Genomic DNA, 144,179 nt, shown 5'->3' on the forward strand with positions numbered 1-144,179 from the left:
GCAATTGTGGAAGATTACTGAGGAAGTTAGTACTGGAAATAATGGTCCTGAAATGTTATTTCGTTGCTGCTGGCTGCTCTCTACAGAGAAGACTGAGAAGAGAGTATAGAGCGATAGTATATGAAAGAGGTTAGGGAGGAATGATTTAAGTCTTAAACATTCCACAGTATGTAAGGCTTTTACACTATAAAATGTAAACAGGACCTTGATGTTAGATGTATGATTATCTAATGTGAAATGTACAAAATCTCCCACTAAGAGGCTTTATAAGAAATAGCTTAGCATTTACTTTCAATGACTTTAAAAATGTCCTGATGGGATCTAAGTAACACAATATTTGGTTTGTTTTTTAAGGTAATGTTGAGCCCAGTTTTTTACAGGTACTGTGCTAGTATGTCCTATCTGATTTTGTAATGGCTATTATTTTTCACGTTTTATAGATGGGAAAATTGAGCTGTAGTGAAGTTAACTATCTTGCTAAAGATCACATAGTAAGTGGTAGAACCAGGATTTTAACACACATTTTATTCCAGGGCCCTAGTTCTTAACGCTTAAACAATCATGTCACTGAAAATATTCCTATGGGATATAACATCAGAAAAGATAGCGCTTGCACACCACAACTCTAAAGTTGGTGGCAGGGGATAGGGGGAGACCTAGCACCCTTCTAGAAGGTTAATCCACCAACCTTTCAAAATCTTGGAAGGAGCTGCGACCCGCTAGGCCGGGAGCCAACTGCGCCCTCAAACCCCGCCGCAGCTCCCTGCCCAGAGGGGGCGCGCGAGGCCACCACCGAAAGCCTCCTCCTAGAGGGGCCGGAAGCAGCAGGAGCTGCCGTACGCGCCCATCTTCCGGCCAGGCTGTGTGGCCCAGGTGAGCTATTGTCCTGTGGCGTCCGGGACCGAGTTTGTGGCCCAGGGTTATGTGTGCACTTCACACCTCTAACTTTTCTCAGGGTTCCTATTGATGGTTAGGAACAGGATTTCGGGGATGAAGGCGGCAGCTGCAAGAGGAGGCTGCGACTGCGGACCACAGATTCGTCCCCCTCCACCACACACACCACCAAGACGGGCCCCAGGAGGGCGTGAAGAGAAGACTTCCTTTCCTCTCGTCTCTTCTCACCTCCTGGCGCTGGCTGTATGAATCTGTCTCCCAGAAGCATTAGCAGAGGAGCCCTGTGGGAGAAATGAGGTGTGTAGTCACACTTAAATCTATTTATGCTATCATTGAACCTCTAAACACAATTGGATCATTTTCTAATGATCAGAAGTGTTATCTGTAGATATATTTGTAGTGAGACACATTAGCATGCTTGCTTTGGTGTCTTAATTTTATAATATTTGTAGTCAAGCGTCACATTGTTTCCATTGTTAAACTTAAAAAAAGTTTACTCGCAAATGAGAAATGAAGATTATAACCTAGAATGCACAGAATGGCAAGCTACTAATGCATTCAACGAGGGAAGGGTAAAGGCAAGTTTTTATTAGCAAAAAGAGAGGTTCACATAAGCTGCTTAGAGACCGTGTTCATTGGTTTCAGAGGCTCAAAGCTGGATTTGTCAGTTCATTGGTGGAGATGCCATAATTATGCAAGTGTTCTTTCCAGAAAACCCCATCATCTCAGCCCCAAAACTCCTTGAGCAGATAAGCAACTTCAGCAGAGTCTCAGGATACAAAATCAATGTGCAAAAATCACAAGCATTCCTATACACCGATAATAGAGAGCCAAATCATGAATGAACTCCCATTCGCAATTGCTAAAAGCAGAATAAAATACCTAGGAATACAGCTGACAAGGGATGTGAAGGACCTCTTCAAGGAGAACTGTAAACCACTGCTCAAGAAAATAAGAGAGGACACAAAGAAATGAAAAAAAACATTCCATCCTCATAGATAGAAAGAATCAATATGTGAAAATGGCCATACTGCCCAAAGTGATTTATAGATTCAATGCTACTCCCATCAAACTATCACTGACATTCTTCACAGAATTAGAAAAAACTATTTTAAATTTAATATAGAACCACAAAAGAGACCATATAACCAAGAAAATCCTAAGCAAAAAGAACAAAGCTGGAGGTATCGTGCCTACCTGACTTCAAACTATATACTACAAGGCTACAGTAACCAAAACAACATGGTACTGGTACCAAAACAGACATATAGACCAATGGAACAGAACAGAGACCTCAGAAACAACACCACACATCTACAACCATCTGATCTTCGACAAACCTGACAAAAACAAGCAATGGGGAAAGGATTCCCTATTCAGTAAATGGTGCTGGGAAAACTGGCTAGCCATACGCAGAAAACTGAAACTGGACCCCTTCCTTACACCTTGTACAAAAATTAACTCAAGATGGATTAAAGACTTAAGTGTAAAACCCAAAACCATAAAAACCCTAGAAGAAAACCTAGGCAATACCATTCAGGACATAGGCGTGAGCAAAGACTTCATGATGAAAACTCCAAAAGCAATTGCAACGAAAGCCAAAATTGACAAATGGGATCTAATTAAACTAAAGAGCTTCTGCACCACAAAAGAAACTATCATCAGAGTGAACAGACAACGTACAGAATGAGAGAAAATGTTTGCAATCTACCCATCTGACAAAGGTCTAATATCCAGAATCTACAAGGAAGTTAAACAAATTTACAAGGAAAAAACAACCCCATCAAAAAGTGGGCAAAGGATATGAACAGACATTTCTCATTTATGTGGCCAACAAACATAAGAAAAAAAAGCTCAACATCACTAATCATTAGAGAAATGCAAATCAAAACCACAATGAGATAGCATTTCATACCAGTCAAAATGGTGATTATTAAAAAGTCAAGAAACAACAGATGCTGGCGAGGCTTAGAGAAATAGGAACGCTTTTACACTGTTGGTGGGAATGTAAATTAGTTCAACCATTTTGGAAGAAGTGTGGTGATTCTTCAGATATCTAGAACCAGAAATACTTATTGACCCAACAATCCCATTACTGGGTATATACCCAAAGGAATATAAATCATTCTACTATAAAGACACATGCACACATCTGTTTATTGCAACACTATTTACAATAGCAAAGATATGGAACCAACCCAAATGCCCATCAATGATAGACTGGATAAAGAAAATGTAGCACATAGATACCATGGAATACTATGCAGCCATGAAAAGAAATGAGATCATGTCCTTTATGCAAGGACATGGATGAAGCTGGAAGCCATCATCCTCAGCAAACTAACACAGGAACAGAAAAACAAATACTGCATGTTCTCACTCATAAGTGGGAGTTGAACAATGAGAACACATGGACACAGGGAGGGGAGCATTACACATGGGGGCTTGTCAGGGGATGGGGGCAAGGGGAGGGATAGCATTTGGACAAATAGCTAATGCATGCAGGCCTAAAACCTAGATGACGAGTTGATAGGTGCCACAAACTACCATGACACACATATATCTTTGTTAACAAACCTACATGTTCTGCATTTGTATCCCGGAATTCAAAGTAAAATTTAAAAAAAATGGTTGCTTTAAAGTGAAAGGATTAAAAAGAATAATAAACTGAATGGATACAGGAATTTGGAGAAAGAGAATAGGAAAAATTGTAAAAGGTTATACAAAGTTTGTGGAAATCTTATCTTGCATGGTCAAAGCTGATGAGAATAGATGGATCTGTTTATAAGGTATTATTAAAATTAGGTTTAATATTAACAGTGCACTGATACAAAGTAGAATTTTATTTTCTTGCTTGAACAATATAGTATTAAGAGATATAAGACTAGTGTTCATCTTTTGAATAAACTGTTAAAATTTAAAAAGGAGAGAGAGAGACAGATTCTTGTTTGAAAAACTGAATCTCCTCTCTTTCAAAGAGTAAAGGTTTATGCTTTTTGAAATATTTCAATTATCACTTTGGCTAAATAAATGATTATTATGACGTGATCTTATTTTTGATATCAAAGGTTTTAAGACTTTGATATTTGACATACTTCCCAAAATCAAATTTCAAATTCTAAAATTAAGTATTTTCTATAAGGCATGCCTGATAGTCCAAGAGAGACATACTAGGCTTATTTGGCATGTTAAAATCACACAGAAAGCATTGTCAAATAAGAAATGGCATTTAACTTTTGTTGATTAGAAGATGTGGGAAAAGGCAAAAACAAAAAAAACCCCAAAACTTTCAGTCACATTTGTATAAATGTGTTATTAACATGTGTTCCAAAACTGTATATTCCTAAATTCTGATGTGTGTTGGTATATGTTATCAGTCAAAATTATGATTATGGCCAATTTTGTAGGCCACAGAAATAACCAAATTTTCTTGTTAATTGTGTGTTTAGCCATGGCTACTCTAAGCCTTTTGTCATCCACAGACAATTATTGTCTTACTTTACTTCTCAAAAAGTGATTTACAATTCGGTACAGTCTAAAATTTTATTTTTCTTCAAGGAAATTCATGGAAAGGACACTGCCAAGTACTCTTGAATGCAGGTTTCTGATAACTTTGGAAGTCACACCACTGGACTAGCTAAAAACTTCCAGAACTCTTAAAAAAAAAAAAAAAACTGATGGATTCATGAAGATTACTAACCCAACATCAAGCAGAAGAAGAATTAATAACATGGGCCTAACCTGATAGAGGACTTCAGTGATCTTTCATGACTTTTTGTTTGAAACAATTCTGATCCTTTTATATTTTGTTTTCCAGAGTCAAGAAAAATTTCATGTTTATTTTGAGCCATTTATGGTTACAGTGATTGGGAAAAGTGTACTTTTGTGAGAAAACTGAAACTCCAGGTCGGTGGACAGGAATGAAGTCTGGGGAGATTCCCGCCTGCCGACCCGAGCGGGGAGGACTGACGGACTCAACGCTGCGAAGCTGGCACTCGAACCCTTTCTTTGGGGTGACACAAGTTGTGAAACAAAACCCCATGCCTAAGTGACCCCATTTGGAGACTCCGCAGCGCGCACTGGGAACCCCACACGGTGCGCACCTCTCTGAAGCCGCTGGAAGCTGGGACGCAGGGCCGGACGGGGTTCGCAGACGCACTTCCGCCGGCGGCCAGGCAGGGCGCAGAGGAGCTAGTTAGAGCTGGGCTGCAGCTGCCACCCAGCCCAGGTAGTAGGACTGGCAGGAAGAAAGCAGGACGCCGCCGCCCGAGTCCCCCATCTCAGCCAGGTGCGGGCGGGAGGAGCCCCGTCCTTGCTTAAGCCCCGCGCTGGACGCGCCGTCCGAGACAGTGCACGGCGCAGACTGGTGGGCGTCCCGGCCCTGGCACCGCGGGGTTGCCCTAGCCAACCGGAGCCCAGCTCCCCACGCGGCCCAGACGTTTCCCCAGACGTTGCGAAGTCCGACTCTGGTTCACAGATGCCTACCTGGTCGGTCTATGCGGACCACCCTTTTCTCCAACGTGACCGCCGACTATTGGAAGTTTTTTGTGATCTGTCAGGCCCTGATGGCTTAAGGAACACAGCCAGATCTTCCCGAGTCCGAGGCTCGTTATGGTTGTCCACTGATGATCTGCCATTTCGTTTATGTTACAGAATAAACAGGGAAAGTGTTTGTAGTCTGGTTGGTTAACACTGTATTTTGCCTTATTCTTTCAAAGATCTAAACTAGTAGAAGGCAACCTGTAGAACCCGCTTCCATGTCCTTTATCTTGAATGATTCCTGAAACAGCCTTTCTCCAAACCTGCTCCAGAAGTCCCTAAATTAATCCTTAGAGCCCAGGAAGTGAAGACGTCTTTCAAAGATGCCAATTGGGTAACAGAAGCTAAGCACAGAGAAGGCAGTAGAGGGCCTTATTGCGTGGTCCTAAGTTGTGTGCCAAAAAACAGAAGTGTCCCTGAGCACCAGGTGTGGCCTCCCCTGCCAGCCCCTCGATGACCAGGTCATAACGATAACTGCAATCCTTTACTGAGGTCTTACTAAGTGCTAGGCACTGAGTCTAATGCTTTCCAGGCACTGCATCTAATGCTTTTTGTAATTTTTCTTAAAAAAGAACCCTGTATTATCAGGTCTGTGGTTTAATCACATTGTACCAATACTATTTTTTGGCCTTGCAATTGTGCTATGGTTATATAAGATTTTAATATAATAGGAAGCTGGGTGAAGGATATAGGGACTGCTCTATACCTTTTTGGAAATTTTCTGTAAGTTTAAAGTTAGTTCAAAATAAACAGTTACAAACAAAATTAGAAGTTTGTTTTTAACAGCGGAAGGGGAATAGAAATTTAGAGAGATTAAGCCACTACACATAAGAGAATGTGACAACATTCAAGCCCAGGGCTTTTGGAATCCTCAGCCCATGCCCTTCACCACTGCCCGCCATGTTAATCCTGGGTAACAGATAGGCCTTGCCTAAATCCGTTACCCACACAGCCCCCTACCTATGTTAGCATAATTTTACTATTCAACTGTCTTTGCTAATGTGATACTAGTATTCCACTGTCTTTATCAACATGACTTTACTATTCCAGGACATTATTGCTGTAGGAGATAAAAAATGCAAATAATTATTTTTGTTTCAAGAACTTCCCCTTCAAAAAACCTATTTAAATGAACGTCAAATTCTTTAACTTACAATAATTAGTATCCAGACTTTTTGAAACCCTCACCTCAAAACCTTCATCTTAATGAATGTGTCCATCAATCTTAAATTATTGTATCACCATCCTTGCCCAGTCCTAATTCTGCTTTGAAAGATCAGCATCAAACCTTTCAAATCTTGTAAATATCCTGACTTTGCCTTCCTCCCTCAGAGATGCTACTAGGACTCTGTCAACGTAGTGCTTTTTATCACCCACAAGAATAAACTCCATTTTGCCTTACCAACATTGTTTTGTTGTGATTTTTGGGAAACAAGCATCCAACAATTTTCTCAGGACTGTCAAAACTGCTGTTTCTTGACAATCTTCTTCTATTTGAGAAAAGGTTTGAACTGCTTTACACTTTTATTTTTTGAATTATAGTTTCTGTTACCTTAGGAGTGTGCCTTAACATAACACTCACAGCAGCAATCCTCTTAGCCCATTGGAGCTAGAATGCCCACTGTGTCCCTTCCATGGGCTCCTGAAGAGACAAAGCAGCTATTTGAAGTAAACAACAAATAAAGCCTTGCCATGGAGCAGGGATCCATCCCAAAAAGGAGTAGCCCAAACAAACAGGAGTTATTCGGCCAGCATTTCTGACAGTTCTGATACAAGGAGACTCCTGGGCCCTGTAAGGCCTTGAGCCAGCTCTATATGCTGTGCTGTGAATGGTTAAGGCCTGAGATTCATACCAAGGAGCAGATGTTAGACATGCTGGTGCTTGAGCTGTTCCTGGCCATTCTGCCTGAGGAGCTCCTGGCCTGGATGCATAAGCGTCATCCAAAGAATGGAGAGGAGGCAGTGGCTTTGCTGGAGGTAAGAAAGGGTCCTATACACTTGGGTAGAACAGCCTGGAGAGGGTGTCCAAGCTGGTCCTTTGTGGGATCTCTGAGGATCATGTACACTGTCGCCCCTTCAGATGCCCAAATGAGCCTGCTTGTCCTCAGGTTTCAGCCCAGGCCCATGTGCAGGAAGTGCTTTCTTTTTTTCTTTTTCTCTTTTTTTTTTTTTTTTTTTTTTTTTTTGAGACAGAGTCTCACTTTGTCACCCACGCTGGAGTGCAGTGGTGCGATCTTGGCTCACTGCAACCTCCGCCTCCCGGGTTCAAGCAATTCTCCTGCCTCAGCCTCCCAAGTAGCTGGGACTACAGGCGCATGCCACCATGCCCAGCTGATTTTTTTGTACTTTTAGTAGAGACGGGTTTTCGCCATGTTGGTCAGTATGGTCTCGAACTCCTGACCTGAAATGATCCACCTGCCTCGGCCTCCCAAAGTGCTGGGATTACAGGCATGAGCCACTGCGCCTGGCCAGGAAGTGCTTTCTGAGACATCAGTGCCTCTCAATCCTTCTGTGGAGACTCAGCTTAAAAGTGACTCTCGGGACTCTCAACAGCAAAAGGATTGTGGTTAGTGTTGACACTTGGGTCATATGGCTCCCCTGGAGACCTTAGAATCATCTGGCAAATATATATTTACTTTTTATGTGCTAAGGCACTGTTCAAAGCTCTAGGAATAGTGAACAAAGCAGACATGATCTTTGCTTTCATGGAGACAAACTTGTGACAGAGGTACTAAACACACAAATAAATATACTGTGACAGATTGTATATGGAGAGAGAGTGCAGTCAGGGAAGGCCTCTTTGAGTAAGTAATATGGGAGCCGAATCTTAAAAGTGATGTAGAAATTAGCTAAGTGAATAATAGAGAGGAAAACATTCCAGACCAAAAGAGCATGTGCAAAAACTGGATCGGGAAAGAAATTGGTGGGTTTGAGGAATTGAAAGAAAACCAGTGTGACTGGATCGTGGAGGCAGAGCCCCAGAGAAGAGGTGGTCAGGGGCCTGGACATGAGAGCTTTGTGGCTCCTGTTAAGAAGTCAGAAAATGTCAGCTACTTAGGAGGCTGAGGCAGGAAGATCGCTTGAGTCCAAGTGTCTGATACCAACCTGGGCAACATAGCGAGACTCCAGTCCCCCCACAAATACATCAGTAAATATTTAGCTTTCACGGTGTGTAAAACCTAGCTCTGGTGTCTATGAGGGTCCCTGCCCTAAAGGAGTTGGGTACCAATAAAAAGATTGCCTCATTTGAGGCAGTGAATGATTGCCAAATCAGAGATAACAGTTCTGAGAAGGGAGAAATCTGTCTTTTCAGGCCCTGGTGGTGGTGTTAGTGGAATGATTGGAATTTGAACTGGATCACAAAGAACTGGTAACATTTCACTGGGCAGACAGCATCAGGAACGATGTTCCTCATATTTACCCCTCTTCTAGCTCTCTGTCCCTCTATTATCTTCTTCCATCACATTAAGACTTGTAGTCATTCATCCCTTTTTTCCTCTCAATGTTTCTTTCCTTCCCTGCCCCATCAGACCCATGGTACATTTCAGTTTTTTGTAAATATGGCCAACATTTTTCCACCCCACTGCCACATACTCACATGAACACACACACCTCCACCTTGTTGAACTAGTCATGTAAAATACCACCTCTGACCAAACCTTCTCCATTGTTCTGCCAACCTAATTCATAGCTATTCTTCAAGATTCAACTCAGCTGTCACCTTCTTTAGGAAGCCTTTCTTGATACCCTCCCACATGTTTGAGTTATATGATGCACCTTGTGCATACTTCTGTCATAGCATTAGCATACTATATTACTGCTTCACTTGTCTGAAGTTCTGTATATCCCCCACGACTGATATGTAGAAAATGCTCAGTAAAGGTGAATGATGAAGTCTGAGCAGAGGAATAATGTGGAAAAGTACAAATAATGATAAGAGGATGTGAGTGTGTCAGTTTGGCTGAGACTGAGTAGCCAATAGAGCAATAATGCTAACAAGGTGGTCTGGAACTAAATTGTAGAGAGCCTATTTTTATTGTCTTCTTTTCTTGAGATGGGGGTTGATTTGAGCAGTGGTATGGTTTGGCTCTGTGTTCCCACCCAAATCTCATCTCAAATTGTAATCCCATGTGTCCAGGGAGAAACCTGGTGGGAGATGACTGGATCATGGGGGCAGTTTCCCCCATGCTGTTCTCATGATAGTGAGGGAGTTCTCATGAGATCTGATGGTTTTAAAAAAGTGGCAGTTTTCCCTGTGCACTTTCTCTTTCCTGCCACCTCGTGAAGAAGGTACTTGCTTCTCCTTAACCTTCTACCATGATTGTAAGTTTCCTGAGGCCTTCCCAGGCATGCAGAACTGAGTCAATTAAGCCTCCCTTGTTTATAAATTACCCAGTCTCAGGATCTTTACAGCAGTGTGAAGACGGACTATATATACAAGCAGGACCTAACACGTGCCCTGTAAACTAGATATAAGTTGGATTGCAGAGGGAGGAGAAAAAGGACCACTTTGAAGACTTGCTATAGTTCCAACTCAACATTATGAGGGCCAACAGTAGGGCAGTTTCAGGTGGTGGATGGAGAGGGAGAGAGATGTAGCTAGATCACTTGTCCTAAAGCTCCAGAGGGTACTGGAAAGAGGAGAGAATGGCTCTTTTTGACACCTCTCCTGGCTTCAGTAAGGATCCAGGGTATCAGGGTTGGAATCTTCCTATGTCTGATGGGTGGAAATGATGCTCACTTTCCCAAAGGAAAATGGAAAACATCATTTTTGGAAATAGTGTCATCTAAAAAATATGAGCTATACTTTCTTCATTATGGTCTTGTTATACCTAGGGAGGACTTTTAATGACTATAAGATACGTCTTACCTATAGGGGTATGTTTGTTCATTCATTTTGAAATGCATGTTTTCCAAATTTTCTAGTAAAAGCATTATTAGAAAATAAGGTGTTCCACATGCTAGGGTTTCCCTAAACAACTGAAGCTTGCCATTTGTTGGTCAAACTTTATCATTTATTGGGCATCTTACTGAGATGTATAACATATTCTTGGAGTAGGGTGAACACAAATGATCCTTTTCATGAATATTTAAATTAATAATTAATTTAATTAATAATAAAACTATTGTTCATAATTTAGAAGTTAATATTTATAAATTATGGACATTAGTGCTCACTCTGGCCTGCAAATCACTGCTGCCCTTAGAGGCTCTAGGTAGGTAGGTCTATCAGATTTATCCTAAAATGGTAGCAGACTGCCATATTAATAGATAGCAGGTGTAGAATTTAAATAGTCTGTCTCCAGAGCCCATGGTCTTAACTCCATAGTAGAGATGGAATGTAAAAATGTGAGAGAGGTGAAGAGTTAGGAAAATGAAACTGGAAAGTTAGGCAGGGGCAGTCTCACATCAGAGTGATGTGATTGCACATCTGGATGACTTTAAAAATTTATCAGTGGCTGGGCCTCACCCTCAGAAACCGGATTTTCTTTAGACTAGAGTGGGGCCCAGGCATGGGCTTGCTTTTTTTTCTTAACTCTCCAGGTGTAGCTAGGGTCGAGAATCCCAGTTCTAGGATCATGAAGGGCTTGTCTGCTCAACAGATGAGTTCTTTAACAGTAAATTAAATTTTTTGATAATTTTTATCAATTTCTGAGGTCACCATTCTTGTATACTAACACCTTTCCTCTGGGTTCACTCTTGTTGAAGTCTATCCTTTAAAAATTATTTTAGTGAGGTTCTTTGGGTGGTAGACTGAGCTTTTGCATGTTTGACAGTTCTCTTATTTTGCCCTTCCTTTGAAATCATGACTTAGCTGGGATAAAATTCTAAATTGACTTTTTTTCCCTTAGCCTTTTGAAGATACTATTAATACTTCACTGTCTTCTAGCTTCTATTGTTTGCTGGCAAAAAGCTACTAGCAGTCTAAATGCCTTTTAAAAAAAAAGATTCCATTTTTTCTCTTTAGTAGCTTTTTAAATTTACTCTTAACTTTTATGCTCTGAGTTTCACTAAGTATGTCCAATACATTTTATTTTTGTTCATCTCGCTTGGCCTATAAATGCACTTTTGCTCTGATACCCATGTTTTTCTTCAATCTGGGGAATTCTCAGCTATGAGTTCCTTAAATAAGCATCTTTTTAATTCCTTATATTATCATCTGCTGGAGCTTCCAACATGTACTCATTAGAACCACTTATCAATCATCCATTCTACTTAACTGCTTTTTCATGTTTTATGTCTTTGTCTCTCTATGGTACATCCTAGTGGATTCCTCTTCTACTATCTTCCAATTTATTCTCCCTTTGACTGTCTTCAGCTTATCCATTTCATTGAAGATTTTATTTCAAAAACTATTATTTCTAAAATTTCTATTCCATTTTCATAGCAATTATCTTTGTTCTGCTTGTTTCATAATTTTATGTTTATTTGCCATGGATGGTATGTTATCATTTATCTTCTTTTCCCATATCTTTAATCTATTAATTTTGTCACGCTGTTTGATGAAAGTAATTTCATGTGGATTGAATTCATGTTCCAGTTGGTCATTTTGTAACCATCTTTCTTAGCATTCAATTCATTTGTTTTGAAATTTCTATTTCTAGGCTCATTTTGAGTTCTGGTCTATTTACCTTCTCCTCGTTTACCAATTCTGTTGTACCTATAACTGCACCTCCTCCCCCAGAACCAGGTTTTATACAGTGATATTTTAGAACTCCTGTTCCATGTGATATCACAAATATCATCAATGTAGTCACAGGCTTCCAGATGGCTTCACATGGTTCTTGGTCACAGGGTTCTATCTTGCTCTGTGCATGTTAAGGTACTTGTGTATGTGGGTGCCTGTTTGTCCCACCTAGCCTTTGGCACCACGCAGTATGATGGTGCCAATCCCCCCTCTCGTGGAGCACTTGTAGTTCTCCAGGTTCCCCTGGTGACAAGACTTCAGTCACTGTGTAAGACCAGCAGCCCTGCAGGCCCAGAGCTTCAGCTATAGCCACCATTCTGTATTTTTGCTTCCTTTCTGGTCCACAGAAATGTTTATCTTGTTGGGTTTTTTCTTTTTTTTTTTTTTTTTTTTTTTAGCACAGATGTGTTTACAGATTTTTATCTATTACTTTTTGTAGTTGGAGGTGAAGTATGAACTCACTGTGCCATCTTGACTGGAAATACACCATTTTCCTCAACCTCTTTTATTCAGTTACAAATTGAGTTTCTATGTTGTGCTTCTTTTTTATAATAATCCATATATTCTCTTCTGATGCTAATATGGATTTTAGTTATACCTATAGTAGTCTTTTGGATGCCATCTATGATAGCCACTTTTTTATCTGCTAATGGTTCTAAAAGACTATGTTCTTTTATAAATGTGTATCTGTGCAATTTGCTTTCAGATTCTGCAAACAGATATATTTCAGGTAGCTCTATGGTTTGAACCTGTCCCCCAGAGTTCACATGCTGGACATTCAATCCCCAGTGCAACAGTGTTGAGAGGTGGGATATTTAAGAGGTGACTAGGTTATGAGGGCTCTGCCCTCATGAAAAGATTAATGTCTTTATTGTGGGAGTGGGTTAGTTATCATGGGAGTAGGTTCCTAATAAAAGGACGAGTTTGGTGCGTTTTTTCCCCCGGCCCCTTTCCCCTTTTCTTTCTCTCTCTTCCCCTCTACCTTCTGCCATAGGATGATATTGCAGGAAGGCCCTCACCAGATGTCAGGAACTTGGTCTTGGACCTTCAAGATTCCAGAAGTCAGGAAATAAATTTCTGTTCTTTATAAATTACCTTGTCTATGTATACTGTTATAGCAGCACAAAATGGACTAAGACAGGTAGCTGTAACATAAAGTTTTAAAGCACCCAAAGACTTTAAGATAACCTTAAATAACTACTAACAGTGAGGGGTTTTTAAGCAGTGTGGCAAGCTGGTATGGTGAGATTATTGCAGGCTCTGATGTAAAACAAAGCCCCAAGAGAAGGCTGATCTCACTCTTGGCAATGTGCTTTCTCAGTTCTGCCTCATCCCTGTGTTCCTGCCCTTCACAGAAGTTCCAAGACCCAGATGAGAGTCATTTTTCTCAGACAGGTTGCCTAATGAACTTTATTCCTCATCCACATTCTCAAACATTTGAATTCACTGTCTCACCATGGCTCCTTCTCTTCTTTGTCCGAGTCTCTTTAGTCAACACATTTTAGCACAATGAATCCCACTGCCTCTGCCTAGAGTTAGCTGTGACTTGTCCGTGTCCTAGTGCTTCAACTGTCTTCATGATTTGTCTTTTTTTTTTCCATTTAATGTTCCTTATCCACTCAAAACACTGCTTTTCTCTGTGTTCTTCCTATGTAGTTACAAATTCTCCCGTTTACTCTGGGTCCTAAAAATGGGATTAAGTTCAGGCAAATATGCCTTGGGTATGAAAATCTCATGTTTTCAAAAACTATAGATTACTGAGGATATGGCCACATCTCCTGCCCTGGAGAAATGAGGGTATTGAGACCCTGCTCAGAGGAACCTCTCCAGGAAAGATAGGCAGAGGAATTATAGGAACATGGATCCCCTGGGTAAAGACAGATGCAAGTTGAGGTCTTTAGGGACCAAAGCAATTTCTGTTCTATCCCCATGATAACATCTTGTTTTGTCTAAGGTGTCTAATCTCTTTGTTCTGCACATGGGAAATGGGATACTTCCCTGTGCTCTGATTCCCTGATTTTTTCGGTATTCCCAGAGGCCTTCAGGGCAACCTGCACAGCACTATTTCATGGCACTCATGGGATACCTGCCACTGTTGACTTCCTTTCTCTCTTTTTATTTTTCTCTACTCAACTTTGGGCCTTTTCTGGTGAACATATTCTTATCTTAGATCTCTTCTGTTGTTTACTGTGCTTGCTCATTGGATCATGATTATCATTCCTCCCTATTTTTCTCCATTCTTTTCTTCAATCATGCCTTCGAAGTTCAGTCCATCCTCTCTTCCATTGCCATCCTCCAATTTCCTCCTCAAATGTTTTAAAACCATTTTGTTGGTATGTTGGAGCCATCTACTTCTAGTATATGTGTTTTAGTTCCTGTATACCCCAGTGACATTTGAATGCTCTACTTTTTATTTCAGATTATGTTATCAGAATCAATAAAATAGAACTGATTCAAGGGCAGGAACTTACTGTAGATATGGAATCCCAAGAAAAGTTTCCTGGCAAAATCAGTGAAAGGCTTCTGAATGAGGAGAAACCCAAGAACATGAAGGATGGACAGAAATATATCAGAGAGCCAAGTGCAGTGGCTCACGCTTGTAATCCCACCACTCCAGGCAGAGATGGGCAGATCACCTGAGGTCAGGAGTTTGAGACCAGCCTAGCCAACATGGTGAAACCCCATCTCTACTAAAAATACAAAAATTAGCCAGGTGTGGTGGTGCAAGCCTGCAATCCTAGCTACTTGGGAGGCTGAGAGGAGAATCACTTGAACCTGGGAGCCTCAGGTTGCACTGAGCCAAGATCACGTCACTGCACTCCAGCCTGGACGACAGAGCGAGACTCCGTCTTAAACAAACAAACAAACAAAAAACAAAGAAATATATCAGAGAAACACAATCAACTGAGAGAAAATATGAGTGTGATGAATGTGGGAAAACATTCACTCAAAACTCAAGCCTCATTAGACATAAAATAATCTGTACTGGTAAGACACCCTGTTCATGTAATGTATGTAGCAAAACTTTTACTCAGAGCTCACAACTTACTGACCTTCAGGGAATACATAGCCAAATAAAACCCTATCAGTGTGATGAGTGTGAAAAAGTCTTTTATTATAGTTCATATCTTATTCAGCATTGAAGGACCCACACAGGAGAAACCTTTCCAATGTAGTGAGTGTGGGAAAGTCATCACAGCTCAGATGTTGTTTGACACCAGAGAACTCACACGGAAGAGAAACCATACCAGCGTAATGATTGTGGGAAATCTTCTCTGAGTTCATATCTGAGACAACATCAGAGTTCATACTGAAGAGAAGCCATAGCAGTGTAGTGAGTGAGGGAAAAGCTTTAGCTAGTGCTTGGGCCTCTTCTGTCACCAGAAATTCCACAGTGGAGAGAAACCGTATGAATGTGAAAAGCATGGAAAGGCCTTCAGATACAGTTCAGCTCTTGTTGGACACCAGCGAATCCATGGTGGAGAGAAGCCCTATGAGTGTGATGTGTGTGGGAAAGCTTTCAGTAACAGCTCACATCTTTTGGGACACCGAAGAACCCACACTGGAAAAAAGCCCTGCAGATGTGATGCATATGGAAACGCTTTCAGGCGGAGCTCACACCTCATTTTACATGAGCAAATCCACACTGGAAAGAAGCCCCAGTGATGTCAAGCGTGGTGCAACATTGTTCATCTATGCTCATTCCTGTGGAACATCAAAAAAGCACAACTAGAAAAAGATGACATGAATACAGTGATGTAGGGAACTCTGCAATCACTACTGCAATTTCAGCAGTCATTTAAAAATACAGTCAGGCATGGTGGCTCATGCCTGTAATCCCAGCAGTTTTGGAGGTGAAGGTGGGGGATCCCTTGAGACCAGGAGTTCAAGACCAGCCTGGGCAACATAGAAAAATTACATATAACAAAAAATTACATACAACATACAAAAAATTTAAAAATTAGCTGGACATAGTGGTGCATGCCTATAGTTCCAGCTACTCAGGAGTCTAAGGCAGGAGAATTGCTTGAGCTTAGGAGTTCAAGGCCACAATGAGCTATAATTACACCACCACACTCCAGCATGAACAATAGAGTAAGACTCTGTCCCAGAAAAAAGGAAAGAAAATACATGTGAAGGCTGAAATGGGCAAGCACCTGCAGGCTTGCTAAACAAGGCTTTCTCATTCTCTGCCATTAGGCACATCACCTGATAAACTGGGACTCCGCAGGGGCTTATTCCATACTCTCAAACTTTTCTCTAAAGCAAGTGGCTCAGGAAATCTAAACATTCTATTAGATATATATTGGCGGTTTTAGCAATTACTACTGTTCTCTTTCCCCTTCCCTTTTTCTCCTCTTCTATTTGCTTTCTTTGAAGTTGGAGTAATAAACTTCTCTAAAGTGTGAAATTAGAATTAACATCTGATCTACATAAAAAAGCCTTGTATTTTTTTAACTTGATAAAATACTATAGCTTTTTACTTACTTACCCTAAAAGCACTGTGAAATACAAAAGCCATTTTGTAATATTAGAATGAATTTTTATTTACACAGGTAGGATGGTTCAGTGAAGGTAAAACAAGATTCATCACGCAAATTCCCAGTAACCTTTCACATCTTAAAGATGGCAAACAGTCCGAATGGACTGTATTTGGCCTGCACAGGCATTTCCCCCCCAATGCAGTATTTTTAAAAATATTTAAAACTATTGCCATTATTTAAGAATCTGGAAATTTCATATAAAATCTAACTTTTTAGATACTCTTACAAAAATGCATGACGTGACTACACTAGACACCACATTCCCACATGGCAACAGTTGATGAGCTGATTCATTCTACTCTCATCTAGAACATAAAGTACTAAAAATAATGCATTGGAGGGGGCGGAAATTCCTGTGCAGGCCAAATACAGCCCATTTGGCCTGTTTGCCATCTTTAAGATGTGAAAGGTTACTGGGAATTTGGGTGATGAATCTTGTTTTACCCTCACTAAACCATCCTACCTGTGTAAATAATAATTCATTCTAATAATTCATTCAAATTCATTCTACTCTCCAGTTGGACATGGTCCTCACTGCCACACAGCTTCTGTTGCCTTATACTGCCCCCTTCATTCACCCATTTAAACTGTGTGCCCTAAGGATTTCTTAGTGAGGCTTCAAGGACTCTAGATGCTTTACCACCCAAACAGCTTCACTTTCATTAGTTTTATATATTGGCCTTCCAATTAAATTTTTCTATGAAGAACAGGTTTTCTGCTAACAAATCTGAAGATTTAGATTAAAAATTTTAAATATATTCTCTGATCACCTGAAGTTAGAGGAAAGCCACTTCGAAATTTTATTTGGATAGAATTTGTAGGTAATCTACTGAAAGTCAACTATAATAGCTTCTAGCAGACTCCATAGAGACTACTTCTTTGGGTAAGATACAAAACACATGAAGTGGGTCAACATTAAGTGTAATAGTGAAAAAACACTGGGCCAACAGCAGGTATTAAACTGAGGAGAGAATCGTTTACATTTGAAGCATTTAGTAATAGGAGCAGTTGTGGGAAAATGGTAGGATGGGGCCAAAATGGGAAAGTAGAGAGGTAGGGGGAAGAAAACAGCTAAGAATAACGGAAGGATGGGAATAAACTCTGTAAGCAAAGGAAAGTGAAGAGAAATTGGGGGGAAAGGGAAAAAGTGGTTAAAAAGGACAAGGACATGACAAAAACAAACTGCAAAGACGAAATGGAAGCCAAACTAGTGAAAGCATAGTAAGGGAGAAAGCAGCAAACTTTAGAGAAATGTGAGATGGAAGCTAAAGGTCTCTGGAGGTTGGAGTACTTTATGTTCTTTTTATCACTGTCTTCAGAGTAATAATCAACCTTTTATTTATTTCCATGCCATATAGGCCAAATGCCTTATATGAAGGATCTTAACCCAAATCTAAGTTTACTACTGTTCCTTGAGGGCCACTCAGGATCCTTATCCTGTGTTAGTCTCTGAGTATTGACACAAGATACCTCTCTTCTCTACCACTCTAGGCCCCAATTTGTTGAATCCTGCTCAGCCTAGATGTCACTTCAGCAAAAAGATTCTCCTGAGGAGCAAAAATATATGCCTGGCTTCTCCAAGAGGCATCCAGAGTGCTCCTTTGTGGGAAGAAGTTTGTCTATTCCCCCTCTCCACCTTGCAATAGTATTACCCATTCTATGCAATAACTTACCCATTCTAAGTTAAATAAATGATACACGCAAAAGGAAAAGCCCTTATAAACTATAGCAATAGCTGCCATTTGTTGAGCACTTACTGTGGTTCAGACATTGTACCAAGTACCTTATATATTTAATGTAAACTTTCCAATTCTTCTTTTAAGTTCTATATATTTTCTTAATGTATAGATATAAATTATTCTTATGAAAAGTTTATAATAAAATGACAAGTTTTTATTACATTAAAATGTCAAGTAGCGGGCTGGGTGTGGTCTCTCACATCTGTAATCCCAGCACTTTGGGAGGCCGAGGCAGGTGGATCACGACGTCAAGAGACTGATACCACCCTGGCCAACATGGTGAAACCCTGTCTGTACTAAAAATTCAAAAATTAGCTGGGCATGGTGGCATGCGCCTGTAGTCCCAGCTACTCAGGAGGCTGAAGCAGGAGAATCGCTTGAGCCTGGGAGGAAGAGGCTACAGAGAGCTGAGATAGCGCCACTGCACTCCAGCCTGGTGAAAGAGTGAGACTGCGTCTCAAAAAAAAAAAAAAAAAAGTCAAGTAGCTTTGCTGTGCTTGTGTTCTTTTCATCACTGAATATATTACATAATATAATCACTGAATATATATTACATAATATAATCATAATAAAATATTTAAAACATTAAAAATTGAAAGGAAATGACAACAAACTCAACTGTATTTAGGTGATGAAAATAGAGTGATTTCCCCCTTTTTCTTCCAATTTCTGTATATTCCAAATGGAAAAGTTAGAAAGAATTCATCATATACATGTAAATGCTTTTGAAAAATTAAAATGCTACAGAATTATCTGAATCTAGAGATTACTCTTTCATAACTTTTTCAATTATTGTCTTTAGGGTAGGGTTGGTTTATTTAGATTTTTCTACTTCTTAAATGAATTTTGGAACTAACATTTTTTCCCAGAAAATCACTAATTTCACTGAGATTTTCAAAAATGTTAGCAGGCTACTTTCCTCTTCATCTGCTATTTGTGATTTATAATGTTTAAATGTTTTCTCTCAATTGGATTTACCATAGACCTGTTGCTTTTAGGGGCTTGTTAACAAAGATTTTTTGTATTTATTTATTAATGTCACTATTTTTCTATTTTCTAATCCATTTTATTCTGCTTTTACTTTTTTTTTTTCTAACCTTTTCCTTGGGGGCAGAGGACGCTTTCTTCTTTTTGTAATTCCTTGAGTTGGATGTTTAGTTCATTTATTTTCTTTCTTTTTTCTATAATGAAAGCAAGTGAGAATATACATCTACCAAGTACTGTTATTTTTTTAAATAGTCCACTGTGATGATTTGTGTGAGGCAGGGGTGAGAAGGTTGGGGGCTTTCTGTTTTGTAGTTTTGGAAGATACAGGGGGAGGAGAGGAAGGTCCTGCTTGTCATATACCAGACTGTGTACTTAGGCCTTAATGAAGAGGTCAGAGAGAATTTATCCTAGTACAGGAAGAATACACCTAAGCTGAGGATAGAGCCAGGATTTTAACAAGATGTGCAACAGTGATTGGGAGCCTCCTTTTGTCTGGTGTTCAGCCACTCACATTACCACAGCAGGTGCTCCAAGGTGCTAGCCAGTTGATTCTCTGAAGTTGGATGATGAGCCAGGGGCACACTTGAAGAATATTCTGGGCTATTTAGGAAGTTCAGGAAGGATGACCTGTGGCAGGCGTCATCCAGAAAGCAGGCTGGGCTTGTGCTTAAAAACCTGATGAGATAATTTAATTCAGCAAGATATTAAATAAAGAGGGCAAAACATACTGATAATACACTGTGCACTAAAGGGGAAGCAGGAAATTACTAAGCATTGTCTGGATTTTTTATCTGTTCAGTTGCCTGTGAGGGACATGTTATATCACAGTCAAGAGAAAAAGGGGCTTTGTCTTTTGATCATGTACTTCTAATGGAAAGAAATGCAGAGGTTATCCTTTTTCTAAAATTTTCTTCCCAGAGTGGAGAGTGTTCTAAAGCATTTTTGAAAATTATATCTACACTTTCTAAATGTTCCACACAAATTTATTTGCTCACTTATATTTGACCTTAAAAAGCACGGGGAAGTTGAATCTGATTTTCATCTTAAAGGAATTATACCCTTTTACAAGGCATAATTCCTTTAAGATGAAAGGTATATATCTACAAAAGGTATGTATCTACGGAAGGATATACATTTCACATAAAAATTTGTCAAACTAGATGCTGGGGACATTTATTCTTTCTAATAAATTTATGTGAATGCATTACTTATCTTGGACTTGTCAGGCAAAGAATTTCAGAGGAGGAAAATAGATATTGTTGAAATTCTCCAAACAGGAAAACTTTTTTGTAGGTTGTGGAGAATAAATAGGGTTTTAAGAACAATTATCTTTTCCTATTTATACCAGTAGCAAATCTTCATAAGAAATTGAAATGTTCCAGAAATATATAATGTATAAAATGCAGGTTCTCCTTAAGTTTACCCCCAACTGATACTCACAGTGAATTTTTTTTTTTTTTTTTTTTTTTTTTAAGACAGAGTCTCACTCTGTCGCCAGGCTGGAGTGCGGTGGCATGATCTCAGCTCACTGCAGCTTCTACCTCCTGGGTTCAAGTGATTCTCCTGCCTCAGTCTCCTAAGTAGCTGGGACTAACAGGCACATGCCACCATGCCCAGCTAATTTTTGTATTTTTAGTAGAGATGGGCTGTCACCATGTTGGCCAGGATGGTCTCGATCTCTTGACCTTGTGATCCACCTGCCTCGGGCTCCCAAAGTGCTAGGATTACAGGTGTGAGCCACCGTGCCTGGCCAACATTTTTAAAATAATAATTTTCACAAAAACAATCATACCATATCTTCTGTAACTTTTTATTTTACTCAATATACCTTTAGCATCTCTTAGTTTCTAAAAACTGGGTGGTATTTTAATGAATAGACATATAGAAATTTAAATTCCAAATGTTAGGCATTTGAGTTTCCAAACTTAAATAAACAGTGCTTCTTTGTACATATGTTCAAACATTTATGTAAGCATTTCTATACGGATAATTCCAAGAAGCTAAGTTGTTGAATCAAGGGGTATGGACAACTTCTTACCTTCTAAGTAAGTCTTACCTTCTAAAAATGTGCAACTGAGTATGCCTGTATATCCATACACCTCCTAACACTGAATATTATAAATCATTTCTTGTTTTGTTTAAATTCTTATTAGTGAACCTTTTCATATTCATTATTCTTAATTTTGTGTTCTATAAATGCCATGTGAGTCTGTGTGAAGAGAGTCCACCAACAGGCTTTGTGTGAGCAACAAGGCTGTTTATTTCACTTGGGTGCAAGTGGGCTGAGTCCAAAAAGAGAGTCAGCAAAGGGAGATAGGGGTGGGGCAGTTTTATAGGATTTGGGTAAGTAGTGGAAAATTACAGTTAAAGGTGGTTATCTCTTGCAGGCAGGGGCAGGGGTCACAAGGTGCAGGGTGGGGAGATCATGAGACTCATTGTCAGGGGCAGGGGGAATGTCACAAGGTCGATTGATTAGTTGGGGTGGGGCAGGAACAAATCTCAATGGTGGAATGTCATCTTTTGTGGTTCTTCAGTTGCTCCAGGTCATCTGGATGTATACGTGGCAGTCACAGGGGCTATGATGGCTTAGTATCATATTGTCAGAGGCCTGACAATAAATGCGTGCAGGTTAAGTACTTTGTCTATTTTTCTATTGGCTTGTTCATATTTTTATTTTTTGGTAAGATAAAAGGTCTTTGTATATTAGGAAAATCAGCTGTGTCTTTTAGATGTGTGGCATATTTTACTTTTAGTTTATATTTTATTTTTACTTTTTTCATTCAAATATTTTAATTTTACAAGGCCAGTTTCATTTATCTTTTCCTCCATGGCCTTTTCAGTTTTATGTCTTTAGGGGTTTGTGTTATTCTTAAAAAGGCCCTTCCCACTCCAGCTTTCCAACCTGTCTCCCTGCTTCTGCCCTTGCCCAACCCCTTCACATTCAAGTCTACTGTTAACATAGCAGCCAAAATAATAATTTCAATACCCAAGTTTAATCATGTTACTTCTCTACTCAGAAATCTCAAATGAGCCATGCTGGGTAGCTCACACCTGTAGTTCCAGCTACTCAGGAGGCTGAGGCGAGAGGATCACTCGAGCCCAGGAGTTTCAGGCTGCAGTGAGCTACGATCACACCATTCACTGCACTCCAGTCTGGGTGACAGAGTGAGACTCATCTCCTAAAACAAAGGAAAAGGAAAGAAAAGAGAAAAGAAAATAAACTTTGAGTAGCTTATCATTTTATCATTTTAGAGTAAAAATACCCTTGCACTCACCCAAGGCTCTCACTATCTCTCCACCCAATGTTCTTTTGCTCACTCAGCTCCAGAAAAACAAGCATCCTTCCTTTGCCCAAAATACTTAAAACACTCTCCACTCCAGGCTTTTGCATTTGTTATCTCTCTCCCTGAAACATCTTTATCCCTGATGGCCCATTCCCTCAGCTCCCTCAATCTTTGCTCAAATGTCAATTTCCTAGTCAGGTCCTCCATGAATATCCTATTTAAAATGCATCACTTCGTTCTCACCCCAAATTCCCTATTTCCTTTATTTTCTCCTTAGAACTGATATCCACCATCTATACACTATATATATATTTTTTGGTTTATTGCCTGCCTCCCCACCACACACACGCGAGCGCGTGCGCGCACACACACACACACACACACACACAAAGATTATAAATTCCATGAAAGGAAGGGCATTGTTTTGTTCAAAATTAGTTCCAGCTTCCACAATAGTGCCTGGCATAGTAGATAAATCAATATTTGTGGAAGAAAGGGGAAGAGGGAGGAAAAAACTAAGAGCATTTTTCACCCATCGGTTTGGCAAAGATCAAAATATTTTATAACACTGTGTTGACAAGTATAGGTAAATAAGAATATTGCTAGTAGATTCTATGGTGATTTGGCATTAACAAAAGTACAAATTTCCCTATTCTATGCTGTAGTAATTCCCTTTCTAGACATATAGACTATGGATATATCCTTAGACATGAAAAATGATGTGAGTTCACAGTAAGTTATTGCAGCAATGTTTGAAAAAGAAGAATTGGAAACAACCCCATGACCACCAATGGAGTAGTTATTAATAAATTATAGAACATAATACACAGTTGAATACCGTGCAGTTGTTTAAAAAAGAGCAAGATCAAGGAAACACTTATGTACAGCCTTTACCAAGATCACTTGGTAAAGAGAAAAATAAGAAAGGTACAGAAATGCTACTATTTGTGCAGAGGGGGAAAAGCGCGGACAATCTATATCTACGGAAGGATATACAAGTTACGAAAAATATTGTCAAACTAGACGCTGGGGGACATTTACTCTTTTTAATTAATGTATGTGAATGCATTACTTATCCATATTACTTAATAATTAAACCGAAAAACGTTTTAAAGAAGTACAAATAACACTTGCTCGCAGGCCCCGCAGTCCCATCAATACGAGGCGTAGAAGCCGGGTCCTCCACTGGCTAGGGCTGAGGAGGCAAGCCCTGAAGCTGCCACAGAGGCGAAGCTTCCTAGAGCGGCCCGGAAGTGCCCGGCTGAAGCGGCCGGGCGCCGATTGGTGTCTTTGAGTCTAGTCTTTGTTCGGGGCTGTCCAAAGGACGCTAGCTGTTGCACCTGTTCCTCCCTGCGCGTAAGGTGAGTGTCTCCCGGCTCCCAGGTGGAGAAAAGGGGACAAGGCGCAGCTGTGGTCAGCAGCAACACCATCCCCACACCTCCCTGTCGCGGGCAGAGTGTAACACTACTGTCCCTCCCTCCGTCCCCCAACAGATCTACAGGAGAGGAGTTGGCCCAACCTTCCGGGAAAGGATGGGTGGAAGGAGGACACTGGTTGCGGGTTCCTTTGCAGAGGCATCTGTCTGATCCCCTTCCAGGGTTGGCACACATATCCTATAACCAGTGAATCCTGGGGGCACAAGCTAGCCCGTGCATCTCATGGTAACAGAATGAAGAGCCTTTTAACAAAGCAGTTCATAATACTTGGTGTTTATTTAGTGCTTACTAGTGCCCGCTGCCATGCCAGAGACGTTGCATACGTTCTCATGTAATCTGTATATCAACCCTGTAACACACGAGAATTGTACCTGAGGATCTGTAGTTCTAGTCCAGATAAATAACTTCCTCTAAGTTACACAATAGAGCACAGATTCAAATCATATCCCTGCGTCACTGTTTTTTGTTTGGTTTTGGTTTTTTTCAGCTTCCTATAAGACTGTTTTCTCTGATTGACTTCTGGTGGCTTGGCTTCATTGTGATGTGTTTATGTTCACAGAAATTTTTGTAATTTCTCTATGGTAACAACTTTTTATGCCTTAGGAGTGTCTCTGAGGCAGGATTCTAAGAGATTCTCTTTCACTCAATCCCAGCTAGAGGATAAATCTCCTGACAAAGCCCAGAATGACCACAGCCCTGGAACCTGAGGACCAAAAAGGACTTCTGATAATTAAGGCAGAGGACCATTATTGGGGACAGGATTCCAGCTCACAAAAGTGCAGTCCTCACAGGAGGGAACTCTATAGACAGCACTTCAGGAAGCTCTGCTATCAGGATGCACCTGGACCCCGTGAAGCTCTTACCCAGCTGTGGGAGCTCTGCCGTCAGTGGCTGAGGCCAGAATGCCACACCAAGGAGCAAATTTTAGACCTGCTGGTGCTAGAACAGTTCCTAAGCATTCTTCCTAAAGACCTGCAAGCATGGGTGCAGGCACACCATCCAGAGACTGGAGAGGAGGCAGTGACTGTGCTGGAGGATCTGGAGAGAGAGCTTGATGAACCTGGAAAGCAGGTGTGAAGGGGCAGTCATCTGGCAGTGAGTGATCAGGGGATATGGACGGAGCCAGAGCAAAAGGCATATGAAAGAACATCTGAAAATATTTATCCTCTAAAGAACAAGGCATAGGAAGGGACCTGACTACCTATGTCAAATAATTAAAGTGTGGCTGGGTAAAGAGAGAAGAGTCACTAGACTGATTCTATGCCTGTTTGGAAGGCTAGAATCAGTGGGAAGTTACCAAAAGGCAATCAGGTATCAGAGGAAAAGAAATAATTTTCTGCCATTCATAGATACCCATAAATAAAACAGGCTACCCCATAAGAAACTCCCTTTCCATATAGGTATTCAAGCGGAGATTCAAGTAGATGTCAAGGATATTGCAGAATAGGACTGTCCAACAGAAATATAATGCAAGCTGTATATGTATTTAAATTTTCTAGTAGCCACATTAAAAAAAAACAGGTGAAATATATTTTATTTAACCCACAATATTTAATCATGTAATCAATATTTTTGAGATATTTTAGATATTTGTGTTTTAAATTTTCAAAATTTGGTATGTATTTTACATTTAGCTTATCTCATTTGTACTAGCCATATTTTAAGTACTCAGTAACCACATTTTGCTAGTGACTACCATATCGGACAGCATGGTTATAGAAGAAATGCTCCCATTTGCTGGAGGTTAGGCCAGATGATTTTTAAGCTACCTTCCAAATCCCAGTGCTCTGATCCTGGACTTCTGCAAATCAATGAACGAAGAGACATTGAAGTTTACTCTCTAGTGTCCTGAATTGTAGAGATTAGCCTCTGTTCCTTTTCCTAGCCATTATTGCCATTTACAATGAAATGAGAATTTGTCCCCCCTTTCTATGTCCCTGGAAGATGTTTCATTGGATGGTTTTATCTGAAGTTACTTAAGTTTCCATAAAATTCACCTTACACACCTTATTTTCCCTAGGTCCCAGGCAATTCAGAAAGACAGGACATACTCATGGACAAGTTGGCCCCCTTGGGAAGGCCATATGAATCACTGACTGTCCAGCTCCATCCCAAGAAGACCCAGCTGGAGCAGGAAGCTGGGAAACCACAAAGGAATGGTAAGCAGGAACAGTTCTGAGTGTATTAGGGCAGAGGTGCTTCCTTAGGTTAGAGGAACACTTTCCCGCTTTCATCTTCTCTTAAAGATTTCTTGTTTGTCCTCCACCTCACTATGGATAATTTTATCCTCTTCTTACCCTTGCTCCATGATGGAGTTATATTCTAGTTTCTCACTAGACAAAAAAGCTGTTATTTGGCCCAAGGGATGAGGATGGAGTTTATTTAATATCCTTATAATTCTGTTGTTATCTAATGATTCCAGTTCCAAATCCCCCTAAATTTCCATTTTGAGACAGGAGAACTTATATGGCACCCTGTATTAGTCAGCAAGGCCTGCCATACAGAATACCAGAGACTTATGGGTGGCTTAACAGAAATTTATTTTCTCACAGTTCTGGAGGCTGGAAGTCCAAGATGAAGATGCTTACAGGGTTAGTTTCTAGTAAGGCTATTCTCCTTGGCTTGCAGACTTCTTGCTGTGTCTTCACATGGCCTTTCTCTGTACACACACACACTCCTGGTGTCTCTTCCTCTTGTAAGGACACTAGTACTATTGGATTAGGGTCCTACCCTTATGACCTCATTCAACCTTAATTACTTCATTAAAGCCCTATCATCATATACAGTAATGTTTGAAAGGGGTTAGGGCTTCAATATATGAATTTGTGGAGGAAGACAAGTCAATCTATAACACATTCCCATGATGAAAGAAGTAGGGAAGAGAGACAATGATCAGTCAATACAGCAAAGTTTCTTGTTTTTATCTGCATGTCAAATTAATTGGGTTTTGTCCCCCATTCCAGCTCCCTAATTACAAACTAGGGTGTCTAGTATATCCCCAGGCTACATTAAAAAGCAGGTGAATTTTAAATTCCAGTTTGTCCAAACTCTACTTTTTTCAGTGCTCACTGCCCTTTCTCTAGAGGCTCTCATGTCTAATAATGCCTCTCCGGGTAGTTCCTTATACTCCAGCCTATTTTGTATTCTTACTACTTAAGTTTTACCAATATAGTTCTCCCATGCTGTAGGATCCCTACCAGATGATTTGTCTAATCTGAAAAATTATTTTGAGCTAAGATGTTCCTAGCTGCTATCTGGAAAGGATGACATTTAATTATATGTAATGTAAAGAAGCCTTTCAGTGCTTTACCTCTAGGAGTGGAGTGCTGGTTACCATTTGGCTTTAGCAGTGACGTTAAGAACCTCCTATCTGTTCTTTTAAATTTTTATTTTATATTATTTTTTTTAGAGGAGAGGTCTCACTATGTTTCCCAGGCTTGTCTCAAACTCCTGGGCTCAAGTGATCCTCCCACCTTAGCTTCCCAAAGTGCTAGGATTATAAGCGTGAGCCACGGTGCCTGGCTCAACCTGTCTTTTGATTCATTCATCTTTCATTGAGCATTTACTAAGTAGCAGCTATATGCCAGGCACTATACTAAATGTAAGGAATCCAAAGGTAAGACACTTACATTACTTCTCTTCAAGAAGCAGGAGAGTGAGCACTTAACAATAGTGTAATAATTACTGTACTAGAGATACACCGTGAACTACAAAGAGGATAGCTATCCCTGAGGTGCGCCTGCAAAAGTATCACAGAGTAGGCTTGCTTGAGCTGAGAAGGTCAGGTGGGAGCTGAAAGGGGGTGACATTTTAGGCAAAGAAACAGTGAAAAAAAATAGCATCAGAGAAATAACATTCTAAGAATAGCAACTGCTCTGAGTTTCATTCTGATAAGGAGTCGTCTGTGGGAGGGAAAATCAGCAATCTGTGTTTTAATAAACGATCCAGCTGATTCTGATGCACAATAAGGTTAGAAACCACCGAGCTAGCATTTAGACAGGAGGAGATGACAGCAAGGACATCAGTTTCAGGAAAAAATATTTTACCCAGCATATACACTGACTATCCATTGTCATTTCCTATTCCTTTTCATTCCTCTATTTACCCTGACCTGCATGTTGTCATGCTTCCTGCTTCCAGCTAATTATTATCCTTCAAACACACTCCCCTCCTTGGGTGGTTCTTAGTCACTATATTCCTCTCAGACCCCAAATCCTATTATCCTCTCCATTCACTTTTACTTGATTTTACCTGCCACCTATGTTTCAGGCCCCTGCATATTTCTCCCAAACTTTTACCTCCCTCCCCATCTCTGTTCTCCAGTCTCTCTAATTATCCTTGGCATATCTATAGTCCCCACATTTATCCTTCTTCCCTTACAAAGTATTGCCAGCTTATCTCTTGAGCTCTATTTTTGCCTTTTCTTCTCTTAATCTACTCTCAAACAACTTGTTCTGCTGATATCTTCCTTACTTCTTAATTTCTTCCTTACATTGTGACTCTGTGCTATGATGATACCAAAAATAAGATGGTACCAAATATTTGATATGTATGTTGTATGTGACTTCTCATTATTTTATAACACATTTATAACATTTACATGTTCTTTCTTCCATAGACTGTTTGCTTCTCAAACATAGAATAGGACCCGTTTGTGTACTGTTTGTTTGTTACAGGTGATAAAACTAGGACTAAGAATGAAGAGTTATTCCAAAAGGAAGATATGCCCAAAGACAAGGAATTCCTTGGGGAGATAAATGACAGACTGAACAAAGATACTCCTCAGCATCCTAAGTCCAAAGATATTATTGAAAATGAGGGCAGATCAGAATGGCAACAGAGGAAAAGAAGACGATATAAATGTGATGAATGTGGGAAAAGTTTCAGTCATAGCTCAGACCTTAGTAAACACAGGAGAACTCACACTGGAGAGAAGCCCTATAAATGTGATGAGTGTGGAAAAGCCTTCATTCAGCGCTCACATCTCATTGGACATCATAGAGTACACACAGGAGTAAAACCCTATAAATGTAAAGAATGTGGGAAAGATTTCAGTGGGCGCACAGGTCTTATTCAGCATCAGAGAATCCACACAGGTGAAAAACCCTATGAATGTGATGAGTGTGGAAGGCCTTTCCGAGTAAGTTCAGCTCTTATTAGACATCAAAGAATTCATACAGCAAATAAACTCTACTAATATAGTAGTAATATCAAAAGTTCTTTAGACATTCAGGCCTAACTAGTTATCAAAGAATCTATTTAAAAACCTTGAGTTTCCTCAATGTGGTCAAAGCTTCAGTCATCATTAAACTTCTCTGGACCAAAGAATCTACCTGAGTAAAATATCTTTTTATTTCAAATTAGTTCAGTTTTGAGGGGGAATCAAGAATTCTTTCAGAAAGCCTTGTCCACTGACAACACTGCTCACCTCCAGCCCAAGATCAATGGTTCCTGGATGAAAGACAGTGAATTAATTCTGTCTCTGCTCTAGATCCTTTTTAGTCGACCATTCAGTGTCTGACTTTAGGCAAGACATACACATTTTTCTCTGCCTTCATTTCCCCCTCTGTAAAGTACAGATGATAATAGAAGCTCACTAGGTATGTTTTGACAAGTTAAAACTTATGAAAATTACTTTTGAGATTAAGATACAAAACAATGCTAATTATTTGTTTTCCATCATTACTCATATAGTAGCCTAAATATCCCTTTTCTTTCTTAAAATGCGGAGTATAATTATTTTTTGGAAATTTTTGTTTGCCAATGATAAAGAATAAGCCATCAGAAGACAGGAGGCCAGCCTGGTCAACACAGCGAGACCCTACAGAAACTTAAGAAAAATTAGCCAGGCATGGTGGCACACACCTGTAGTTCCACCCAACTATTTAGGAGGCTGAGGTGGGAAGATCACTTGAACCCAGGAGTTCAAGGCTGTCATGAGATGTGATCGCACCACTGTACTCCAGCCTAGGCAACAGCAAGCCTTATCTCAAAAAGAAGAAAAAAAGGAGGCTGAGGAAAACAAAATGGAGGAGAAGGCAGTCTGCGATCATTAAGAGCTGCTGGGGAGAGGAAGGGATCTATAACTAGATATAACTTATTTTCTGGATTTCAGGTTATTTTAAACTGAGGGAGGTAAGAAGGGGTTGGTCTAACTTGGTCCAGTTTGTCCAGATTGGTGGCCAGTACCCACATTAACTCAAATAAAGTGGAAAATTCAGTTCCTCACATTTCAAGTGCTCATAGCTACATGTTAGTGGCCACTATATTGGACAGCACAGATATACACCTTTTTTTTTTCTTTTTTTCGCCCAGGCTGGAGTGATCCTCTGTTCACTGCAACCTCCACCGCCCCGGTTCAAGTGATTCTCCTGCCTCAGCCTCCTGAGTAGTTGAGATTACAGGCATGCACCACCATGCCTGGCTAATTTTTGTATTTTTATCAGGATTTTGCCATGTTGGCCAGGTTGGTCTCAAACTCAAGTGATCCGCCCGCCTCACCCTCCCAAAGTGCTGGGATTAAAGGTGTGAGCCACCGCACCTGGCCACATCTCTAATTTGAGAATCTTATAGCATGACAGGAATTGTGGCCGTAGGCCTTGCACATTCAAATTCACACCACCAATCAAACTGCCAAGAGCAGAGCTCTGGTTCTTTACTTACTTCTAGGAATAACGATTACCAAAACAATCAGGAAAGAAGTGATCTAATTTCTTCAAATCTCTTGTTTTCAATTAAGATATTGCAATTGAAGTTATCTATTAAGAACACCTGCTTTATCATTGTGTTTAAGATCAGGAAGACTATAGGAATCATTTTTATGTCTACAACTTTAGGAAGATGAATCTTTTAAAAATAATAAGAAAGAAAGAGTCTTGCTCCATTGTCCAGGCTGGAGTACAGTGGCACAATCATACCTCACTGCAGCCTTGAACTCCTGGGCTCCAGTGATCCTCCCACCTCAGCCTTCCAAGTAGCTGGGACTACAAGTGCACACCACCATGTCTGGATTTTTTTTTTTTTTAGAGATAGGGTTTGACTGTGTTACTCAGGCTAGTATCGAATTCCTGGCCTCAAACAATCCTCCCATCCTCCTCCCAAAGTGCTGGGATTACAGGCATGAGCCACCATGCCCAGCCAAGAAAATGAATCTTAAGGTATTTCTCATAATGCCCTAAAGATAAACTGAGCTTTTATGTTCCCTTTAACATAATGGTCCTTTAAAAAAAAATGTATATTTACTTTGAATATCTTACATCAACACATTTTTTAAATGTCAGGTTTCACAGGAATACTTGTTTTATGACTTACTATAATTACCTGAGCAATATTTCAAAGTATTTGAAACAGTCAAAGAAAGGATTTTCTTTAATGGTCATGAAGTAAAGTATGAAATATTTAGTATTAGTATTAGAAACATCCTTATTTTAAAAATAAAGTTAGGTGCTTTCTGAATAATGGCTTTTCCCCTTTTACCTTTAGTCTTTCTGAGAAACACCACAATGCTTAGAAACTGTTCAGAGTCTTTAAAGGGGAAACTCATGTTTCTGATCCTTGAATTTAGGGAGGCTTCTGCAATGGTAAGAAAGACGATTTTGGCTACCCCAAGATTAGGTTTCCTAAAATTGGTAAACACATGACAGACTGATTTTCCTTTATCCTCTGTATCAGCAGTCCCCAACCTTTCTGGAACCAGGGACTGGTCTCGTGAAAGACAATTTTTCCAGGGATAGGGAAGGAGGTATGGTTTCATTTATCATTAGATTCTCATAAGGAAAGCGCAACCTAGATCCCTTGCATGAGCAGTTCACGATAGGGTTTGTGATCCTGTGAGAATCTAATCCCACTGCTCATCTGACAGGAGGTAGAGCTCAGCTTTGCTTGCTTACTGGCCCCTCACCTCCTGCTTTCCTGGCCACGGTAGGGACTTGGGGACTCCTGCTATATATGACAGAACATTCCATTCAGCTAGTAGTTTTGAATACCTATTATGTACAAAGAACTTTTCTAGTCTTACACATGCGCACGTATGTTTATTGCGGCACTATTCACAATAGCAAAGACTTGGAACCAACCCAAATGTCCAACAATGATAGACTGGATAAAGAAAATGTGGCACATATACACCATGGAATACTATGCAGCCATAAAAAATGATGAGTTCATGTCCTTTGTAGGGACATAGATGAAGCTGGAAACCATCATTCTCAGCAAACTATCGCAAGGACAAAAAACCAAACACCACATGTTCTCACTCATAGGTGGGAATTGAACAATGAGAACACATGGACACAGGAAGGGGAACATCACACACTGGGGACTGTTGTGCGGTGGGGGGAGGGGGGAGAAATAGCATTAGGAGATATACCTAATGCTAAATGACGAGTTAATGGGTGCAGCACACCAACATGGCACATGTATACATACGTAACAAACCTGCACGTTGTGCACATATACCCTAAAACTTAAAGTATAATAATAAAAAAAAAAGAACTGTTCTAGTTTTAGAGTCCTGCACCGTTAAAGGCTGAGTGAAGAGTAGTCTGGAGCACTACAACCATTGTACCCTTTTTAGGTTTTATGTTGATTCCAAATTGCCATGACAGTGCCCACCATAGGTTTGGTCTAATGTTAACCAGAAGGGTACTGGTAAGAGTCAGGGACGGACAGAAAGACACGGGGCCAGAGACAGCCTAGAATGATGTAGGTAATAGAAGAACAGTCAGTGGGATCTAGGATAACTGCAGGCAAAAGGTGAAAGAGGCATGAGGTCAAAGAAAATCTAAGTAGTTGCTGGCACTCTGGAGACGCAGGCAGTGTCTTAGTAAGCATTTAGAAACCCACAGAAGAAACTGGTGGAGTGCAACTAGTTGGAAAGAACACAGCTCAATCATAGCCACACTTCTTGGAAGAGGAGGTGTAATATGTTGGACACTGTATCAGTTCTAGCAGAGAGCTATCCTGAATGGACAGCACCTGGTCTGAAAAAAAAAAAAAAAAAAAAAAAAAAAAAAAAAAACCCTGAACGTGGAAAGCAGTTCCTCAGAGAGTTGTGTCAAAAGCAAATGTGTTGTTGTTCTTCATATCTTTTTGGAGGTTTTTTTTTTTTTTTTTCTGAGGGAGGAGGCAAGAATTTATAGTTTCATGGACTAATGACAGTAATTACAACAGACAGCTATAGGGAATATGGGGGACAGCTCTCTCAGACACAGATGGGTTGGTAGTGAACTGGCAATTGTAAGTGAGGGTGTCAACAGGTATGAATGGAAGAAATAGATAAGTGTTGAGGGAGGGTCTATAGGAGGTATCAGTGGGTATTGATGAAGAGGGGGAAAATGAGGAGAAAGGGATGAAAAGAGAATAATTTGATGAAAAGAGAAAAGGATGAAAAGAGGAACAACTATAAAACAAGGGATGGAGATAGGAAAGATAGACAAGTGATTCTAATATATTGGAATCAATCATTGTTGGAGACAGTGGATCATATGATACAAGCCATACAAAGGTAAAAAGGCTAGCTCCTGATCCCAATGTGCTTTGAGTCTTACATGTACAGCACACACTATATTATCTTTATTAAATGGTCTACATTCTCATCTTGAGCATGAAATTATTTTATTATAGTCTGATCACAAAATCCATCAACAGTAGAAACAAATGGAAACTGAAATGCTTTAAAACAACCTGTTTTTCCCATCATAGTATCACAAGGGAGTTAGGCTGAGGTTTTAAAAGAGTAGATATCTCAGTCTTTCTTACTCAGATCCTTTAGAGCAAGGTTTCTCAACCTTGAGAAATATTTCTATTGACATTCTGGGCCAGACAATTCTTTGATGTCGGGGCTGTCCTCTGCACTGTAGAATGTTTAACAGTATCCCTGGCCTCTACCCACTAGATGTCACTAGCACTTCCCACTTGTGATATCCAAAAATGTCTCCAGGTAATTTGGTGGGCAGGCTGAGTGAGGCAAATGTCCCCTGAGAGGCAAAATCACCCCCAGTTGAGAACCCCTGTTCTACAGGAAAATAATCAGATTTCTATGACTGTTCCACATCATACACAATAAAATTCTACTTAGAAATGCTCCATGTGGCCGGGCACAGTGGCTCATGCCTGTAATCCCAGCACTTTGGGAGGCCGAGGTGGGTGGATCATCCGAGGTCGGGAGTTCCAGAGCATCCTGACCATCATGGTCAGGGTCTCTACTAACAATACAAAATTAGCTAGGCCTGGTGGCACATGCCTGTAATCCTAGCTACTCAGGAAGCTGAGGCAGGAGAACCGCTTAAACCCAGGAGGCGGAGGTTGCGGTGAGCCGAGATCATCGTGCCATTGCACTCCAGCCTGGGCAACAAAAGCAGAAACTCCGTCTCAAAAAAAAAGAAAGAAAGAAATGCTACATGTGGCCAGCACTACTGGACCCTTTTCCTACCCCAGAAAATTATTCCCAACATACCTAAAATCAATGCAGCAATGATGCTAAAAAGTAGTCTACTTTAGAAAGCCTTACCTCATTTTCTAGTGAGGACTAGTAATGTGACTTAAATGTGACTTGCATAAAGAGCTTACACTGCATTTTTGCAGACCTTCCCCTTCCCTCCTTGCCACACTTCTGGTGCAGTTTTCTTCTTTGCCCCTTGACCCAATCATGAATATAGACATTTTATCCTTGATCTAAATCTGTGCTGTCCAGTGTAGTAGCCATGAGGTACATTCGGCTCTGCAACTGAGGAACTAAATTTTTAATTTTAATCAAACTTTAAAACTCATAATTCACTAGGTAACTTTTAAGTATGTTTGAAATAATTTGGATATGTGAATCTATTTTTTTATTTTAAATTTTATGTAATCTCAATATAGATTATTTATGAAAATGTAATATGTGAATTGAGATGTCCAATAAGTATAAACACACTGGCTTTCAAAAAATGGAATATAGGCTATCTCATTAATAATTTTTATATTGATTAGATGTTGATATAGTAATATTTTGGATATGATGGTTTAAACTAAAGATAATTTCACCTGTCTTTTTACAGTTTTAATATGGCTATAAGAAAGTTTTAAATTACATAGGTGAATCCCATTATATTCCTATTTATTAGGCAGAACTGACCTTCAGTTCTGCAGAAGACCATTCCACACAAAGGGGAGAGGTAATGCAGTCTCTGAATAGGAATGAATTTGGTGTGTTACAGGAACTGAAAAAGGTCACGTGTTGAAAGCACTGGATTAAGGGAAAGGTGACACAAGATTAGGTTAGAGAGGTGAGCAGGGGCCAGGATGTGTATTCTAAACGTGATGGGGAACTACTAGAAGGGAGGAACATAATCCAATGTTTGTTTTTAAAAGATCATTCTGGCCCCTTAAAGAGGCAAGAATGAGAAAAGAGCAGAAGTAAGGAAATCAGTCCAGAGGCTACTGTAGTAACCCAAGTGAGACAAGGCAGTGGCATGGACCATGGGTTCGCAGTGGATATAAAGAGAAACAAACAGATTTAAGGTACATTTTGGAGATGAAAATATAATCTTGCTCATTGTTGTAGATTCCTAAATTTTGCTTGAAAAGATGTTTCTGTATTAGGTTAAACAAATGAAATCCCTGTTTTTGTGGGTCAAAATGGTTAAATACCAGAAATGTAAAATGATTTAACCTAATAGAAACAAATAACAACAGAGAAGAATCAGAGGAATGAAACAGGAGAAAGGACGTTGAAATGGGGCTTATTTATTAAAATGAAAATTTTTATTGTTCTCTTCTTAAATCTCTCTGTGGAAGGCACCCTTGTCAAAAAACAAAAACAAAAAACAAAAAAACCTTTGTTTAAAGGCAAATTGCCAACAAACCCGATGAGATTCAGAACACTGCTGCAATAACATATCTCTGTAGAAATTTATACTTCCATCTGGATAGCAAATTTCCTAAGCTGATAAAACCAGGTTATCAATGAAAGGCGGGAGTACAGAATTTAAAGGAAGAATGCCTGGGTATGAATCTTTGTTCTGCCAGTTACTAGTTATATGACTTTGGCTAATACATTTATTCTCTCTGTGCCTCAGGTTTCCCATCTGTAAAACAGTATTATAATGATATGTACCTCATAAAGTAGGAATTAAATGAGTGACCAAATGTGAAGGGTTTACAACAGCGGCTGGCCCATAATGTTATAAAAGTCTTAGCCCCTAACATTAGTGCACTTACATCTTTTTGTTAGCATTAAATTCAGCATTTTCTTCCTATCAAAGCTGCTTAAATCAGTTAACCGGCATTTGATCTTCATGGACTCATTGTATTGTTGCTGTTGTGTGTGTTTTTAAATAATACTCGTAATCTTAACAATTAGCATAATTTGGAACCGCTCCCTAATACCTAACCCCAATCCCAAACCGGACGGTCGAGCCTATCTACCGGCAGAGAACACCACCCAACCTCGCCCTCACTAACACTCACCGGCCAGACCTTTTCTTCCGTCCGTTTTCTGCTTCTGGCCCAGGGCCCAGCTCACGTAGCGTTTTCGGGGGCTGCTTGGGAACCATTAGTAACCGGTAGTGGCTAGCGGTCGCGAGAGAACTGAAAAATGGGGCCGGCCTTTCCCAGCTACCTAAACACTTGGGTTCCGGCCTGGAAAGAGGCCCAGGGCTCCTGCAAAGAGAAACAAGGGACCTGTTTGGATGGATCCGAAGAAACACTGGCATCTGATTTGAACGAGGCTCGCCGCAGCCGGGCCCTTTTCGCAAAGTAGGCCCACTGCTGACCTGTGGGAACCTCCGGGATACCTGGGGACCTGCATCTGCCGCTACCCGCAATTTCCTATCCCGACCCTCTCTGCAGTTGTCGACCCCGGCCGGCGGCTTTGAGCGTGGGGTCCCGCAGACCCTGGCACCTAGGGGGCCGAAGCCGAGGGATCTTGGAGTAGAAGAGCGGTCCTACAGAGCTGCCGCTTCGGGAGAGCCCCCAATCGACCGCTGATGGGGAATGGAGGATTTTATTGTTTTAGTGCAGCCCACCCCCGGAGAAAGGCGGGCTCGGACGTTCTTGACTTTAGAATAGACTGGGGAGGGGCGCCGAGGAGCGTTCTTCCCTTTACGTCTCGCGGTCGTAGACTGCATTTGCCGGTGCCCTGCTCACTGTGATCTGGCAGGACCTTGCGGACTTACGGAGAAGAAAAGTGGCCTACTTTAATGTTCTCTGATCCTTAGGGGAAATGAGTGTCCAGAGCGAAATAGGTGCAGAGTGCCGGCACTAGAATTCTTTAAACCTGGATTCAAATTCTGACTCCACCACTCTCCAGTTAGGACTGAGGGCAATTTATTTTTAACTTCTCCAAGCCTCTGTTTACTCGTTTATGTAAGTCAGGCTAATGTAGTGCCTATTTCATAGGGTGGCTTTGACTGTTAAGTGTGAGAGTGCATGTAAGAACAGTCTAAGGGCATTTCCCTTGTCTGCTGTCACTCTCATCCTTGTCAGACAAATGGAATTAATTAACCAACTTCCACTTTTCTGAAGCACGGGTAAAGAAGAGTGAAGTGCAGGACTTGGGTAAAGGAAAAACCAAGAAGGATGTAAAAGATGGATGGTCATTGTGAGATCCACGGAGGTGTTCATCCCAGCACTTTCACCTCACTTGGCGTCTGTCACATGGTGGGTGCTTGATAAGTACATGGGTGAATGAGGACCTACCTAAGGAGAAGGAATTATTGAATAAGACTAGAATTGAAGGGAGAGGATGAATCGGATTGATTAGCTACTTGACAAAAAAAGGCAAACCACTTTTCCTGTCAGAAATGTATGGCACATCTGCACATTTCAAGGGCTGCCACTTACTGGAACTGAGAGGGAGATCTCAGAACCGACACCTCAACTACGGAAGCTTTAATCTATTGACAGCAAATGTAACATAGCAAGGAATATAAGACAGAATGTGATCAGTGCAAAATCGAATAATAAAGTCTTGAGAGGGGGTTATTAGAATAATAGACGAATGTTTAGATTGAGTAGTGAGCAACGAGGTAAGTCCTTTGACTTGGGGGTACAGGGGAATTATGACCAGGGGTACGGGATAGGGAGAAGGTCATTCTGGAAGGCAATAAAAGGCAGACAGGACGTAGTGGTAGAAAAAAAGGAAAACACTTGTTTATCAATGTCTATCAATTGCGGAAGAATTACATATGACATGCTATTGAGGAATACCTTTCAACCGTTAAAATGATAAAAGGAGTGTCAGAACAATATATATTACGTTTTTGTTGGAAAAATTTGTTTATATAGATATAATTTGTGAGGCATTTGTACAGGAAAAGGATGCACTCCAAACTTAACAGTGATTACCCCATGTCGAAAATTGTGAAACTTTTACCCTATTTGCAAGCTAACAATTTAACTTGCCACAGTTTTATGGATGCTAACATAAGACACTGGACTCCTGCGTCAGAGACAGAAGACTTTATTACTTAATAACACAGGCATCATAAGCCTTATATTCCCTTGTTCCCAAAGCTTATGTTCTCAAAGCCCACAGAGGTGCCTAAGCTTGGCATTCCTCTGCTAGGATGGAACAGTGGGTTTGCAACCTAGCAGAGGAATGCCAGGCTTAGGAAGCCCAACCTTTACTCAGCCTTGCCCCAGAATGAGCCATTATCTTTATTATCCCGGTCAGGAAACAACTGTGCTCTAGAAGGAGATACAAACATCCTTGAAAAGCTAACCTCAAAGAAAAATCTACCATAAGACTAGGAGTAATTTGAGAGGCCATTAAAGAATTATCTCCCAACATTCTAGGTAAATACCATTTGATGGTGGAGATGTCAACTTTTAAGAATTTTATATAATATTAATCTTTATCATGTTTCATTTATTTTTAAAAATACAAAAAAAAGGCAAGCACATAAGTTTAAATTTTACTTAGAGATAAGGAACCACTCAGGGTTAGTGATTGGAAGAATGATAATGATATTTAAGGACCACGTCTGGATAGTTAGGAAGGCTATCTCAAGGCTGTTGCAGTCACATAAGTATGAAGTAATTAGAACTGAGGATGGCGGTTATGTTAATGGAGAAAAGTAACATTTCAAAGGGGAAATCTGGCTCTGATAATTTCTCCTTTATCTCCATGTTTCATTGAGTAAACTAAGGAAGCCTCTCAAGCCTGAATAACTTAGAAATTGGTGATATTATCAACCAGTCTAATGGATATGTGGTGATAACTCATTCAGGTTTTAACTTTGCATTTCCCTGATGAATAATGATTACTTTTTAGTGTGTATACTGGCCATTATTTTATATTTTGTAAAGAAAGTGTTCAAATCTTTTGCCTATTTGTGTTGAATTATCTTATTCATTAAATTGTGAGAGTTCTTTATATATTCTGGATAGTTCTTTGTCAGATAGATGTATTACAAATATTTTCCAGTGTGTAGCTTTTTCTTCACTTTCTTAATGGTGCTTTTTTTGAGAAGATTTAAATTTTGATGAGAATTTAAATGTAAAATTTTGAAGTCAAATTTATCAATTTTATCTGTTATAATCAGTGTCTGTGTGTCCAGTTTGAGAAAACTGCCTATGGCATGATGCTGTTTTACTTCCTATGTGTACACAACTTTGTACATAGTATGTGCAGTCATAGTTGTGTGCACATTGAATTTGTACAACTACATATGTGCACAACTTCAGACTTAAAAAATTATTTATTTGTTTATTTATGTTGAGACAGGGTCTTGCTCTATTGCCCAGGCTGGAGTGCAATGGCAGGATCTCAGCTCACTGCAGCTTCTGCCTCCCAGGCTCATGCGATTCTCCTGCCTTAGCCTCTGGAGTAGCTGGGACTACAGGAGCCCACCACCATGCCTGGCTAATTTTTGTATTTTTTGCAGAGATGGGGTTTTGCCATGTTGGCCAGGCTGGTCTTAAACCCCTGAGCTCAGGTGATCCTCCCGCGGCTTCACAAAGTGCTGGGATTACAGGCATGAGCCACCGCGCTCAGCCAAAAAAGTTATTTTTTAAATGTAAGAAAAGAAACTGAAAGTAGAGTTCTAGTCTGTCACCAGTTACTTCCAGTTACCATCCCAGGTGGAAAGCAACAGCTGTGAAATAAAAAGCAAAAATAAGTACTTTGAAGGAGTCCAGAATCACTGTAGCTTCCTAGTGTTTACTATTATTTACTTGTTTTCATGTGATAATTAGATGACAAAACACTTAAAGCAAAACGACTTTGTCAGTGCACAAAATATTGGGGAGTTAGTAATTGGGAAGGGATAGTAACGTTGGTGGCAGCTACCAGCAGGAGCAGATAAAGAGGGAAATTAAGGTGAAAACTGGAGGAGCCCTGAGAACTCAATAAATAGGTGGTTGGGAAAGGTGCTGAAGGAAATAAATACATGAGACCTAAACAACAAAAAATAACACTTACCACAACCTCCACCCCTGAAATCCTATTAGTCTCAAAAGTTAAAAAGCTCTAATGCAACAGGTCTGTAAAGAATGAACATAGGGCCAGGGTGGTGGCTCATGCCTGTAATCCCGGGACTTTGGGAGACTGAGGCAGGAGGATCACTTGAGCCCAGGAGTTCAAGACCAGCCTGGGCAACATAGTGAGACCCCCCCCTACCCCGTTTCTACAAATTTTCTTTTTTAAGCTGAGGGTGGTGCACACCTGTAGTCCCAGCTACTTGGGGGGCTGAGGTGGGAAGATTGCTTGAGCCCAGAAGGTTGAGGCTGCCGTGAGCTATGATCACACCACTACACTCTGCAATAGAGACCCTGTCTCAAAAAAAAGGCAAAAAAAAAAAAAAATGACTACCAAAAAAAGAATGAACATAGATTTGATCCCCAAATCTTGTGGTATTAAAACTAGGGTCTACTCCCCAAGCTTACATCATAAGTTTAGCATTAAAACCGCTAAGCAGCAAAGCATATGCTGTAAGCGATAGAAATTCATTAAGATAGGAAAGAGTGGGAAATATGTAAAGATCCAAAAAGAATATATATTTAATTACGATTTTTTTGAATACTTAATAAAATATGCTATTCCTAAGTGCCATGCCATAGGGATTTCACAAAACTATGAACTGCGATTAGCAGGAATTCCTCATGAAGTTTGTACTCTATGTGAGAGGTCTGGATGTATTTATGAATCGAGAACGGTAAAGTACAGGGTATGTAACGGAGCCAAACACGAGTCCAGTTGGAATCCTAAGGATCCATGAAGTGCCCTCCTCCAACACTTTCCCAGCCTCCTGTTCACAGCTCCAGGCTCCCCACGTCGGATATCTGCCCCCAGGGGACCATTACTATTGACAGCGAGCGCGCGGAGCTGCACGGGCACACAAGGCGGAGGGGCCACCAAGGTCGGCTATTCCCCAGCACGTTCACTGCCCCAGCGACCGCGCAAGCCTGAGGCACGCAGACGCGGGAGGAACCCGAGGCACAGCACACAGCAGGTGAGGGGCGTGGTACTCCGGTACCCTCAGTCGGCCGACCATAGAGCTTTAAGACCTCCAGGACTCCTAGAGAGCTTCCGGAAGTGCCTTTGGGGCAAGATGCTTGCTGGCCGGTGTTGTGCCTCCGCAGATTTGGAAGTTAGTGGCCGGAGGGGCCTGGTCCGAGTACGGCTTTCATCGCCTTTACTCCCCGACCTTCCTCCGGGTCTGTTTATCCATTGCAGCCTCCCTTCCCCACGACGGGGCGCCGCTGCAACTCACAGTGAGTACGGTCGGGCTCGGCCGGAGGAAAGTGGGTGCTTTGTGGCTGGTCCAGGCCGCAGCTGAGGACTGGCCTGAGGGGTCCGGAGAGGGGCCTGTGCGGTGTTCCGCGCCGCGGACTGATTCTGATGCCTTAGTTGCTGGTGCAAGCAGAGTACGTCCCCACGAATTGCCCTCGAACTTTTTGCGAGGGAACCTTTTATGAAGCTATTTCTTCATAGATAATCGTTTTGTGGTATGTTTTTGTAGTCGATCGTGTTTATCTTAAAATGGGGAACTGCCCCCCCCCATATTATTTTTTATCCAACTATTTCCAGGGTCTGAATTGTTTTCACTTAGCGCTATTTTGCGTTTAGGTCACAACAAAATTCTCAGTTTTTAAAAAAGACATATTTTGCTTTTGGAAGCCCCATTTATCCACGGAAACCAATTTTTGCTGTTACTCTTCTTTCTTTAATGTATTCAGAAACTAGTGGTGTGTTGACTAGATAATTGTACGAAAGTTTTTTTTTTTTTTAATTTCAGGGTAATTCAGAATTCAACATTATCAGAATGCCTATTTCATTTGTTAAAGCAAACTGAAGTTAGCCAACGAGGAACTCTGGGAGGGCCCCATTTCCAAAACTCTGGTTAGTCGTGAGTAATTTTTGTCAGGCTACTTTGACTGCCACCACCACCTTTAAAAACATATTTCTGTTGTTTGTTAGTTCCGTTGAGTATATTTACGTAGCAATCATTGTTTTAGCAAATACATACATGGTTTGAATTTCTGTTGTGTTTAAATGTAAAATGTGATAGATGTTAATTAAAACTTTCAGCTAATGCAATTTGAGATAACAAAGCATAGTATTGGCTTCACCTACTTTTTCTTGGATTTTAAATCCTGGAAAATGTCTTTTTTGTTTTGTTTTCTGTTCCCAAACATTTCTCAAATTAGACATAGTCTGAAGGAAGAATACATTCCTTCTACAGCTATTGAAAAAATAATGCTGTTAAAATTGAGTTGTGCCTTCAGCATCTCACAGGATTATAGCATTTAAAATTCAGAGGAAGCTTTAAAGATTGCCTTTTAAACTCAAACTTGACTAGGTGTTCTTTAAGGAGACTATGTAAAAATCAGCCTATATCCACACAGTGCTCACCAACTTAATACAGGCATGTACGCACAAAACTGAGAGGAAGGTACATAGTGGAGTAATTTTGCACTCAGTTATTTATAGGTTGTAATTCTCAAAAACTAGCTGATTAGAGAGGGAAGAGACTTAAAAAAAAGGAAAATTAGCCACTAAATAGAATAATCAAGATGGGCAATGGGCAAGACTTGTTGGCTGATTTGGTATAAAAAATGAACAAACCTGATAATTAGCTGGTTTTCATCAGTGTCACTATTGAGACTTTTTAAGACCACATCAACAATATAAAGTTCTTGAATGCAGCGCACTTCACATTAAAATATTTTATAGCCTCCTGTACTGGTAAGTAGTGTGATTGCACCTGTGAATAGACACTGCACTCAAGCCTGAGCAACATAGTGAGACCCTGTCCCTAAATAATAATAATAGTATTTTATAGCCATTATGGATGAGGATTGCTCAGTAATAGATGGCCAGTTGTTCAGTAGTTAAAAATGAACCTTGGCTTTAAGGAAATTTATAAGAAAACATGGTAAGACTACCACTATATAACATCACATTCTAAACAGAATTTATGTCCCATGTATTGACCTTTAAGTTTTTAACATTAAACCATAAGTAGTTATTTTAAGAAAATTTAAGAGTTTGTTTTGATTTGAAAAATTATTTTAAAATTAGCTAAGACCATTTTAAAATAAATTATCTTAAAATTATAGATAATTTATTCAAACAAAAACAATTTGTCAAAACCAAATTGATTACCCTTTCTCAACAAAATCTCAGCGTCTTCCTCAAATTCACTCTTCCCCCAAATCTCACTATTCTAGCAAATTCCTCCACTTTCCTGTAAAGTCATAATCAATGAACTATACCCCCAATGTTAATTGATATATTTAACCATATCTTTTGCTCCTTGGTGCTTCTGATCTGTAGTTTACTCTCCACCCTGTTGTTCTCGGCCTTGTCTAACTTTAAAAATAATTTTCAAATTCCCTTTCTTTTCTCTACACACTCTCTATGTAGGATTTGTTTGTTTGTTTGTTTGTTTGTTTTTAACCTTCCTGGCACTCTTGGATGGCCTTTGAGTCTGTGAACTCTGCCGAAATTGAGTGTACAATTTTGGATCTGTGGACATTTTGCTGGAAGGAAGTTCTGTGTTTTCTTTAGGTTGAAGAGTCTATAAACCAACCCCCCTCCCCCCCGACAACTCCAAAAACTGAAAAGATAAGCACTGCCTTGATGATCCGTAAGGGGAACTGTATGTATAGTAATCTGATTTTTTTTCCTATGTACCTATCTCTTCTTTGTGGACTATAGGTCTTTGGTTTTATCTTGATGTTAGCATCTCATGACAACTGGTTTTGGGTATGCTACCTTTACTTACACTCTTCTTCATTCTCTACAGTGTTGTCTGAAATACAAAGATTAATGGTCACCTCTGTCAACAAACATTTGCAATAAGGCCATGGCCACATTCTCACAATGTGATAAGTCCTATATTTGGACCATGTAAAAAATGCTTTGGTAGGAATGACAAATGGCAGGGGGATGACAGAGAAGAACTCATGAAAAAGGTAATAGATAAATTAGAGTTAAGAGTTGAATGATTTTAGGCCGGGCGCCGTGGCTTACACCTGTAATCCCAGCACTTTGGGAGGCCGAGGCGGGCAGATCACGAGGTCAGGAGATCAAGACCATCCTGGCTAACACGGTGAAACCCCATCTCTACTAAAAATACAAAAAATTAGCCGGGTGTGGTGGTGGGCGCCTGTAGTCCCAGCTACTCGGGAGGCTGAGGCAGGAGAATGGCGTGAACCCGGGAGGCGGAGGTTGCAGTGAGCCGAGATTGCACCACTGCACTCCAGCCTAGGCAACAGAGCGAGACTCTGTCTCAAACAAAAAAAAAAGAGTTGAATGGTTTTAGCTGGACCAAGATTTATCAACCTTGGCATTGACACTTTGGGCCAAATAATTCTTTGTGATGGGGGCTGTGTTGAGCATTGTAGGATCCCTGGCCTCTATGTACGAGATAATAGTATCGCCCCTTCCCCCCAAGTTGTGACAACAAAAATATTTACAGACATTATGAAAGGTCCCTGGGATGGGGGTAAGGACAATAATGCCATCAATTTTGAACCACTGAGCTAGAGTAAAGAACTCTGTAGTAGGATGGAAGTATGAGAAAGCCACAGCCCAGAAAGGCTTTATGTAAGTGAGTTTAAAGTAGATACAGCCAGCCAGGTTTACATTCATAAAGGGCCTTGCATACCATGCTAAAAAATTTGGTCCCTATTGAAATATTTTCAGGAGGTGAGTCATATTAGTCATATTACATGTTTTTAAAAAATCTCTCTGGCAATATAGGGCTACTGTAAAAAAAAAAAAGTATCATAAACCTGGTAGTTTAATAGAATAGACACTTACTGTCTCATAGTTAGGAAGGCTAGATGTCCAAAATCAGGGTGTCGCCAGAGCCATGCTCTTCTAGCTCCTTGTTGTCACTGAAAAACTTTGGCATTCCTTGGCTTGCAGCTGCATAGCTCCATCTCTGCTTCTGTAGTCACTTAGCTCTCATTCATCTGTGTGTCTGTGTCTTCACATGACCTTCTCCTTTCTCAGAGTCTGTCTCTCTGTGTCTTTTCTCCTTTTAAAAGTGTGCCAGTCATAGTGGTTTAATGGCCTACCCATTCCAGTATAACTTCATCTTAACTTGATTACATCTGCAAAGCCCCTATTTCCAAATAAGGTCACATCCACAGGTACTAGAGGTTAGAACGTCCGCATGTCTTTTTGGGGGATACATTTCAACCCACAGTAGGCAATATTGTGGAACATGAATGGGAAAAAAGCATAACCAAAGTTACCATTGCAATTCTAGGCAAGGGGTGATGTCTATACCAAGGATGGAAACCATAGACATATATTTCACAAAGAAATAGGATCATGAAATTGAACTTTTTTTGGATATCAGGTCTTGTTTCTAAATCTCACTCTTACAAGAAATATAAACATGTTCTGTGTTTGCTATTGCAAATATGGCTAATGTTCTTCGATTCTATCAATAAGATAAAGATATGGACCTTTGCCCATGGGGAAAATACAATTAAGTTATAAAGTCAGAATTCCTTTGGAACTAATAAATATACAGTTATGGGAAAAGTAACATTAAAGCAATATACATTTAAATAACAGAGGTATAGAATGAGAGGAAAATAATTTCCAGTTGGAGTCACCAGGAAAGGATTTTTAAAGGCAGCAGTATTTTATCTTGTCCTTTAAGAAGTAGTGTCGGTACTGATGAAAGAAGTCAAAGAAGACTTCAACGGAGAGACACATTGTGTTCATGGAATGGAAAACTCACTATTATTGAGATATCAGTTGTCCCTAAAATGAGCTATGGATTCAATACAAATCCAATTCAATAATTTTTTGTAGAAATTAATACACTGATTCTAAAATGTGTATCAAAAGACAACAGAACTAGAAAAGTGAAAATAATTTTGAAAACGAACAACAAAGTTGCAAGACTCACCTACTTGATTTCAAGATTTTAAAAGTCACACAATCAAGACTATTCTGTATTGGTGAAAGAATAGATGTATAGGTCAATAAACAGAATAGAGATTCCAGAAATAGACCCTTATATATACGTACATATAGTGAACTGATATTTGACAAATATACAAAGACAGTTAAGTAGATAAAGGAGAATCCTTAAAATGAACCTCCATCCATACCTCAAATTCTATACAAAAATTAACTCAAAATGGATCATAGGCCTAAATGTAAAACCTAAAACTATAAAACTTTTAGTAAAAAACAGGAGAAAATATTTGTGACCTTGGATTAAGCAAATATTTCTTAGATATGACATCAAAAGCACAGTCAATTAAAAAAATGAACTTTTTTTCTTCAAAAGTCCCTATGAAAAGAATGAAAAAGAGGGAATACTTGCAAATTACATATCTCATAAAGGACTTGTGTCCGGCATATATAAGAAACTCAAAACTTAATTTTAAAATAACTAAATTAAAAAATGGGCAAAAGTTTTGAACAAATACTTCACTAAAGAAGATATATCGATGTTAAACAAGCACATAAAAAGATGCTCAGCATTATTAGTCAGTAGAGAAATGCATACTAAAGCCATATGAGATATTAAAACCATAATGAGTTGCCACTACACATACACCTATTAGAATATCTAAAATTAAAAACAAAAACAATATCAAGTGCTAGTCAGATTGGTGAGCAACTGCAATTCTCATATACAGGTAGTGGAATGCAGAGTGCTTTGGAAAAGTTTTGCAGTTTCTTATAAAGTTATACATATATGTATTTTATGACACAGCAATTTTACCTCTGAATATTTGCCCAAATAAAATGAAAACTATATTCACACCAAAACTCATGCAGATGTTCATAGTGGCTTTATTCATAGTGATAAAAAACGAAAACAACTCAGATATTGTTCAACTGGGAAATGGATAAACATTTAAACATTCCCACTCCGGAATCTCACATAAATAAAATCATATAGTATGTAGCCTTCTGAGTGTGGGAGTAGACTTTTGGGTTGTAGGTGTCGATAGGGCATCCAGGTTCCTTGGAGTGCTCCATAGAGAGTTTCTGAGTTGGAGGTCATGTCCATAGTAGGGGAAGTTAGCCTTGAGATAGGAGGAAAGATGAGGGGCACAGGTAGGATAAGGAATGTTAGGTAGAGAAGAGCAAAGTGTTAGGAAAGTTTTTGACATTACCTTGAATTAGATTATATAGAAATTAGTCTCATCTGTTAAAAGTAAGGGAAAGGTTGAGAGCTGAAGTGTGTAGAACCAGGTTAGTACAGCTGGTGTATTGAAGACTGAAAGGGGTTAAATGAGCAGCCCTGAAGGCCAGCTGAGATTAAACACAAAATTTCAACTAGACTCAGTCTACATGGTTTCCTGACTTTGCTTAGCCATGTTCCACATCCCCAAACATGGTGATGAAAGCAGAAGGAAGGGTTTTTCTATGGATGGGTTTAGCATGACTGGCATGGCAGAAAGTTAAGGAAGTAAGAAGTTATTTCTGGAACAGTGGGGAGGATCATTTAATTGGCCAAGCCATGAAGTCCATGTCATGCTAAGGAACTTGTTAAGATACCATAGTAAGTTACAGTGACTTTTGACTTGCCTTAACACTATCATATTTTCTTCATAAAGAAGTACCCTTAGAAAGAGGCCATCAGAAGAGTCTTCTCTTAAGAAGATAAAGAAGGTAGTGGAAACGAACTTCCTGAGCTTTTCAGGCTCTAATGGCTGAAGAATCAAGAAAGCCTTCAGCCCCATCCCCACCAGACCAGACTCCTGAAGAGGATCTTGTAATCGTCAAGGTAGAGGAGGATCATGGTTGGGACCAGGAATCTAGTCTGCATGAAAATAACCCTCCTGGCCAAGAACTGTTCCGCCTGCGCTTCAGGCAGTTATGCTACCAGGAGACACTAGGACCCCGAGAAGCTCTGATCCAACTACGGGCACTTTGCCATCAGTGGCTGAGGCCAGATTTGAACACCAAGGAGCAGATCCTGGAGCTGCTGGTGCTGGAGCAGTTCTTGACCATCCTACCTGAGGAGCTCCAGACTCTGGTTAAGGAACATCAGCTAGAGAACGGAGAGGAGGTGGTGACCCTATTAGAGGATTTGGAAAGGCAGATTGATATACTAGGACGACCAGTAAGTAGAAGGAGGTGTGCGTGCTGTGACTGTGGGAGTCCTGGAAGCTTGGTAGAGGGACATAGGCATCACAGTGGGAGAGCAGATGCTTAGCATCAGTTTCTGTTGGATAAGGATGAAAATAGTTTTAGTGTAGTATGATTTGTAGAGTTCTTTTTACTTTTGTAAAGGATATAAATCCATTTTTTTCTTTTGTCATCATAACATCCCTACAGCTGTATTGTTCTTGTTTGCCGGATGGGAACTTGATGCATAGAAAGCTTAAGTTAATTTTTCAGGGGCATCCAAATAATTAAAGGTAAATTTGAGACCAGAAATCAGGCTTTCTAGTTCCTTATTAAAAGATTTTTCTACTGCATAGCACTGCTTTAAGTTCGTCATTTTCCTCCTTCCTCTGCCTTAGGAGCACAAAATATTGGTGTTCTGTGTGATAGGGAAGGCATCAGCAGAAATCTTTTCCTTTAGTACTAAGCGAAAATGATGCCTTCCTTTCTGTGCTCATCTACTTATTTGTGTTCCTTACTGTCCCTAAGAAGTGAGGGAGATTCTGCTGCTTCCTTCCCCAAGCATATATCCCTGTAGATGTGTTCGTGGTCCTCTTTCATTGTTCATTACATTTCGCAAAGGGATTCCTTATCATCCAACTGTCTGTTGTTTCCAGGTCTCAGCTCGCATACATGGACGTAGGGTACTCTGGGAGGAGGTAGTACATTCAGCATCTGCACCAGAGCCTCCAAATACTCAGCTCCAATCTGAGGCAACCCTACATAAATCTCCAGTGCCCCAAGAGTCACAAGAGATAGGTGAGTAGCCAGATTTCATTGATGATAAGGGGGGGAGGTAGAAATAAAAGTCCATTTGGGATACCTATTTAGTTCCTAAAGAACCAGGAACTAAAATCCTGTTTACAGACCAGTCCCAATGTCTGTGTTTAAATGTTTAGGCTTCAAATATAGATTATTCTTTCTAGTGGTAAACTCATGAACAAATTAAATAATTTGCCTATTTTTTATGTATTTACATATTTCTGTTACCCCAGTACATTTACAACCGTTTTTGAGGTTATACTGGTATTGTCATGCCACTTTATTTGGAAGTATTTCAGTATGTATTTCCTCAGACAAGAGCATTTCTTAGGTAACTTAAATAAATTCCTAAATTTATCACAATTAAGACATGTAGTATTGCTACAATACTAACCTAGGCCACAGTTCATATTTTGACAGTTGCCCCAATTATATTCTTTCTGGTTCAGAGTCTAGTCTGGCTTCACACTTTGTGGTCGGTTGTCATGGCTGTTTAGTCTCCTTCAATTTGGAATAGTTCCTCAACCTTTCTTTTTTTCTTTAAAGAGTACAGGTGTGTTATTTTGTAGAATGGCTGCAGTTTGGATTTGCATGATGTTTGATCATGTTTACACTGAGATCATATATATTTGGCAGGAACACCTCACCCTGCCAAGGATACACAACCTAAATCTTAACAAGAGATGTTGTACTCCTTCTTAGGGGTACAACAGGAATTTGTCCTATTATTGGTGGTGGTATCTTTGATGACTTGGTTAAGGTTATTCTTGCAGGGTTAATCATTGTATAGTTACTATTTTTCCCTTTGTAACTAATAAGTAATTTGTGGAAGATACTCTTGAGTGTATTTAAATATCTTAGTCCTCATTAAACTTTTGTTGCTAAAACACTAGTTTTAGTATTCATTGGTGCTTCTTGACTGACTTAGTGATTACTAGAATGGTTATGAAATAGTGATTTTCTAACTCTGTCATTCCTTCTACATTTCTTTATTGTAAATGAGAGTGCTCCCTTCTCCCAATTTTATTATTTTTTATTTATCAGTATGGACTCAAATTCGTATTTATTCCATAAATATTCTGTTACTGTCTTTATTTTGTTTTTGTTTTGTCTTTGAGACAGAGTCTCACTCTGTCATCCAGGCTGGAGTACAGTGGCACAATCTCAGCTCACTGCAGCCTCTGCCTCCCGGGTTCCAGCGATTCTTAATCCTTAGCTTCCCCAGTAGCTGGGATTACAGGCGCACACCACCATGCCTGGCTAATTTTTGTATTTTTGTAGAGATGAGGTTTCACTATGTTGGCCAGGCTGGTCTTGAACTCCTAGCCTCAAGCGATCTGCCCACTTCAGCCTCCCAAAGTGCTGGGATTACAGGCATGAGCCACTGTGCTCGGCCACTGTCTTTATTTTGCTAAATCATCTCCGATTTGGCCATAGAAGGCCCCTTCAGTCTGGCTCTTGTGTCCTCTTGACATTTTCCCATTGTTTTTTGGGAATTTTTTTACTTTATTGCAGAATGAGATGTTCCAGTCTCATCTTCCCCTGCATTTCATATTTTTTCATTTGTGTGATTTAGAGTAGTTTATAAATGTGAATTTTTAATATTTCTAAAGAAGCATTAAAACACTTAATAATTCTTGTCTAAAGTCTTAAAGCTTGTTGCCTGAGATACAGTAATCTATATTTTAATAATAAGCTGTTTGATATCTATAAAAAGCAAATACTGGAAGCCATAGTAGACATTTCAGAAAGGTAATGAATTAATAGAGACTGGTTGATTCTGATATTTGGTTTGCCAAGAGATCAGGACCTAAGGAAATACTGTATACAGCCCCAAAGATAGAAGTAGTTTTGATGGTAGAGAAGAAATTGAAAAGTGATTCCTGTTAGGAAACCAGTATACTTTCTATTTTTGAGTGTAACTTCAGTCTGACTTCAGGGACATCGGGGTGCATATGTTTTGTGGGGCAACCATAGATATGGCCCCAGAATCCAAGATATCAGCACTTCATGTGCAAAATCTTTGGCGTACATGTATATCTGCTGAAATACAAATAATTTGGAATGGGTGAGTGCCAGCTCCCACAATCACAGAACAGGGCTGGTCTCATTCATAGCTCTTTTCTCCTCTCAGCCATGTCTACTTCCCAGAGTCCTACTCGTTCCCAGAAAGGAAGTTCTGGAGACCAGGAAATGACAGCTACACTTCTCACAGCAGGGTTCCAGGTGAGTTGTGCTCCTTCTCACTGAAACCCCATAGCTGTGCTTGTCAGTGTTTGTGGCATCTGCCCTATATCTTGACTGTCTAGTTTGTAGCAGTACCTACCCAAAAACTTGTCCCCAAAATTCTTTTGCCTAGGGACAGATTGATCCTGAATTTCCCCCAGTAAATATCATGCATTTTCCTCTTCTTCCTAGCTGTTCAGATCCCTTTACATAGTACATTCCCAAGTTGTAATCCTCTTCCAATACTGGTGGATCTCAGGCTCCATAGGTTTGAGCTGTGGAACAGTCCCAGTCCCCAAATGGGGATCTTGTTTTGTTTCAGACTTTGGAGAAGATTGAAGACATGGCTGTGTCCCTTATTCGAGAGGAGTGGCTTCTTGATCCATCACAGAAGGATCTGAATAGAGATAACAGGCCAGAAAATTTCAGAAACGTGTTCTCCCTGGGTAAGGAAAGCTGTGGTTATTATTGTCATTTTAGATTTTTTGTTTGTTTGTTGTTTATGTGTATAGTAGCTACAGCCTTTCTGAAAGACATAGTTAAGTTTAGACTCAGGATCCAACAGAGGGATATAATGTTGAGATTTCTTGAAATCTTACATGAAACTTCTGTTCTCCTGTCCAGAACTTCCTTACATTTTGTACCAGGGTACTGGCGTGTTTGCCAGTTGGAAATTGACATCTCACAGGTGCTCTCTGAGTTCATACATTTCTTCTCCAAGTTGTCATGGGATTCCTACATATATTTTTCTCACAGAAATTAATTGTATCTCCTCCCTTTTGATGACTGTTTGGGCATTTTCCCATTTCTGTCCTGCTCATTAGTTCTTTTAGTAGTTCCATGTTCCTCTCCCCAACTTTCACCTCACCTCAGTTCATCCTTTCCTGACTTTAGTTCCCCTTCCAATTAACTCTCTTTTTTTAATGGTACCTCTTTCCCAGTTGACTAGCTCATATTAAGCAAGGTCACTATTAAGAAGCTATTTTGGAGACAGAAGTTTTGTGTTTACTTATAGCTGTTCATGTGTACTTTCCTTTTCCCCTATCTTCAGTTCCTTTCTCCTAGCATAAAGAATAGGATGTGACATTGGCTTGATGTTTATTTATTACATTTTTATTTCAGGTGGTGAGACCAGGAATGAGAACAGGGAATTAGCTTCAAAACAGGTAATATCTACTGGAATCCAACCACGTGGAGAGACAGCTGCCAAATGCAACGGGGATGTTATTGGGGGTCTTGAGCATGGAGAAGCCCAAGACCTTCTAGGCAGATTAGAGAGGCAGCGGGGAAATCCCACACAAGAGAGACGACATAAATGTGATGAATGTGGGAAAAGCTTTGCTCAGAGCTCAGGCCTTGTTCGCCACTGGAGAATCCACACTGGGGAGAAACCCTATCAGTGTAATGTGTGTGGTAAAGCCTTCAGTTACAGGTCGGCCCTTCTTTCACATCAGGATATCCACAACAAAGTAAAACGCTATCACTGTAAGGAGTGTGGCAAAGCCTTCAGTCAGAACACAGGCCTGATTCTGCACCAGAGAATCCACACTGGGGAGAAGCCATATCAGTGCAATCAGTGTGGGAAGGCTTTCAGTCAGAGTGCGGGCCTTATTCTGCACCAGAGAATCCACAGTGGGGAGAGACCCTATGAATGTAATGAGTGTGGGAAAGCTTTCAGTCATAGCTCACACCTCATTGGACATCAGAGAATCCACACTGGGGAGAAGCCCTATGAGTGTGATGAGTGTGGGAAAACCTTCAGGCGGAGCTCACATCTTATTGGTCATCAGAGGAGCCACACTGGGGAGAAACCCTACAAATGCAATGAGTGTGGGAGGGCCTTCAGTCAGAAGTCAGGCCTTATTGAACATCAGAGAATCCACACTGGAGAAAGACCCTATAAATGTAAAGAATGTGGGAAAGCTTTCAATGGGAACACTGGTCTCATTCAACACCTGAGAATTCACACAGGGGAGAAGCCCTACCAATGTAATGAGTGTGGGAAAGCCTTTATTCAGAGGTCGAGTCTTATTCGACATCAGAGAATCCACAGTGGTGAAAAATCTGAATCCATAGGCATTTAGGAACAACTTCAGTTACAGTTTGAGCATCATTCAGCATTAGAGAAACCACACACTGGTGAGAGGTCTTTCAGTATACTAAAAGGCAGAAGGTCATCACAATTTTAGTGTCAGAATCTATAGTGGTGGCAAAGTTAGGATAGCTCTTTAGTAATTTGGGCCCAGTGCCTTGGTGAAGGTTGATTAGCTTGACTGTCTTTCAAAGTATCTGATGGAGCTCCTGATGACCTAATGTATCCTTTAGAAATTTAAAATAGCATTAGAGCAAGTTGCTTGTCATGGCCTGAGGAGCTTAACTTTGTCTTTTGGGTGAATAGCTATAGGTTTGAGAGAGGCTGGCTACTCCTAGTTCCTGTGCTTCTTCCCATCTCCTGTGATCCCCACTCTCCCATTTATTCCCTTGAAGGTGCCCTTGTATTCCTAATCTGATCTAAGAAGCTGCTGTAGAGTCAGAAGTAGCTTCTGTGTGAAACTTACATTTGTATGTAGCTTTCTAGGAAAATTTTACAGACACTTAACGTATTTATGCTTAAGTGTGCATTTTTTAATTCTAATATTCCTTCTAGTCAGTGGAAATTTGTATTCCCATACAAACTCAGAATGCTATATTTTTAACAGCACTCCAGCATTTTTCTTCATGTATCACCTTCACTGACTCCATTGAGTCATTGAGCATCTGTACATATCCTTCACCACCCCCAGTCCCAGTACCTGTGTCAGCAAAGAAAGTGGACACATTAGTGACGGTTATGGGAGTAATACAGAGAAAGAGGTGAGTGGAGACTCAGCCCAGCTGCTCTTGAGCTTGGATAGTTATACATTTTGGTGACTTCTGACTCTCCTTCCACCTCCCCACTGTACACTGTGGTCCAAATAGTTTGCACTATCCTAGTTATGGCATCAGGTAGGAGAAGGAGACAAAGATGCTTTAGGAAGATAAAAACCTTACAAAGAATGTATACTCATCCTTTTTGGCCCATTACAGTACTGCTTTCTCAGGTTCTTATCAGCCTGTGCAATCCCTGACTAGATGGTCTGTCACTCCTATCATTACCTTGCACCCACCTCTTTAGATGGCCTCAGCACCTCACTCGTTATTCTCCATCTGTTTCTTGCCATTAGTTTATATGACTTTAATATCCACAGTGGTAATCTAATAGCTTACCTCACAGGTTTTCATTCTTTTGAACTCTGGTGCACTCCATCTGTAATCGATGTCTGTAATCTACCAACAAAGATGTATATTAAACTCAGTATCACCAGGCACTATATTTCATCTTTGAGGCTTTTGTTATACCAAGGAATACTATATAAAGTAATGAGACTGGTTTAAAGTAACATGCCAGACTTACGCATCCAATGTGGGTTGTCACTTGTTATTCCCAAGTACTATTATTCCATACTACTACTATATTCTTCCAAATATTTGGAACACTCTTAGAATTCCCATTTAATAAACCATATGAGAAAACCCTCTATTACTCTTACACTTTAGTTTTACCATTTGAGTAGCCACTTATTCACCAGAGTTGGAACTGAGTAATTTTGGGCCTTCCAAAATTAACCTTTAAACTTAAAATTGATTACATGAAGCCTATTCAGAAAAAAAATTATATAGGTTCTGATGAAAGCTTCATAATTTCACACTGTGACTATCCTGAAAAGAAATAACAATCATTTTATGATTGATGGGTCAAAAAAAGCAATCAAAGTCTTATCTCATAGAGGACCACCTTTTGGATCATAAATTCTTTCCCTATAACATTCCTTCTCTGCCTCTCTATGGCCCACTTTGACCACTAACAACATCAGAATTATCTACTTCAATTTCACTGAGCCATTGGTGAATGAAGACACCCATCACTTGTCATATTGGTTTCCAACAGTCCTTTTCATTATCCTTTATTTTCTTATCCTCCCTTCTCTTGTTTCTTTTTTTTTTGATTTATAAGTTACCATTCCTAGTTCCTTTGTACTTGAAATTTTAAGAAACCAGAAACAAGTAAATCTGGTTGTATCTAGATCTTCGCTCTCTGTTTCAGTTGTGCCTTAACCTCTGTAAGATACTGATTGTTCCTGGGGCCAGTACTACCTTGTATGCAAATACTACATATGATGGGTGCATTGTCAGAGGGAAAATACATGTGTGTACACATGTGTATATATACACACACACACACCTGCCGTACACTTTAGAAGAACGCTTCTCTTCTATTCCAATAAAAAGCCCTTTTAGCAATGCAACATATTAACAAGATTGGGTGCATTCAGGGTGGTATGGCCATAGACCAGAGCAACACATTGAAATGTGTACAGATGTACTAGCTAAAGTCTCTTTATGTGTCAGTATTCAGAGTAATATGTAGCCCGATTACTTAAATCTCAGAATTACTAAGCATGTGGCATAAATTTGGAGCAAATAATATGACTAAAAAAATTAGTGTTATATTGGGTGTGAGAAAAGACTGTGTCTTGAAAGAATTATCAAAGCTGATACAGCACATATATAGAATTAGCCAAATGGTATAAGACAATAGAAAAAGGCTGTGGATTCTTTGAGGACATCACTAGAAATCATTCTTTGTCTCAAGTTCACACTCTTAGCATAGAATATTATTGACTAGGCTGTATGACATTTTGAGCTCTTAACTGTGAATGGCATTCATTAAGCTCCTTTATCCTATAGATTCTATCTTTATGTTCATCTGAAATGAACTGTTCATCAGTACTTTCTCCTCCCATCCTAAGCTTCTCAGTTTAGGAACTGACATGATAAGGTGGTTCTTTCATAACTCTAATGCCATCCAACATAGCCCTGGGAGAGGCGTGTTAGGTTTCAGAGATGTTCTCCATGGAGCAAGGTGCAGTGCTAGAATATGGTGGTTGATTCCCAAACAGAGCAGTTAACTTTACTCTTGGTTCTGAGTCTCCAAATAATAATAGCCTACATTTATTGAGCACTTACTGTGTGCCCAACCCTGTTATGCCTTTCTCAGGCTCATGATAAATGTATTAGTCTGTTCTCATGCTGCTATTAAAGACATACCTGACATTGGGTAATTTATAAAGGAAAGAGGTTTAATGGACTCACAGTTCCACATGGCTGGGGACGCCTCACAATCATGGTGGAAGGCAAGGAGGAACAAATCATGTCTTATACATGGATGGCAGCAGGCAAAGAGAGAACTTGTGCAGGGGAACTCTTTATAAAACCGTCCGATCTTGTGAGACTTATTCACTATCACAAGAACAGCACAGGAAAGTTCTGCCCCCGTAATTCAATTACCTCCCACTTGGTCCCACCCACGACACGTGGGAATTGTGGGAGCTACAATTCAAGATGAGATTTGGATGGGACACAGCCAAACCATATCAATAGATATTATTTATCCCCCATTTTATAGATGAGGAAATGGAGGCTTAGTTGAGTGAGCTGACCAATATCACCCAGCCAGTATGTGATAAAACTGATTCTGACCCACACAGTTTGATTCTAGAGCCTGTGCTCCTGACTACTGTGCTCTGCTGTGTATAATGAACGTGGTAATTCTAGCCAGCTTTTTAAAAATATGTAGTGCTTGTCATGAGAGGTACTGGGGAAAAGAATATGCACTAGAGTGCAAATACATTACAATTACTGGAAAATGGGTGGAAAATGCCCTTTGGGGTTATAATTATATCATTTTTAAGTGTTGATGCTTTGTAGTACTACAAAGCTAAATTGTGCAAATAAAACATATTTAACACAGTAACTGGGAGGATAAAGCAATAATAAATTCAAATATATTTTTCTCTAAACTGCCAAAGGGAAAGTAGAATTGTGGAGGGAAATGAAATATCCATGTACCAGGCCAGGCAGATGGTCAGTTAGGATGACAATAGTAAGTTCATCTACAGCATAAAATGTGAAATGCTTTCAACCTCATTGTCCATTTCCAACTACCATTCTATTTCTCCTCTATTGTTCATGGCTTTTCAAGCGTATCTTCGATTTTTCAACCCCCCTTTTTCATTAATCTGTTCTTAAAACTTCTTACTGGCTTTCATACTTAGCATTCCAGTGAAATGTGCTTAGACTCACCAGTGGACAAATAATAAGGCCTTTTTTTATTATTATTTCTTGTCCTTTTTGATCTAATTTGTATTTTATATTGTTGAATTCTCCCTCCTTTGGCTTGTGGGATCCTTTTTCTCTAATATCTGGCTTTCTTTTTTTAGCTGATCTTTCCACCCACTCCCCCTTCTCCTCTTCTCCACTGAGAATAATCTCCCTGCCTGTCTTTTATTCACTTCATTTTCTATACTCCTATTTATCCATTTTGATTGTTTATACCTACTATTTGTATTCGAATGACTTCATTTTTCCCACCCTGTGGGTCAGTTTGTGACTTTTGGAATTTTCCACAGGTACCTGTACAACTCGATATTTGAAAACAGAATTCATCACCATATATCCCCAGCCCCCATTTTCTTTTTAAACAGGCCTCATTGCCTAATTCCTTTGCCCTGAAAAGTGTCACCACCTTTATATTTTTACCCCAGCCTTGGAGTTATCTTTTTCTGCTCTCCATTCTCCATGTCCAAAAACTTGCTGTCATTCCAGTTTTTAGTCAGTTTTCTCCTTGAGGCTTGATCTCCCATTTCTCTCATCCCATTATAGCTTTTCATGTAGATCTGAGGCCCAGGTTACTGTAATTCTTTTTTTTCCAATTTCCTTGCTCCCAGGATCCCCATCCTGTATAGTTTCCAAGGTGGTCCTCCTCAAACTCCATTTTTACAATATCTGTATTGTAAAATTTTCATTTTCACTAACACCCAGTAGATAATTTTTCCAAGGCGATCCTCCTCAAACACCCATTTTTACAATATCTCTATTGTAAAATTTCATTTTCACTAAGTAACACCCAGTAGATAATTCCTATGGAGCAGTGGTGTTCCAAATTCTCCATTACCTCTATGCCTAATATTCATCACCCTTCATTACTCTCTAGCATATTCACCTTGATTCAACAGATTCAAACTTCCTACAGCCTTCTACTGATGTCTTACAAGCTCTTGCCTCTGTGCCTTTCTCATGCTATTCTTTTTGCTTAGATTGCTCTTTGGTCCCAGCTCATGTTCATCACTCCCTTCAAAGCCTATCTTCCTTTATATCTTCTGAGTGAGCTCTCCCTGATTGACATCACCTCATGCGATGACCTCCCTCATTCTGTGCTGCCTCAGCACTTATCTTTTGAGTTTGTACTGTGGTCCATGTACTTACTAATATGTTGCTTTGTAATTATTTTCTAGCACTCTGTGTTATAGTTTCATATTTGTATTTATTTCCAAAATTAAATTGTAAGCTCCTTGAGGGCAGGAATAATAACTTTTACATTTGTATCTCTGCACCCCCGAGTGCCTAGTATAGTGCTGAGCACATAGTAGGCGTTTAATAAATGCTTGTTGAAGTATTGTGTGGATTATTTGTGGTGGTATCTACAGAAATTTTTAAGCTGTTTTCAAGAATGTCTCTTACCACTTTGGGTGCTCAAAAATGTACAGACCTATTTTGGTATGCTAGCATAGTATATCAGGATCTGCCTCTACCTAAGAGTAAGGCCAAAAAAATTCAACTTTAGGAAATTATGTGTGAAAAGCTGAAGCTCTCCATTTGGCCAGCCTTATTGGTCAAGAAAGAAAATAAGAAGCACTAAAGACTATTGTGTTAAGGTTATAATTCCAAAAATGCTTGAGAATAGGCTTTTGTGTATGAGATTAGTGGTTCTCTTTGGGAGAAATTTGGCAATGTTTGGGGACATTTTTGGTCATACCATTGGTGGGCAGCTGGGATGCTACTGGCATCTAGTAGGTAGAAGCTGGGGATGCTGCTAAGCATCATGTTTGCACAGGACAGCACCTCACCCCCTGCATCGCCCCGCCCCTGCCCATCCCCGCCCCACAACAAAGAATTATCTGGCCCAAAATCCTCAATGCTGAGGTTGTGAGACTCAATATATTTAAGGTAAATAGGAGAAAGAGATACGAAGTACTGGCAATACAATTAGAAAAATTAGCTATGCCAAGCCTTAAGAGAATCCTAAGTGTGTGCATATTTTGTGGTTTTTAAGACTATAAAAGAAAAAGAAGACTTAATGTTTGGCATTCACAGCAACATATGTCAGGGTGTTGATAAACAATAAAGTTGATGATGTTTTAAGGTTGCTTTCAGCATCAGATCTGCCATCATCCCTATGCCAAATGTTGCAGCATACAAGTGTTACAGAAGTACAAGTCTAGTTTTAGTCTTCCATATCTTGGTTCATTATAGCATCAAAGGTAAGATACTGGGGGCCGTCTCTTTAGCAGAGGGGCTGTAACATCAAAGATTTAGCCTTGAGGACAACATATGACCCTCAGTCCCTTGGACAGCCTCTAGGCAGGAATTACCAGCATGCCAAGGAAACCACAAGCCAGAATATTGTCAGAGTTTGCCAAGTAAAACCATTCCAGTTTTATTTGTTTTTAACATAGTTTTTAACATACTGTGTTAATCCTATTTAGGAAGGCAAATATGTAGGAGGAAATGTGATTTCCTAAATTAAATCGTTAAAAAGCAGGCCTTTAGAAGCACTAGCTTCCTTTTGCAGTTCAGGGGTACTTAATTCAGCAGGTTTAGAAAGGTTCAACCCCTGGGTGCAGTGGCTCATGCTTGTAATCCCAGCACTTTCGTAGGCCAAGGCAGAAGGATTGCTTAAGGCCAGGAGTTCAAGAGCAGCCTGAGCAACAGCAAGACTGTCTCTACAAAAAAAAGTTAAAAAATAAAAAAATTAATCGGGTGTAGTGGGATGCATCTGTAGTCCCAGCTACTCAAAAGAATATGGTGGGAGGATCTCTTGAGCCCTTGCAGTGAGCTATGATTGTGCCACTGGGCGACAGAAGTCTCAAAAGTTCAACCCAAGTTAGAAAATCAGTTTAAATGTGTAATACACCAAAGAAATAACTGCTTGCTCTGTCATATTTAAATATTCATAGTTTAGAATGCTAGGTTTAGTGTTCCAATCCATTATTCTGTAAATGGAGGCTCAAAGGGGCCACTTGGTTAGGTTTCCTGGGGCTTTGCCCATTTCTTTTCTCCCCTAGTTATGCCCTCAGGTGTGACCCTTGTATATTCTTAATTCATGCTCTGCCATAAGATGGATTCAAACTTTGTGCTTCCACCTGTAATGTTTCATTTTAGGAATTACTCCTTTTATCATCTTTATATCCAAACCAGTATATTTACTGACTACAGTGTTTTGAGTTAAATTCTTTCATAAATAATTGAATAGCCGGAGGAATTTTGCAGTATCGCAGTCATGTTTTGAAAATATTGCTTTTGGTTCTTGTCTCTAATCTTTGAGAAAGCACACAGGATATAGTGTTTTGGCTTTCAGATCACTAATAATTAAGACCAGAGTTCTGTGGCCCAGTGTGTCGCTTTAAGGGATCCTGTAGGGCCCACACGAGAAATTTCACCAGCTGCACTATCTTTAAATTCCAACATACACGGGTGGTCCTGCCCTGGATAAAGCTCAGGAAGCAAAATCAGCCTTCGGGAGAGGTGAGGTAGAAGTCTGAGCATTGCCGACGGTCCGGAGCAAATCGCTCCCGAGCTAGACCCTGCCTGCACCGCGGCCGAGACAGGTGGAGGTTTCAACCCGTTTGGCAATCTCGGGCGCAGCCAGGCCTCGCCCAGAAGTTTCCGGGACACGCCCCGGAAGTGCTGAGAGGGACTTCCGCCCCGCGGCGAGGCCTCGGAGCTCGTTGCTGCTCACAGGCAGAGAAACGCTGGTATGCATTTGGGTGTCGCTTGGGTGGGTGTTGCACAGCTGCAACCCCTCAGACCTCGTCTCTCCGCGCCTGCCTGGGTGGAATGTGTGCAGGAACCCCAGGAGAGGCAACCCCTCCTGGGACGGTGGGGATTGTATCCAAATGCAGTCTTCCAGGAAAGGGTTTTTTTTTTTTTTTTTTTTTTTTTTTTTGAGACGGAGTCTCGCTCTTTCGCCCAGGCCAGACTGCAGTGGCACTATCTCGGCTCACTGCAAGCTCTGCCTCCTGGGTTCATGCCATTCTCCTGCCTCAGCCTCCTGGAGTAGCTGGGACTACAGGCGCCCGCCACCGCGCCCGGCTAATTTTTTGTATTTTTAGTAGAGACAGGGTTTCACCATGTTAGCCAGGATGGTCTCGATCTCCTGACCTCGTGATCCGCCCGCCTCGGCCTCCCAAAGTGCTGGGATTACAGGTGTGAGCCACCGCGCCCGGCCTCAGGAAAGGGTTTTTCCTCGAGATTTAGTGCAGCAGGAGCCCAGAGTTGGGACTACTTCCCTTTCAGTTACAACCCTGGGTTTTACTGCCGTCTTCAGAGCTTCACTGAGTACCAACTACAAGTGTGCCTCTGGTACCAATTGGTATCACTGCCCACCAGATCTTCAGCTTTTTCAAACAAAAGAGGGAAATGCAAATAATTGGAAATAAATGTTTGGTGCTCTAAATTCAGGAGAGGCTCATTCCACCACTTAATTGTGCCCGTGACATTTCATTTTGAATGCAGAATTTATTCTCTCTCTACTTCAGCTTGACAATAAATGGCTACCCTTCCCTTTAGCAGTCACTTCCATCCACGCCAGGACCACCTTACAGCAACCTTAATGCTGTTCTCTCATGAGCCCTTCCACTATCCCAAGCAGTGCCTAAAGGCAATGGGGAAGATTACCACTGCAGACCTGCTGCCCCAGCATGTGATCTGATAGCCATTTGCAAATTAGCTCCTTATTTAACATTGCACTTGTTTCCCCCCATAACCCTTAGTAGTGTAACACCTATGGCAATCTTTGCTTTTTCTTTGAGTAAAATAATGTTTCTTTTACAGAAGTGTTCCTGAAGACTCTTCAACTACAGGAAAAGCTGCATGACTGCATCTTTAGAGGAGTTGGTTTCGCTGGTTCCAAGGATTCTGTTAATGAGAAAACTCCACAGGCCAGCATTCTGTAAGCTTGCTCCAGCAGCCCAGTTGACAGTGGCTGAGGCCAGTTCCTGATCATCCTATCTGAGGAACACCAGGTCTGGGAGAGGGAGCAGCACTGGCCAGGGGAGGGAGGATTTTCCCTGGGGAAGTGGCTAAGCTGGATGATTTCAAGGAATTGAGTGAATCCAGACAGCAGGTGGGGAGAGAGACTATCATCTTAAAACTTTTGATCTCTTAGGGATTCTTCCCTTTTTTTCCCCCTACTTTTTAAGCACGTAAGTCAGAAGCCAGACTACCTGTGATTTTGGCCAAGTCATTTTATCTTTCTGTGCCGATATGTCATCTGTCAGTGGGGATAATAAAAGCACTTGTCTAGAGTTGTTATGAGGATTACATGAACAGTCCCTGCTACATAGGAAGTGCTATCCAGGTATTTGTTGTAATTATTTCTTACTTTCCTTACCTCCCTGGGATTAGCCTGTTCTGCTGATTTATTCATTTCCACAGCGATTCTTTGATAAATTCATGTGTTTAATTTTTTTCTGGCCCCAGCTGTCGGATACAGTCAGGAAGTAGGCAAGAAATGCCAGCTCTGGAAGCAGAGGGAGAATAAGATAGTTATTCTCTAGTGCCAGCCAGGAATATGCCACTGAAGTGTTAATGACAGAATCTTCCCTCTACAGGAGAGTTGTGCTAAACTTTGACGTTTTGTGGTCTTCTGGGGATTCTGGAAGTAAGGGACCTGAGGTGACTAAACAACAACTGCTATATGACAGGATCAGGATAAGTGAGTTGTGAATGCTAGCAGAGTCTGATTAAGTTCAGAGTGAGGCTGGAGCAGGAGAGAATCCAGCTCTGACCTGCCATTTACACTTTTTTTTATCGTTCAGGAGCTTCATCTTGGCTGCCAGTTTTCAGAAATAGAAATTGTAAATATATTTCCATTTTTTTGTCTTTGACTTTGCTTAAAGTGCTTTTGTTTGTTTGTTTTACCTCACAGGAGTTTTTATTCTATGTGGGTCAAGTTTACTAATCTTTTCATTAATGATCTCTGGATATTGACTCATAAGGAGGAGGACTTTTCTTTTTTGAGATGGAGTCTCGCTCTGTCACCCAGGCTGGAGTGCAGTGGTGCGATCTCTGCTCAATGCAACCTCTGCCTCCCGGGTTCAAGCGATTCTCCTGCCTCAGCCTCCTGCGTAGCTGGGATTACAGGCACGCACCACCACACCCGGCTAATTTTTGTATTTTTAGTAGAGACGGGGTTTCACCATGTTGGTCAGGCTGGTCTCGAACTCCTGACCCCATGATCCACCCACCTTCGCCTCCCAAAGTTCTGGGATTACAGCCGTGAGCAACCACGCCCGGCCAGAAGGAGGGCCTTTCTATTCTGAGGTTATAAAGGACTCACCTCATGTTTTCCCCTGGTACTTTTATGGTTTCATTTATAACATGTAAAACTGGTTTATTTGGAGTATATCCTAGTTTATAGAGTAAGGTAGAAATCTAATTTACCATCTTTCCAGATGGTTATCCAGTTCTCACCATGCATTTGAAGAGTTCACTTTTCTTTTTTTTAAACTTATTTGCTACCTTTATCATATGCTAAATTTATGTGTCTATTTCAGGGCCTTCTGTTCTGTACCATTATCATGAGCACTACACACTTTAAGTATTAAGGCTTTATAATATGTAAGTTCTTTAGGACAAGTGCCCTTCTTTCTCAGTTTCCCCAGGTAGCCCTGCATGTTTAGTCTTCTAGGTGAACATTAAAATCTTCTAAAAAGTTGATATTTTCATGGGAATAGTGTTGAATTTACAAATTAATTTGGAGATTACTGGCTGAGTACTAACTCCTGAGGAGCCGTAAAGTGGCTTAATCTGGGAAGCAGGCCCTAGATTGAAATTTCATCTTGGCTGTTTTAACAGGTGCCTGACCTCGGAAAATTTATTTGCTTCTCAGTTTTTATATATATGCGAGGAGGACTTTAATGTCTGCCCTGTAGGATTAAATGAGATAAAAAGCATAAAATGCCTTCTTGGGAGTAAGCAATCCTTTCTTCACACGGTCCATTCTGGTCAGCTCACAAACACTGAGAGGGAAGCCTCTAGGATCCTAGAGTAGATGACCAGATGCCCAGACGCGGGATCCATGGAAGTCAAAGTCAAGCTTTCTAGGCCGACAGCTGTCCTCAGTCACTTGGTCAGATAGTCTAATCTCAGTTTTTCAGGTGAGTTCCCTCTTGACTTTCTTCTAGAATTTTGCGTGTGCCCTGGGGTGGACACCCTCGGAGGATGGGAGAAACTATGTACTGTGCCAGGTTGCCTCAGGCCTGCCTTTTCCCTCCATCCTTCCCCACCCCTCCCCTCTTCCACCCACTTTCTCACACTCCTCCTCTTTTCTCTTTCCTCCCTTTCCGTCCCTCTCCATCATCCTCCCTCTTATTTTTCTTTCCTTTCACTACCCCATCTCCTGCCTGGCCCTTCCGCACTGGCAGAGTAGACCCTCAGAAACCCTGGGAGAGAGGATGGCTGGGACAGGCTGATGTCTTGAGTCCTGTCCTTGGCTGTCTCTGAGGCTCTTAAGACTCCTAATTACAGAAGTGACTCCGACTTGCTTTTCTAACAGGGCTAAATTTCCGAGAGTGGGGTGCAGGAATGGAGACCTTATTTTCTCTTGGTCCTGGATCCTCAGTTCTGCTTTGTGTTGGTTTTTGTTGTTGATATTCTTGTTTGTTCGTTTTGTGGAATATCGTTCAATTGGGATTTAACTGTTTTTGTCATTATTATACTGAGGTTATATGTTCTGGGGAGGAAGACCACAAAGGTGAAGTACCATTCTCATCATATCAAGGGTGCATACTGTTAACTTATAACTGTCGAGACATAAAACAATTTGTAAGGTGGAAAACGGCAGAGAGGGGTAATTAGTGTAATTTGAGTTGGGAGCAAAAATTTTATCAAGTTTGGACACAAAACTGGGTTTGTTCCCAAGAAAGTAGCAGCCATCCCTTTTCTTTGGAGAGGTGAAGGGTTTATTCTGTCACAGTTCCAGCAGAGACAAAGCATCCCTGTTGCTGAGATACTGTTTATCGTAGCAACAACAGCTGCAGAAATAGTAATGGCACAGCAATGAACAGAGCTTTTTTGGTCCCTATGTCTCTCTTCCATCTCAAATAGTATGGAGTTCTGTGGGCGGTAAAACATACCTGTTAATGGTATTATTGTCATTTTTCCAAATTTCTTATCAGTTGAATTTGTTTCTGTTGCCATTTCTATTCCCATACTCCTTCATCTGCTCTATCTGCAAATCTCTTGCATTTCTGTCTTGTTTTCCAATTTAATTAAATATGTTCGCCTTTAAAAGTAGGAACTATATATTATTTTTATATTCATCTATATTCCAGATTGTATGTGTATGTTTTAGATGCCTTTATAGAGGATATTTTATTTATTCATTTGTATTTTTTGAGACAGGGTCTTGCTCTGTTGCCCAGGTTGGAGTGCAGTGGCATGATCATAGCTCACTGCAGCCTCAATCTCCCAGACTCAAGTGATCCTTCTGCCTTTGCCTCCCAAGTAGCTGGGATGATAGGCATGTGCCATGAAGATATATTTAAATAGCCGTTTGAGTCAGATATTCATTCCAACAGTTATTTGATCTTATTGAGACATGATACAGGCTGAGTGAAAACATTTTATGTGAGTGCCATATGATTGGTTTGTCCTGGGATTACTGAACGTGTTTGAGAGCTCTAGTCTGTATCATATTATATTGCTTTAGCAACAGGGAATAAAGCACATTTCAAAGGTCTGTTTATTATTTTAGGAATCAAGGCCAGAGGTGTGAACAAGGTGTCAACTCTGAAGGGAAGGTTTTTCTAAGGATGGACCCACACCAGAAGGTCCCTAGCATATATAATGGGCATACTTTACAAACTCCTGAGTATGAAAAAGTCTCTCAGTATGAGGACCAATTAGAAAGGCATGAGGGTAGGCGCATGGAAGAAAGACGATATAAATGCAATGAATGTGGAAAGAAGTTTGCCCAGAGCTCAGGCCTTGTTCGACATCAGAGAATCCACACTGGAGAGAAACCCTATGAGTGTGATCACTGTGGAAAAGCCTTTAGCGTGCGCTCAACCCTCACTGTGCATGAAAGAATCCACACTGGTGAGAAGCCTTATGTTTGTAATGAGTGTAAGAAAGCCTTCAGTGTAAGGGCACACCTGATTATACATCAGAGAATCCACAATGGAGAGAAACCCTATGAATGTAATGAGTGTGGCAAAGCATTTAGTGTGAGCTCAGACCTTATCAAACATCAGAGAATCCATACTGGTGAGAAACCTTATGAGTGTGATGAGTGTGGAAAAGCTTTCAGTGTGAGCTCAGCCCTCATCAAGCATCAGAGAATCCATACAGGAGAAAAGCCATATGAGTGTAAGGAATGTGGGAAGGCTTTCTATGTGAACTCAGCACTTATTAATCACCAGAGGATTCACTCTGGAGAAAAGCCCTATGAGTGTGGAGAGTGTGGAAAAGCATTCAGCCAGATCTCAACACTTATTCATCACCAGAGAATCCATACTGGAGAGAAACCATATGAGTGTGAAGAGTGTGGGAAAGCTTTCCGTGGGAGTTCTAACCTTACTAAACACCAGAAAATACATGCCAAAGGAAAGTGTCATCAGTGATTTATGGGCAAATATATTCCAAAGGGCTTTTGTTACATCAGAAGATACCATCGAAAGAAGAGTATGGTTAAAGTTAATGCCTTAATTGACACTTCACCCTTGAAATACTGAAGTGAGAAATCACTGAAAAGTAACTCCATCAGCATTGTTTCTAAGGCTCTAAAGTCACATCTACTTCTGAGAATGCAATTTTGCAACTCATAAGGTAAAGCCATTTAAAAACCATAGAGTATATAATGTAGTTTGTGTTGGCTTAGAGCAAACTAGCAATTCAAACATTTTCCTCTTATGAGCAAGAATTTTGTTGTTGTTTTCTTGCTGTTGGTGTTATAGATAAAACATTAGATTTTGAAATTGGAAGCAATTGATGAGAGAGGAAGGACATATCCTTAGTTGAATCTGGAAAATACCAACCCATTTATCTTTCTTTGCCTTTGATGTACCGCTGTGCTCTTAGGATGATTAGATGTGTGTGCGACTTCTTGGCAGAAGGTAGAGCATATCTTTAGGTAGGAATCCCAATAGATAATTTTTCAGGGTGATCCTTGCATAGTCAAAAAGCCTTAAACCTTTTGACTTACTGACTCAATAAGGCTTTGAGTGTGACTGCGGTTCCTCAACCAATGCAAACAAAACAAAGACAAAAACTTCCCATGGAGATTTAAGTGTTTCTGACTTCTGACCCTTGCTCATAGCTGATCATAGGTCACTGCTGTGTGTGGTGTCATATATGCAAAGGCTCAGAGATATAATAATGGGACACTTGGGGAATTTTCGAGGTCAGTGTTGGTTTTAGGATGACTATGTGAAGCTTGATACCTAATGTCAACCAAGAGTGCTCAGATTTGAGAGGTGAGTTTGATTTTGAAAATGTTTTTGCTGTGTCTATGGGAATCCCACTAGAGCTGTCCACCAGACCATAATCTAACTTCCTAACACTAATCCCCAAAGCCTGTATTTGCACCTGTGAAACTCAGGAGAGAGATCTGGACGTTAAAATTACTTTGTTACTATTTATCTTTTTCTTTTTTTTTTTTTTCCTTTTGAAACAGGGTCTTGCTCTATCTAACCCAGGCTGGAGTGCAGTAGTGTGATCCCACCTCACTGCCAGCTTCCTGGGCTCAAGTGATCCTCCCATCTCAGCCTCCCAAATAGCTGGTTCTACAGGTGTGCACCACCATGCCTGCTAATTTCTTATTTTTTGTAGAAACAAGGTCTTACTATGTTACCCTGGCTGGTCTCCACTTCCCCTGCTCAAGCGATCCTCCCACCTTATCCTACCTAAGTGCTGGAATTACAGGCATGAGCCACCAGGTTAGGCTATTTTTCTATTTTAACAGCGATTTCTCCCTCTTGAGTAATAGTCCTGAAATGTTTTATTCCTGAAATTTAATTCATGTGAGGTTCAAGATGAATATGCCAAATCGATAGAAATTACAGATAGCTTTGGTGGTTCACATTTGGAATAGATTATAGAGAACACTCTCTGGGAAGGTGAAATGGTGTTCACTTCTCAGAAAGAGGCTCTGTGTTGCAAAGGGATGCACAGTTTCCATGAATTATCCTAATCAGCACTTCAGGCAAGTCAGCTGTAAAACACACTGGACCTCATGAAGCTCTGAGCCAACTTGTGTCCAGTAGGCACTAAGATCAGAGACGCATATGGAAAAGCACATGATGAAGCCTCTGGTATTGGAGTAGTGCCTACAGCCCTGCCCAAGGCCTGGATATGGGGATTGAAGGCAAAGAAGATCATGGTTCTGGAACTCACGTTGAGGAAATGGACCTCACTCAGGGAATGGGGCACATTAGAGAAGGTAAAACACATACTGTACTTATAGCAGAAGTGAAGGGCTTCAGGAAGTTCTCTTTGCTTTGCTGAGTTCATGTGTGAATTCTTTTGCCCTGCTTCTTCCTGTCTTTGGCAAGTGAAGGAGACTAGGTTTTCCTTGATTTGACCTGTCACCCCATTTCTGTGCTGTTACCTTCAATGTTTTTAGTGTTTACCTTTCTAACTCCAGCTATCTTGGTTTGTTTCTAGAATGGAGGTTTACAGACAGTCATCTGGGTGGAGGACACCCTTTTGGGATCAGCACTGAAAGTAATGCCATATCCCATTCCAAACCAGCACAACTATAAATACTAAGCAGTGAGTGGTATTCTGAAGACTGAAGGAGGAGCTATTTCTGAAAACAAATTTATTTTGTTGAAGAATTTAACCATTAAGCGATCAGGATATGTGTACTGTGATTATTCCTTTTGAGCTCAAAGTAAGGTATTAGTGATTATTTGTTTTAGGTTGGGTCTTGTGCCAGATGCTAGGAATACAAAAACAAGTGAAAAAAGCACCCTAATCTCGGGGCTCGCAGGCTATTTGGTGACAGGGAGAAGAGAGTAGATAGAAAACAACAAATACTGTGATAAAGCCTCTGGATTTGTAGGGTACTTTGCACTGAAGAAGGTTTAACAATGACTCACAAAAACAATTGAAAAGGCTTTGGAGGAGGACGAAAGCTTGGAGGAAAAGAATGAGTTCTTGAGCCACATGATAAAGAAGAATGAGGGAAGGTACAGTGAGAATAGCATGTGAAAAAGCACAGTGCATCTGGGGGTAAAGAAGGAAGTTTTCACGGACCTCGATTATATTTCAAGAATCATAGAATGTGCATATGAAAGTAGTATATTATGACCAGACCATGACATTCTTTGTTCTGCTAAGAAGTATGAAACATATTCTTTAGGCCAGTGTTTCTTCAAACATTTTGTGCAGTAAGAAACCCATTTTATGTCGTAACTCGGTGTACCATTTTTGGGAGAGACCATCCTCCTTGGGCCTTGCATTCCTACATGTCTTGGTGGGTATGCCAACATTGCAAGGGCGTGGCAGCTCTTACCCAGGCCACTTTTTATTGTCATGCAGCTAGTAACCTTGAAAGATGAGGTGACATCTCTTGGACTAAGAGTAGGTTAGCTTGCTTGCGTACTTATTACTGTTTGGTATTCTTTTGGAAAGTTCCTGTTCAATTTTGTTACATGTTTATAGGAATTATTTACATATTCTGGATATGAGCTCTTTTCATAGAGGATGCAAATATTATCTCCATCTTTATAGCTTGCCTTTTATTCTCTTAAGTGTCTTTTGATGAATATACATTTTTAATTTTAATATAGTCCTATTTATCAATATTTTTCTTTCATGTGTGTCTTGTGTCTTTTGAATAATTCTTTCTCTCCCTTAAGATCATGAAGATAATCTCTACCATTTTAAAAAGTTTTCAAATTTGCTTTATCATTTATATCTGTAATCCATTTGAAACTTATTTTTCTGCCTGAGTGAGGTAAAGTCTAATTTCATTCTTTTCCCATATGGATATTCTTTTCATCCTTCATCACTTATGGGAATGCCTGTCATTTCCCACTGTTCTGCAGTGCCAATTTGTCATTAATTAACTTTCCAAAAATGCATGGATCTGTTTCTAGTTTCTCTGTTATGTTCCATTGCTTTATTTGGCTCTCCCTTCATCAATACCAGATTTTCCTAATTATCATAGCTTTACATTGTTCTGGTATCCAGTGGAGCAAATCATCCTACTTGAAGAGTCAGACTCCATGCCAAATTTCTATGTGTCATTTTTCAGGCCCAAACATAGGCAGTTACAAAGGCCGTACACCTCATAAAGGAAAGCTACCCTCCCCACGCCAGACTTGGGGCACAGCCAATGTATTGCAGTCTCTGAAGAAAGTTGCAGTCAAGGACCCAGACCCCTGGCCCAGCCATGCTCTTAGGCGTATCTGCATTCCTAGTCCAAGCACGTCTGTTTGGAGGTCTCTTTATTGATGGCCTCCTCTAAACAATTCTGAGACCTTTTTACTGGGATCAGGAACCTTGATGCCACTTGTCTTCACTTTCAATATTTAGTACTTCTCCACTCCTAGCACTTTTCCCTCTTTCTTCTCCCAGCCCTTAGGCCCATAAAATGGCTGGAGCCTTTTATTTAGGTTTCTCATAGTAGCGAGATGATCCCCATATCTTTGCTGATTATTTTGACGCTTGCTTGACTCTGTTCCATGGGTAAGAATGTAACACTGCAGGAGCCAGCACTTTTTCCTGCTGAGCCTCATGCTAATGCTACTGCTGATCGAAGGCTTGAGTGACACCTTATCGTTTTGGCATGTTTTAACTGACCACCACAACACCTGGCAGCTCAGTTCTTTCTGCATCAGTTCTTAACACCACCTTCTTCTACTTCATAAGTGTCTTCGCTGTTCCTGGTTCTTTGCATTTACATATAAATTTTAAGATCAGCTGTCAAATTTGACCTACTCCCTTCTAAAAAATTACTGGGATTTTGATTGAGAGTGTATTGAATCCATAGATTAATGGGGAGAATCAACATTCTTGCATGAATTTTCTAATTCATGAACATAGTATAGCATTCCATTTCTTTAGGGTCCTAATTTTTCCCAATAATATTTTATGGTTTTCTGTGTCGGTCTTGATCATCTTTATTAGATTTATTTATAGACATCTGACATTTCTTCCGTGTAATTGTTAGTAGTGTCATTTTTTAAAATTTACTTTCTGTTTACAGAGACTTAGCATTGATTTTTATATATTGACTTTGTAGCCAACATTCTAATAACATATAGATATTTTTGGTCTTTACATATACCATTCGCAAATAATGACAGTTGTATTTCTTCCTTTCAAATCCTTATACTTTTTTTCCCCTTATTACATTAGTATGACCTCTACTACCATGCTGAAAAGAAGTGGTAATAGCTGGCATCTTTGTCTGGAAGGTCTGCTGTGACCTTAACTGTAGGTTCCCTTCTCCAGTGACTCATCTTGAGATTACCCTTCTCTCATACCTCCAACATTTTTGGGACTTGGATATTCCAAGCTTGTGCTAACCATTCACTTCTTTGGCTACACTCAGCAGAAGAGAAATAGAAAGCTGCCAACCTCTTAGACTCAAACGAAATCATTTTCCCATTTGTTAACCTCAGGAATTGGCTCTTTCCATCCACAGGTTCCATATCCATGGATTCAACCAACTGTGTATTGTCAGTATTCAAAAAAATAATAAAATAAAAATAAATAAATAAATAAATAAAACAGTTATCTTGATCCTGATCTTCAGAACCTGCCTTGCCTGAAAATTTAACATTTTTCACACTACCTATGTGCGAGCCAACCAGCACTAGCTGAGAAGGGTTTCACATTTTCTTGACTCTGTTTAACTTGCATAAAAACAAGACTTTAGAACAAGTCTTACTTGGTGGTTGCACAGTTCATTAAAACATTTTAGGTTGAGCTCCATTGATAGCTGATTTCTAAAATAATGGAACATTTTTAAAATACAGTATAACAACCATTTACATAGCATTTTCATTAAATTAGGTATGATCAGTAACCTTGAGATGATTTAAAAGTGTGTAGGAGGATGTGTGTAGTTATATGCAAGTACCATGCTGTTTAATATAAGGGACCTGTGCATGCTGAGGTGTCCTGGAACCAGTCCCCAACAGATACCGAGGAACAACTATATACAGTCAGTTCGCATTACTTATAGTTAGTTGGGTCCTATAATGTTGCCACAAAAACTGAATTAGTGAGTACTGAACTGTTGTTCCTAGAGTTAATGGGGGATTAAATTCCTGTGAGCCTGTAGTCATAATATTTTCATCAATCCATATGTCATTTGCATTGTAAACATTCATTCACCAGCATCCTTGTAAAACAAGCCAGTCCCATCAGGGTTTGAAAGCAGCTCTTCCTTGGCTGAGCAGGTGGCTCACACCTGTAATCCCAGTACATTGGGAGGACAGGGCAGGAGGATCACGAGCCCAGAAGTTTCAGACCACCCTAGGCAACATAACAAGACCCTATCTCTAAAAGTAAAAAATAAAAATAAATAAGGAAAGCAGCTCTTCCACATAACCCTTTTCTGTATAATACTACGCAGATGTTTTAAAAATATTCCATAGCCTTCTAATCTTTAGAACCTGTCTTGCCTGAAACTTTAACATTTTCCACACTATCAATGTGGGAGCCAGCCAGCACTAACTTAGAAGGGTTTCATATGTTCTTGGGTTTTTTTGTTTAATTAGGTGTCATCTCATGAACTCTCAATTTTTTTTTTTTTTTTTTTTGAGATGGAGTTTCACTCTTGTTGCCCAGGCTAGAGTGCAGTGGCGCAATATTGGCTCACTGCAACCTCCGCCTCCCTGGTTCAAGCGATTCTCCTGCCTCAGCTTCCCGGGTAGCTGGGATTACAGGCGTGCACCACCACGCCCGGCTTTTTCTTAGCTTCATCCCACACTGTAGATGTTGCTTTTTAGCACTTACCCTAGTGACCTCATGTATAGATGACCAAATTTTCTCTTCCTTTTTCTGGATGTACCGAATTGAATCATTAACATTGTATTTATAGCCAACAGCACTATCACTCATGCATGAATGAAGCTTATCTAACACACCTATTTTCTCTGTAAGGCATATGACAGTCTTCTTGCACTTAGGAACACTAGACAGCACTTCACCACTATATTTGGGTACCATTTTAAACAGAAAAATTACCCCCAAAAAGCACACAAAAAAGGGCACTAGTGATGCCCCTAAAGGAAACTTGTTGATGATAGCTAAAACAAGAAGGCAGAGTGTCCCCTTGTTTGAATTCTTCAGATGGTATTAGTTTCATAGGGTTGCCATAATAGATTACCACAAACTTGGTGGCATGAAACAACAGAAATTTATTTTCACACTGCTCTGGAGGCCAAAAGTCCAAATTCAGTTGTTGGCAGGGCTGCACTCCATCTGAAAGCTCTAGGGTACTTCCTGGCCTCTTCCAGATTCTAGGTATCCTAGGCTTGTAGCCACATCACTCAAATCTCAGCCTTTGTATTCACACCAGCTTTTGTCTCCTCTGTCTTCTCCTTTCCTATCTCTTACAGGGATCCTTGTCACAGGATTTAGGGCCCACCTGGATATTACAGGCTGATCTCATCTTGAGATCATAAACTTAGTAATTACCTGCCAAGACCCTTTTTTCAAATAAGGTCACATTCACAGATTCCAGGGGTTAAGACATAGACATAACTTTTTGGGGGCCACCACTCAACCTACTGCAGATGATAAATTTTTCTCAGAAATAATTGATTAATACACTTGAGCACTGAAGTTGAAGTTTTCTGGCAATTAGCAAAAGGGAAAATATGTTGTTTTATATTGTTTTTTATTTACCTAACAAAAGAAAGCAACTATCTTTGACTGCAGAGGCGAACTTTTTCCTGGAACTAAATTGAAATAAACATATTGCTTGAATCTATGTAAAGTATATTAAATAATACATATTGTCTTCAACTATAGTTTTAAAAAGAGAAAAAATGGGTCATAGTGAACCTTAAAACAATCCCACAAAATCTTGTGTTCTATTAAATTACAACACACCTACAATATCAAATCATAAGCATACAATTTTATCACTTAAACTAAGTGAACACACTTAGTGTAGCCCACACCCAGGTCAAGAAATAATACTCTCAGCCTTCCAGAAGCCTTTATCCCCATGATTCCTTGTAACACCATGATGAGTTATGCCTGTTTTTGAACTTTGTGTATACCATGTAACTCCTGTGGCTGGCTTGTTTCTTTTGACATTGTGAGATGAATCCATGCTATTGAATATAGTTTTAGTTCATTCTCCCATGAAATTTCTAACAGTGAAGCATTTCTACATGATGCTAAGAGAGTATGTTCAGGGATTTGCTTTATATAATCTTGCTTTTGATAATCAAAAGGGTTCGACTTCAAGAATCTAAATGGATGGAAAGTTAAATGATTATCAAGTAGTGTCTCTCAGATTTCACATACATTAAGCAAGTATTGTCTTAAGATTCATGATTGAATTCTGTGACAAGTATCTGTGATCACATATTCTTTATAGCTACCTCAGATTCTTTTTGTGATGATTTAGGGGATGGATGTGTGAATAGATAGCTAAACTTTATTCTTGCCCAGCTATAAAGCCAACCCACTTCAGCATGAGCATGAGTAGTAGAGGAATTTCTGAGTAAAGACAATTTGTTCTTCAGGAAAAAACTCTGGATCTTCTACGTCACAGTTTGGGTGCTTAGTTGGGATTCCAAACTTCTTTATCAAAAAGTAGGAAAGCTTCAGCCTGGAAGATGTTTACAACAAGTTGCACAGTTCATTAAAACATTTTAGGTTGAGCTCTATTGATGTCTGATCTCTAAACAAACATATTTCCATTTCTGTAACTACTTCCAATCTTCCCCTTCTTTCACCTCCCATAGCACATTGTTTCTTTCTTAGAACATTCATCTTCTCTTTTGCTTTGTTTGTTTTTTTATTTTGAGCCAGTTTGTCACTCTATTGCTTAGCCTGGGATGCAGTGGCACAATGTCAACTCAAGGCAACTTCCAGTTCCCAGTTTCAAGCAATTCTCATGCCTTAGCCTCCTAAGTAGCTGGGACTATAGGCATGCGCCACCATGCCCAGCTCATTTTCATACTTTTAGTAGAGATGAGGTTTCACCATGTTGCCTGGGCTGATCTCAAACTCCTGAGCTCAGCTATTCCACCTTCCATGGCCTGCCAAAGTGCTAGGATTACAGGCGTGAGCCACTGCACCCGGCCCTGTTTTACTTTGTATCTGTCTCTCTTGTCCTGCTCCTTTGATTGTGAGTTTTTTGACTGCAGGGATTATTATTATTCTTTATGGGTTCTTTGCAGCCCTGAGTGTGGCTTGAGATTGTACAAGTCATCTTTGGCTAATTAGGATCAATTAGTTTTTTGTCATGTAACCAACAACCTCCCAAATCTCAGTGGCTTTCAATAACAAAGGTTTATTCTTATTGCACATCAGTTAATGGGTCAATTGCAGCTGTGCAATACATTCTCTCTATTCTAGGACCCAGGCTGGAGGAGCAGTCCTACCTTGAATGTGCCGCTCTTACAGCAATAGAAAAAACAGTTGTAGGACTATGTGATGGATTTAAATTAGCTACTCTGGAGGAGCATATGTCACTTACTCTTCATTAGCTAAAACAAGTCAAATTACCAAGCCTAGTATCTGTGGGGTGGGGAAAATAATCCTTACAAAGAAGTCAGTGTGTAATAACAATACATAATCTATTATTGAGATAGCATATCTACCCTGATAGCCAATATTTATGGTATGCTTTCTATACCAGGGCTTTACCTGAATGCCTATATATATATATTTTTCTCAATGAACAACAATGCTATGAGACAGATACTTCTATATTCCTATTTTACAGCTGAAGAAGTTGAAGAACAAAGACATTGAATAACTTGTCCAAGATCATGCAGTTAGGAAATGGTAGAGCCAGGAATTGAAACCAGAAGTCTGACTTCACAATCTTTTCTCTTAACCACAGTGCTGTATTATGAGAGTTTTAATCTGAAGGTTTGTGTCTATGTACCATGTTGGGCTTTAAAGAGTCATGAGGTGTGCTAGTAAAAACTCTCAAAGTGAGATTCAGGAGCCCTTGGTCTCATCCTGTCTTTACCTCTGAGTAACCATTATTACCTAGGCTCATGCCCCATACCTGGGCCTCAATTTCTATATCCTTAAAAATAAGGTAAACAGACCGGATATTCTCTGATATCCCTTCAGCTTTGAATTTCTTATATTTTCTCCAAGTACATAGTAAAATACTTTGTTGATGTTGATATGATGACCTCTTTCATCTTCTGCTTTCTATGTTATTATCTTCATAGTAGATCTTGTATCAGTATTGAAACTCCCCAATCCTCTTCCTTCTATTTTACTTCTCCTGTTTTACTTTAATGATACTACTACTACTACTACTGTCTACCATTTATTGAGACCTACTGTTTCAGAACAGGAAAATAAACCCAAAGAAAGCTGAAGGAAGAAAGTACTAAAGAAAAGAGCAGAAATCAATGAAAAAGCAAACATATATCCTCACTTAGAGCCTTCATATATAAAGAGTGTGTTTTAGGTAGGTTCTCCTGTAGGCTACTCGTATATGTTACATTAGAATTCCCCTTTCTCCAGGAAAAAGGTTCTAATTGCATAATCAACTTGTTCTTTCAGATGATGACTCCTGGCCTTAAACAGGAGGCTGTTTCAAAGCAAGACTTTTCCAGAAGAAGTCCAACACAGAGCGATGTCCAGGGGACTAAATAGAAACATTTATCAGGGACCCAACACTGAACAAGTTCATGGGCTTCTGAATAGTTTTCCCAAGTGAAGGGAGATCCCCTTTGAAGAAGCACAACAGACATTGCCTAAAGCTAAGGAGAGTATCACTGATAAAGGAACCTGAGACATCTGGGAGAGTTTGCTCTGAAATTCAGTCCTGCCAATGCGCTGAGAGTGGGAAACCCTCCTTTCAGTTTGCACATGATTTTCAACTTCAGCAACTGTAATAAAACAAGCAGGCTCTCAATGTCAAGTTAGTGGACAAGTCGTTTTTATGAAAATATCCCTCCCTATTTAAAAAAGCCTTAACACACCAGCAGCCCTGATTTAAACACCAGCATGTCCAAACTGGAGGAAAGCCCTATGTGTATCCTCAACATGGAAAGACCTTCAGTGTAAACCCAAGTCCCATGAAACAACAGAAAAGCCATCCTGGAGAGGACTTGCATGAGAGTAAAGAATGTGGCAAAATCTTCAGACACTGGATCTTGTCAGACATCAGAGAGCTCTTGTGGATATCTACAGTGTGGAAAGCCTTCTGTGCGAACTCAGTATTATTGAACATAAGTAAATTCATTTTGGACAAGAGCGTTATCTATATTCATGGGTACAGCAAAGTCTTAAAGTGCTGTGACAGCCTTATTAAACATCAGAGAACCTGCACTGGAGAAAAACCCTATTGGTCTGAAGAAGATAGTAAAAGGTTCATTGTGGTTCAGCTCTGGTCACCCACCAGGGAATCCACACTGGAGAGCAGCACCATGATGAACATAGTGTGTGAGGGAAGGCCTTTATTTGGAAGCTAGCACTTATCAATCACCAGAATACCCATGCTGGAGAGAAAATTTATAAGTGTAAAAAAGCTCAATCTTATACATCAAAATCCACACTGGAACAAAACTGTATGCATATGACCATAGGGAAGCTAACAGTGTTACCTCATTGCTTAAAGGGCATTAAGATTCCCGCATGGGGAAAAGCTCTTTGTAAATTACGTGGGAAAACCTTCAGTCAAAGTTCAGATCTTATCCAGCATCAGAGTCCACACTAGATAGAAGCTTTATGACTTGGACAAATGTAAGAAAACATTTTGATGAACTCATCCTTTACTAAGCAAGAAAGGATACACAACAAAAATGAACCTCAATAATCAAATATGTGCTAGAGAGATAGTAGAGGAATTTTTCAACGTCATCTGTCCTGATTAAGGAAAAGACCATTAAATAGAAGTGGTGACAGTAAAAAAAAAAAAAAAAAATTAGACCAAATGCATATAATCACTTTAACTGACATTATTTTATGGAATTAAAGACAAGTGTTATTAGGAAAAGATTAGCATGTTACTTCATCGGCAGAGTTGAGGAATTAATCTTCTGTGACCAATCTCTGGATATTTAACTGTCTTTGATATGATTAACTTTTTATTTTCTGTAGTAGAGTTAGAGAGTAGAGGTAAGTCTTTATAACTAATCACATAACTGTAACCTGGATAATCCAAACATTATTGACTATATTGTTGTTTGTTTGGAATTCATAATGCTCATTAAAATTTTTCTAAGAATGATTTTGACATTTATTCCTGGGGCCCAATAAGTGTATCACTTCTTCCAGACTTATTCCCTTTTATTTTTTATGATGTTAGTCTCAGAAATGCTGCAAATAAATATGTGTGTTTTGGCAAATCATTTCCCAAAATTTCCTATCCCTTTGTTAAAAAAAAAAAAAAGATGTAGAAATGTGCATAGACTGTGTGAACCTGCAGTATGATGAACAACAGACCTTATTGCCTTGTTCATCTTTGTGTCTCTAATATACAGAATAATGACTGATACAGAAAAGGCCCTCAAAACATACTTGTTGAATTACTACTCCAAGGGTTCTGTTTATGGGTTGGTCTCAATCCAGCCTACAGAGGGGCCTCTAATTAAGTTTGCCATAGGATTCTACCCTCTTCCCAGACCTGATCAATGAATAACTTCGGGTACTCAGTGTGTACTGATAATGAACTCACTTCATGGCACATCAGAGTCACTGGTCTGTGTGAGGCCTTGCTTTCATTCTTACACATATTTTCTCCTTTACTTTCATCCCAATCCTGTTTCTCCCATCCTTAAATACTTGATTTACAAAACTGATCTCGTGTTAATATGTCTCATTTTATGCCATTCTGCTTTTTGAGTTTTATTCATATTAATATATGAAAGTCTAGTTCACCCCTTTAACTGCTGTACGATGCTTAGTCATTGATTCATTCCTCTAATGAAGGTCATTTTAAACAACTCTTTATATAAACAGTCTTGCTGTGAACACTTTTGGGAGTGTTTTTCTGGAGAACATACCCAGGAGTCAATTGCTGGGTCACAAGTATGCACAGTGTCAATATCACTAGCAAGTAATGGTTTCTGTTCTTTGTGAACTAAGAGACCTGTCTGGCATCTTAGCCTGATCATGATAGCCCCTTTTCTGCATGAATTTCTGAAAGCAACTGACAACTAAACCAGCCAGGCACATTCTTATCTGCTGGCAGTCTGGAGTGAGGTGAATCTCCAACATAAGAATGAGAAAACCTCAACCTCAGAAATAATGCCTGACTTTTCAGGGTCTGGTGATGCAAACTGATTATACTACTTAAACTACAATGTAACCTAAGAAGGCACATATCAGACTATGCTATGAGCAAAGGGAAAATAAAATATTTTTCCTTTTTACCTAAGAACATCATCTCAAAAAGGGAGTACAGCCATTGCAAAGGTGCTGACATTGGAGAAACAGCAAGGCCAGTAAGACAGTAGTAGGAAATGAGGTCAGAGAGACAGGGGAGAGGGCCTGTAGAAACAGTTGTAAGTAGGCTGGGTGCAGTGGCTCACACCTCCCAGCACTTTGGGAGGCTCGCGCCTGTAATCCCAGCACTTTGGGAGGCCGAGGCGAGCAGATCACTAGAGTTTGGGAGTTCGAGATCATCCTGGCCAATGTGGCAAAACCCTGTCTCTACTAAAAATACAAAAATAAGCCAGGCATGGTGGTGCATGTCTGTAGTCTCAGCTACTCAGGAGGCTGAGACAAGAGAATCACTTGAACCAGGAGGTGGAGGTTGCAGTGAGACGAGATAATGTCATTGCACTCCAGCTTGGGTGACAGAGTGAGACTCTGCCTGAAAAAAAATAAAGAAAAAAGAAAAGAAATAGACTTGTAAGCCAGTTTATGGACTTTTGAGTTTTATCCCAAGTGAAATTGAGAGTTATTACAGGATTTTAAGGAAAGATATGACATGTCAGTTTTTAAAAAGTCAAAACTTACAATAGACTATATGGGGCCAGGGTGAGAGCTGGAGAACAGTTAGGAGCTATTTAGGCTTTCTTTAGTTTTTATTTGCATTAATGAATTAAAGCTAATCCAGACAGGAAATGAGAATGGCTTAGATAAATGTAGCAGAGGTGGTGAGATGTGATCAGATTCTAGATACGCATTGAAGGCAGTGCCAGGAAGATTTTGCTGATGGATTAGATGTAGAGCTACAGAGAATGAGAAGAGGCAAGAATGTCTCTTAAGGCCTACCGTGGTAGCTCATGTCTGTAATCCCAGCACCTTCGAAGGCTGAGGCAGGCAGATAGCTTGAGCTCCGGAGTTCAAGACCAGCCTGGGCAACATGGTGAAATGCTGTCTCTACAAAGAACAACAACAACAAAAAAAATCAGGTGTGGTGGCATGCAATATAGTCCCAGCTCCTCACAAGGCTGAGAGGGGAGGATCACCTGAGCCCGGGGAGGTCAAGGCTGCAGCAAGCCGTGATCTGGTGACTGTACTCCAGCCTGGGTGACAGAGCAAGACCCTGTCTCAAAATTATTTTATTTTGACTCATTTTATTTTTATTTAGACTCTTAATGTTTTGGCACTGAGCAACTGAAAGAATGGGGTTACTTTAACAGTGATGGGAGAATGCAGTTGGAGCAGGGATTTTTTGTTTTTGTTTTTTATTTTTATTGAACATGTTAAGTCTGGGATATCTGTTAGTACCTCACACAAAGTTTGGCATTTAAGAAAAAGGAAGGGGCATTATTGAGACAGCTTCTGCCCCTCGGTCCAGAAGCATTCCCCAGCCACACCTGTCAGTCCCAGTGAAAGTTTTAATTATAGGCAATCCCCTTTTCTCTTCACCCCAGACACTGCTAAAAACTAAGAGTTTAAGAAAGCAGTATTTTCTCAACTGGATTTTTATTTTTTATTTTTTTTTAAGACAAGGTCTCTATCACCTGGGCTGTAGTGCAGTGGTGCGATCTCAGCTCACTGCAGCCTTGACCTCCCAACTCAAGCCATCCTCCAGCCTCAGCTTTCCGAATAGGACAACAGGCGCACACCACCATGCCTGGATAATTTTTGTATTTTTTATAGAGACGGGGTTTCGCCATGTTGCCCAGACTGGTCTCGGACTCCTGAGCTCAAACTGTCCTCCCACCTTGGCCTCCCAAGGTGATTACAGGCAATTGCAGGCTGGGATTACAGGCATGAGCCACCGCACCTGACCCTCACTTGGATTTTTTAAAGGATTTAGGCTTAAAAAGCTGAAGGACATCCTGAAATTATCTGGTCTAAAATTAGAGAATTTTTTCAATTACTCCAGGTCCCTCAGAAAGTTATGGAATGTTAGTTCTAGCCTCTAAATCTATAGTTTCTCAGGAAGAATTGCTTATAGTGTATTCTTTTTTAAAGAACTTTTAATCAAATGAGTTAAATGTAAATGTTTCCTTAAGTTAAAATATCAAAATAATTCATAGGAATTGGAGCTGAAATCACTTTTTAAATTATATCTACCCTGCAAAAACATGACCAGAATTCTGATTCTGATAATAGCAGACAAGGTACTATGAACCAACTCTTCTACAGAGGAGAAGTGGAAAAGCTGGGAAGAATGCTTTAAAAAAAATCTACTTAATGGCATTAGAGAACTAATTAGAGAGTCAAAGATTGCTAGATTAGAAGAGCATGAAATAGACGGAGATGAGCCCTGTCTTTGGGGCCATTGTTTTTATAGGTATCTTCTGATTCTAGGAGGGGCACCTGAGAAAGTGAGTCAAATGTTTGATAAGTTCACAAAAGAAAAAGGCACCAAAGTTGGATTCTGGGAACTTCCAAGTTGGGGTTTGGGGAAGGACAGGACTGATTAACTTCCTCACTGATGATGTGTGACCCCAAAGGATTGCACTCTATGAGTAAGGGTGAACCAGACAGGCCTTCCCAGGACTGTAGCTCAGCTTTGAATATTCTTTTGCAGTTGGATTTAAGTGATTCCATAATGCTATAGCTTTCTGGAAATCCTCTCTATGAGGGAATATTATCATAGCTCTCAAATTATTTCTCAAACAATTTTGCAAAAAATTTTAAAAGCTAGGCATATGAGAAGAAAAAATGACACAAAGGAAAACCCAGCAGAAGCAACAAATAATAGAAATACATTGAAGAGGAATACAGAATTGGAGTTATCATACAAGATTTTTAAATAACTGTGTATACAGTGTTCAAATATAAGTGACAGGATTAAGAAGTTTAACAGGCCGGGGGCAGTGGCTCACACCTGTAATCCCAGCACTTTGGGAGGCCAAGGCGAGTGGATCACGAGGTCAGGAGATCGAGACCATCCTGACCAACATGGTGAACCCTGTCTCTACTAAAATACAAAAAATTAGCCGGGCATGGTGGCGTGCACCTGTAGTCCCAGCTACTTGGGAGGCTGAGGCAGGGGAATCGCTTGAACCCGAGAGGCAGAGGTCGTGCCACTGCACTCCAGCCTAGTGACAGAGCCAGACTCTGTCTCAAAAAAAAAAAAAAAAAAAAGTTTAACAAAATGCCAGCAGGGAGGGTCGGGGGGGGGGGGTGCGGTTGGGGGTGGACAATGAACCAAATGAAAATCCTGAAATTGGAAAACAGCTGAAATAGTAGTGGATGGATATAGCAGCAGATGAAACAGCTGAAGACAATAGTTTAGAAAAAAATATCCAGAATAAGCCACAAGAGGACAAAATATTGGCTATATAGGAAAAGGGTAAGACTCAGAGAATATAGACCCAAAATATTTGTCATTAGGATTGCAGGAGAAATGAGAGGAAATTAGGCAGACACAATATTTGAAGACAGAATAGGTGAGAACTTCCTAAGATTTATGAAGGGTATCAAGCACAGATTCAGGGACCATAAGAACCATATGAACCCTAATAAGATAAATGAAAAAAAAATCATTTAGATACATCATAGTAAAACTACTAAAAATTAAAGACAGAAATATCTTTTTTTTTATTCGAGACAGGGTCTTGCTCTGTTGCCCAGGCTGGAGTGCAGTGGTGCAATCTCTGCACCCTTTACATCCCAGGCTCAAGCAATTCTCTCCTCGGCCTCTTGAGTAGCTGGGACTATAGGTGCACACCACCATGCTTGGCTAATTTTTGTATTTTTTATAAAGACAGCACTTTGCCATGTTGGCCAGGCTGGTCTTGAACTCCTGAGCTCAAGCAATTTGCCCATCTCGGCCTCCCAAAGTGCTGGGAATACAGATGTGAGCCACTGCACCCAGCAGAAGTATCTTAAAAGCAAGAAAAAAAAAGTACCTTAAAAGGAGCAACAATTAGATTGGCAGCTAAGTAAAAAAAGTCAGTGCCAAAAGACACTGAAATTTGTGGAAAGTAGCTGCCAACACAGAGTTCTGTACTGAGCAAAACATTTTGTTTAAGAACAAAAGTAAAGACATTTTCAGATAAATAGAAGCTGAGAGAAGTCGTCATCTATATGTCCTCAAAACACTCAAGACAAGGCTGGAAATAGTGCATATTCGACCAGCAAGATGGAAGAATCTCCTAATTCACAAAGCACTAGGTAAAGTACTTGGAAGGGGTCTGCCTCAACAGTGAGTAATAGGTAGCTATATTAGTTTCCTATTGCTGCTATAACAGATGACCACAAACTGTCACTTAACACAAATGTATTATCATACAGTCCTGGAAATCAGAAGTCCAAAATGAGTATTACTGGGCTAAAATCTTTTTTATTCAGAGCAGAAGAACTTGAGAGGTAAAATCAAGATGTCAGCAGAGATGCATTCATTTAGGGGACTTAATGAGGACAGTCGGGTTTATTGTCTTTTCCAGGTTCTAGAGGTTGTTCACATCCCTTGGCCCTATTTCTCCATCTTCAAAGCCAACATTGAGTTGAGTCTTTCTCACGTCATATCATTCCAAGCTCTCTTTGGACTCCCCCTTCTACTTTTAAGGATACCTGTAATTACATTGGGCCTACACAGATAATGCAGGGTGATCTCCCTATTTTAAGGTCAGGTGATAGGGAAACTTAAACTTCCCTCTTGCCACATAACATCATATTCACAGATCCTAGAGATTAGGACATAGACATCTTTGGGTGGGTGGGGAAATTTCTGCCTACTACATTTCCCTAGGCTAAAAATGTGGTTTCTGGTGAGGGTTGCCTTCTTGCTGTATACTCACATGACAAAAAGAGTGAGAAAGCTTGGGCCAGGTGCAGTGGCTCATGCCTGTAATCCCAGCACTTTGGGAGGCTGAGGCGGGCGGATCACGAGGTCAGGAGATCGAGACCATCCTGGCTAACACGGTGAAATTCTGTGTCTACTAAAAATACAAAAAATTAGCCGGGCTTGGTGGCAGGCGTCTATAGTCCCAGCTACTTGGGAGGCTGAGGCAGGAGAATGGCATGAACCCAGGAGGCAGAGCTTGCAGTGAGCCGAGATCTTGCCACTGCACTCTAGCCTGAGCAACAAAGTGAGACTCTGTCTCAAGAAAAAAAAAAAAAAAAAAAAAAAAAAGAGTGAGAAAGCTCTTAGATGTCTCTTAATATAAGGGTACTAATCCCATTATAAGTGCCCCCACCATCATGACCTCAACTAACCCTAGTTATCTCCCAAAGGCCCCATCCCCAAATGCCACCCCAATGGAGGTTAGGGCTTCAATATGTGAGTGGGAGCAGGGGACAAAAACATTCAGTACATAATAGCATGTAATGGAAATACCATAAGGAGAAGAGAAAAAGGAACAGAGGAAATATTTGAAGCAATAATGACTGAATTTTTTCCAAAGTTAATCATAAACACCAAGCTATAGATCTAGGAAGCCCAAGAGAATATGAAGCAGAATAAACAAAACATCTACACCTAGGCATATAATATTCAAACTGCAGAAAACCAAAGAAATAAAATCTTAAGCTAGAGGAAAATTTACTTTGCCTATATAGGAGCCAGAACAAGAATTACATTGGCCTTCTCTTCAGAAAGCATGCAAGCAAGAAGAGAGTAGAGTGAAATATTTAACATGTTGAAAAAAATCTCACCAACCTAGAATTCTATATTCAGCAAAATTATCCTTCAAAAGTGAAGGAAAAAACAAAAGATTTCCTCAGACAAAAAGTGGGAGAATTTGTCACCCATACACATCATTTGCAAAAAATGTTAGAAGTTCTTCAGAAAGGAGAATAATGATATAGGTCAGAAACTGTGATGTGCATTTAAAAAAAAGAAAAAAGCCAACTGGGCATGGTGGCTCATGCCTGTAATCCCAGCACTTTGGGAGGCCAAGGCAGGTGGATCACCTGAGGCCAGGAGTTTGAGACCAGCCTGACCAACATGGAGAAACCCCATCTCTTAATACAAAATTTGCCAGGCGTGGTGGTGCATGCCTGTAATCCCAGCACTTTGGGAGGCTGAGGCGGGCGGACCACCAGGTCAGGAGATCAAGACCATCCTGGTTAGCACAGCGAAACCCTGTCTCTACTAAAAATACAAAAATTAGGTGGGTGTGGTGGCAGGCGCCTGTAGTCCCAGCTGCTCAGGAGGCTGAGGCAAGAGAATGGTGTGAACCCAGGAGGTGGAGCTTGCAGTGAGCCGAGATGGTGCCACTGCACTCCAGCCTGGGCGACAGAGTGAGACTCCGTTTCAAAAAAATAAAAATAAAGAAAATAAAGCATTATATTCTACCATCTAGAGATTATGATTGATTACTTTTATATCTGTACATCTTTTTCCATGTTTATATATGTGTGTGTGGATATATGCATACACACATATACCTTTTACAAAAATGAGATCATATTATATACAGCACTTTATAACTGATTCTCTTCAGTTTATAATCGTCTCCTTTCCATGTCAATACATTTTAATGTTGCCTAAATCCAGCCCAAATTCAAATTGGCCCAGTTTTTCCATAATGTCTTTAAAGTTGATTTGCCCAAACCAGAGCCACATGATACATGTGGTTGTTAGGTCTCTTAATTTTTTATTCTAGAGCAGTCCTCCTGTCTTTTTTTCCCTCCATAAAGTAGTCTTTTTGATGAGTCCAGGCTAGTTGTCTTACCCTCTGAAATTTTCTGTTTGTTTCTTCATAATGTCACTTCCTTTGATACCCACATTCCCTGTATTTTCTATAAATTGCAAGTTAGCTAAAAAGGCTTGAAGGATTCAAGTTAAACATTTGGGGATAGAATTAATATTAGGTGACAGGAGACACTAATATCTGGGTGACCCACTATTAAATCACTTTCTTAGTATGATGAGAGTCCGATCCCCCCATTGAACAGCTAATTTTTCCCCTTGTTACTAACTTTGTGGTGTCACTTTGGCACTATGTGAATGGCCAGTTTCTCATCAACAAAATACATAATGTTTAATAATCTTTTTATGGGTCAATCATTTTATCAAGGGTGACAATGATTTTATAATTATTCCATTCCTTATACACTATTAACTGACATTTTTATTTATAGTAGAGCTTTCTCTCATCAAATATGTCATTTTGGTCACTTCCTACTAGGAAGTTATAATAGTACTTAATTTTTTTCCCTTTATTTACCAATTTTTAAGTCCAAGGAATGGTTTAATAGGCACTTCAAATTGTGACATGAGATTTTAAGACTTTCTCTATGTTAGTATTGTAATAGACTTACAGATTTTCATTGAATCAGTGTTTTAATCCTCCATAGTCATTACTTTTTTTAATGCTCAAATTGACACATCTTTGGCTTGTGTAGACATCTTCAGTCTTGCGTTTACATCTGTTTTCCATGGCCCTATTGATTTTTGAATGCTTACTTTCTGAGCAAAATTAATTGTTCCAGGCTCACTTTGTACCTGCCCTGTTCTCAGATGTGGTCTCAAGCATTTCTGAAGGAGCCTTGGTTCTTTCTAATGGAGACTAGTATTGGAGAATAAAATCTAGGTGCTAGAGGTGTTCTTTATCACTAGGGTAACACTGCTTCTAGGACATTTCCTGGCCAGAGCTCAATGGACATTTCTTTTCTAAAAATTCATGAGTTCCTATTGATGTATTGAATTCATTTTTAACATGATAGTGTTTCATTTTTAATATTTAATTTGTTTCTGAATTTATTTTTGTTGATTCCTTCCATGTGTTCTCGTTTGGTTCATTTATTTATTTACATATTTTAAGTTGTGGTAGATTGTATCAGAAGTGATTCCAGGAAGCACAAGGAGGGATTATTGAAACAGGAAAGGGAAAAAAAGCCAACAAAGTATGCATTAATGAGCAGGCTATCTTGGATTATTCTATTGTGTTTTTTTTCCAAACTTGTAAGCTGGGTTGGTTTTTTTCTCCCTCTGTTTCCACTCTCCCTCTATTACTGATATATATGGTGCTATGAATATTTCCTTGAACACTGATTTAGATGAATCTCAAATGTTTTAAATGTAGTATTTTTATTATTTTCTAGAAAATCTGAAATTTATATTTGTATTTTGCTTTTGAACCAGTAATGGTTGAAAATTTTGAAATTTTCAGATGGAAGGACTTGTTTGTTTTCTGATTGTGTTATTAATTTTAGATTCGTTGCATTGTTATCTGAGAATATTTATGTTCTTTGTACCTTTTAGAATTTATTGTGATTTTTTTGTGGCCAAATAAGTAATCAGTTTTCATTAATGTTCCCTGTGTACCTGAAAAAGATAATTCTCTATTTTTAGGGTATAGAGCTTGACATATGTAAATATCCATAAGATTTAATTTATTGATTTCATTCATTTTTGTTCATTTGGTGATTTTTTTAGGCAGAGGACAAAGTCTCTGTTTTTTTCTAAAACTTTTTATATCTCCTATAATTTTTGCTTTAAGAAAGTTACTCCTGTTATTTTCTGGATAATTATTCATATCTGTTCTATCATCATTTAAACTGTATTCTTTAACATTATAAAGTACTCTTCTTTATCTCACTTTATGCTTTGGTCTTTTTCTGAAATTGAGATTCTGATGAATTCTTTCTTTTTATTTGTATTTGCTTAATTTACCCTTGTTCATTCTTTATTTGCAACTTTTCTCAATCATTTTATTTTAGTTATATCTCTTATATACTTAATAAAATTGAGTTTTGTTCTGATCAAATCTAATTTGATCTAATAGGTAGGTTAAGCCTATTTGCATTTATTGATATGACAGCTATGTTTGATCTTAATATAATTTTCTTCTGCTTTCTGTTTACATCATACATATGCAAATATATAAACAAGTATAAATGTATATACACACACATAGATATGTATTGTATGTGTATATATATGCATATACATATATATGCTTTTCAATGTGTGGTTTGTTTTTCCTCATTTTTTAAAAAATATAGTTCTTATAGTTAGGAAACTTTGCATTTGTATACTAGTGGTGTATTAGTTATTTGTTGCTGCTTAACAAATTACCACAAAGTTAGCAGCTTACTTAAGAAGACACACATTTATTATCCACAATATCTGTGGATCAAGAGTCTGGGTATGGCTTAGCTGGGTCTTTCGCTTCAAGGTCTTTTATGGGATGTTGGCTAGGGCTGGTGTCTCAACTGTTACAAGGGAAGGATCCATTTCCAACCACACATGGATGTTGGCAGGACCCACTTTCTTGAAGGCTCTCAGACAGAGGGCCTCACTCTGCTGCTAACTGCTAGCCAGAGGTTACCCTCAGTTCCTTACAACATGGGTTTCTCCATATAGTGACTGTCTACATCAAAGTCAGTAAGGGAGTATGTCACTGGAAAGAGTTTACTAGCAAGATAGAACTTGGAATCTTCTATAATCACAGAAGAGACATCCTATCAAATTTACCATATTCTGCTGGTAACTCAGCCATGCTTTATTATTTCTCACTTCCACACCTGTGTTACTACCATTCCTTCTGCCTTGACTGACATATTTCTCTGAACTCCAAATAAAGAGACTATATAATATCCACTGTTAAAATTAATCTAACATAAAGACTGTCCTTTCTAGCTGTCTGCCTCTTAAACTACTATTTTTGGGTTGTCTTTTCTCCTCAAGTTTTGTGGTTTGTTATTTCAGATGATGGTATGAAGACTCAGATCACAATGTTAGGCATGAAGCAGGAATTTTGTGAAGTAACAGAACCACATAGGGAGGAGTTTGATGGATGTAATGAAATGGTGTCTCAGCATGCCAAACATAGAAGAGACAGTGAGCCTAATGGCAATTTGGAAATGCTCGATGGGGATACCACAGGTGAAAAAATATATAAATGTGATGAATATGGGAAAACTTTCACCTATGCATCACCTTCAGATGCATAGGAGGATCCATAATGGAGAGGAACCATACCCATATACAGAATGTGGAAAGGCCTTCATCACACATGTGGAACTTACCCAGCATCAGGGGCTTCACAGCAAGAAAAAAACCCCATAAATGTAAAGAGTGTAGGAAAAGCTTCAGTCAAAAGGCAAGACTTTTCCAACATCTTAAAATCCACACTGGAGAAAAGCCCTATCAGTGTAGTAAATGTGGCAGATGTTTTAGTTGGAGATCAGTTCTTAGGAAGCATCAACGTCTCCATACTGGAGATAAACCTTTGGAATGTGTGGACTGTGGGAAAGCCTTCTGCCATAGTTCACACTTCATTGAACATCAGCAATTCCACAATAAAGGGAAACCTTATGAATGTAATGAATGTGGGAAAGCCTTCAGGCAGTGTTCACTTCTTACTGAATATCAACGAATTCACAGTGAAGAAAAACCCTGTGAATGTAAAGTATGTGGAAAAGCCTTCACTCAGTATGCCGGACTTAACCAACACCAGAGAATCCACACTGGAGAGAAACCTTTTGAATGCCCTGTATGTGGATGAGCCTTTAGCCAGAGCTCAGAACTAATAATACATCACAGAATCCACTCGGGGAAAAACCATATGAATGTGCTGAGTGTGGAAAAACCTTTAATGTGAGCTCAACCCTGATCATACATCAGAGAAGTCACACTGGGGAGAAGCTCTATAAATGTGATGAATGTCTGAAGCCTTTAGTCAATACTCAGGCTTAATAAACGCAAGTTAGGAGGCAAGCATGGAAACCCACCTGAGCCAAAAAAAATATAAATGTGATGAGTGTATAAAGACCTTTACTCAGTCAACTGGTCTGAGGAACCACAAAAGAATCCACACTAGGGATAAGACATATCAATGTCCTGAGTGTGGAAAGGCCCTCACAATGAGAGAGGATCTTATTGAACACCAGGGGATTCACAACAAGGTGAAGCCCTATCAGTGTCAAGTGTGTGGCAAAGCCCTCAGTCAGAAGACAGGTCTTAGTTACCATCTCAGAATCCTCTGAGGAGAGAAACCTTTCGAGTGTTCTGAATGCAGGCCAGCTTTCTGCTGGAAGTCAGATCTCAACAAACATAAAAGAATCCACTCTGAGGGAAAACCCTATAAATGTGAAGAGTGTGGGAAAGCCTATAGGCAGAGAGCAACCCTGGTTCAACATCAGAGAAGCCACATTGGCAAGACCTGGGAGTGGGGTGAGTGGTGCAAAGCCTGCAGTGGAAGCTCAGCCCTGATTAATCACCAGAGAATCCACTACAACTGAACACCTTGCCCACGTATTTGGTGACAACTTCAAGTAGTATTCAGGATTTTTTCTTACTGAGATAAAATGTTTCTTGAACTTCATTGTTTAAGAACATCATGGATGCCACATTGAAGACTTTTTATAAAAATCATAAATACTGTGAAAGTCGAGAATTTCAGAAAATAAACATCAAGGAATTTACCTGCAGTTACCTTTTGTAAATGCAATGAAGTATCAGTGCAACAAAAAAGTATACAAGGGCAGTTGTTTAAAAATTATTTTTTTCTGCTGAATTGTTTATTTTGTTTTGAAGCCATCTCAATTTCTGACTAACTTTAGCATAGCCTAGTGTTGAAATTACTTGTTTGAGTACCAGCTGAGGACACTGGAATATCTAAGAGCTTGGAATGTGCAAGGTGCATTGTCTCTGTTTCTTTCCTACCTTGGCTACCTGACCAAGCAAGCCACAATCTAGAAGACAAATAGTAGGTGGGTTAAAGACCCTTCCACATCTCAACTCCAGAATCATCATTTCCTAGTGAAAAAAGGATGTGTAATATTCTAACTAGTGTGGAGGACATAGAAATTTTGGCCCCTAGTAACTCAAAATTTAGTAGGGCCATCATGGCTAAAGCCCAGGGGATATATTTTCCATTGTGAACACAACTCCTTGAGTTCAAATGGAGATGGACAAACCTTTCATTTCAGCATTTGCACCCTACTACAAATTATATTTCCTTCACTGAAACCCCTTTCAACTTCAGCACTATGTCCCTCATTAGTCAAGGATGTGAGGGACTTCTTTGCCGAAGCTGATAATCATTTTCAAACACTGGAAGAATTGCATTTTTGTGTGCTAGTCAGTGTAACAGCTCTAGACATGACATACCTTCAAGTTTACTCTGCATTGTTAACATTTTATCTAATATTTTCCTTAATCTGTGCAGCCAAAGAAACAATAAACCAAGCCCTGATTTGAAGTGTTTGCCAACATCCAGCTTTCTGTGGTGTACAGTACTTGCACCACGGCTGATTATCAGTGAAATCACTGAAGTCATGGAGTTGAGAAGAGATGTGGGGTAGCACAAGATTATAGATTCTTTCTACTATATAGATACACAGGCAACCTCAAGAGCAGAAGTAATTGTAAAATGTAGTAAATTGGGAATTGATATATTTTAAGTATATATTACCTTTTAATAATTAAATTGTAGCTGAGCGTGGTGGTGCACCCCTGTGGTTCCCAGCTACTTGGGAGGCTGAGGTGGGATGATCACATGGGAGTTCGGGGCTGTAGTGAGCTGTGATCACACCACTGCACTCCAACTTGGGTGACAGAGTGAGACCCTGTCTCAAAAAAACATTAATATTAATAAGTTAGTTGTCAGTTTTAATAATGTATTTTTTAATGTCTTGCAGAATTCTTGAAAATTTAACAATCAAGCTCTGAGTCTCTTTGATCAGGCTCCTACCCACCACTTATTCATGTTTCCTGTATTTGTTTCTTTTTATGGCTGAGTAGCATTCCATTGTGTGGATAAGTTACAATCTATTCTCCACTGCTATCATTTTGTCATTTCAGTAGTATTATATAAATCATGTAGTATGTAACCTTTTGCGACTGGCTTTTTGCACTCACTGTAATTTGTTAGAGATTTATCCAGGTTGTTGGGTATATCAATAACTTGTTCCTTTTTGATGCAGAGTAGTATTTCATGATACACGTGTACCAAAGTTTGTTTAACCATTTATCATTGAAAGACATCTGGATTGTTTCGAGTTTTGGCTATTATGAATAAAGCTGCTGTGAACATTCATGTACAGCTATTGTGTGAGCATAAGTCATCGTTTCTCTGCAATAATGACCAGAAATGCAATTGTCAGGTCATCTGGTAGTCACATATTTAGTTTTTTGTTTTTTGTTTGTTTGTTTGTTTTGAGACTCTGTCACCCAGGCTGGAGTGCAGTGACATGATCTTGGCTCACCACAACCTCTGCCTCCCGGGTTCAAGCAATTCTCCTGCCTCAGCCTCCCGAGAAGCTGGGATTCCAGGCACCTGCCACCACGCCTGGCTACTTTTTGTCTTTTTAGTAGAGATGGGGTTTCACCATGTTGGTCAGGCTAGTCTTAAACTCCTGGCCTCAAGAGATCTGCCCACCTCAAACTTCCAAAGTCCTGAGATTACAGGTGTGAGCCACTGCGCCCGGCCACATGTTCAGGTTTTTTTAAAGAAACTACCAGACCTTGACGGGCGCCTGTAGTCCCAGCTACTTGGGAGGCTGAGGCAGGAGAATGGTGTGAACCCGGGAGGCGGAGCTTGCAGTGAGCCGAGATTGCGCCACTGCACTCCAGCCTGGGCGACACAGGAGACTCCGTCTTAAAAAAAAAAAAAGAAAAGAAAAGAAAAAAGAAAGAAAGAAACTACAAGACTTTTCCAGAGTAGCTGTACTATTTTACATTCCCACTAGCAAAATATGAGTGATCCAGTTTCTCTACATTTTTTTCTATCATTTGGTGTTTGTCTCTGTTTTTATCCTAATAGGTATTCTGATAGGTATAGTACAGTAATTTCTTACTGTGCTTTTAACTTGCATTTCCCTAATTGCTAATGATGTTGAACATTCTTTGGTAAAATTCTTTTCATGTCTTTTGCCATGTTCTGATTCCTGTCTTACTGTTCATTTTTGAGGGTTTTTTATATATTATAGAAGCTAGTATCATCAGATATGGGTTTATAAGTATTTTCTCCCAGTCCGCAAATTTATCTTTTTATCCTTCTAAGAGGACCTTTAACAGAGCACAAGTTTTAAGTTTTTATCAAGTCCCAACAGTCAATTTTTCCTTTTATGGATCACGTTGATGGTATCAAGTCTAAGAACTCTTTGCCTAACCCTAGATCCTAAAGATCTTCTATGGCTTTTTTTTTTTCATAAAATTTTTATAGTTTTACATTTAACTTTTTTTTTTTTTTTAACTTTCGGTTTTTTGAGACAAGGTCTTACTCTCTTGCTCATGTGGGAATACAGTGGCATTATTACAACACCCTGCAGCCCTGACCTTCTGGGCTCAAGCAATCCTTCCCCTTCAGCCTGCCAAATAGCTAGGACTACAGATGTGTGCCACCACACACACGTCTGTAGTCCTAGCTACTGAAATGATCCTCCAGCCTCAGCCTCCTGAATAGCTGGGACTAGAAGTGTGCACCACCATGCCTGGCTAAATTTTTTAATTTTTTGTAGAGACGGTCTTACTATGAACCTTGACCTAAGTATCATGCCTTATATACAAATTAACAAAAAATGGATCATGGATTTAAAAGTTCAATGTTGACCAGGCACGGTGGCTCCCGCCTGTAACCCCAGCACTTTGGGAGGCTGAGGCAGGAGCCCAGGAGCAACCTAGGCAGCATAGAAAGACCCCATCTCTACAAAAATAAAAATAGCAACATGTGGTGGTGCATGCCTATAGTCCTAGCTATTCAGGAGGCTGAAGATGGAGGAGTGCTTGAGCCCAGGAGGTCCAGGCTGCAGTGAGCTGTGATCACACCACTGCACTCCAGCCTGGGTGACAGTGAAACTGTTTCAAAAAAAATTAATAATTTTGAGCTCAATTTCCTTAGTATTTATTAGAACAATAAAATTATTTCATATTGGGTGAGTTGCGATAGTTGGTGTTTCTCAAAGAATTGGTCTATGTTGTTAAATTTATGTGTAGAGTCTGGGCACAGTGCTCATGCTTGCAATTCCAACACTTTGGGAGGCCAAGGCAAGAAGGTTGCTTGAGGCTAGGAGCTGGAGACCAGCCTAGGCAACATAGCAAGACCCCCATCTCCATAAAAACATTTAAAAATTAGCTGGGCATGGTGGTGCACACCTATAGTCATAGCTACCCAGGAGGATGACAAGAGGATCATTTGAGACTAGGAGTTCCAGTCAGAAGTGAGCTATGATCACACACACCACTGCACTCCAGCCTGGGCGACAGAGCAAGACCTTGTCTCAAAAATAAAATAAATATATATGTAGAGAGTTGTCCATAGTATTCCCTATTATCCTTTTGGTGTTTGCAGAGTCTGTTGTGAGATCTCCTGTTTCATTGTAGTTAATAGTCATTGGTGTCTTCCCTAATCTTTTATTTATCAGTCTTACTAGAGGTTTTACTTTATTGATCATTTCAAAAAACCCACTTTTGTTTTTTTTAAAAGCTTTTTTAAATTTTCCATTTGAGTTTTTGCTCTTATTTTTATTATTTGCTTCTTTCTGCTTGCTTTGTGGTTTTCTTCTTCTTTTTCTAGGCTCTTGAAGTGAAAGTTTCAATTATTGATTTGAGACTTTTCCTCTTTTCTAATTTATGTACTTACTGCTATAAATTTGCCTCTTAGTTCTGCTTTAGCTGTGTCTTACAAATATTGTTGTTTTTCAATTTTCATTTAGTTCAATGTATTTTTTTATTTTCCTTAAGACTTCCTCTTTGGTTATTGACTTATTTAGGAATGTATTCAGTTTTCAAGAATTTGGCAGTTTTTCCCTATCTTTCTGTTATAATTCCTAGTTTGGTTTTCTTGTGGATGCAGAACACATTCTAGTTCTTTTAAACTTGTTGAGGTTTGTCTTATGGCCCAGGATATGGTCCATATTGTTATAGATTCTATGGGTACTTAAAAATAAATATGTATTTTGCTGGTGTTGGGCAGACTGTTTTATAAATGTCTATTAGTTGGTTGGCTGATTGTATTGTTCAGTTCTTCTTTTTTTTTTTAGTTTAGTAGCATTTTATTTTATTATTTTATTTTATTTTATTATTATACTTTAGGTTTTAGGGTACATGTGCACAATGTGCAGGTTTGTTACATATGTATCCATGTGCCATGTTGGTGTGTTGCACCCATTAACTCGTCATTTAGCATTAGGTATATCTCCTAATGCTGTCCCTCCCCCCTCCCCCCACCCCCCACCCCACAACAGTCCCCAGAGTGTGATGTTCCCCTTCCTGTGTCCATGAGTTCTCATTGTTCAATTCCCACCTATGAGTGAGAACATGCGGTGTTTGGCTTTTTCTCCTTGCGATAGTTTACTGAGAATGATGTTTTCCAGTTTCATCCATGTCCCTACACAGGACATGAACTCATCTTTTTTATGGCTGCATAGTATTCCATGGTGTATATGTGCCACATTTTCTTAATCCAGTCTATCATTATTGGACATTTGGGTTGGTTCCAAGTCTTTGCTGTTGTGAATAGTGCTGCAATAAACATACGTGTGCATGTGTCTTTATAGCAGCATGATTTATAGTCCTTTGGGTATATACCCAGTAATGGGATGGCTGGGTCAAATGGTATTTCTAGTTCTAGATCCCTGAGGAATCGCCACACTGACTTCCACAATGGTTGAACTAGTTTAGAGTCCCACCAACAGTGTAAAAGTGTTCCTATTTCTCCACATCCTCTCCAGCACCTGTTGTTTCCTGACTTTTTAATGATGGCCATTCTAACTGGTGTGAGATGGTATCTCATTGTGGTTTTGATTTGCATTTCTCTGATGGCCAGTGATCATGAGCATTTTTTCATGTGTTTTTTGGCTGCATAAATGTCTTCTTTTGAGAAGTGTCTGTTCATGTCCTTTGCCCACTTTTTGATGGGGTTGTTTGTTTTTTTCCTGTAAATTTGTTCGAGTTCATTGTAGATTCTGGATATTAGCCCTTTGTCAGATGAGTAGGTTGCAAAAATTTTCTCCCATTCTGTAGGTTGCCTGTTCACTCTGATGGTAGTTTCTTTTGCTGTGCAGAAGCTCTTTAGTTTAATTAGATCCCATTTGTCAATTTTGGCTTTTGCTGCCATTGCTTTTGGTGTTTTAGACATGAAGTCCTCGCCCATGCCTATGTCCTGAATGGTATTGCCTAGGTTTTCTTCCAGGGTTTTTATGGTTTTAGGTCTAACATGTAAGTCTTTAATCCATCTTGAATTAATTTTTGTATAAGGTGTAAGGAAGGGATCCAGTTTCAGCTTTCTACATATGGCTAGCCAGTTTTCCCAGCACCATTTATTAAATAGGGAATCCTTTCCCCATTGCTTGTTTTTGTCAGGTTTGTCAAAGATCAGATAGTTGTAGATATGCGACATTATTTCTGAGGGCTCTGTTCTGTTCCATTGATCTATGTCTCTGTTGTGGTACCAGTACCATGCTGTTTTGGTTACTGTAGCCTTGTAGTATAGTTTGAAGTCAGGTAGCGTGATGCCTCCAGCGTTGTTCTCTTGGCTTAGGATTGATGTGGTGATGCGGACTCTTTTTTGGTTCCATATGAACTTGAAAGTAGTTTTCTCCAATTCTGTGAAGAAAGTCATTGGTAGCTTGATGGGGATGGCATTGAATCTATAAATTACCTTGGGCAGTATGGCCATTTTCACGATATTGATTCTTCCAACCTATGAGCATGGAATGTTCTTCCATTTGTTTGTATCCTCTTTTATTTCATTGAGCAGTGGTTTGTAGTTATCATTGAAGAGGTCCTTCACATCCCTTGTAAGTTGGATTCCTAGGTATTTTATTCTCTTTGAAGCAATTGTGAATGGGAGTTCACTCATGATTTGGCTCTCTGTTTGTCTGTGATTGGTGTACAAGAATGCTTGTGATTTTTGTACATTGATTTTGTATCCTGAGACTTTGCTGAAGTTGCTAATCAGCTTAAGGAGATTTTGGGCTGAGACAATGGGGTTTTCTAGATATACAATCATGTCATCTGCAAACAGGGACAATTTGACTTCTTCTTTTCCTAATGAATACCCTTTATTTCCTTCTCCTGCCTGATTGCCCTGGCCAGAACTTCCAGCACTATGTTGAATAGGAGTGGTGAGAGAGGGCATCCCTGTCTTGTGCCAGTTTTCAGAGGGAATGCTTCCAGTTTTTGCCCATTCAGTATGATATTGGCTGTGGGTTTCTCATAGATAGCTCTTATTATTTTGAGATACGTCCCATCAATACCTAATTTATTGAGAGTTTTTAGCATGAAGGGTCAGTTCTTCTGTATCCTTGATGATTTTCTGTCTAGTTGTACTATCAGTTGTTCTCTAATATAATTGTGGATTTGTCTATCTCTCTTTTCAGTTCTATCAGTTTTTGTTCACATATTTTGCCTACCTATTCTTTGGTACAGATACGTTTAGGATTATTATGTCTCATTAGTGAATTCACTCTTGTCTGTATGTAATGTTCCCTTTGTGATTGGTACTTTTCTTTGTTCTGTAGTCTATTCTATCTCACATTAATATAGTTGCTCCTCCTTTACTTTAACTGATATTTGCATGATCTACCTTTTTTCATCCATTTACTTTTTTTTTGAGAGGGAATCTCACTCTGTCACCCAGGCTGGAGTGCAGTGGTGCGATCTTGGCTCACTGCAAAGTCCACCTCCCAGGTTTAAGTGATTCTCCTGCCTCAGCCTCCCAAGTAGCTGGGACTACAGGCGCAAGCCACCATGCCGGACTAAATTTTGTATTTTTACTAGAGACAGGGTTTCACCATGTTGGCTAGGCTGGTCTTGAACTCTTGACCTCAGGTGATTCACCCGCCTCGGCCTCCCAAAGTGCTGGGATTACAGACATGAGCCACTGTGCCTGGCCCCATTTACTTTTTTTTTAGATGGAGTCTTGCTCTGTCACCCAGGCTGGAGTCCAGTAGCATGATCTTGGCTCACTGCTACCTCCGCCTCCCAGGTTCAAGCAATTCTCCTGCCTCAGCCTCCTGAGTAACTGGGATTACAGGTGCCTGCCACCATGCCTGGGTAATTTTTCATTTTTAGTAGAGATGGGGTTTCACCATGTTGGTCAGGCTGGTCTCGAACTCCTGACCTCAAGTGATCCTCCCACCTCAGCCTCCCAAAGTCCTGGAATTACAGATGTGAGCCACTGCATCTGGCCTACTTTTAATATACTTATATCGTTATATTTGAAGTGGATTTCTTGTAGACAGCATATACTTGGCGCCATTTTATTTTTTGCTTTTTGTTTGTTCTCTGTGTTGCATTTTCTTTTTTTTTTCTGCTTTCCTGTGGGTAACTGGGACTTTTTTTTAAAGTCCAGTTTAATCTGTGTATATATATATATATATATTTAAGTATATCTCTTTGTATGACATTTTTAGGGGATTCTCTATATATTGCATTTTATGTATATAAGTTGTCACAGTCTACCAGTGTCAAGTTCACGTAAAGTATTTCCATACTTTACCTTTCCCAATTTATAATTCTTGTAAATACATACTCTACATACATTTAGAATTACTTTAGACAGTGTTGTAGTTTTTGCTTCAATCATCAAACACAATTTAGAAAATTCAGGAGGAGAAGGAAAGTCTATTACATGTGCCAATTTTTGTTGTTGTTGTTTGCTTTTTAAAGAAAAGGTCTCACCCTGTCAGGCCAGAGTGCAGTGGTATGAACATAGCTCACTGCAGCCTCAAGCTCCTGGGCTCAAGTGATCCTCCATCCTCAGCCTCCCAAGTAGCTAGGACTACAGGTGAGTGCCACCACACTAAATTAATTTTTGTTGTTGCTGTTGTTGTATAGATGGGGGTTTCACTATGTTGCTTAGGCTGATCTTGAACTTGTGGCCCCAAGCAATCCTCCGTCTCAGCCTCTGGGATTACACTGGGATTACAGTGTAGGCCACTGTGCCCAGCCCAATATTTCTGCTTACTGTGTTTTGTCTTCTTTTCTGGTGTTACAAGGTTCCTTTTTTTTTTTAATCATTTCCAATTATTCAGAGAATTTCTATTCACCATTATTTTACGGTAGCTCCGCTGATAACAAAGTCTCTTCGTTTTCATCTAAAAGTATCTTGATTTTGCCTTCATCCCTAAAGGATATTTTCTCTGGATATAGGATTCTGGACTGACAGTTCTTTTCTTTCAGCACTTGAAAAATATTGTGCCACTTCTTTCTGGCTTCTATTGTTTCTGATGAAAATCCCTGTCATTCTCATTGTTTTTCCTCTATTTTTAAGGTATCATTTTTCTTTGGCTACTTTCAAGAGTTTTTTCTTTGTCTTTGGTTTTCAGAAGGTTAATTATTACCTGTCTTGGTATGGATTTCTTTGGGTTTGTTATGTTTAGCATTTTCTCAACTTCTTGAATTTAGTAGGTTTATGTCTTTTGGCAAATTTGGGAAATTTTCAGTCATTATTTTTTTACTTTTTCATCCTTGCCCTCCTCTCCTTTCCTTCTGGTACTCTAATTGAACATTAGCTCTTTGGTTATAGTTCACAGATTCCTGAGGCTGTTTTCAATTTCCTTAGTCTGTTTTCTCTGGTATTCAGATTGGTTAATTTCTGTTGTTCTCTTTCAGTTCAGTGATTCTTTCCTTTTCCCCCCTCAATTCTGCCATTCTGCCATTCTGCCCATCTACTGAGCTTTTTATTTCAGTTACTGTGTTTTTCATTTCTAAAGTTTCCATTTGGTTCTTCTTTTAACTCCTATTTGCTGAAATTTTCTATGTCTTTGCTGTGTCTGTTTTTTTAATTATTTGTTTCAGGCATGTTTGTAATTGTTTGTTCAAGCCTTTTTGTCATGGCAGTTTTAAAATCTTTGTTAGATAATTCTAAGATTTGTCATCTCAGTTTTAATATTTATTGTTTTTGTTCTTCATTCAGTCTGAGAATTTCTTGCTCCTTGGTATGAAGAAGAATTTTTGACTGAAACCTGGAAATTGTTATATTATGTTCTGAACTCTGGATCTTATTCAGAATCTTTTGTTTAACCTGGCTTTGTCTGATACTACTCTGGCAGGGGGAGATGGGGGTGTGCTGCCTCATTACTACCAGATGGAACTAGAAGTCCACCCTCTGTGATACCCAGCCTCCATTGACACCCCCACTCAGGCTCCATTAACACCCAAGGTGGGGAGCTCTTCATTATTTTTGGGTGGAGGGGAGTTCCAATTCCCCATGTGGTTTATACTGATGCTATGTTCATGGGTATGACCTCATTACTGGTGGGTAATAATAAAAGCCCTGGGCCTTCAGTAGGCCTCCTCTGACACCAGTCCAGTGGAAAAGAGGAGGAGTGCCTTGTTTTTGCCAAATTGGGGTAGGAGTCCATGCTGTCCATATGGCCTTTATTGACACCAACTTAGTGGAGATATTGGGGTACCATTGGAGCCTGGTGAGGGTAGAAGTCTAGACTTCTCACTGGGCCTTTGCTGTTATGGGTAGGGCTTGGGGCCACAGTTTTTTCTGTCATGTTTGGCTGGAGTAGAGCAGTTATTATCTAAAAGGGTTTTTTGTCTTGCTAAGCTGCCCCTTTCTTGATCCTTGGGCTGCAGCAGCAAGCTTTTGTTACTGTTAAATCTGCTTCTGTTGGCATTTTCAGGTTGCTACTGTCTTCAATTTCAAGTTTAGGATAAATACGGCCAAAAGAAAACCTAGGGAACTCATTACTGGGTCATTCCCTGAATCCTGAGGTTCCTATCCAGTCTGCCTTCTCTTCACCTTTTAGAGACTTCTTATGTTTGTTTTATATATATTCTCCAGAGCTTTTAGTTGTACTTAGTAGAAGGAACAGGGAGAAGTATATCTACTTCACCATTCCAGAATCCTCACTTTATTTTTAATGAAGTACTCTAAGTAATTAATCTTTTTAACTTATGTCAATTTTAGCAAAAAATTCAATTTCCACTTATCATTGATTTCTTGTTTCTCAGCGTGCTCCTCTAATATCTCCCGACCAAGACACTGCTGAGGTCACAACTCCTGGTGTCCAAGATGGCTGTGAATGCAAAGAAACCTGCTGACTAGCAGCTCCTCTTGGAGGGTTTTGTGATAGTAAAGGTGAAGTTTGAGGAAGACCACCTCAGGGATTAGGATTTTTACCTTCCAGAGAACCAATCTCTTGCCTGGGAGACCTTCAGCCAGCAGTTTAGACACTGCTGCTGCTAGGATTCCTTAGGACCCTGTCTGAACCTGAAAATTATGGCACCTAGCAGTCTCTGGGGTGCAATGTTCAGTGAGAACTTTAAGCAAGGCTGATTTTTTCTTTTCTTTTTTTTTTGTCAACATGAGAGTCACTATGAAAAGGCTTATCCATTATGAGACTCAGTGTTATTAATCTATTATTACATAAGGAACATCTAGGTGCCACATTGGAGAGTGAGTCTGCATGGGTAATAAATTCTGAAAAAAACAAGGATTTACAGAACTTTATTTGTGATTAGACCCTATTCAGTACAATAAAGTCTTCATGCAATAAAATAGCTATGCTGAAACTGCCATAGAAAATTCTTTTGTCTTTTGAAATTTATGTTATTTTGTGCATATTATCTTTATTTCTAATTATTTTTGGCATAGCCAGTACTGGTACTACTTTTTTTCCCCCTTAATAGTGATTGATGATCATTGACATATAAAAAGAGTTTGGTATTAGGTCAGTTGTCTCTCTTTCCATCCCACACTGGAAACCTAACTGAGGTTTAGTGGGTGTGTAGCAGCTCTTCCAAACACCCATGCCCCATATTTTCACCATATTACATTTATTTCACCCCCTGGTATCCTATTATATGTAAGTTTTATTTTCATTTCCCTTTGCTACATATTTCATCATCTTGTTCTGATGACTTCCTGTATTGACGCTACCTGACCTAGTCACCCAGGCTCCAAACCTTGGAGTCATCCTTGATTCCGTCTATCTTGTTTCTCTACTCCACAATCAAGCAGAACTATTCTATCTCTACAGAATGCTCAAATATGTCCCTTATTTTCCATTTGTATTGTTATTCTTTCTCTTATTGTATAAACATGTATTAAGTGCTTATTATATGTCAGGCAATTCTAGGCAGTGTAACTAATTGTGGCGTACAAAACAGACAGTCCCTCCTTTCATGGAGCTTATATTCTAGTGAACATGAAGTAAGGAGAGATAAATAACAAATAAAAGCACTTTAGGCACTAGTAAATATGATGGTCAAAATACAATTGGGTTATAGGACAGAGAGGGAAAGATTTAAGGTATTGAATAGGTAGAAGCTGTATTAGTCTGTTCTGTGGTGCCATGAAGGAATACCTGAGACTGGGTAATTTATAAAGAAAAGAGGTTTAATTGGCTCACAGTTCTGCAGGAAGCCAATTGGTTCATTGGCTCTACAGGAAGCAGATGGTGCTAGCATCTGCTCAACTTCTGGTGAGGCCTCAGGGAGCTTTTACTCATGGTGGAAGTTGAAGCAGGAGAAGCATGTCACATGGCAAGACAGGAAGCAAGAGAGCTACGGAGGAGGTGCCACACTTTTAAAACAACCAGATCTCACATGAACTCAGAGCAGGAACTCATCATAAGGAGGGCACCAGGCCATTCATGAAGGATCCACCCCCATGACCCAAACACCTCCCACCAGGCTTTACCTCCAACACTGGGATCAATTTTCAATATGAGATTTGGAGACGACAGACATCCAAACCATATCAGACGCTGAGAGGAAAGCAGTCCAGGGGTGGGTCAATCGCTCTAGGAGCATTAGGGACCCATTCTCCCTTTATCTCTGCCACACCATGGTTTGTAGCTCTTTTTCTCAGTATCACCTCATAGTCCAATGAAGTTCTAGAACCTCAGTCCACATATCTGTTCTAGGAAGGGGGAAAATAGGAGAGCCACTTATTGGAATTCTCACATAACTTTTTAATATTTAATTATAATAAAATACAGTAGTCTCCACTTATTTGCAGGTGGTGCATTCCAAGATCCCCAGTGGATGCCTGAAACCGTGGATAGCACCAAACTCTATATATACTATGCATGAATTTATTTTTCCTCTTGACAATTTCACAGATAGAAGACTCATTCTCACTGTAGATCTTAACAACATCAGCATATGATCTTTTTTCTTATTAAGTCAAGGACTTCCACCTCTTCATTTAAAGAAGGCACTTTATGGCTTCTATCTGTCATATCCAAATTGCCAGCATCACTACTCTTGCACTTTAGGGCCATTAAATAAAATAAGGATTAGTTGAACACATGCACCGTGACGGTCAATCTGATAAGCAGAACAGCTACTAAGTGACTAATGGGCTGGTAGCATCTACAGCTCAGATATGCCTTACAAAGGGATCATTTGCATCCTGGGTGGGACGAAGCAGGACAGTGAGAGATTTCATCACACTACTGAGAACACTGTGCAATTTAAAATTCATGAATGGTTTATTTCTGGAATTTTCCATTTAATATTTTTGAATAGAAGTTGACCATGGATAACTGAAACCATAGAGAGGAAAACTGTGGATAAAGGGGGACTACTGTGCATGCAACACAAATTTATCATCCTGTTTTTCAGGTGTACAGTTTAATAATATTAAGAATATTCACATTGTTCTGCAGCCAATCTCCAGAATTCTTTTTATCTTGTGAAACTAAACCCTATTCCCATTAGAAAACAACTACCTATTTTCCTCCTGCCCTCAGCCTCTGGCAACCATCATTCTACTTTCTGTGTCTATGAATTTGACTATTCTAAGTACCTCATATAAGTGGAATGATACAGTATTTGCCTTTTTGTTACTGCTTTATTTCATTTAGTGTAATGCCATCAAGTTTCATCCCTGTAGCATATGTCAGAATTCTTTTCCTTTTTAAGGCTGAACAATTATCCATTGTATGCATATACCACATTTTGTTTATTATTCATCTATCAATGGACACCTGGGTTGCTTTTACCTTTTGGCTATTGTGAACAACATCGCTATGTGCATGGGTGTACAAATATCTCTTTAAGACTATTCTTTCAATTCTTTTGGGTATATACCCAGAAATGAAATTGCCAGATGATATGGTGATTCTATATTAAAGTTTTTTGGAACCACCATACTGTTTTCTATAGTGTCTGCACCATTTTACATTCCCACCAACAATGCACAAGAATTCCAATTTCCCTACATTCTCACCAACACTTGTTATTTTCATATATAGGTATACATGTGTATGTGTATATATCTATATAGATAGATAGATACATAGATAGATGGATATAGCCATCATATCTGTTAGAATAGCATATATATAATATACATGAAAGTAACAAGTGTTGTGTGTACAATTCTCTCTCTCTCTCATATATACATATATGCTATTCTAACAGATGTGAGGTCACATAACATTTTTATTTATACATGTCATTGGTAGGAATCTGGTGGTGATGGTGATGGTAGTGGTGGGGTTTTCCAATAAATGTTCTTGTTGTTTAGGAAAGACATAATGAATATTGGAATTGGCACTTGGAAACTCTGCCTCACTAATGGCAGGCACTAGACAGTACCTGGTTTTTCAGTGTTATTTGTCTCTGCTTCTCCTACACCAACCTTTAATCCCAACAGAATTCACCTCTGTTACTTGCACATCTAAGCCTATGTGGTATGTGCTGGGGCATGTAAAGATTAATCAGTCACTGCAGGTCTTGCCTACAAAATTTTTATAGCTGTGTACAGAAAATGAGACGTGGGCAAAAATAACTATAATATCCAAAGAATGTTGTACATACTATAGTAGGTATAGATAAAGAGCTTTGAGAGTTCAGAGACATAATAGATTCAGCTTCTAAAAGAAAGACAGAGGTATTTTTAATTTTTTAAATTCTGCACAGCTGTACATTAACTTGATTATTTTACATTTTATAGGCTTTACTACAGTCTTGGAAGCATCATTGTCCTGGATAATAGCTGTTATTTTGACTGTTGAGTTAGAATAAACTTACTACTCTCATTATTTAGAGAGAAAGAAACTCTGGGAAGAATGTTATATTGTTGCCAATTTATCTGGGATTTTAAAATATATTGCAATCCATAAAAGACATTATATTAAAAATAAGAAAACTGGGCAACACAGTGGTCATGGATGTCAGAATCTGCTAAGGAGTATGTAACAAACCATCTGCTGAAAAGAAAAAAAGAAAGAAAACTGGAGTGCCTAATCATGGTATAACAGATGACTCCTCAGAAACCTGCAATCTTTGGCTTAGGCTTGCCAAATTACTACCTGAATGGGAGGGATAGCTATTTCAACACCTAATTTTGGCCCTGCTGGCATTTATGTGTCTCTAATGCTTATGCTATTGTGGTAAGATTGTAGCTACCCAGTTCACGCAAATAACAATTCAACTCATATGATGACATAACATCACACTGAAGAAGACAAATCAGAAGGTAGCATAACAAATGCATTTAGCCTCATTTATACCTTACTGATACGTAAGAAACAGACAAGTTGATTTAAAATTTTGTTAAATTATCAATAGTCTGATTTTTGAAACATTTTAAAATTATCTTCTTAGTTCCACCTGTCTCTAAATAGATGGAACCACAGGCCTATTTCCTGTGAAATATTGCCCTAACAGGAAATGATGCTTAATTGATTCCTGCAATGCTAATCCCTACAAATATATAAGCACAATGAGGAACTACTGTATATCCAGTAAGAATGAGAATAATTGAATGGAAAAAAACTCAAAATTTTCTCTTTTTTTCCTCCTGCTTTTACACCATAACAATCAACACAGGAGACTTCTATGACCAAATGTGTGGGAATTTCTCCCCACCAAGCAAGCAAGCAATCAATCCTGTAGCAAACGTCAGCTGGGTGTCTTCTAATCCAGTTCAATTCTGACACTAGCTACCTGGAGTTAGAGTTGGATCTCATAGGTTAAAGGCCCAGTCCCATAAGACTGCAACCAGCTTTAGATGCCAAACACCAGTAGTAGATTGTCACCCATACTTCTGACCAACCAGTTATAAATTAAGGTTCCCTCTACTCACTGCTTGGGTTTGGTTTGCTAGGATGACTCATATAACTCAGGAAAACACTTTACTTATGCTTACCCATTATATTATATTATATATTATATATCATAAAGGCTATTTTGAAGGATACAGATGAATAGCCGGATGGAAGAAGTACATAGGGAAAGGTATGTGGGAAGAAACATGTATCTTCCAAACCCTCTTCAGGAGCATCACCCTTCAAGAACCTCCACATGCGCAGCAACCAGGAGGCTCCAAGAACCCTGTCCTTTTGAGATTTTATGGAGGCTTCATTACGTAAGCATGATTGGTTACATACATCACTGGCTACTGGTGATCAACTCAAACTTCAGTCCCTCTTCCCTCCCCTGAGGTAGGGGATGGGGCTGAAAGTTCAAACTCTGGAATAGTATGGTTGGTTGCCCTGGCAACCAGCCCTCCTCCCGAGGTTACCTAGGAGCTCACCAAGATTCTTCTCATTAGTACAAAAGATGTTCCTATAACTCAAGAGATTTATGTTCCTATAAATCTCTTCCAAGAGATTTAGAAGATTAGCATCAGACACACTCCTGTCATTCAGGAAATTACAAAGGTCTTAGGAGCTCTGTGTCAGGAACCCAGGTCAAAGACCAAATATTAGCTCAGGAACCAGGGGCACAGAACACATATATATATATTTCTTATTATATCACAATATTCAAACTTCATAAAGTCAAAGATTTTTTAAAAATCTTAAAAGAATCCAAAGGAGGAAAAAAATACCTTATCTATAGAGAATCAAAGATAACAATTATATCCAATTCTCCTTAAAAACCATGTAAGCAAGAAGATAGTGAAATAAAATATTTAAACTGTTGAGAGAAAATACTGTTCACCTAGAATTCTGTACCCTTCAAAATTATCCTTCAAAAGTGAAGGAGAAATAAAGATTTTCTGAGACAAAGAAAAACTGAGGGAATTTGTTACCAGTAGACTTGCCTGGTAAGAAATGCTAAAAGAAGTTATTCAGAGAGAAGAAAAATAATATAGGTCCGAAATTTGGATCTACTTATAGAAAGGATGAACATCAAAACATGAATACATGAAAGTGAAATACTTTTTTAATTCTTAATTGATCTAATAGATAATAGTTTGTTCAAATAATAATAGCAATAATGTATTCAATTATGTATCCTTTTGTATAAGGGAAACCAATGACAGTAATGATACAAAGGACAGGAGGGTTCCAGGAATTAGGAATATTTTGTTATTAAAAGGTACATACACTACACAAGAAACAGTATAGTGTTATTTAAAAGTGTATTTGGATTAGTTGTAAATGCATATTGCAAGCTCCAGGGCAGATCACGAGGTCAAGAGATCGAGATCATCCTGGCCAACATGGTGAAACCCCGTCTCTACTAAAAATACAAAAATTAGCTGAGTGTGGTGGCATGCTCCTGTAGTCCCAGCTACCTGGGAGGCTGAGGCAGGAAAATCGCTTGAACTGGGGAGGCGGAGGTTGCAGTGAGCCAAGATTGTGCCACTGCCCTCCAGCCTGGTAAGGAGGTGACAGAGCAAGACTCTGCCTCAAAAAAAAAAAAAAAAAAAAAGTAAATGCAGAAGCATAATTTATATACTAAGAAAGGAGAGAAAATAAATCATATAAAGTGCTCATTTAAAACCACAACAAGTTAAAACAACAATGAGATGCCACTACACATCTATTAAAATGACCAAAATCCAGAATACTGCTAACACAAAATGCTGGCAAGGATGTGAAGCAACAGGAACTCTCATTCATTCCTGAAAGGAGTACAAAATACAGTTTGGCAGTGTCTTGCAAAATTAAATATACTCTTACCATATGATCCAGCAATCACATTCCTTAGTACTTACCCCAAACTTATGCCCATACAAAAACACGCACATGAATGTTAATAGCGGCTTTATTTGTAATTGCCAAAATTTGTAACCAGCTCAGCTTACAAAACTGTCCTTCAATAGATGAGTGGATAAACTGTAATACATCCAGACAATGGAATATTATTCAATTCTAAAAAAAAAAAAAAAGAAAAACTATCAAGCTATGAAAAACATGGAGGAGACTTACATCCACATTGCTGAATGAAAGAGGCAAATCTGAAAAGGCTACATACCTATGATTCCAACTAGATGACATCCTGAAAAAGGCAAGACTGTGGAGATAGTAAAAAGATCAGTGGTTTCCAGGGTTTAGAGGGGAGGAAAGGATAAACAGGCAGAACTTAGAGGATTTTTAGGACAGTGAAACTATTCTTTATGATACTATAATGGTGGATACATGTCATTATACACTTGTCAAAATGTGCAACACCAAGAGTGAATGCTAATGTAAACTGTGCACCTTGAGTGATAATTATGTGTCGATAAAGGCTCATTGATTGTAACAAGTATACCACTCTGGTGGGAGACACTGATAATGGGGGAAGTTGTGCTAGTATGGGAACAGGGGATATGGGGGAAATCTCTGTATTGTCAGCTTAATTTTGCTGTGAACCTGAAAGTGCTCTTTAAAAAGAAAGTTTATTAATTTTTAAAAATGTTGACTATCATCACTCTACAATAGGGCATGAGTGAGAGAAATAAATCCAAGATCACCGATGTGGGAAGCATGCTATCTGCTTTCTCTTTCAACATACACACACACATGCGCGTGCACACCCACACACACACACACACACACACAGCCCTAGTCTTTCCAGATGATCCTTAACTGGAAAGAGAAATATCAGAAAATTTGCTTGGCTAACATTATACTATACTGATGCAGTCTCAAGTTGATGTGGAAAGGAGAGGATAGAAAACAGAGGCAAGAAAAGATTGGACGCCCAGTTGTTTAATGCTCAATTCTTTGAGCTTCAGTTGTTTAAAGCTCAGTTTTTATTTTGGCCGTCTCCAAAAGAACAGTCTTGGGTATGGCTAAAATTGAACAGAAATTATTTTTAGAGAAAATTAATTTTTAGGAAAAGAAAAGAGGTGAGGAAGACTCCCAGTTGGCACAGCCTGTTCTTTCTCTTTCAGAGAGAATCCACTATGAAATAGTTACCTTGTTAGGCAACTGGTAGAGTGTTGCAAAACGAAAATGTGGAAAGTGTCAAGAATCTGCCAGCCCTTTGTTGGACAAGCTATGCTATCACTATTTTAAAAAATCAAATTATACTAGTGGAACAATTTGAAGAGTGGGTAACATTAATTGAATGAATTCTTAATCTCTAAAACAAGTTGGACAATGATGTAACTTTTCTTTGAGGACCAGCTACCTTCTTATTTAATCATCTGCTCATTTCAAGCCAGTTAGGAGAAATTAACAGTTAAGAACATCTACAACCAAGCAAAAGTCTCGCCAAAACTCTAGAGATAAGGAAAAAGTAAGGTAGTGTCTACTTAGGAGAACAACTGCCATCCACAATCCGAAAGACCTGAATGAAAATCCCAAATAAAGAGAGCATTTTGAATGAAATTGGGGGAAATAAAAATAGTGGAAAATGTCTAAAGATTCATCGCTGAAAGATCAACTGAGAGGGTAAGAAGAATGTTTGACTTGTTTCTTGCCACAATTTATTGAGAAGCAGACATTTTCTCTGAGAATTGTCTCCAAACACTAAATAAGACAAGTAGGCAAGGGTCAAAGTTTAATGTAATTTCTTATAAGGGATTCTTACCTCCGTGGAAATGCTGGCTTCCAGGCTTCAGCACTGGATTATCAAACAATATACACTTTTGATAAGGTACAGCCTGACCCATAGCAGTAAAATCTTATAAGCCATATCAAAGATCCTCACCAAGGGCAAACAGACACTCCCGGAAAACGGAAAAAAAATATATTTATTATTTAATTCTGGGTATATGACAGTTTTGTATTCTCCTAAAAGTGATGTTAAAGGAATAATTTTAGGAATGTTTGTAATTTTTTTAAGGTAACCACAATCTTAAAAATAAAAAACTCGGGCAAAATAACAAGTGAGCACTGATTCATTAGAATCTGGGAAAGCAATTCCTTCAGCTACAGAACCGGCCTCATTTGACTGACTGGATAAGGGCTCTTAATCCCAGCACTCAGGCAGTGCTGCAGTACTGGATCAATTTCCACAAAGTCCTTCTTGCATCCACCTTCTTCGAGTTTCTGGTGAGACAGCAAGTAAGCCTATGCACCCCAACAGATTTTAACAGGGTGGGAGGACAATTTGAGAGGAATATCTGTGGTCTTGGAATGTCCAAAAGCTACCTGGCACCAATTACAAGTGAATGGAAAACTATGGCCCTGCTGGGCTCCAGATCTTAAGACGGGAAAATGTTGGAAATTCCTCCTGGTCACCATCTACCCTAACGTCCCGCCCCCGCATTCACGGCTTTGAATATTTAAACAATTTCAATTTCCTCTACTAACAGTTGATTTACCCACAGAATGAATCGAAGGGTACTCAACAAATGGGAGGACTCGGGCAGCTTTCCTGGGATATCACACCATATAGACTGATAATTTCAGAAACGCAAAGTGCGCGTCCCAGCAGGGCGAGAATGGCGTTAACGATGTCACCACCGCCCAAATTCCCTATAACTTACCACTTATCCTTCCTGGCTTTATTCTCCGTGCGTGCAGGGACATGTAACTCTCTAGGAGACGGTGGTCAGGACTTGGTTCCCGACTCCCTCGTGGCTGCAAACAGGGGCAGCTGATTTGGGTGGATGCAGAGGTTGTGGCCAGGGGAAGGGCCGCGGGGCAGCGCGTAGAACTGATTATAAACCCAACTTCCCCCTCGGAGCGAGCCGCGGCTCGGAGTAGCGTCATTCGAAAGCCACCGGAGATATCGAGGGAGCTCCTTAACTGCTCACTGAGCAAACTTCGTTTTACAGCTTTTGGGTTGATATTTGGGAAACTGGGTCCTGAAAGTGGCTTCTGGTCTTCAAAAGGCTTTGTTCCGCTTTTGATTTTTTGACACCACGGGTTTCACACCCCACCCCCACCCCCCAGACTCAAACAAACCACTCAAACTCGATTGCGTCTCCATTGCGCTTTGGGGAAAAATAGTTTAAGATTCTCGCGTCTGAAATACGGCGTGATGGTTAAGAGCATGGGCCGTGGAAACGGACCCGGGGAAAGCCTCTGCTCGGCCACTCTTTGCCTAGTAATCCTGGGTGGCACCTTCTAAGGGTGATTCTGGGATTCTATGAATTAATGCATGGAAAGCGCTTGCGAGAGCGCTTAGCCGGGGTCCGCGCTATTTAGGTGTTTGCCATTATTATTGTTGTTAAGGTGTGAGGGATCTTGGAAGACAGAAGCCGGGAATAAAGTAAACCTACAGAGACGTCCCTCCCCAAACCCCGGCCGCTACCCCTGCAAGACCTCGTGGAGCATGTTAGGTTTCGTGGCGTCGCCACCAAGTTGTGCGCCTCCACCTCCTGCGCTTCGCGGCAGATAAAGCCCCAGCTTAGGGCATGGGGTCGCAACTACCGAGAGCCTTCAGACCAGTGAGCACCTTCCGCACAGGTTTGAATCCCATGAACAGTGATGTTTCTTCAATTCTGTAGTCTCATCTACTTTTTTTTTTAGTTTTTTTTTAGTTTTTTTTTTTTAGGTTTTTAAAGTTTTTTTTTAGGAATTTCCGACAAATAGGGTATTAAGCCTCACTCAGCCTTTGCTTTTGTCAGCATAGTGTATTTGCTTATCTACTGACACGCTCCCTGACCATTTTATTAATTCCTTCCCAGAGACTACAACATTTGGGATACTCATACAACGAAAAAAAGGTGTTAAACATATTATAACTTTTTACTATGGAAATGTAAAATATTTTAAAAAAGGAAAAAAATGATATGATGTAGCCTCATATATCCATCACCCAGCCTCAAAATTAACAATATTTTGTCAATATTTTTAATATATATTTCAAACTTTTTCTTTCTGCATTTTAAAGCAAGCATATTATTTTATTCATAAAAACTTCACTATGCAAGTGTGAGAGCTTTTTTCTCTTGTTTTTATTTTGAGAAATAGCATTTTTAAACATATATTAAAACACTATCTTACTGCTTATTTGCTGGGAATGTCTAATTTTTAAAATGGCTTTCTCAGATTTCTTTGTTTTTTCATATTTTGACCAGTATGTTAATTTTCTTAGAAAGGACTTAAAGGATTCGGTGAATTACTTCATAGCAGAAAGTTGCTAGGGCAGAATTTTGCTTATTGCTTATATGGGCAGCAAGATAATTTTCCTTCTAAGGGCCAATGTTAAGTATTGATCTTATCCCTATTTAATTTGAACATAATTAACAATATTGTTCAAGAACAGAGTCACCTAAATATAATGTCTTTGACAGAGTGTGGTATTTCCCTCATCTGTCTGCTCTAATTGAATGCCTTGCACTTGTGTCCTAAAAATTTCCTTTCCCTGGATTTCACATAGTGCTCTTTATAATTAACCCAGAATATTACTTTGGTGAAAACATACTCTCTTTTCAGAGGTTTGCACCTAGGGTCTTTAGCAGTCAAGGCTCACCTCTCACCTTTGCTAAGAAGACATCTACTAATAAATTATTTTTAATCCAGTTGGTGTGGATACGAATAAATTAGCTGTCAAAACCTTTGCAAGATTGGAGATATTTGGTTTTTAAGTTTTTTATTCTTTTGACTAAACTAAATACATACAACTTACCCTTGCTTTATTTAGAAAAATGGATAAAATAAAGAATAGAGTTAATTAAAATGGGAAATAAGCCAAGGAATCACCAAATGATTTCCTGTAAATTAGATTTACTCCAAGAAATAGAAATTCCAGAATATTAATCATTTGTAGTTAAAATCTTGAATAAGGAGAGTTCCCCATGATGGATATAAATCTCATATTTCCTATAGTCCTTTGAAATAACAAATTCTTCTCCTGACTCAAAGATGAAGGAAAAAACATTCTACTGCAGACAGCCTGCATAGGTTGGTTTATGATGAGTCTTAACATGTAAAAGCTAAATTGTCATTTCCACAATACCTACCACTTCCTCAATCTTCCCAATTTTAATAAACACTACTTCCACTTGCCCCACCACTCAAGCAAGAAGCAGGAAACTCATCTTTGGTCCTTCCCTGTCACCAAATGTTTAGGTTTGCCTGGGACTGGGGTGGGTCTCCCAGAGACATGGAACTTTCTATGCTGAAACAGAAAAGTTCCCAGCAAACTAGGATGAATTGTTCACCCTACTCATCACTCACAGTGTGTGTCCACCATTTTATCTCCAACATATATCTTGGACCCATCCACCTCTCTCCATTCCTATTGCCACTCTCTTAGTCTGAGCCACCACCACCTCTCATGACAGCTGCTGCCCTTGCTTCCCAACTGGTCTGCTCACAGCTATTTCTGGCCACCTAGTCTCTCCAGAGCAGCTAGAATGATCTTTCAAAAAAAATCAAATAGGGCTGGGAGCTGGTAGGAAGAAAGCCCAGGCAGGACCTGGTGAAAAAACAGCAATTAGAATCACTATGCTAGAGAACACGATTAAAAGAAGGGTTTCCACCGTCCTGAAGCAGTCTGTGGAATCAGACCTGTTATAGGTAGTGTCTGCCAGCTTGAACTGCAAGATGTTAGGAAAAACTCCATCTTGTCCTACATAAAATCCTTTCATTGGTAAATCTAATGGTCATTTCTTAATATTAGACTTTATTTCTCAGCTGCATTTGACTCTGTTCACTCTTATGCCTTAAATAATTTAAATTTATCTTTACTTTAAAAACATTAATTACTAAGTAACGTACTCATCATGAAAAAAGTAAAATCTTGAAAAAATGTTGAATATAGAAAGTTAAAAAACTTCATAGTCTCACTCTTAGAGATACCAGCTATTAATAAGTAGTATATATCCTTCTGGATGTTTTTTATGTTTATATCATTCAGAGCCTTCCAGAAGTCCAAAAGGTTCATGCCGTCTTCACTTTCAGTGTATAAAAAAAATAAAGAAATGCCAAATAAGATTAGAAAATATTGGGAATATTGAAGACCTTTAATTTAACTCTTAAAAAATACACAGTAGTTGTATGTATAATACATGCACAGATATACATACACATACATAATACTCCTTTAAAGATAACATGAAAAGCCTATGTTTAGAACCTTCATAAAATTGAGCCTGAAGCTAAATGGCCCTCACCAATATTAAATAGCTAAACTCTCTATCATCTAAAACAAACAACCGTACTATACATACTGTTCTGCAACTTGCCTTTTTAAAAAAAACTTAGAAGTAGGAAAATAGGCTGGGCACAGTGGCTCATGCCTGTAATCCCAGCACTTTGGGAGGCCAAGGCGGGCGGATCACTTGAGGCCAGGAGTTGGAGACCAGCCTGGCCAACATGGCAAAACCCCATCTCTACTAAAAATACAAAAATCAGCCGGGCATAGTGGCATGTGCCTGTAATCCCAGCTATTGGGGAGGCTGAGGCAGAAGAATCGCTTGAACTCGGGAGGTGGAGGTTGCAGTGAGCAGAGATCACCCCACTGCATGCAGCCTGGGCGACAGAGCGAGACTCCATTAAAAAAAAAAAAAAAAGTGGGAAAATATTTATAAACTACTATGTATAGAACAGCATTATTCTTATTAATAATCACATACTACTTTCATGTTTTGCTTAATCATAATTTATTTAACTAAGTATTCCACTTTGGTGGACATTGGGTGGTTTTAATGTTTAACACAGGTGTGAGAAAAAAAAGAGCCTCTCCCAACAAAGCTGAGAACAGAGATAGGACATTTCACAGGGAGGAAAAAAAGCACCAACATTCTTCTGGTAGAAAAGAAAACTTTCCCCTCCAAAATTCTGCACCAAATATCAAAAAGCACACAAACTCTAACGAGTGTAAGAGTCTTCCTTCCTTCCTTCCGTCCTTCCTTTCTTCCTTCCTTCCTTCCTTCCAGTTTTTTTTTTTGTTTTTGTTTTTGTTTTTTTTTTGACAGGGTCTCATTCTGTGGCCCAGGCTGGAGTGTAATGGCGGCAATCAGGGCTCACTGTAGCCTTGACGCCCCCAGGGCTCCAGCGATCCTCTGCCTTAACCCCCTGAGTAACTGGGACCACAGGTGCGGGCCACCACTTCCGGCTGATTTTTGCAATTTTTGTAGAGATAGGGTTTCTCCATGTTGCCCCGACTGGTCTCGAAATTCTGAGCTCAAACGATCCACCCGTCTTGGCCTCCCAAAGTGCTGGAATTACAAGCGTGAGCCACCGCACCCAGCCTCAGGCTTCTTTTCTTGATGATCATTTTATAATTGAGGTTGTCAGAGCTGGAAGGGACGTTAGGGGTTACTGTTCTGTTTCTCAAGTTGGGTTGGATTTAGTGAGGTGGCTTAGTTAAGAGCCATAATTAGGACCAGGCATCCTGACTCCTGCACCAGGGGGTTACCCATCCCACAGGCCCTTCCCAGTGTCGGTAGCAACTGGACTGAGCCAATCTTGTGCTAAACACATAAAGTCTTTCTTTCACGGTCCTGACCAAAGCAAGAGGAGTGCCATCGGGGCGCCTGCGCGCCTCTAATTTTTGTAAAAAAACATGTTCTCACCTGTTGCTGATTTATCATAGACTGATCAATACCAACTCCTTTTTTGTTTCCTTTTGAAAGTAACAAAAGAGAAAGGAGGGCATCTCCTGGCCCTCGGGCATATTACAGAAGCACATGAAAAGGAATTACAGTCAGGTTTCTGGTACGTCATAGAAAACAGGAATCTAAGGACAAAGTTTAGATCGGGAAGCAAATCAACCCCTTGAATGCAGAATAAAGCGGCAGAAGGACCCGGCGAAGGTCCCAGCGTGTGTCTCGACGGGCATACAGGGCGGCCAGCTGGAGCCGGGTCAACAAAAAAGCAGGTGATTTTTGTCTACCAATGAATTGCCGGCATGGTTCAACCTATTATTAGATATTTGCCAAGTCACTTCACTACTCTAAGTGACAGTCGTCATTTTTATGGTGGTTGTGAAATGTGCCTTAATTAAGACACCTGACTCAGACTGTGGTTATGGGGATTAAACCAGGAAAAAACGATTAGATCGTGTTGCTACAAGACCCACTGGCAGTACTACACAGAGGAAGAAATTCAATTTGTCGGTTCTTTGTGTGACGAGGTGGCCGAGTGGTTAAGGCGATGGACTGCTAATCCATTGTGCTCTGCACGCGTGGGTTCGAATCCCATCCTCGTCGGTTGCGTGGCAAACCTTTTGTTCCAGGAATCACAAATAATATGGTAAGCACTTTATTTGGCAAATTCATTCCGTATTCACCAGCCATTTCAATAATTCCCTCTGATCTTTCCTGTTCTCTGCTTCTTTAGTAACACTTGTCTTGGCTGTGAATGTAATTTGTTAGTTGATTTATTTGATTCATGCTTCATTCTCATGCAAATTTTCATTCCTTCACAAGTTTTGCTTAGCGGGATTCCCCATTGAGGAAACAATTGAAGATTTAATTGAGGGCTATAGAAAAACATTGCCTAAAAAATGTAAAGGTACTTATAAAATCATAAAGCGGGCCGGGCGCGGTGGCTCACGCCTGTAATCCCAGCACTTTGGGGGGGCCGAGGCGGGCGGATCACGAGGTCAGGAGATCGAGACCATCCTGGCTAACACAGTGAAACCCCGTCTCTACTAAAAATACAAAAAATTAGCCGGGCGAGGTGGCGGGCGCCTGTAGTCCCAGCTACTAGGGAGGTTGAGGCAGGAGAACGGCGTGAACCCCGGGGGGCGGAGTCTGCAGTGAGCCGAGATCGCGCCATTGCACTCCAGCCTGGGCGACAGCGAGACTCCGTCTCAAAAAAAAAAAAAAAAAACATAAAGCGTTACATACACATTATGTGTATTGAACCATATGGGTTACTTAAGGCATTTTCAGCCTAATTGTATATCTCTACTGCAATTTTCATTTATTATCTTAATGCTAACTTTTAAAGCAGTCGCTATTGTCTAAGGATTCCGTCTTTGAAAAAGGAAGGAGAGTGAGAGTGTCTCTTAGAGATACAACAAAACTTACAAATACATTCCATAGAACATTTCTAGTTAGGACTAAAGCATTTCCTCCTGAGAAAGGAAAGAAGAATGTCAGTATTATGTAGTTTCTATTTGTAACTTCCATCTTGGCTGATCTTTTGAGAGAAAAAAAGGAATACACAATTTTATTCAGTTTATTCAATTATTTTCATTTTTAAAATAAGTACTACATTCACATGATTCAAAAAGTATGAAAACTTGTATAGCAAAGTTTTGTCACTAATTACCTACTGCCACCAGTAGGTCACTCTTATTAGCTTTCATGTATCCTTCCAGAAACATATATAAGACTATTATTTATAAGACTTGCATATATAAGACTACTAATCTCCCCAAGATATATTCTTAAGTGAAAAAAAGCATGATGCAAGACAATATGTATAGGTGCTACTTGTAAAAAGAGGTAAACATACCTGTGTCTGAATATATATACATATATATATAATTTTGAATATAACATTTTATGTGAGTGTCTATATTTACAATATAAATGTCTAGGAGTAGATATACTGTGTCCTAGGTAATATTCATTTGTAAGATACTGTCAAATTTCTTCCATAGAAGTTGTGTTGATTTACCCTCCCAACAAAGTGAAAAGGAGATCAGACCACACCTGCTTATGCAGCCCTTACAAGAGAGATTATTGTTTCAACTAGCGTTGTCCCAGATCATCTAAATGGAAGCTCAAGTACTCACAGTGAGGAGGGAGTGATTGAGAATCCTGGATTCTCATAAACTCAGTGACCTTGGTTTATTACAGATTTTCTGGGTAACTACTGGCAGTTTATACACTGGGCTTCATAAATATTCAATATTTAATGGATTTTTAGGGATTAATGGTGTTGGGCTTTGTGTGATTTGAGAGCACGACTCATTTGATTGTTTTAAATGGGAATGAGAATTTTAAAGTGTCTAAGTCAGAGGTCTGAAATTGGATCACTGGCTTTAAAGCATTGTTAGCTTTTGGCCTGATGCGATGGCTCATGCCTGTAATCCCAACACTTTGAGAGGCCGAGGCGGGCGGATCACCTGAGGTCAGGAGTTCGAGACCATCCTGGCTAACATGGCTAAACCCTGTCTTTACTAAAAATACAAAAGTTAGCTGGGTGCAGTGGCACATGGCTGTAATCCCAGCTACTCGGGAGGCTGAGACAGAAGAATCTCTTGAACCCGGGAGAGCGAAGTTGCAGTGAGCCGAGATCACACCACTGCACTTCAGGCTGGGCGATAGAGCGAGACTCTGTCTCAAAAAAAAAAGCATTATTATGCCGACGGGACTGCTCTAATTCAGTGGTTCTTAAAAGTGTGGTCTCTGGAACAATAACATCATTATCACCTGGGAAAAAACGCTAGGTCTGGGGTCCAGCAATTGGTGCTTTAAAAGGCTCTCCAGGTGATCCTGGTTTATGCTAAAGTTTGACACTGCTGCTCTAGTTTTGTTTTGTCTCCCCCTCCCCTTCTGAAACGTGGTTAATCTAGATTCTGTCTGATTTGGTAAAATTTTCTCTCTCTCGGGATCCACCTTCCTCTCATCATTCCAACATCAACTGAGTGTCTACCCTGCCAGGATTAATCCCTCTAACTCCTGCACTGTCGGGGGTCCACAGAGCAGTAATGTGGTGTTAAAGACACTAGCCAAAGACCACGAGGAACAAACCAAAATCAGATTTAATACATAGATGAAGTGACAGGATATTCCAGAGTAACGGAGAAATGCAGTTCAACAAGAGGCTGGGGAGAACTGTCTTTTGTAAGGTTTGGGTTCCCATTCGAGGATTCTGAGGAGTCTCTAAGAGAAGCAGGATCAGTTCTGGATTGCTTGGTGTTTCTGAGGTGGGGTTAGGAGTAGTGGGGATTAGCTAGGGATTGGGTGTTGTCACAAGGAAAGAGTGATCTTCGGTATCCCCAGTAGTACATGGATGGGTGTGGCAAAGCGGGTCGGCGCACTCGTAAAAAGGGAGCAATTGCCCAAAGAGGGGACCATTGCGACATTTTACGGCTGCTGCATGATCTTGGAAAACAGTGTTTCCTGTTAACTTTGCATCTGGCTTTACCTGTCCTCCGAGCCCCTGGTAACAGCTTTTGGTTTTTTGTTTGTTTGTTTGTTTTCAATTGGAGGAGATTTCCTTTCTTTTCGTGGTGACAGGTTTTCACTCTTCCCAAAACTTAGGAAACTGTTCTCCGGCTCAATGGGGTGGGAAGTTACCCGGAACGCAATTTCTCCTCCTCTGGCCTGAGGTCGGGTTGGCGGTAGGATTGCCAGATAAGATACAGAATACCCAATTAAATTTGAATTTCAGATAAAGGAAGAACAACATTTTGCATACAAATCAAACAACACTAGCTGGTGAGGCTGGGCGTCCGTGAGCGGGCTACGGGGGCAAAGAGAGAGGCGAGGAGCGCTCCTATCTTCTGAAGATGAGGCCAGTGGGTGTCTGATCCCGAGAAAGCTTCCCATTCGGCTTTTCCACCTGGCTGCCGAGGAGCTGATAAACCTAAGACCTGTTCTGAGGTCTCCAGGGCTCAGCCCAACTTGATTCACAGAGAAGAGGCATTAAATTACAACGTGAGAACTCTTTCTTTTTGAAACACAACATTCTCACTCCTTGGAATTAAATATATCATTAAGCTGTAAAGGAGTTTTACTCAGAAAGGGAGAGAAATGAGCAGTTACTGGAGAGGTAAACACAAAACTAGACCTCCAGGTCTGGTTGAGTCTTGAACTCACATCCGCAGATTCCAAGCGCAGTAATAAATCCTTACCCAACCCAAGAGCAGTTGCCTCCGCAATACCTAGTGTAGTGAAATGAATTGGCTGCCTCATAAAGAGTTTCTGGCGAATGTAGAAGTTGCTATGCTGTCTGCTACCAAGCTGTGCAGTGGCATCAGCTCATGAGACTTTAAGAAGAGCTGGGTTTGGGCTCAGGGAAGAGAAACTGGAGCACACGGCCCTACTTCTGTTTGTGGTAAGGAAGAGGCAAGGGACCAAATGAACTGGGAGTCAGCTGTAAGGTTGATGTCACACTTTTCTGGTGGGGATGGCAAATTTGCCTATCATTTATCACAATTTAAAAGTAGATATTAGAGTTCAAAAATAGGCTCATGATATCAACTGATTTTCATCAAAGTTGCCAAGGTGATTCAGTTAATCCTTAGAGGGGAAAGGAAAGTCTTTTCAACTAATGGTGGTGTACCAATTGGACAAGAGCCATGTGCAAAAACAAAACAAAGCAAAACAAAAGCATGAATCTCCATCCTTACCTCACACTGTATACAAAAATTAACTCACAATGGCCCACAGACCAAAATAAAACCTAAAACTAAACCTACAACTTTAAGATTTCTAAAAGAACACTTCAGAGGAAATCTTTATGACTTTGTTAGACAAGAATTTTTAAATACGATACAAAAAACATAAATCATAAAAAAATTGATAATTTGATTGTCAAAATTAAAAACTTCTGTTCTTTGAAAGGGACTGTTAGTAAAAATAGACAACTCTGAGACTCAGAGAAAACATATGTAGATTTTGCACAACAATAGGAAAACAATTCCACCCTCCACAATAAAAATGGGGAAAAGATTTGAATTACACTTCAACAAAAATACAGATAACAAAAAAGCACATGAAAAAACTTCAATATCATTGGTCATTAGGCAAATTCAAATTAAAACCACTGCATGCCTATTACAATGGCAAAACTTTAAAAAAAATTTAAAAACCTGATAATACTAAGTGTTGATGAGGATATGGAAAAATTGAAACTCTCATACTTTGCCAGTGAGAATGCAAAACTGGTATGGCCACTTGGAAAAACAGTTTGACAGGTTTTTTTTAAGAAGTTAAGTATATTTGGCTGGGCGCGGTGGCTCACGCTTGTAATCCCAGCACTTTGGGAGGCCGAGGCGGGCAGATCACGAGGTCAGGAGATCGAGACCACGGTGAAACCCCGTCTCTACTAAAAATACAAAAAAAAATTAGCCGGGCCTGGTGGCGGGCGCCTGTAGTCCCAGCTACTCAGAGAGGCTGAGGCAGGAGAATGGCGTGAACCCGGGAGGCGGAACTTGCAGTGAGCCGAGATCGTGCCACTGCACTCCAGCCTGGGCGACAGAGCGAGACTCCGTCTCAAAAAAAAAAAAAAAAAAAAAAAAAAAAAGAAGTTAAGTATATTCTTACTTCATGACCTAAAATCCTCCTCCTAGATATTTACTCAAAAAAATTGAAAATATGTCCACCTGTACACAAATGTTTATAGCAGCTTTATTTATAATTGCCAAAACTGGAAACAATCCAAATGTCTATCACCTAGTGAGTAGATAAGCAAATTGTGGTACATTCATGCAATGGAATATTACTCAGCAACATAAAAAACAAACCAGATACACGCAACATAAATGAGTCTCAAAGCAGTGTGCCAAGTGAAAGAGACTAGAAACCAGACTTAAATGCTTATACTGTATGATTCTATTCCAGATAAGACAAAAGATAAAGTAAAAACTCACATCAGTAATTGTCAGGCCAGGAGTGGAGGGAAAGGTTGACTAAAGAGAAGTGAGGAAGAATATTGGGGGGATGCTGGAAATGTATATCTTGTTATTGTAGAGGTCTTTACATGACTATATGTGTTTGCCAAAATTCATCAAACTACATATAAAAAGGTAAATTTTACTGTATGGAAATTAAACTTCAAAAAACTGACTTTTTAAAAGGTAGAGATCATCACTTGGCTATTCCACTTCTAAAGCTTTATTCTACAGAAATATTTGCATAAATTCAACAAGGTATGCACAAGAGCATAAAAGAATGTTCAAGTTAGCAGCCTTTGAAATAGAGGGTTGATATAAGGTTGGTTAAACCAATTATGGTGAATCAACTTAATTGTACTACCATATAACCATCAAAAAGAATAAAATAGACAGGTAGTAACTGACATAAAAAGTGTGCTGCAGAACAATATTGTGTAGCAGTTTCTGTTTTTGTAAATATAAGTCTAGAAGTATACATACAATTATATATTCATTTTTAAGTAGCTTTGAGGAATACACGCCAAAGCCAAACTCTTGCAGATTATTATTGTTTTCATTTTTAGGAATTGAATGCGGGGTGCAAGGACTTTTTGATTATTACCAAATTTGCTTTTGCAACGTCTGAAGGGGTTGGCAGGCAGAGGAGCATGTAACTTTATATCATTAAAAAATTGGGGTGGGGCACGGTGGCTCACCCCTGTAATCCCAGCACTTTGAGAGGCCTAGGCTCAAAGATCGTTGGCACGCAGGAGCTGGAGGCTGCCCTGAACTAGGATTACACCACTGCCCTCCAGCCTGGGAGACTGTGAGAGACCCAGCATTAAATAAATAAGTAAATAATCTGTATAATACAATTAATAATCACTTACATAGGACTCCAGAGTCAATGTTACATTCGGCGCTGACCAACTACTGCGTTGATCTCAGTGGTGACGGTAGTGTGAAGACTGTGAAAGAAGTGAAAGGTAGAATTTCTACCTGCAAAAGATTTGTCGTCCTTTGCCTGGCAGAGATGGGAGGTGGGAGTGCTAAAAAGCACGGGGCGGGGATGGGGGTGCGGTGTTAGTAGTGTCTGGGCAAAGGAATTGGGAGGTCTGATCTTGGTCCAGCGGGACAATTTGGGTAGCCCTTTAACGATCTGAGGAAAGACTCTTGAAATTCATGGGTTCGGAGATTCTCTGGTGACCATCCAGGAACCTCAAGGTAGGATACTAAGGTGGGATTGGGGGATGGAATCTCAGAGCAAAGAGCAGTGGGTGCGCCGACTTGCAATCTTTACTGGATGCGTTCCCAGGTCCTTCTAGGTTTAAAATGTCTGAATCAGAAAGACCAAAATTTAAGAATCGGAGACCAAAGCAGGAAAACAACAGAGTGAGGAAGATCTACTTAATAAATATTCCTCAAGAACCTCTTACTCGTTGGAGAGCGCAGTGAGCGCAGGAGGTGCGATCCGGGCTGGCCACGCAGTGGGTCCTGTGCTTCCCCACTCTTGGCAGAATCTCGCGGCCCAGACCTTTTTCTTTCGAGGAATTTCCTTTTTGATCCAGATCCAATTCCTTGATTTTTGTTTGTTCGTTTTGTAGAGACGGAGTCTTGCCAAGTTGGCCAGGCTAGTCTCCAACTCTTGTGCTCAAGTGATCCTCCCGCTCGGCCTCCCAAAACGCTGGGTTTACAGAGAGGCACCGCGCCCAACCTGTTGGTTTTTTCTTCCTTTTGCACCTCCACTTCCCGCGAACTTTAAATACCCTAGGTGACAAAGCGCGCACTGCCAAAACCGTGTGTTAGATGGGAGTTGAGTTCCCCCTCCGCTTCAGTTTCTATTCTGAGCTCTGCCATTCTCTCAGTGGTTAGTTCCTGTAACTGCCCTCACTCCAGAGAGTCAATGGTAGTAGCAATGCTTGTAATCGCAAATGCAGAAGAAAGTAAAAGATTTTTTTTTTCAGTGCTCTGCAATATGATTGAAAAACCTGGTTGCAATGTATTTCTAGAAAATATACCAGACCTTTAGAAGAAATGGAAAATCAAACATACCAATTACAATAGAACAGATAAAAGTTGTCAACAGACTCCCCCCAGTAAAAACATCAGACATAACAGTTTCACAGATAAATTTTCATAAACCATTACAGAACAGATAATTTCAATGCATTTAAAACGATTCCAGAACATAAAAAGCAAAGGGAATATTCGATTTTTTTCAGAAACAATTCTAAGAATAATCTCAAAACTCAAGATAATTACCAGTAGGAAAACCCCATTTTTTATTCTTTCTTACGCAGAATCCTAAATAAAATGGGAGCAAACATAATCCAGCAGCCCACTAAAGGAATAAATAATTCACAATGACAAAATGGAGGTGAGCATAAGTATTATTTAAAATAGAAAAATCTTTAAACATAATTCACCATATTAGCATATGTGAGGAGAAAAAGCATAAAAGGATTTAGGTAAATGTGGAAATGGCATTTGGTTGCACTAAGATCCATTTTTTTAGTAATAATTTTTGAAACTTTTAATAAAAGAGGATAGCTCCTTACTTCACATTAGAAAATATATGTAACTTACATCAACGGTCATCATCCTGCTTTTCAGAGAATACATTATATGCACTGCCTTTGAAGTTAGCAACAAGTTAGAAAGATGTCCACTTTCATCACAAGTATTTTGTAGTGTTTTGGGTTAGAATTATTTAAATAAATAAATTCAAAAGAAGGAGATAAAAGTGTCATTACATTAGATATATGAAGGTACACTAGGATTTATTCATGAAATTAAATATATTTATACAAATAAGAGAAATCACTTGCCTTCCTACCCATACACACAGTGGAAGAAAAATCCCATTTACAATAGCAACAAAAGAGATAAAACATTGAGAAATAAATTTAGAAGGAAATTACAAGACGAATATAAACAACACTTTGTTAATCTTCTCTACAAGTTAGTCTACATATTTAATATAATGCCAATACAAATTAAAATAGAGTTTTGTTTTCAAACTGTATATATTGCCTCTAAAGTTTATGTGGAAAATAAACAACATTAGTAGCCAAGAAAATTCAGAAAAGAATAATGAGGCAGACATACACCTTTTGGGTATTTAGGCATATTTTAAGGTATAGTGAATAAAACCTTGTAGTACAAATAGGATAGAAAATCCAGAAGCAGGCACAAATATTTAAGCATTTGATAAAGTTGACATTTCAAGGCAGTAGAGAAAAGATGAATTATGCTATAAAGGGTACTGGAATATCTAGATAGACATCTGAAAAAAATAGAGCATAATCCACACCTCACATCTCACAACCAGGGGGTTCAACATGTCAATAGAAAAAAATCCCACAGAAGCACTAAAAAAAAAATAAAAGAGAGGATTTTCTTTTATGGTTTTGGCATGAGCGAGGTCTTTCTAAGTACCACACAAAACCTAGAAAACATAAAAGATTATTAAATTAAACTACTTAAAAATTTAAAATTTTTGTATAACAAAAACCACGAGCAAAGTTAAATAGAAAAAGTCTGTGTTTATCACAAAGGACTGATTTCCCTAATACATGATAATCATACAAGTCAACAAAAGAAATACTATCACAGGCCGGCCACAGTGGCTCACACCTTAATCCTAGCACTTTGGGAGGCTGAGGTGGGCGGATCACTTGAGTTCAGGAGTTCAAGACCAGCCTGGCCAACATGGTGAAACCCTGTCTCTACCAAAAAATACAAAAATTAGCCGGGTGTTTTGGGCACGCCTGTAGTCCCAGCTACTCAGGAGGCTGAGGCATGAGAATCGCTTGAACCTAGGAGGTGGAGGTTGTAGTGAGCCCAGATCACACCACTGCACTCCAGCTTTGGGCAACAGAGGGAGACTGTGTCTCAAAAACAAAAAGAAACACTGTCACGAAGAGAAAAAATGGAAAAGACATAAACAGAAAATTTACAGAAAGGAAATATACATGAATACTAATTCATTCAACCTCATTCATATTTAAAGAAATGTTCCTTTCTCACTCCCTTGTAGCATCTTGGTGGCTGCTGTTGGATGGAGGCCATCTGCCACCTAAGGTAGGAAGATGGTGGCCACAAAGAAAACAAAAAAAATCACTGGAATCCAGCAACTCTAGGCTCCAACTTGTTATGAAAAGTGGAAAGGATGTGCTGGGGTACAAGCGGACTCTGAAGATGATCAGACAAGGCAAAGCGAAATTAGTCATTCTCGCTAACCACTGCCCACCTTTGAAGAAATCAGAAATAGAGTACTACATAATTTTGGCCAAAACTGGTGTCCATCACTACAGCAGCAATAATATTGAACTGGCCACAGGATGCTGAAAATACTACAGAGTATGAACACCTGCTATCATTGATCCAGGTGGTTCTGGTATCATTATAAGCATGCCAGCACAGACTAGTGAAAAGTAAACCATGCAAAAATTTCCTTTAAGAAACTCACCAGAGCTAGTTTTTAAAAAAATGTTCATTAATGCCACAATAATATACCATTTTTTACCCATCAGACTGTCAAAGATCAAAAACTTTGGTGAAGGTGGGAGGGGAAATAACTGTCAGGTATTGTTAGAGAGCTGTAAATTTTTATAACTACTTTGGGGGCAATCTAGCAGTATGTATACATTTTTAAAAATTATATAATATATCATGCTTTCCATACAAACTTAAAAAAATATGGAACAGTAGAAACTCTACAGATTTCATAAATCTTTTTGTTTTGTTTTTAAACTAAAAATCTCTAAACATACCAATGTCCCATTCCAAAATATTGCACAACATTCTGAATACAAACCCCTTGATTGTATTCTTCCTTCACTAAAGGAAAAAGCTCATGACCCTGCTCCCCTGGCTCCTCTCCAGGCTTGCCTCAATGCCCCCTTCCCATCCCTAGAGAGAAAACTAGAGGATCTATAGCTCACTGCATTGAGGAAAAGACATCATTCCAGACTAACAGTTTACATTCTTCACAAGATAACCCACCTTCTGATTTGTTCCTGGAAAAGAGGGATAGATAGAGACAGGATGGGGAAAGGGGAGTAAAGACTTTATTCTCTTTTTTAAAGTTTGTTTTCCTGAAAAAAAAAATGTTTCTCTCATCTTTTTAAGGAAAAATCTTGAAATGAAAAAAATTATGTTTATTATGTTAGAAATATACATCTATTATATATATATCTTACATCTTACAAGTATAGCAAATTATTCAATACAAATGGACATCAAAAAATGTAAAAAAATTTTTCAAAAGTTTTCCTATGAAACCAGGTAAATTAGTGCAGGTTTCTGTTTTTGTTTTCTTAAAAAAATAAAATTGAAGCAAAAATGCCTAGATTTGAGACAAGACAGACTGAACTGGGCCCTAGAGCCCAGCACTGAAGTCATGCTCCTGAACACACATTTTTCCTCATATTTCAAAAGACATGAAGAGATTGGTCACCCCTCTCTCCCTACATGTGTTGAGAAACAAGCCGACCTAGATAGATGTGGGTGGATGCCCGTGTGTGTGGATGATAGGAGGGCTAGAAGGGGATGTAAGGCAGCATCTAACCTTTCCCAGAGAGAAGCTATCTGCTGGGCCGGTCACCTATGTGGGAGCCGTGGATGAGGGAGAGGGTGGCCCAAGTTGGGCTGGCCCCTGAGAAGTCTGGGGGAGCAGATAGTGCTGGGCTGAGAAACCAGGGCATTGCCTGCTGGGGGAAGTAGAACTAGTGCCTACTGCAGGGAGAGGAGGCTGGCAGTGCCTGCCTGGGCTGGACCCACAGCCACGGCAGTTGCCCACTTGAGGTCCCTGGGGAGGATGGAGTGGGTGTGGCGGCAGGGGCTTTGGTGCTTTCTAGTGATGGGTCCCTGATGCCAAGTGCCCCACTTGCCAAAGAAAAAAAAGTTCATTACCCTGTTTCCCTGGCTCCTGTCCACGTCTGCCTGGCCTTCTAGGGTTGGAGAAACAAACCCTCTTCTGGCAAAGGCAGAGGAGCAAACACTCTGCTGTGATCCAAACACGTCAGCTGGGAGTGCAGAGTCCCTGTCCAGGATACTACCCCTCACTGTATTAAGGTCCAGTGGGGTTGGGTCAGGGCAGTGAGGGGGATGGCAAGAAGTACTGAGAAGCTCTCAATCAGGCAGGGGCACAAATGTACTCAAATAATATCTACAACCAAAAGACCAAAAAGTATCTATTCCAGGCTTGGGGCTACCCACTACAGACACTGACTCCAATATCCCACCCTGCCTCCCTGCCTCCCTTCTCACCCCCAAAGGTGCTCAGGTGAGCAGCTCCCCACGGGGCTAACATCACACAACAGGAGGGTCAAAGTCCAGGGACTTCTCATAGGCATCAGAGGCTTGGGTATTCCCTTTGCCCTTCAGAGCTAACCTATTTTTTTGGTGGGGGTGGTCAAAAACAAAAATGCAGATCCCTCTGCAGTCTGGCTTGGAATCCTTTAAAACTGGACAGCAAACCAGACACACACACACACACACACACACACACACACACACACACACCACCTCCCTCCCCACAACCTCTGCCCCAGGGGAGAAGAGGCTGCATGAGAGAAAGAAAAGGCCACATGCATCAGTGGCTAGGTGGCCAGGGCCTTGATGATGGTCTGGGCCTCGAGGGAATGGTGAGGCGGGGCCTCAGGACAGAGATGACAGGAATTCAACTAGATAAAGTGCTAACCTTCCTGTAGTCACAGACATCAGCTCTAGGGTGTGTGTGGGGGGGTGTCAAGTGGCCAGCTGGCAGCTCCTTGTGGCCCAGCCTGAAAGGGAGTGGGGGCTGGAGTCAGGCCTATTTCGGTCACAGGCCCTGAGAAGGCCTGCCAAGGTTGGATGGCTTTCAGTGTGAGAATAGCTGGGTGACAGAGGCAGTGACACAGGTCAGCCTCTCCCTGTTCCAGGGAGGGTCAGACTCCGCTGCAGCTCTTTCTTCCCTGTGAGCTTGGACACACCAATCCTAAACCAGGAGTGTGAGGAGGAAGGGAGGAACAGGGAGCAGAAATTCATTTCTGGCCCATTCTTAGCAAAGGAAGCCACCAATTAAAGATGTTATATAAAGAACTACATGTTAAAAAAAAGAAAGAAAGAAAGAAAAAAGAAATATAAAACCCAAACCAACCAAATTACAGGCCGATGGGCAAATTGTAAGTGGTAGGGGGGTTAAACACATTTTGGTGCTTTGGAAGCCCCTCCCATTCCATGCCTGCACTAGATCTTTTTTTCTAGAAGTGAGAGTGAGAAAATCGAAAATCTTTTTGTATATTTTTCTTTTCCTCTTTTTTTTTTTTTTTTGGCCTTTCCTTTTCTTTCTCTTTTCTGTGGTCTTGGGTGCTCCTGGCCCCAGGGCAGGTAAACGGTCAGTTGGCCAGCACCACGGACTGGAATGGTTGACTAGGATATTGCATGATGTTCAGGTTGTAGCTGAGGCCTTCCATGAAGGGTGGCTTCTCCAGGAAGAGGCAGGTGGTGCCACTTCCAAATACCCAGACCATGTAGAAGCTGCTGGCATTGCAGGTGACAGCCCCACTGCCTCCAAAGGGGGCTGGGGTGCCACTGCCCTGGCCACTGGCCCCATCAAAGAAGAAACTGGGCGAGCCACCACTGTTGTACTTGAGACTGTTCGTGGCCTTGGGGCCAGAGCTGGGATTGAGGGTCCGGTTGGCCGGGATGAAGTTCAATGAATGCACAGACAGAGAAAGACTCTTGTGTTTTAACAAGCTGTTGGTGTTGAAGCGGGCCATGTAGGCTGCTGTGGTGGCTGCTGGCCACCTGCTTCACCACTGGCTGCACCCCTACCACTTGCTGCCCCACCCCTCTTCTTCATCTTAGTGGAACCTAATTTGGTGGCCGCAAAGGAGTCCATGGTGAAGGTGATGGGCTGGGCGAGGCAGAGGATGAAGGTGGGGCTGGGTGATGGGCAAAGCATAGCGACGGGAAGTTGGACAAGGAGATGTCCTGGCTTCCGAGGAGAAAGAGTATCAGCCCTGGTCGTCAGGGCTGAAACTGCTCTTGATCTTCATGTCCATCTCCGGGCCCCGCAGCCCTCACTGTCATCCAGGTACAGCACTTTCACTGCTCCCTTCTCGCCAATCTGGTAGGACACCCCGAAGGGGTCAATCCATATGCTCAGCTCCTCAGGCACATTGGCCCGCACATCTTCCACTGTCAGGCCACTTAGCTTGGCGGCCAGCTCCCCAACGGGGTCCACCATCTCCTCAGTGTGGACATAGTGGAAGCCAGAGCCCTTCAGTGGTTTGTCAGGGTACCAGTGGGCTTCTTATTTCTTTTTCAGAGGCGCCAGAGCAGCTTGTTGTACAAGTAGAAGATGGTGAAGTTCAGGGCTACTTTGATCTCCAGCTGCATGGTCCTTTCCTAGGCAGAGAGTCAGCATAGGGGACGTGCACCGCCCTGGGCTCCAGAAGGCTTCCAGTCGCCGCCGCGGCTAGGCGCTCTGCCGGCCTCGGGGCAGCTTCTCCCTTTAGAGTGGCCCTGAGCGCTGGGCGGAGGTCGCTCTCTCTTCCTTCCCCGGAGCCGCCGGGCCGGGGGCCGAAGTCCTTTTCGTCGTCGAGGGTTGGGGAAAGCAGGCAGCTGTGGTCAAGACTCCCAAAAATAATTCTTTCAGGTCTTAGGAGGTTGGGCGGCTGGGGGACGAAGGGCTGACGGGCGGCGACCTGGCGGGGAGAACGGACTGGAGGGTGGCCCGTGGCGGGGGCGGGGGCGGGGGGGCGGAAGAAGTTCCGGGATGCGCCCGCGGGGCGGTCCTGCGCTCCTGGCCCTGCGTCGCTGGAGCTGCTGTCTTCTCTCCGCCGACGACCCGCACCTTCCCGCGCCCCGGCCCGATGTCTATATATTTTTTAAATGTGCATATTCTTTGACGCGGGAATTCTACTTCTAGGAATTTATTCTAGAGACAGACTCACACATATGTAAGATAATACGTGTCTGAAGCTCAGCAGTGTTTATAAATGGAAAGTGATAGGAAATATTAGTAGCTTAATTGCTTATCAATAAATGACTGGCGCATAATGAAATAGTATGCAGCTGTCAAAATAGAGATGCAGCTCTATATGTATGGCTATAGGAAAAATTTCTACTCTTTCTGTAAAATCCCAGGGCAAAATTATATATAAATATTTGCTTCTACATATCTAAAATATCTCTGAAAGGCTATATAAGAAATGAAGGCCGGGCATGGTGGCTGACACCTGGAATCCTAGCACTTTGGGATGAGGAGGCAGGCAGATCACTTGAGTTCAGGAGTTCGAGACCAGCCTGGGCAACATGGCAAAACCCCGTCTCTACTAAAACTACAAAAATTCTTCAGGCATGGTGGCGCATGCCTGTGGTCCCCAGCTACTTGGGGTGGGAGAATCTGTTGAGTCTGAGAGGCAGAGGTTGCAGTGAGCTGAGATCATGCCACTGCACTCCAGCCTTGGTGACAGTACTCCAGCCTTGGTGACAGACAGAGATCCTGTCTAGAAGAAAAAAAAAGATAACAATACCTTTGGCTGTTTCTAGTGGATGAAACTAGGTGACTAGTGGTAGGAATAAGTTGTATATTTTTATTTAACAAATTTTTATTTTGAAAGTATTTAAATATGCAAAAAACACAGAAAATAGACTAGTACATATCCAGGATCCCTTAATCACAGTTCTAAAATCCATAAAATTCTAAAAACTCCAAATCTTTCCTCCATAAATTTGGCACTACAATCTATCTGAGGGGAAAACTGAACTTCTTCATAGCCTTTAACTCATTTAAAGTGACTAATCATAAATCTCAAAGCAGAAATATTGAGGTGTTTGATATGCTCTGAAACTCTGCTGGAAGTTGCATAATATACAGTGTATGCACATTATCTTTCTAAAATAAAAAAAAACAAAAACCTGAATTTGGAAATGTATCTGCTCCCAAAGGTTTATGTATTTTTAACTTAAAGAAAATATCACAAGATACAAATTTAGAAAAAGAGAGAAAAGACTTTATTTCTTCTTAAGGGTTACAGCCTGCAAGGTGGCCAAACTACAGGCTGGGAAGCCTTCCTCCAGCCACATCCAGAGACAGGCACTTTGAAGGAGGAGGGGTTGAGGTAGAAGCTTTATGCTGAATGAGTTGACCAAACATACATATTCAACAGGTTACTGAAGGAGCTATGAATATTCAGGAAGGGGTCCTGACACATGCACATTGAACAAACATGCATGTTACATGTTCACTTTGAAGTAGAGACTTACCATTTGCATGTATTACAACTAGGGTCTATACGTCAAACAATCACTTTAGGACATGAGAGCACAGAAGTGCACAATCTCTGTAAAAGGGCTAGAATGAGTCCATGGTTGGTCTTATCACGAGAAAGTTACCAAAATCAGTCTCATGTTCAGTCAAAGCTATAGTTACAGTTGGTGGAACAGGGATACAGTTTGTCAGCATCTAGTGGAGCTGCAAATTGTTTGAATATTTCTTATCTCAGGGGCAGTGCTTGTTTAGCTGCTAGAGAAAAAAGAAAACCTTGTGGCAGTTAGAACATAGTTTCTTCTTTAAGTGAAAGGAAGCATGACTTAACCCTTCCCTGGCATGGACTTTAGGTCCTGCTTATAATTTGGTATCTTATTGCCACAAAGAGTCTAGTCTATCAGTCTTATGATCTCTACTTTAACTTTAATGCTGGTCAGTTGTGTCTAAACCACACAAGGGAGCAGGGTATAATGAGTCATGTCTGACCTCTCAGTCTGTCAGGGCTGGGAACTCAGTTTTTAGGTTTTTTCTGGTATCGCTTTTGCCACAAGGGGTCTGTTTAGTTGGCCAGCGTTGGGGTGGGGATTCGATTTTATTTCTAGTTTATGTTACATAACATGTAATGAACATCTATATACTTATCATTTAGATTTTATAATTGTTCACATTTTGTCATATTTAACTCCCCGCCTTTCTCTCTGCTGAAGTATTTTAAGTTAAATTATAGACATCATGGCATACCATCTTTGAATATTTCAGTACCCATCTCTAAAAAGTAAGAACACTTTCCTACAGAACTACAATATCATTATCACACATAACAAAATTTAAAATGTCACAGAGATTTTTCAACGTATGCCATTTTGTACCTCTTATATTTTGAATCTTTGGCTATGTAACTTATTCAATAAACAATAAAATTTAAAATTAAAAATAAGCTGAATAAGACCTTTAATACTTAAAATTGCCAGAAAGCTATGGGAGCTGCTCAAGACATCATTAAGGGACAGGAAAGGATTCACAAGAACAAGTTGAACTGTCTCAAAAAAAAAGGAAAAGACCAAATCATTTTATTTTAATGCCCACCTAAGTTGAGGCTGGTGTAAGTGGGGCTTTCAACAAGTCAGTACTGACAGAGCATGGTAGGGATGAAAAGCCAATCCAAATCCCAAAGTGCCTATTGCTTTGAAGAAAAGTTTTGTCCTCTCCATCATGGAAACAGTTGAATGCAATCAATTTACCATCAGGTGGCTGGCTGTTTCCACTGTGATATTACATCATTTCTAGGGATTAGGATTGGTTTTGGCTCTTGCAACTGGATTTCAACAGAAAAGCTTTTGTCTTGTTTTTTGAGCCTATGTACAGCCTTCATCATGGCAGCCATGGTCACTATGTTCAAAAGTTTCTTGAGCAAATGCTGAGATGGCTGAAAAAAGAGTTGCTGTTACCCATAGAGCAGATTGTTAAGCAACAAAACTTGGGTCTGCTTCTCCAGTGCAGCAAAGCTAAACATTGACACTAGGATTTGCAGTGAGGGAAAGTAAGGCATTTATTGTAGAGCACCAAGCAAGGTTATTGGGCCACTAACACTTAAGATCTGAACTCTTTGTAAGATGGCTTACAAGCAAGAGTTTTTAAGGCATGGATGAGGAGATTCTCCAATGTGAGTCAAAGGCTGGAAAATTTCTAGGACTTCCTTATCCATCTTCTGGTTCCTGTCTGTCAAGGTCTATATGACAGTGATCAACCTTTTCCATCTGGTGGGGGTACTGGTTTCTGAAAAACAACTCGACTCAAGGACATATATCAAATGTTATCTTTAGTTTCTATAAGGAAACAAACATCTCATGACTCTGACTCACTTGGGTGACTATTGTTTATGCTATTATTATCTTCTTGCTTAGCAGGTTATTAATTTATTTCCCTAGTTGCTGGTTGCAGAGTGCCTGGAATTTCCCTTGAAGGGACTCACAATTTTTCCTTTATTTTCATGCTTAAGGAGGGATCCCAGTAGGCTGTGAAGAGGGGGAGTCCATGTTCTGTTTCACCATCATCTTGTTCACTTGCTTACTGAAACCCTCTGACACAGTGGGTTAATGAAGATTCATACAGGACATAAATATTGGTACATTTGGTATCTATTCTAAGAGATCTATCCACATATGAGCTAGTTCCATCAATAATCTCTTTGTCACCAATCCTCCAAGTCCTTCCTTCCTTCCTTTTTCCCTCTCTCCCTCGTTTCCTTTCTTTCTCCCTTTCTCTTTCTTTCTTTCTTTGTTTTTCTTTCTTCTTTCTTTCCTTCCTTCTTGCTTGCTTTGTCTTTCTTTTTTTCTTTCTGTCTTCTTTCTTTCTCTCTTTCTTTTTGCTTTATTTCATCTTAATTTTTTAGATTATGGAATAACCCACAGCCGAGTTAGTATCCCAATATGCCTGCTTCTAGATTCAGGTAATCCTTAACCTTTTTGGTTGATTTTGCAGTCAGTATTTCTTGTCTTTGAGTTGGTGTGGTATTTTCAGTATTCAGTACAGATTCCCAGTCATATGTTAAAATAATCCCTTCTGTCCCAGGACACTCATCAAAATACTGCTATAGTGGAATATTCCTGGAAACAGACAAATGAAAGCCAGTCTCTCTCAGGACTAACCATTGTGAAGTCCAATGTGTTGCCCACTTGACTCTGGGCTGGAGCCTGCCTGAGCCCTATAGTTGACCCACTTAGCAAGCACATATAAACCAGTGAGAGACCCTAACCAATTGCCAGTGAGACGTTTAAGAAGTTTCATAGAGATATTAAATTGCATTTACTTGTCACAGATGGTCATCCAAAATGGAAAAGAATAACATATTTAAACAGTCTATTCAAGTCTAAGAGAAATTGAGTATTTACTCTCATTTCATAGTTTGTTAGGAAAGTTTGTAATGAGGGATTTGCAAGTGAACATGGTATGGTGGAAAAAGTGATGAGGATTTTTGAGCAAATTTTCTGCATGTTAGTGCTCTTGTTGATTATATACTTATTGGATATTTGAAAGAAATAGAAGTAAAGCATAAAGCTCGGGTTTATTTAATGCCCTCAGAAGGCTAGGTTGAGGAAAATAATACAGAAATGTTCCGAGCTACTACCATTTTGGAGTTAAAACAGATCATGGAGCCTACATTAACACACAAGATACTTTCTTACTACTTTAATAAAATAAATGATAAGATTCTGTTAAAACAAACAGAATATAGTTTAATCTACACGACACCATCATTCTGGTTGGCATAGTAAAACTGATGAATGACTAACAGTACCTACAATTACGCTCTTTTGTACCAATAAAATTTATTTAAGGCTGGGGCATGGTGGCTCATGCCTGTGCCAGCACTTTGCCAGGCCGAGGTGGGAGGATCGCTTGAGGTCAGGAGTTAGAGACCAGCCTGGCCAACAAAGCGAGACCCTGGTCTCTACCAAAAAAAAAAAAAAAAATGCTGGGCATGGTGGTGTGGGACTGTAGTCCCAGCTACTCAGGAGGCTGAGGCAGGATTGCTTGAGCCAGGAGCTGCAGTCTGCAGTGAGCTATGATGATGCCACTGCACTCCAGCCTGGGTGACAAATTTATTTAATTGGTTTTGGTTTGATTTTGTATTATTATTACTAAAACTCCAGAAAACTTTTACAGCACAAAACCAAAAAACAAACAAAAACAAGAAAGAAAGAAAAGGAAAGGAGGATGGGAGAAAGGCAGGAAGGGAGGGAGGAAGGTAGGAAAAGAGGAAGGGAGGGAGGAAAGAAGGCAAGCAGGCAGGCAGATGCCTAAATAAAGAATGCGTAGGGGCCTGGACAAATAAATAGCTTTATGGACTGTTATCCACCCATAGAATAAGTTAGACTTACGTGATGAGTAAAGCTGTTTAGGATACATGAAGTGAAAACGTTAAAATAAGTGGGGGAGAAAAGGCTAAATATAAAATAATGCCATTGTGTGTGTGGGAGAGGATCACAATGATATACAAATTCCAGGCTAACGGTGACAGTGGCTGCCTCAGGGAGTGGGACTAAGGAGGGGTAGGTGGGGTTTGACATTTTACATTATTAATTTTGGTATTGTCTGAGGGTTTTTTTAACCATAAAGAATGTATTAATTTTAAAAATGCTTTTAAAAATCAGCATTTTCAATAGTTAACGGTCTATGCTTCATCAACGTTTGCCGTTTAAAACCTGTGTGCGGCCCACACACATGACATTCTAGTTATGTGATTCACTGCTGAAAAAGAACTGGACGCCAGGAAACTGGGGGCTGAGTCCGAAGCAAGGTGAACGCCGGACATCGAGACATGGAATCCTAGACCGGCCCGGAAGTGCCTCTGCTCCGTCCGCCTTCGAGGAGAGGTCGGCATCTTTCTTCCCCGCCCGGCCATTGTTCGTGCCGCGCTTCTACCAACGCCGGGCCGGTAACCCCCTCTCCCTCCTTGCGCGTTCCGGGTCTCGTGAGTTGGCTGTGGGGACCGGGAATGGAGGCGGGTCAGGGAGGATGGGGCTGGGAAAGGGGCGTGGAAAGTGAACCTCAGCCGCTGGGAAGTGGGAGCCGGAGGAGGGGGCGGTGGTCAGTGCCGGGCGGCTTCGGGTGTTCCCTAGACCAGAGTGGTCATCCCCAGCTGTGGGGACATTGTACAAGAAAGGGTTGTAGGAGGACTGCGAGGCTGAAGGGTCACCTCGGTGAATAACGGCAACAGGCTTAGGACTCAGGGAAAGAAACACCCGGGAGAGGAAGTTAAGGACAATTAAGACTTTGGCAGCCTTCACGATGGAGAACCTGTATACCCTCTCACCAATAGATTCTAAAAACAAATTAAGGGGCGTTGAATGGACTGGTTTTCAAGCGCAGAATGTAGCAGTTCCCGATTCCCTTTTCCTTAGTTCTTTGATTCTCAAACCTTATAATACATACAAATCACTGAGGAGCCCGTTAAAGGGCATATTCTGGGGCTCCCTGTACGTCTCTCCACCTCCCAATTCAGATTCCCCAGATGTCTGCCATAGGGCCTGTCAAGCTGGAATTCAGCTGCTGCGCTGTGCTTCCTAACATTTTGGAGATACACATTTTGGGAACACCCCCCTGGGTTTCAGGCGCTTCCTGGGTCTGTGGAGAAAACTTCTCCCTTGGGCTTCTTTGGCTTCTTAGGATTGTCCTCAAAAAGAAGTTGACCTTGGGCAATCTACTTAACTTTCCCTGGCTTCCATTTGTTATCTAGTGAAATAATTTTTGTCATAAAACCTCAGTGGGTAATTGTGAGGATGAAATATAGTCTTGTATCTGAAAGCATATTGTAGACTTGTGCAGTGTTGACTGTTACTCCTCAGTAGCAGCAGGGCGGTGTGGAAAGCTCCAGGACTTGGAATCCACCTAAGTCTTTCTTTCTGTAAATTTAGTGAAAATAATACCAACCTTAAATGGTTGTTTTGAAGATTAAGAAAACTGAAGTAAATAGGAAAGTAAATGTTGGTTCATTCATTTAGTCGACAGTAACAATATTTCCATTTATTTTTTCTGTAAGTTGATGTTTATACAGTGAGTTCAAACTTTTTATTCAGACTTTCTGAGTGATCGGTGCAGTCCCTAATTCATGGGCTGTTTTCCTCCATGAACTCTGTAAAGTATTATTGCTATTTCTTTTTCACATAAAGAAACCAAGATTGAAAGAAGATTTAAAAGCTTGGCACAAGGTCACACAATTAGTAAATATTAGGATCAGAATAAAACCTAGGTCTGGGTCAGGTGTGGTGGCTGACACCTGTAATCCCAGCACTTTGGGAAGCCAAGGTGGGAGGATCACTTAAACCCAGGAGTTTGAGGTTGCGGTGAGCTGTGATTATGCCACTGCACTCCAGCCTGAGAAACAGAGTGAAATTCCCCATTTGAAAAAAAAAAGAAAGAAAGAAAACCCATATCTGGGTAACTTAAAAGCTTATGCTCTTTGCACATGATGAATATATATATTTCCATTATTTCCATCCTTTGGTCACCAAATCACTTTTCAGAGAAGAGCCTTAGGGCCTATGATAATTGCTTGTATTATCAGTTTCTGTTATCAGCTATTATAATTTTTCTATACAAAAAATTTATTTTTACTGCTTAGGCAGGCACCTCCAAGGTTTGTCTTGAAGCATAGCTCCAGCTGGAGGGTACCTTTTAAGCTGTTCAAGGTCAAGATGAATACAAACTCAAAGGAGGTTTTATCCCTGGGTGTTCAAGTTCCCGAGTCATGGGAAGAACTTCTGACAATGAAAGTGGAAGCAAAAAGTCACCTTCAAAGGCAGGAATCTAGACTGAAACGCAATAATCCACTGGCGAGGGAAATCTTCCGAAGGCACTTTCGACAGCTGTGCTACCAAGAGACCCCTGGACCAAGGGAGGCTCTTACCCGACTCCAGGAACTTTGCTACCAGTGGTTGAGGCCGCATGTGAGCACAAAGGAGCAGATTTTGGATCTGCTGGTGCTGGAGCAGTTTCTATCCATTCTGCCCAAGGAGCTCCAGGGCTGGGTGAGGGAACACTGTCCGGAGAGTGGAGAAGAGGCTGTGATTTTGCTGGAGGATCTGGAGAGAGAGCTCGATGAACCACAACGTGAGGTAGGAAGGGAGATTTGCTAGAGAAAAATGTGTATTTTGGCATGCGAAGAATCCTTGTATCCTCTGCTTTGTGTCTCCTTGACACTGGTGATAAAATACTCTCCTTCCTGTTTCCTTCTTTCTTGGAAGTGTTTATTTCAGACAGTTAATTTCTTCAAAAGTCAAATCTTGTCTTTTTGTCCCCAGATGGTGGCCCACAGGCAAAGACAAGAAATCCTCTGTAAAGAGATGGTGCCTCTAGCAGAGCAGACACCACTGAGCCTTCAGTCCCAGCCTAAGGAGCCACAGCTCACATGTGACTCTGCTCAGAAGTGCCATTCTATTGAAGAGACAGGTGAGGAACAGCATTTATTTGATGTTGAATGAATCTCACCTGGTCAAGCAAAAACAAACAGTAAACCCAGAGCTGGGAAAACAGGAGATCCAAAGACTCCTTACCAGATAGCAGTAATGGTCAGTGCTTCTGAGGGCCTAGTGTGCTCATCTTTGACCCTTCTCCCTGTGTGCAGACTTCTCCCTGAGTACCATCCTGGAAGCTCTCTGGACTTCTGATGCATGGTACGTGAGGAAGGCTTTCAGGGATCACTGTGGAGCACAGCTTCAGAGAATGGACTTCAAGGTTTGACAGACAGATTCAGATCCTGGCATCGCCTCATGGAAGCTGCTTGTATTGGGCAGATTACTTAACCACTTGACCTCAGATCCCTCATCTACAAAATGGGGTTGATAATAGCTTTGGTTTAGTCTACTTCCACTGCCTTAAGAGAATACCACAGACTGGTTGTCTTTAACAGAAATTTATTTTCTCACATTTTCAAAGGCTAGTAGTCCAAGATCAAGATGCCATCAGGTTTGGTTTCTGGTGAGGCCTCTTCCTGGCTTATAGATGGCCATCTTCTTGCTGTATCCTCACATGGCCTTTCTTCTGTGTGCACACACAGAGAGAGCAAGCTCTCTCATCTTCTTCTTATAAGGACAGATACCATTCCTACCCGATAGGGCCCTACCGTATAACCTCATTTAACTTTTAATACCTTCCTCAAGGCCCTGTCTCCAAATGTAATCATATTGAGGGGTTAGGACCTCAGCATATGTGAGGGAATACAATTTAGTCCATAACCAGTATATACCTCAGAAAGTCATTGTGAGTATCAAATACAATTTATGAAAAGCACTTGGCATGCATTATGCTTAATACATGGTCACTATTGTCACAAATCACCAGTGCCCCCCTTGCTGATTTGGGTTCATACTTGCAGTAGAAAGATATGAGATATGCTTAGTAAGTGGCAGAACTGTATGGGAGAATCCAGTGAAATCAAATTTTGCCATTTCCTTCTCTGTAATCTTCTGAGAGGTGGCAGTGGCCACCCTTGTGGTACTGAGCACTTGGGACTGAGTCAGCTGCTTTCCCATTCTAGCCCTCCCTGCAGGAATTGGCTCTAGCTTGTCTGATTTCCCACACAAAAAATCATACCCTCTTACTGACTTTTTGTTAATCTTCTGACAATCAATCTGTAGCAAGGTTCTACTGTTTTCAGTTTCATATTACCCCGACATGCATCAAAGCCGCAACTTCCCTTGCCTCTTTGTCTCTAGCTTCTGTTTATTTCATTTACCCTAGCAATTATGGATTTCTACTACGTGGAACACATCTCTTGATTTAAATTAAAGTGTATGTGTTGAGTAAATTCTGTGCAGACCTTCTTATAGCTCCTGTGACTTTATCAGATTAAAATTGCCTCTGATATCATTTTCCTTCTTTATGAGCATCTTTCCAGTCAATTTCTTTATTTCTTTCTTCTTTCTCTCTCTATGAACTTGAACCTTTTATTTTCTAGCTGCTTCCTTTCTTCTACCTTCCAAACTGCATCTAGAACCCTGCTGAGAATCCCCTTTTCCAAGAAGCACATCTATATTTTCCACCTATCCACTCATCTATCCATCTATCATTCAACAAGTGTTTATTAAGCATCTACTATGGCTGTAGGAGAATATCCAGAGGGCATCTGGAGACTGGAGAGTTCTCCTTGTGGGATATCAGCGCAGGTATGTGTTACAAATTTAGGTAAAGCAAATATTATAAAACAACATAGTGTTTGAAATTACAAGGACCAAATTCAAGTTCCAGCTTTTCAAATTTTTAGCCAAGCAATATTTAATAGGTAAGCTTGAGTTTCTTTTTAAGTTATGCTGATTATTTAAAAATCCAAATAATACAAAAGTTTATATAGTAAAAAATGGGAGTTTTCCGAATCCTACTCCCTAGAGGTAACTACTCTTGTCACTTTGCTGCATATTTTCCAGACATTTCTCTATATAGTCTGTCTACCCATATATCTGTATCTTCCCATATTTTTCTTTTTTTTTTTTTTTGAGACAGAGTCTCACTCTGTCACCCAGGCTGGAGTGCAGTGGCACGATCTCGGCTCACTGCAAGCTCTGCCTCCCGGGTTCATGCCATTCTCCTGTCTCAGCCTCCCAAGTAGCTGGGACTACAGGCACCCGCCACCACGCCCGGCTAATTTTTTGTATTTTTAGTAGAGACAGGGTTTCACCGTGTTAGCCAGGATAGTCTCGATCTCCTGACCTCGCGATTCGCCCGCCTCGGCTTCCCAAATTGCTGGGATTACAGGCATGAGCCACCACGCCTGGCCCATATTTTTCTATAGTTCTTTAAAGAGATGGGATAATAACATCGAGTTTTGTGGCGAGTCAGTTTGATAATATATCTGAAAGTGCTTCATAAGTCATGAAAGTTGTATAAATGGTAATCATTAAAAGGTGGGAAATGTCTGAATTTTTATATTCTACCCAGCTCCCTTATGGATTTCAGAAGTTTGAGCAGGAGGGCAGTACTGATCCCACTTGGGGCCCATCTGTTCTCTACAGACACATTTTTATTTTCCAAATCTGTTGTAATCCCCCAGCTAAAAGGAGGAGGAGAAATACGGCCTAACAACAGAGGAGTCCTAAGAGGTACCTATTCTTGTGTGTGAGAGACAGGACAGTTAGATGTGGGAGAAAGAGGCAAATATTTTGGTCAAAAGAGGAGACCTGGGTCTGTTGTCCTCGGCCTTTTTCTGGGTTGCAAAGTGAAATCAGACTATGTGCCAGGCATGATTCTCAGGAATAAAACAGAAGGATTCTCCTCTCATAGAGATTATATTGTAGCAAGAGGGAGATAATAATAAATATAAAAGTAAAGAAATGATACAATGTGTTAAAAGGTGATAAGCCTGTGGAATAAGGCAAAAATAGAACAGGATAAGGGAGATTAAGAGTGCTACGGATAAGGCAAACAGATTGTGATATTAAATAGAAGAATTAAGATAGACCTTATTGAGAAGGTGAGTTGAACAAAGACTTGAAGGAAGCGAGAGAGTGGGCCTTGCTTTCATTTGAGGTGAGAAGTTTCCAGGAAGAGAGAAGCACTAGAGCAAAGGTCTTATGATGGGAATGCACCTTGGATAATTGTGGATTTGAAAGTCATAAAGTATAGTAGTCCTCACTATTCAAGGGGGATACATTCCAAGACCCCCAGTAGATGCCTGAAACCAAGGATAATACTGAACCCTGTATATACTATTTTTTTCCTATACATACCTAAGAAAAAGTTTAATTTATAAATTAGGCATAGTAAGAGATTAACAACAATAACTAATAATAAAATGGAACAATTATAATAATATGCCAGCCTCACTACTTTTGCACTTCGGGGCCATTATTAAGTAAAATAAGGGGTATGTAAATACAAGCACTGAGACTCTGCAACAGTCAATCTGATAACCAAGATGGCTACTAGGTGTGCAACAGGCAGGCAGCATGTACAGTGTGGATATGCTGGACAAAAGGAAGACTCATGTCCTGGGTGAGACAGAGCCAGATGGCATGTGATTTCATCATACTACTCAGAATGGTGCCAAATTTAAAACTTGAGAATTGTTTGTGCTGGGTGGGGTGGCTCACACCTGTAATCCCAGCACTTTGGGAGGCCAAGGCGGATGGATCGTGAGGCCAGGAGTTTGAGACCAGCCTGGCCAGCATGACGAAATCTCATCTCTACTAAAAATACCAAAAAAAAAAAAATTAGCCAGGCATGGTGATGTGTGCCTGTAGTCCCAGCTACTCAAGAGGCTGAGGCAGGAGAATCGCTTGAACCTGGGAAGCGGAGGTTGCAGTGAGCCAAGGGGCGACAGAGCAAGACTCCGTCTCAAAAAAAAAAAAAAAAATTTTTTGCTTCTGGTATCTTCCATTTAGTATATTTGAACTGTGATTGACTGTGGGTAGCTGAAACTTTGTAAAGGCAAAACCACAGATAAGTGGGGACTACTGTACTGCCTGAAGCACCTAAATAGTAGAAGTTTAATACTTGTTCTGAAGATGAATGAATGAATACATGAAGTAACTTTCCTTGGAAAGGGTCACTTTGAGGTTATCTCAGAAAGGGGAGAGAGG

At 40.2% G+C, this 144,179-nt stretch overlaps 5 protein-coding genes, 1 non-coding gene and 2 pseudogenes across 22 annotated transcripts in view; 6 read left to right on the forward strand and 2 right to left on the reverse strand.

The window, feature by feature from the left end:
* Positions 1–260: 260 nt before the first annotated feature.
* LOC105739042 lies at positions 261–39,448 on the reverse strand. Of its 2 annotated transcripts, none has more exons than XM_030802776.1 (3): positions 36,888–39,448; positions 36,562–36,753; positions 261–1,175 (listed from the first exon to the last, which is right to left on the reverse strand). In XM_030802776.1, exons 1-3 carry the CDS (start codon positions 36,899–36,901, stop codon positions 971–973), a joined length of 411 nt encoding a protein of 136 aa, XP_030658636.1. In that variant the 5' UTR covers positions 36,902–39,448; the 3' UTR covers positions 261–970. The 2 variants fall into 2 exon arrangements, with proteins under 2 accessions (XP_030658636.1, XP_030658635.1); XM_030802775.1 differs by having other exon boundaries at positions 36,867–39,448.
* ZSCAN16 (zinc finger and SCAN domain containing 16) lies at positions 23,901–29,439 on the forward strand. Its single transcript, XM_003271978.3, has 4 exons — positions 23,901–24,036; positions 24,765–25,182; positions 26,132–26,270; positions 28,788–29,439. The coding sequence occupies exons 2-4, from the start codon at positions 24,796–24,798 to the stop codon at positions 29,306–29,308; spliced, it is 1,047 nt and encodes a 348-aa protein (XP_003272026.1). The 5' UTR covers positions 23,901–24,036; positions 24,765–24,795; the 3' UTR covers positions 29,309–29,439.
* A 1,466-nt stretch (positions 39,449–40,914) lies between the features above and the next one.
* ZKSCAN8 (zinc finger with KRAB and SCAN domains 8) lies at positions 40,915–59,228 on the forward strand. 4 transcript variants are annotated; one of them, XM_030802967.1, is made up of 6 exons: positions 40,915–41,546; positions 48,142–48,650; positions 49,312–49,453; positions 51,591–51,682; positions 52,005–52,128; positions 52,805–59,228. In XM_030802967.1, the coding sequence occupies exons 2-6, from the start codon at positions 48,234–48,236 to the stop codon at positions 53,764–53,766; spliced, it is 1,737 nt and encodes a 578-aa protein (XP_030658827.1). In that variant the 5' UTR covers positions 40,915–41,546; positions 48,142–48,233; the 3' UTR covers positions 53,767–59,228. The 4 variants fall into 4 exon arrangements, with proteins under 4 accessions (XP_030658827.1, XP_003272021.1, XP_030658828.1 ...); XM_003271973.3 differs by lacking the exon at positions 40,915–41,546 and adding an exon at positions 41,648–41,808; XM_030802968.1 differs by lacking the exon at positions 40,915–41,546 and adding an exon at positions 41,825–42,042.
* Positions 59,229–60,611: 1,383 nt separating this feature from the next.
* Positions 60,612–78,245, forward strand: LOC100601770 (zinc finger protein with KRAB and SCAN domains 8-like). Of its 12 annotated transcripts, none has more exons than XM_030802972.1 (6): positions 62,064–62,844; positions 66,579–67,651; positions 69,488–69,595; positions 76,752–76,900; positions 77,338–77,459; positions 77,555–78,245. In XM_030802972.1, the coding sequence occupies exon 2, from the start codon at positions 66,637–66,639 to the stop codon at positions 67,444–67,446; it is 810 nt and encodes a 269-aa protein (XP_030658832.1). In that variant the 5' UTR covers positions 62,064–62,844; positions 66,579–66,636; the 3' UTR covers positions 67,447–67,651; positions 69,488–69,595; positions 76,752–76,900; positions 77,338–77,459; positions 77,555–78,245. The 12 variants fall into 12 exon arrangements, 9 of the variants coding, with proteins under 9 accessions (XP_030658830.1, XP_030658832.1, XP_030658835.1 ...); XM_030802975.1 differs by having other exon boundaries at positions 69,488–69,547; XM_030802974.1 differs by lacking the exon at positions 69,488–69,595.
* Positions 78,246–117,410: 39,165 nt separating this feature from the next.
* On the forward strand, positions 117,411–117,492 carry TRNAS-GCU. The gene has a single exon. It is a non-coding gene; the product is annotated as a tRNA-Ser (tRNA).
* Positions 117,493–123,747: 6,255 nt separating this feature from the next.
* LOC100591668 lies at positions 123,748–127,280 on the forward strand (annotated as a pseudogene).
* Positions 127,281–130,222: 2,942 nt separating this feature from the next.
* Positions 130,223–131,228, reverse strand: LOC100592012 (annotated as a pseudogene).
* A 6,233-nt stretch (positions 131,229–137,461) lies between these two features.
* The window catches only part of ZSCAN9 (zinc finger and SCAN domain containing 9), an 8,221-nt gene continuing 1,503 nt past the window's right edge, over positions 137,462–144,179 (forward strand). The window contains exons 1-3 of one of the 2 annotated variants that reach the window (XM_003271990.4): positions 137,462–137,542; positions 139,229–139,721; positions 139,908–140,055. In XM_003271990.4, coding sequence (XP_003272038.1) covers positions 139,302–139,721; positions 139,908–140,055 — 568 coding nt within the window. In that variant the 5' untranslated portion in view covers positions 137,462–137,542; positions 139,229–139,301. Of the gene's footprint in view, positions 137,579–139,228; positions 139,722–139,907; positions 140,056–144,179 lie in introns of both variants that reach the window. The other variant, XM_003271989.2, reaches the window with a different exon arrangement.

Source organism: Nomascus leucogenys, chromosome 22a, assembly GCF_006542625.1.
Source record: "Nomascus leucogenys isolate Asia chromosome 22a, Asia_NLE_v1, whole genome shotgun sequence".
Classification (NCBI taxonomy): Eukaryota; Metazoa; Chordata; class Mammalia; order Primates; family Hylobatidae; genus Nomascus; species Nomascus leucogenys.

Excerpts from the sequence above, each read along its gene's own strand:
- LOC105739042 (XM_030802775.1), bottom strand. The coding sequence starts at position 36,901 with ATGCAGGTCCCCAGGTATCCCGGAGGTTCCCACAG. Across the intron at positions 36,754-36,866 it reads TATCCCGGAGGTTCCCACAG|GAGCCCTGGGCCTCTTTCCA; the intron begins GTCAGCAGTGGG and ends TTCTCTTTGCAG. Across the intron at positions 1,176-36,561 it reads CGGAAGAAAAGGTCTGGCCG|GGCTCCTCTGCTAATGCTTC; the intron begins GTGAGTGTTAGT and ends TTTCTCCCACAG.
- ZSCAN16 (XM_003271978.3), top strand. The coding sequence starts at position 24,796 with ATGACCACAGCCCTGGAACCTGAGGACCAAAAAGGACTTCTGATAATT. Across the intron at positions 25,183-26,131 it reads TTGATGAACCTGGAAAGCAG|GTCCCAGGCAATTCAGAAAG; the intron begins GTGTGAAGGGGC and ends TATTTTCCCTAG. Across the intron at positions 26,271-28,787 it reads TGGGAAACCACAAAGGAATG|GTGATAAAACTAGGACTAAG; the intron begins GTAAGCAGGAAC and ends TGTTTGTTACAG.
- ZKSCAN8 (XM_030802967.1), top strand. The coding sequence starts at position 48,234 with ATGGCTGAAGAATCAAGAAAGCCTTCAGCCCCATCCCCACCAGACCAG. Across the intron at positions 48,651-49,311 it reads TTGATATACTAGGACGACCA|GTCTCAGCTCGCATACATGG; the intron begins GTAAGTAGAAGG and ends TGTTGTTTCCAG. Across the intron at positions 49,454-51,590 it reads CCAAGAGTCACAAGAGATAG|CCATGTCTACTTCCCAGAGT; the intron begins GTGAGTAGCCAG and ends TTCTCCTCTCAG.
- LOC100601770 (XM_030802970.1), top strand. The coding sequence starts at position 66,637 with ATGGACCCACACCAGAAGGTCCCTAGCATATATAATGGGCATACTTTA.